We start from the raw sequence: 117,638 nt of genomic DNA on the forward strand, positions 1-117,638 counted from the left end.
TGCTGACAGAGGAAGGAAAGAAAAACGCAGTTTGGCTTAGATTTAAAACCAGAGTTTTAACGCACACAAACAAACTCAAAGGCTTAAACCAGATCCTTTGGCAAGAACTTGCCGGGGCACATGTTTCCAAATAGTAGGATGATTTCTGAAGAATGTATTTAATGTTTTCACTTTTGTTTTTCATTTCCGTCCAAGGTTTTAGTTTTCAGAAGAGTCAAAAGTTCTTTTTTAAATTGCAAATCCTGCAGAGTTCTCCATAAAAGAACTTGTTCCTTCAACTTGTTCGTATTCCTACCAAGTTCCCAGCCTTTGACATTTTGTGCCAACATTCTTCCATACCAGCAACCCAACCATGTTGTGCCTACATGCTTAATCGCTGCTATTTAATGTAAGTTATGCATTTATGAAGATAATCATAACACTGCATTAATCATGTGTAATTTACTTTAATTCTGAATTATTTCTGACATGACATTCTTTTTCTATTCATCGTGGTTCTGATTCCAATTTGAACCAGATTATGCTGATAAAAGTTGAATGATACTGGGCTACCGAGAAATTGTGATCATTTTGTGAAATACTGAAATTATGACGACACTTTTTGCGATTAAACCACATTTTCCTCTGTTTTTATTTTGTCATGATGATGCTCGCCATTTTCCAAACTTAGCACTGAAAATAATCCGTTGTATGTGTATCAATGGAAATGAAAGTCCATACGGCTATGAATGTAACGTACTTGAAATATAACAACCTACCAAACGATGCATTCAAACAAACTTTTCATTGTAATTTTGCATATGGTGATTATGATTTAAAATATTCCGTAGCTCTACTCTCTGATGGTCTCAGAAAATAAAGAATTGTACAAGAAAAGTCATTATTGTTCATAAACAAATATGATATGTAAGCCATAGACTTATCCAAAATGTACATATGACATATTATTAAAGACAACAACCGCAAAAATACTTTTTCACTTCCGATACCAATACAGATATCTGAGGTTTAATATCGGCCGATACCGATCCGATACAGAAAAGGTGTTTTGAATTGACTTAAAACATTTATTTTTTTCTGTTTTTAAAAAAAAAGACATAAATGTACTAAATTAAAAATGTAACAACACAAATTTAATTGTTTTCAGTCAGTCCAATTTATAGGAGTATAACAGCCAATGTAATATAAATAGTAAAGAAACTGAAACTGACAAAAATAATAGGTTGACTACTTTGGTCAAACGTGTAAAAAAATAAATAAATAAAAGCTGCAACAAAAGTTCTTCCAACTGGTTCAGAAAGTGCAATTAGAGATTCTAAAAATAATGTAAAATAAATAAAGCATCATGTCGCTCCAAGCACAAAGCATAGAATTAGACTGAATAGATCTGCCCTTATAGATCTGGCACATTGTCACCGATGTCCTATTTAAATTATATTTTCAATATTGGGATCGGTACTGATATTAATATCGGATCGGTGCATCTCTACTACTAATGAACACAACACAGAACACAGAGAGAAGAAGGTATATCAACAAATAGCATTTTACAAGCTGAATGTTGCATTGCAAAACAAAACCACATGTTGCTTTTGCAATGCTGTTGTGCATACACAACAGCATTGCTGGAGTCCACCTAAAAAATTTTTTAAAAGAAAGAAAACCAGACACCATATAATCTCAAATACCACCTGGGAGGAAAAGAGGCAAAACCACAGCGTTGCCTACTTATCATCTCACATCTGCTGGGCAGAAGGAGGACAGGCATTCACTCCCCTTCTCTTCTGTTAGGGCTCCACACCAGCTGTAATATCCTGTGAGCGGGGAATCGAGTGTTTATTGCCTCAGGCTGTAATGTAAGACATGACATGGAGAGAGGCCTTATTATCTCACTGCTACCTGCTCCCTCCCGACAACCGAAGACGACTAAGACAAATTAAAACCGGAGAGTCTGCGAAGGCGTTCTGCAATTTATATAAGCATTCCAAGACATTCGGTATGGAGGCTGGAAATGGGAGAACTCGTCTGAGTATGGTTGGATGGAAAGTTGGCATTCGACTTTACTGTAGCAATTATCACGCACCGGTGCAAAATGAATTATAAGGAGGGTAAGTGCCCTCTGGGAGGCTTTGAGCACATGGTTTCCTCCTGCAAACAAGAAAACCAGAAGGAGAAAAATACAAAAGAGGCATAGATGGCATGCCTTCCTGAAAGCGGCGGAAAATAAGTATGTCTGCAAAGACAAGGAATTCAGACCCATCACAATAAAGTCAAACTCACAACTCTAAAAGTAGAGGTTTTTCCTTCGTATCTGTGTTCCTTATTTCCAGGAAATAATCAGCCTTTGTTGCCAAAACTGCTTGTTAACGTGCGAAAAAGAAAATGCTATTAGCTAATTCTTTGCATTGCTTTCTCGGAATGCACACCTAGCAGCTAATCTGGCAGTTCGAGTGGAAGGTGCCAGAACTCCCTCTGAAAGTAGAAAAAATATTTATCAAATGAGGCTTTAAAATATGCAGTTGCTGCTTGCATCACTGAAATTTACTGTAAGTTTTAATAGCAATGCACACATCACTTTCCTTTAGTTGTGAAAATGGCTAACATAATTAGTTTAACTTTCTCTTCATTGCAGTTACATATTCTGAATGTAAATTCATGGGTTTCTAATTCTTATGCACATCAGAAACATCTACCACCTTTACTTTTGTTGCTCGTCCACATTCCTCTTGATTGCAAAAAATCGACTGAAGCCATTACATGAACGCTAGTGAAAGCCAGATGCGATTGTTCCTTCTCTTGTTGCTGCTGTATATGCGGCACACAACAGGAAACAAAGTTAAAAGTTATGCTGACTGACAACTGCGGCTAACTACGACATCAGATTTTTTTTTCCAGCATAGCCACATACCAGAACCATGCTGGAATATCGAGGGGCAATAACAGACTACAGATGTGGTAAAACTAATTCATTTGTTAGTGTGGCATTATGACTTTGGAGAGTTTTCATTCTTTGATATTGCCCTTCCCTCCCGCTAGGGTATGGGGCGCCAAAGGTAGCTCTCCAGAGATTTCTGTCCTGGGCCCTTCTTTCTCGTTGGCTCCAGATGTAGATCATCTTCTTTCTTGTGGTCTCATTGTCACGCGTTTTGTTGGATGGCCTCTCTCTTTCGCTTGCCTTTGGGGTTCCACCTGAGGTCCTGCCTGATGTTGGTTGGAAGTTTTCGAAGAGAGTGCCCTACCCGGCGACATCTTTTCTTACTGATTTCTGCTTCTAATGGGAGTCAGCAAGTTCTTTCCCATAGGTTGAGGTTACCGATTGTGACTGGCCAACGAATGGGGAAAATCCTGACAGTTGTTGAGGAATGACTGCATTTTTCCATGTGAGGGTTTGTTGTCCTCCAGGTTTCAGCCCCGTACAGCAGTATGACTTCCCACTGGAGTTGAACAGTCAGATCTTCGTGGTCAGGGTCAGCTTTCTGGGCGCCCAGATGTTCTTCAGGTAGATAAAGGCAACTCAATTCAATTCTTGCCTTGACACTGGAATACGCTGGAGAAGGTAGCGCAATTTTAGGCAAACTCTCCGTATTGCTTCCTATTACAGACTCTGCAGGACTTCAACTCCGAATAGAACCATGCAACAGAGGTTTCCTTTATTGCTGCCTCAGATGTCAGAACTCTGATCTGAGTGTTCTCGTTTCAGCAGGATTTGATGATTGTTGTGGTGCTACTACTAGTTAAACAAGTAGTTACATTATTGTAACAATAATATAATATTGTGACAATACTAGAGCTGCATAATCTATTGTTATTGCAATTCCTGTGTACACAATATGCGTATTGCAAGGAACTGCTAGGACTGCAGTACATGTTAGCTAATTATTAAAGGGCCATGCACTCAAGTCCCCTGTGCCTGTGATATATTTGGTGACATTAGCTGTAGTATATGCTGAAGTCATAAAGAAATGACAACTTAGTTTTGGCAATTTCAATTTTGTCGAGTTTTTTTATTTCAGGATTGTAGGTTTTTGTTTTTTTAGTTGTTTTTTTTTTTTTTACTTGTGTATGGAAAGGTTAAAAATGACTGAAATAAATAAAATAATTTCTAAAAAATATGAATATGAGTCAATAAATACTTGTTTTTGAGATAAAAAAATAAAAAACTAAACTTTTTTTTCCAGTATGTACTACTACTATAGGGTGTCTATGTGTTCTAGAAAACAGAAGTAGAAAGACAACGACACAGTTTACTTATTAGCTTATTTATTACATCATTATCACAATGATTTCCTAATATTGTGAAGTCCTATTTAATAAGGCAATAGTTTGTACTTGTGATATCTTCACTAAAGGTTATAGTATGAGATTCTCATACAAGATCAGGAGTCACAATATGTTAAGATTTTTTTTTTTAAAATCTTGTATTCCAACAATAATCAAGCAGTAAATGAGAATATGATAGACTCTTCCCATCAGAGTCAGGTTGAGAGTTAAGTCTTAGAGTTAAGAGTGGGAAAACAAGACAGTGTGACTGAGAACACGTCTTGTAATAAAAGCTGATTTATTACAAAACAGGTTTTTGGTGACTCCTTCAACTGAACTGAGAGCCAAAGGAAACAAAAGAAAATCAAAAATGTTTACAACTTTATTATGCTATCGTTCAAAACAAACAAAAAAACTGAACTCAGTCCTGAAGCTAATGCGTGTACTGTATATAAAAAGTGGATATAAAAGTGGATGTAACTTCAAGGCAAAGTGAATTCTGTTTGAACCCGAGCGACCACACATGCAGGCTCCAGGGAAGAAAAGGCCATCCTGTTGGCTGAATCAGCTCTGTTTGCTTATCACACTTCCATCTTATTTTCCCATGACAGGCTGCAGGCAAACCAGACATGAGCACATTGTTTCACTTAAAGAAACTACATAGCTGCCACACCGGTTCGCATACGGAGGCAGACCTTTCAGTGGCTACGCATGTCACACAAACTGAAGCTGTTAAACGCTGACAAAAAAAAAAAAAAAAAAAGGGGAAATGAGATTGAGCCTGTGAGTGAATCCAGCGAGCGGAAATTCTGCAGCCAGCGGCCAGTCGAGTGCCGCAATTTTGACAGAGAAAAAACACTGTATTAGGAACTCTTCTAGTTCCTAATTCCTCAAAGAACTTGTTCTCTTAAGCTGATAAGGAGATTTTATTTGACTTCAGAGATGAATGGCAAGATTGCAAATTAGGAAAAAAATCCCATTAAAGTTAAGGAGCAGAAGATGGAGGTGGGGGGGGGGGGGGGGGGGCACACAACATCTCCATGTTTTCACCTGCTTTAAAAAGTTTCAGACAGAGAGTGTTTCAGATCTATGTGCCCGCTCAGAGAGAAGACTGGTAGTCAAGTCAAAAGGGAAATGGATGCATCCCCTAATGCCAAGTATGTGTGCCCTGCATGCTAAACACACAGCTGATCGTGGCCATCACTGCATTCTCTTGTGTCCCACTGCAGGGCACAAAGGGCAGATTGATGAATCAGGAGTGTCTCTGCTCTCCTCTTTTCTCGTTTGGGCAATTATGGAGTCTGCTTGAGCAAAAACGACTAAATAAATAAATATAATCGTGAAGGATTGCACCATCGTTATAGCTTCATTTTTAAGGCATGTCGCATAGAAGAGATGGCTTCTCTGTAGCCGTTACCACACAGGTAAATACAATTATGGGACTCTAATAAGTTAAGGCTTTATTTTACCAGCTTCCAGCCAAGACGCAACACATTACTGTGGATTAGCATGAGCTACGCTACAGGCTAATAAACAAGAAGCAATACAATAAAAATATAAAACAAACCAGGCAGAAGCTAAGCTCTTCACTGAAAGATACATTTGGTTGTTTGGAAATATTTCCGGTCACAAAAACCAAATATCAGTCGGCAAGTTACGAACTGCATGCTGACAGCAGGTTGGCTGCCTACCGGAGCAGATAACCTGACTAATTACCAGCTAATATCAGGAGGTTAAATTCCCAATTTGACATCAAAAAGAACAGAACAACCACTTAAAAACTTCCACTCTATTAGCAGGTTTTCAGATATCAGTTTTGCTCAAGTCTAAAGGAACAACTGTTACAGATAATATAACTGAAATTATCATATGTTATCCTTGTAGCTGTAGGAACACGTGTTGCTTCCGTCTCACAGTTAGCTTTTCACTCAAGGTTGTCAAACTGAGTTGGCCCATCCCAACTGTTCCTGGTGTAAAATCCATGTTTGGGGAAACACTGTCTGTTATCTAGAATCAATCATCCAGAGAGTCTGAAAACACAACTGAGACCTAATGGAGAGATTCAGCAGCTATTTAACACGGCCCTTATACTCGGTTTATTCTGCGTCGATGGGACTGCGGTGTGCTTTTGATCCAATTGCCTCATTTGTGGTTACACCTCTAGCCGTGTGTTGCCTTTGAAAACTGCTTTTTATTTGCCATTGAAGGGTGCTGTGTTCAGAATATAGGGTGATAACGTAATATAATTTATAAACCCTACCCAGAATATTACTTAATGTCTATTTTTCACCCCTGTCAGTGACATAGCAGCAGTTGTTTTGGTACAGCAAAATGAAGCGTGATTTAAATGAGGACTGAATTGGAGGATACATCTTAAATCGACTAAACAGTTTGTAAAACAATGTTTCCATGTACCTACATAGCAAAAATGAACTGATTATGTGTAATTACTAAAAAGAAGTTAGATCAATAAAGGGTCCTTTCATGACATCAATTTAAAATGTCTTTAAAGCCAAGCAATGTTTTTTTTTTTTTCTTGTGCTACAGCATTTAATTTGGGGAAAATATATAATCCTTTGTTTTTACAAACAACGCAACTGACAAGTTAACAAAATAAATTGTAGCTATTTGCACTTGCTACGGCGTATAACACTTAAAGGCGAAAAACTAAGCAAATTCAGGAATTCAAAGACGTCAAACAGCACAAACATGGCGCAGTGAATAAGTAAATATTTGAAGCAAGTTATGGAAGAATCATCAACACGAGCCGCTCTGACCTAGATATGTGAATTTCTAATGAGCATTAGGATGACCTTTGACAGCACATACACGTTTCAATACAAAAGGAAGCGCAACAACACCAGTTTATTTTTTTTAAATCTACAACACATGTTTGGTTACTTTTTAAATATACTTATATATTTAGAATTAAAATTTTTTTTTCGGGGTATTCTAACTAAGCTAAACATCTGGCCTCTTACAGAAACTTCTTCACGGTAGAAAGTGACGCGTACGACAGGGCGCCTGTGACTGGCAGCCAGCGTGTCCAATAGCATTCTTGGAACTGACCGTAAACATTCCAAGAAATCCAGACGCAGCCAATTACCGGAAAGAGGGGCGGGTACTTCATCCTCTCAAGTTAGATAGGTTCACAGAGGCCCAAACCCGGGGTAAAAACAGAATAATTACCGAAGAACATTAATGCTGGTTGAGCAATTCAGGACCGGCTAGTCTGTCGGCACCGGACAGAACCTAGTAACCGCAAGAGTCCGACTACGACCAGAATAATAATGTCAGAATAGACAGAAAGGGAATAATGAGGTGTACCACCGGTGTTAATAGCATTAAAAAAATAAACAACACCTACCCAGAAATTTTCTAGGAAGTAAGGCGTTATCATTTTGTTCTGTTCCTCTTCGCCGCAACTCTTCAAGTGGCTGTAATGCGAATTGTAAAGCGTAAATCATCCACCGATCTCCCCCCGTTTCTGTTGTATGTGCCTTTTACCGTTTTCCTCCTCTCCCCTTTCTTCTCCCTTCCCACCTTTAGACTCCACCTCCGCCAGGCGGTGCTGCGCTGCTGCTTTCCCCCGCGGTTCCTTCTCCAGAGTCGGGACGAAACAGCGCTACCATCGGCTGATGAGGACACTGAGATGCTGCCTTCAGGTGCTCTCCGTAAATTCCTCAATCACACAAAGACATTATTAAAAGGAATTCTAATGTCTTATTTCCGCCTCTTATAGCTAAATAAATAGCCTTTGTTGGTTATATATATATATATATATATATATATATATATATAGTTTTAACCGAAGAAATTTTTTAAAAAGTATTTATGTATATGGACATGTATTTAAAAGTTGACAGTACATTTGATTAATTTTTACGGCAAAAATGTTGTGTTTTTTGTAACGTCCACTTCCTTCTGGAATTTGCGAAAGAAGACATTTCCCAAGTATTTAAAATGTTAATATTATACATAAAGATTATAGCAGCAGAAAGGCTCTAGGTCTTCAGGAGATTGGAAGAGTTGACTTTTAAAGCACAAATGCCTTGGATATTAGTTATAACTTCCAATTGACTTAATTTTATAAAAGTTTTCTTCTTAACATTACATTATTAGGGCCTTTTGGTGCCAAGCAGAGATCTAGCTTCTAAAATAAATGTATTGATGAGCAGTTATTGCTAGTAACTTCTCATAAGTTAATTATAAGGATGTGTTCAGTAAATATCAGTTTTAAAAAGTCAGTTTTGTTTTATATAAACATTTGAAAAGTACTTTTCCACCAACCAGACAAATGCTGCTTCAGTGATCGTACTCTAAACACACATATTTACAATACAGGGTGGTCAGTTCTAAGTTGTTGGGTACTACCACAAAATGGACACAAAGGAAGCATTGGCAATAATTTAAAGTTAATCTTTGTTTTATTCAGATGTTGGATTTGCTTCCAGGGTATAAAATCAGTTTTTAAATAGATGTCGATTCTCTGATTAAACTAGTTTTTAAGAACGTTCAGGTTTAGTACATAAAAGTGACGTTTTTGCCTTTAAACCCCCCAGGGCAGTGTTGAACTGGGTCCGGTGACAGCAGGTCTGCTTTTGGGGTTAAGCTGATTAATTTAACCCCTTTCTGGCTTCAAGTTAGTTTTCAAGGCCCTGCACAAATTTCTCCAAAGCTTAACTGCAAAAAAAATGTTTTATTTCAGACGATGTTAAAAACTGGATAGCTCTGCAGAGTCTGAAAGGAAGAAGACAAAAGGCCCATCATAATGTAAACAATTTATTGGAACAATGTACAGATTCAAGCAATGGTAATCATTCACACCCACTACACCATTTTACAAATATTACAAAATTACTACAGTACAATATAGAGTCTTTGCATGATCCAAAATATTTGGTGGCCCCAAAAGTATTACTTTTTTTTTTTTTCTTAATTCAGCAGCTTATATTTAAAAAAAAAATTTAAACCAAGTCTATCAAAATGATGTTTTTGCTTTTCATAGCAAAAAATGTGAAGGCAGATTAACTATTGAAGTTTAAAGGCTAATCGAGTTACAGAATACAGGAGCTCTTTGCACGGTCGTCGCTAACTACCGGTTGGTACTTTATAAAATGCGGTTGTTTAATAAAGCTTTGTAGAAAGTCAAACTTGTACTTGCAAACTTTTTTTTTTCTCTCTTTATGGTTTTCAACTCCCTGGTTTTGTTTTAATACAGTTATGCTAAATATCTATTGGAAATAAACAAAATCCCCAAATGTTTGCTCCTATGGCATCGTGTAGAGATTACACTGTACGCTTGAGTTCAATCACAATCACTTTAGGCAAAAAAAAAGTAGATGAAATATGTGCAAGTTATAGTTGCTGAAATGTTGTTGTTTTTTTTAAAACCCCTAGCTTTGACAGCTCACAGTGCTGCAAGTAACACATCAGCTAACATCCAACATCCACGTTTATCCGCTTCTTGCATGAAAAGCAAGCTTTTTAACTATTCTTCAGGACGTTTACGGGGGGTGGAGGGGGCTGCATAAAAGGCGGTACACGTTAAGGAAATTATAAACAAACAAACGAAAATAAACAAAAAACACTGGAACAAAAGCAACCTGAGGTTTACACTTAGAAAAGACATATTCAAGTGGTGATACACAACTACAATGTTTAGCAGCGGTCAAGTCAGAAGGACAGCACAGTAACAACGGGCGTTTGTTGGTGTGTGTGTGTGTGTGTGTGTGTGTGGGTTTTTGTTTTGGTTTTCTTAGACGTACAATCTTTCAGTGGAAGAATACGAGGACTGAACACACCCCATTTAGCTGTGATCACACCACCTCTCTGTGTGCCAAACAGCTGGAATGTGCCAGACAAGAAGAAAAAAAAACAAACACATTTTGAACAAAAAGAATGATGGGGGAACATACACACGCACACGTAAATATTTGCCTCTGTATTCCATGATGCATTTATTACGTCCTGTAATTTTTAACGCTGAAATGATACCTACAAGGATCCAGTCGCAGTCCCCTTCAAAAGTGCTCAGCTTTTTGACATCGTGTCAGGCTATGACCGTAAATTTCAATAGATTTTAGTGAGACGTTACGGGGTAAACATAAAGCAGCATGGCTGGCCGATTTCATACAAAATCAGTTTCACCACAATGGCATTCCAGATATCTGATGTTGCTTTATGAGCATATGCATTAGTAAATTGAGATATCTGGTTATATTTTGACTAGACAAAATATCCATTTAAGATGTAAGTAATTGCATTATAACTATTATAAATGATGTCGGGTTCCCCAATAATGTGCATGGAAGCTTTAATTCCAGGTATCTGCAATCAATTACTGACTATCTGAAACATATTTCAGATATGAACAATTAAATCATAACTAGTCATAAAGTAGTTCTGACTAGTCGCAATTCTAATTAAATTTGTCTTGGATGACACCTTAATTCGAGATATGTTAAAAGTTTTTGGTTTTTTTGTTTGATTTGACAAGTGCAAAATAAATTGCAGATATGTTCAAAGCAAATAATGATTAGGCAAAACTAAACTGGAGATATCTGGGAACTGAACCTTTTGAGGACAACCTAAACATACAGCCTGGGCCGCAATCGAATGGATTAGTCCGAAAGCATGATCTTGTGTCAGAATGGACCGTTCAACGTCCAGAGCCAAATCCAACTGGGACTTTTTGCAAAACACACCTGTTCAAAGATGGAGTTCTCCATTCTGCCTCAGGGAGTTGGAGCCAGTTTGAATCCAAATGCATGCCACACTTTAGAATTTTATTTTATTTTTTACGCGTTTCATAAACTTTGCATCTTTTTTCTTGCACTTTATTATTAGTTACTACTGTTAGTTGAGTCACAATTTGTGGCTGTAGTGTTTAAAAATGTAAAAAGATTTTAAAGGGGTATGAAAACTTTTGAAAGGAACTGGTTTTATCCCTATAAGTATAAAGCTAGCTTAGCAGTCAAATTGCATCAAGATGCTTATTGCATTAGGTGAAAACTTTTCAGCAGCAATAATTAATCCTCAGTAGGGGTTTGGCTACATTATTTCAAGTACTTTTTATGTAAATTTTTTTTGTTTTATATGTGCATTACAAAGAATTAAATACTGCAGTTATTACTCTGGCCAGCAGAGGAAAAAACGCCTGGCTGGGTGTTTAAAAAAAAAAAAGAACAAATTAATAAAAACAAAACTATCTCTCTAACTCATCATGGAATACATTCAGGCTGTAACCTTATAACAGTTTCACACTTTAAAAAAACATATATATATATATATATATAACAGCACAGAACAAGCAGACACATTAAACATTCTTCACAGTATTTTTAAAAGACATCCAGTTTACGGGGCATGAGGAAGATCAGGGCGAGCGCTCCGGTATGCAATACGCAAGGTTAATACACGTCCCAGTGTTGCAATACATACATCGTTCACTATGTACTTCTTAAAACATCGAATTGAAGCTCCCCTCCCTCCCGCAGAACCCTTTTCCCACCAAATGTTTTCGCGCGAGGGGCCACCAACATGCAAGAGATGAAAAGCATCCAAGTACCCCACAGTGACAGCCACCCTCAGGATCATGCTTTCCCCCCACCCCCCAAACACAGGAAGCCAAACAACCAGCAACAGAATTTCAATACACTGAGAAATCAACATATTCAACACTGATCTGATGAAGTGTGTGTGTGTGTGTGTGTCTGTGTGCGGGTGTGTGGTTCTGATTGCAAAAGTCACGAAACTCAGACGTGATTTTGTATCACTGATACAAACAAAACAACAACAAAAAAAAAGAAGAGACATACAGGCTGATAGCCTGCATGCTCTACTTCAGTTTTCCTTCAGAAATTTCAGACAACAATTTAAAAAATAAATAAATAAAAGAATTTAGGCATCTTAAAGATTCCATATGCTCTCTCTCTCTTAAAAAAAAAAAGTCACATTCACGCGACATAACAAAACAAAGAGACTCACTCCAATGTCACATCACAGCCACGGTTTAACACAACCTAAATCCAGCGTGTAAAATCCCCGTCATGCTACGTTACAGACGGCCGCTGTAATTCTCTGGCAGAGGAAACAGAAAGTACTTTAAATATAGATTACACGATCAAAGAAGAACCTTATCGAATGGCAACGACGGCCGTCAACACACATCACTAATGTTTGACAGCTTTCCACAATATTATAAGCATGCTACCTAATCCAAGAAAAGCCCCTCTTGAATTGTGCTCCCTGGTGATTTTAAGTCAAGAGCCTCTGCCCTGCGTAAAGTGTTGAAATAATAGGTTACCTGCAAGTTATTACTTACTTACTTTGGATGATATGCAGCACTCTGAAAGTCAATTTCCCCACCCATCCCCCCTCCACCCTGATTTAAAAATGCTCTGCTAGCAGTAGCTGCTTTAATATAAAGTATCTCGAAAATTGTTTTCATTAATCTCAGAATCTGCCCTCAACAAATACCTTAAAGGTTCATTGTCCCCCCTGCCCCAAAATTACCCTTCGGTAGTCCTGAAAGCAAGATGTCTGCAGAATAAATGGCGGAGGTGGGAGAAAAAAAAAAAAAAGAAGAAAGTGATCATTTCTATTATTTGTGATTGAGATTGATTAAATGAATGATCCTCCCATGATAAGGTTGAACTGCCAGTCTCTCCCCCTCCCCTGCTTGCGCTTAAGGGCACTGAGAACTGGAGCTACTACCACCTCCCTCCCACCCCTTCCTCCAGGTCAGGGAGGGGTCGACCCCCTGTCACCCCCTGTAGAGGGTAACATGTTCCCTGGGATGGTTCCCTGTCTCGTCTCCCATGGTGAATGACCTGTGTGGAGAAGGGAAGCGGTTTTAATTTTAGGCCATCGTTGCTCCACAAAATATGTTTGCATCTCGTTTTTAAAATGGGAAGCAACAAAACGGACCCCGCGATGAGGCACAGTGCTGTGGAAGCCTTTACACCCCATAAAAGGTTGCCAGTCGTTCCTTCAAGGGAAGCGGGAACTGATCAGAGAAGCGCCTCCAGTTCTCTTCGCCCACCTGGTTCTTGAACCCATGAAGGATCTGAAACCAAACACGAGGAAGGGTTTTAATGGCAAGTCATGAAGGACCCCTGCCTTTCAAAACAGACCTCATACAAGACAGGGCTGTCCTCAGAGAGGAAATTAATTAAAAATTTTATTGAGATTTGACATGGTACTGCTTAGTCAAGGTTTACGCAGGTTTCACTCTAATTTAAAGCCTATTTAAAACCATTATGAATCAAATTTAAGACCTATATCTGGACACAAATGTACTAGTCATGCACTCTACAAGATTGATATTCAGTTCTGCACCGCTTTGTGTTGGTCTACTATTGACAATCATAATGAAGAACACAGACGTTTGTGGTCATAATGCTAAAAAGTTCAAGGGGCCTGAATACATTTGCAATACACCGTCCATCAGCACCTGTGAGCGGGTGACGTCAACGTTTTAAAAAAAAATTTTTGAACGTTATTTATTCCCATCCATTTGCCAAATTTTTACCTTGTAGAACATTTCTCTGAGATCGTCCTTTGGATTTACCCAGGAGGCCACTGCGTCGCAGAAGAATATAAAGTCCTGTTCCAAAGAAGAGAGGTGAGGCAACGTTTCGTCTTCTGGAGCCACAGAGAACCAAACGACCGGGGCTGGAGCTCACCTGCACCACGCCTCCAGGATTTACACTGATCATGGTGCAAATTCCTCTGAATGCCGAGTCTTTCTCCTCATTGTCTCTTATATTTCGCAGAGAGGTGCACCTGACGACATGGACGGCCAAACTCAACATTGAATATGTCAAGAGCATCATCCAGTGACAAGCTAAGGAACTCGTAAAGTGCACTAACAACTTCCACTATGTAAGGCTAATGCTACTCAAGGAGTTATTTAAGAATCATAAACACAGCCTACTGCATCCCTTAATTCAAATGTTTTTTTGTTTTTTTTTCTTTGAATTGATTTGTCTTTTAGCTGCAAAAACTCCTATCATGACCTGTGATCACTGACACAATAAACATGCACACCAAACAAAATCAGGGTTTTTTTGGGTTTTTTTGCATTTAACACAGCTACACTGACTTCTAAGAACATTACTGTATATGTGCAGTGTGTTCTGCAAAACCTCATGTATAGCACCTTGATTTTTAATTTGCTTTGTTTTTGGAAATGTTTACTAGAAGAAGAAAAAAAGGTCGGGATAATTTTGGGACAGGACATGCAGCTGGGCGACTATGAAACGAGAAAGGGATTTTAGGAATGCTCTTTGGCATTAAAGACATCCTTTCTCTGTTTTTGAACCAGCGAGGCATGTGACAAAGTCTGATCCCATGCATCTTAGAAGTTGTTAGCGACAATTAACAATGGCAAAAAACTAGAAATTAAACAAATTAACGTGTAATATGAAGGTGCTACTGAGGCAAAAAGAAAAGGAGAAGAAGAAGAAAAGAAAAAAAAAAATCACAAGTCGGACCTAAAAAGGACAGGGTTAGTCACATGGTTGGCAATGATTGCAAACTGATAAGAAAAAACTGAAAAAAGAAGTTTGCTTTAGAAGGAGAGCGAGGAAGAGAAGAGGAGAGCAACAGGGGAGAGAAGGGGGAGGAACAGGCGACAGACGAGAAGAGCAGAGCGGAGAGAAGATGAATTAAATAAAAGATTGAATAATACACACCAGGGTCTTATAAACTGCTGTAGCATGGGTGCCACCTCTTGAGGACAAACGTAACCAAGACGACCAATTGTTATTGCTAAGGTAACGCAACGTTACACACCACCAAACGCCAACGAAGACATGAGCAATGAGGAGGGGGGAGGAGAAAAAATAAAGAAAAAACAAACAACTCAGAGACATAAATCAACAGAATCTGTGTATGATAATAAACAGACTTTCACTAGCGTTGATTATTATAGCCCCCCCACCCCTTCGGTCGTGGGCAGGAATTTAAAACATTCTAAAAAAAGACATACAGAACGTTTAAGGGAGAACACATTGATAACTCTGACAAGACATTCATAGAAGAAAAAAAAAAAAAAGGCAAACGTGGATGTCTGCTTTTGGCAACCGTTAAAACAGCTTTTTGGATCTGATAAGGAAAAAAAAAAAAAAAGGATTCAATCTCATTGTTAGCTTAACTTAAAATGCACAATTTGACCAAAAAAAAAAAAACGGTGAGTTAATAGTAAAACTAAATAAATAAATAAATTGTAGCGTAGCGTGTGCAAGAGCAGCTAACGAGATTTCTCCCTTAAACTCACAGATGTTAAATTTCAGTAACAGAAATATTTATATTTTGGTTTGTTTGTTTTCTTTTTTTGAAAAGAAATGACAAGATTACTCCAAGCCAACTACTATGGAGGGAGACTAGTATCCAGCACAGCAGGTTCTTATGAGGCAGAGAGGAGGGAGGACCTAAGTTTAAGAGACACAAAACTATGCAACATTCTCATTAACAAACAGGCATTTATGAACAGTCCAATGACACATGCAGAAAGCAGATGGTACGCTCATTAGAGTACAGTTCAGTGCAGGATCAGCTGATCAGAGGCAAACTGAGGAGTGGCGCAGTGCTCTCCAAGAATTCGCAGCCTGTTGCTTCGGCATGAAATGACGGCTTTAAATTTAGTTCCAGCCAAAGCGGCTCTCTTGGAAATATATTTAACATTAGGCTGGAAAGTCTGACTTGGCTCTTTTCATGTCCTGAATGTTCTCTCTGTGATGTTCTAATACAGTGCTTTACGCGAGCATTCATACATATTCCGTTGAGCCACTTTATATTTTCACATTACATCCACAAACTTCCATGAATTGAATCGGAATATTTTGCGTACATGTAAAAGGGGAAAAAAATAATAATAATAATAATATTTTACTGGTAAAAAAATCTGAAAAGTGCAGCATGGATCTGTTTCAGGTGACATTTTTGTAAAACCTCGATTTGGAGCAAATTACAGCTGCAAGTCCATTTCGGAATGTCTCCAGTAGCTTTGCGCCTATACAGAGAGAGTCTGCACTTTGACTAGGCCATTCTAACAGATGAACATGCGTCGGTATAACGAGCCTTTAACGAGTTTTCTTTAGCTCTCTCTATCCTGCAATCAACTTTGACCAGCTTCTCGGTCCTTGCTAAAGTAAATCCTTCCCAAAGCAGGATTTTTTTTATTTTTTTTTAGTCCCAGTTACCGGAACAAAAACTTCACACCTAAGCCTAAAAATTCCCAATAAAATACCCTGAAGTTTGTGGTTGTGCTGCAACGAAATGTGGAGAAGTTCAAGGAGTACGCACACATTTGCAAGGCACTGTATTCCTAAAACAGAGCGGACAAAATTTATCGTCAGACATTTGAGCATGTTTACGACAAAGTCGTGATTACTCTTCCATCATGGTGTATCCTGCATTAAACATTGGCCATTCTTAACATTTAACATCTATTAGCAGAAATGCATTCACATTTAAAGAACAGTAAATAAAAGCAACACATAAATTGACAGCAAAACAAACAGGTACACATCTATAGAATCCCTAATTTGTCTTGTTTTTAGGCGAGGTCACACTTCACCCTTGCATGCTTTTTTTTTTTTTTGATCAAATGGTCATTTTGACTCCTCCCAAATCAATTCTTAATGGTGAAAACAAAAGCAGAGTGTAACCTTTTAGAGACTTGAAATCAGTTTCTAAGCTCTGTGTCATCATGTATGTGCTGGTTTAGGCATTCTCTCAGTCATTCAGGATTAGCGTTTAACTGAAGAGAGAAGTTTGTCTTTGGAAACTATGTGAGGCTGTGGGGATATCTAAGCTTTTTTGTTCTGTTCTATTTCAGCATCCTGCTTCGCTTGTCAGTCCGTCCAGATTAGTCGACTCCCAAGAAGACTGGGCTCTTACATGGTTTGGCTCATTTCAGGAGCGTCAGGAATTTAAGCGCCGGGTTTTTATTCTCTTTTATCTCGACCCAGACGTCTCTGCGGCAGGCTGCAAGTCAATAACTGTAGTTTGAGCAGATTAAGCGAAACCAGCGAAACATGTAAGGCTCATTCTTTGGGAGTAAGGGTTGTTTGGACAGAGATTAAAAGACCAGAACAGGCATCCTTGTGAGTGTGGTCAGTGCTGACTGAATAGGACCTGAGCGAGTCAGTGAGTGAATGAGTGAGTGAGTAAGTGAGCACCTCCCTGTGTGGCTGGCTCAGCACTACCACCGTGTGGTACCTGTGTTTTCCAGTAGAGTCTTTGGAGTATTGGGTCTGTTAATGATCTCCACCAGCTGGTGCAGCACCATGGCAATGTAAGGCTGCATTTCAGGCCCTGCGAGTCGCATGTCATTAAACAGAAAATACCGTTACCGTTTTGAAAGCAGGTTTCTAGGTAAAAACGGATGATCTGAAAGCAGCTCAACTCACCCATTTGTATAGATATCTCTCCGATTGCCCAGGTTGCATTGTTGCACACAGATATTAACTCGGGGTTCAAATTTGTACCCAGTATGGGCATAAAATCAGCTGTAAAAAAAAAAAGGGAAAAAAAATCAATCAACTTGCTGACTGCTTATTACCAAGATCAGCTTCAAAGACAACAACAACAACAGTGGACATACCGATGCAGGGTTTTACGTGCTGGAAGCAAGCCTTGGTGAGATCCCCAAGCAGAGCGAAAGAGCTCTGACGCACCTCAGGCATTTTGTCCTGAAGTTGAACGAAACAACATAGCTATCAACAATGCGTGCCAGTTCACTAGTTTGTTGAGCAGTGTGCTTTGACGGCCTCTTTACCTGCATGCACTGATACATAAGCGTGAGGATGTTGCTACGAGCGACCAGCTGCTCGATGGTGCCACCCAGGCCCTCGGCCAGTCCGCTCAGTAGATCCAGAGCCACAATCATGAAGTCTTTGTCCGGCGCCTCATACTGGTCAGGTTGTGACTGATGAAGCTGAACGGTGGGAGACAAAAACAGAATCTTTTAATCAAACTGTAGCTTGAACTTAAGCTCTCAGACGTAGGGCTTAAGTTCAAAAGAATGAAACATTTAGCCTTCCTGTTATCTGCTAAAAGTATTGTTCTTTCTTGTTTTTTTTCACAGCCTGAATAAATTAGACACGTCTCAAATGTTGTAGTAATTCGCTCCTACGATCCAGAAATTCTTTTAAAAAATTGATAATTTCTTCTTGCATTTCAAACAAATATACAGTTAAGCTACAATGCCAATAATTTCTCAACAATGTCCTGTTGGAAGTGCTCTAATAAGGTTTTTCTTTATTATTTTAAATCTTAAGTAAACACTACATTCACTCAATTTATAGTTCTGCAAAGCAGATCATTGCAGAATTAACACTGAAGTAGGTAGGCTGACTTTTCTAAGCACTACAGACTCACCATAGCCTGAGCGAGCGTCTTCTGAACCAGATTGACGCATCGCTGGTAAACAGGCTCACAATAGGGCAGGAAGCCGCTTTGAAGGGCTGTGGCTACTGAGGATAAACACTGAGGAGAGAACGGAGTAGTAGTAGTATCATGAAACTATAATAAAACTTGAATGATAAAAAAACAAACAAAAAAAACAACTTACTTCTAACAAAGGAAAAAGATCCTTGTCTTCATCTTTCAGCTGGTTCCATTTCTGTATCAGTGGTGGCATCAACATCTGGATGAATTCCTATTAAAATTCGACACAAAATTAAAACCACAGTTATTTAAATATACAAGTACATCCTGTGATCTAACAAATAGAAGTTGTGGTGGGGGGTTTTTGTCTTTTACCTTCAGGAAAGGCTGTCTAGATTGATTAGATCTGAAAGTGCATTAACCACTACTAGCACAACAAAGGTAAAATGAGGAAGCAAACACAACAGTATGTGGTATGTCAAAATTCACACCGACTAGGAAGCGAAGCTGCGCGTTTTTGTCATCCTGCATACCGGTTTATTTAGGTGGTGCCCCACAGAATCTGCGAGCGTCCCGATGGCGTCGTAGAGGATGAGCAGATTTTTGTGCTGGTACTTGCTGAAAGCAAATACCAGCGTGTCCAAGATGAACGCCAGGTAGGGCACCAGCTCTGTGCAAGCCTCCTCCTCCAACGTGGCAAAGGCACTATGTAGAGGAAATAAAAAATGGAGGTTATGATCCTTGCAGAAGTGTTCATAGTCACTGAACTTTGTCACATGTTATCCACATTACTTATTCCTTAGTCCAAAGCTACATCCAATTCACAACCTCAGTAAACACCAAGGGTGGACGATTATCGTATCGCTTATCATATATTGTGAAAAATTTCTTAACGTGGTAAGAAATTTGATTTCAATTAATGATGTTGGATCAAACAAAACAGAAATTTTATTTTTACTATTTTCTCCACCATTTGTTCCACGAGAGCATTGATGAATATCAGAAAATTCAAAAGTCTAATAAATGTAGTTACTGTGTGGAGTTCAGTGATATAAATCTAATTTATTTAAGTAAGTGGCGTCCGGAAGAAGCCTGTTTCAAATAGGAATGTTTTCCAAGAGCAGTATTTGTGATGCGATGAACACTGTGGTATGCAGTCGCAGTCATACAGAGAAGTAATAAACTTTTTTTTTTTTAAATCACAATTTTTTATTGTTGCCACAATAGTACCATAAAATATTGCGATAACATTTTAAGGCCATATTGTCTATAAAGACTTGAATCACCATCCAATCTAATTCAGCTTGTGCCATTTTGCAAAAAAAACCAACGGCCATTTTTTGTCTCTGGAAGTGGAAAGAAGGTGAAAACATAACCAAAGTATTTAAAGATGCAATTGTAAAGAAAGAGTTGACTCCGATGGGGCTAAATATCTATGCATGCCAGCTTTAACTAATTTTTATTCCAAAATGAATTGGGGGAAACCATCTATTACATTCCATCCACTTTCCAATTGACATTCTTCTGTTTTGTTGCTCGTATAAGATCACAATAAAATATATTCACCTTGCGGTTGTTAAAAGACAACGTTTGAAAAAGTTCAACAGGTGTGAACATTTTCTTTACCTGCAAGCGGCCTCCTGCACACGTTTGTTGCTATCCAGTATGCGCTTCAGTAGCTCAGTCATTAGAGGCTTCAGGTAAATATCCGGGGGCTGGCTGACCACCCAGTGCGCATAGCGACTCAGTGTCCAGCAGGTGATGGATCGCACCAGTGCCTTTATGTCAGACAAGCACTGGTTGAGGTGCGGGATGAGCTCAGGCAGGTAGGGGATCATGCCTTGCATGCAACCTGGGAGGAAAAAAAAGCAAGAAAGAAAAGTTTAAATTTAAGCGTTCTCCTGATCATTTCTTCTCTCTCCCTGTGTCTTCCTCCTCGTCCCCACCTTCAGCTATAGCCCCCAGCACCAGGATGCCGGACTCCTTTACAACCCAGTCAGGGTGGAAAAGCAGCTCTTTGAGCAGTGGGAGGATGTGCAGCAGCAGATCGTCCCTGAACACATTGGCCAACACGTCCAGCGCTGCCGCAGAGCACTTTCCTAACATTTTTGAGAGCATAGAAACACGAGTGTGCCAACAGAAATAACACGCAGAACAAGAAAAAAACTGGAGAAATGAATCACAAGTTTAGGAGCAGTTGATATGAAAAGGGACAACTTTTAGACATACACTGCAAAAAACACAAAATTGTAAGTATTTTGTCTTGCAAATTTCTCAGCACACCTCAATTAAGACAAAACTAACTTACAAGTAACTTTTCAGCAATATCTGGGCGCTCGTTTTAAGTAAATAATTTCTTAATATTGATGAAAAAGTATTAGTTTCACTGGCAGATTTCTTCCACTTATAAAATGTGAAAACGTAATTAAAATAATCTGCAAGTGGAACTAGTGCTTTCTTATCAATATTAATGAATTACTTACTTAAAACAAGCTCCTATTTCTTGCTGAAACGTTACTTGTGAGTTAGTTTTATCTTATTTCAAGTGCATAAAGATATTTGAACTACAAACCAGACCAAAAATACTTGGCAAGGTTTTGTGTTTTTGCGGTGTTAGGGACATCTAGTCGGGCACCAAAACTCACGCAGGTTCCAATCAGAAATCGTATCGTCGTCGTCCATTTCATCGTCGTCGTCGTCGTCGTCGTCTTCCTCAATCCTGTCGCCCTCGTGCTGCTGGGCGACCGTGCGGGAGCGGTGGAAGCGTGGTCTGATGTCCTGCTCGTTGTCTGGAATGGCCTCGTCTTCCTCGATGTCCCCCTAAAGCCAGAGACATTTTAAACTCAGCTAAATTGGGCTTTGTGTTACATGTTCGGGATGAAAACGGTAAGGACAACTTAAACTAAGCGCCTGCCATGCAGATTCATGAAGCATTTCATCCTTGTACTTCCAGGTAAACACATTAGGGAACACAGACTGACCTTGAGCAAGATGATGTCAATCTCCGAGTACTTCATCCCGTTGACAAGTACAGGAATGAGCCTGGAGCAAAAGCCAGGGATAAAATTATATGGAAAAAAAAATAATTAAAATGTGCAAGGATAAGTTCAAGTTCACAGGCAATCACTCACGCCTGAGGGTCTACGTTAGGCATGGCTTAATGTGGCAGATTGGTGACATACGATATCACAAAGGCCAGCAGTCAGAGCGATTCTTACTCAGCCCAACATGAGGCCATGAGGAAGAAAATCCTTCTGTTGCCCAGGCAGACATGAATCAACCGGTGTTAAAATTAAAAGCGTAACACAAACTTGTGTGAGCGGTTTCTTACTGAGAGAGGTGACCGCACAGCACTTCTTTACACACCGGCTGCTCAGCCAGCGTAAGCCAGAACTCACAGGCCTCCAAGGCGACATTCTCGTCTGGGTCCTGTGTCCTCAGGAGCATGTACTGCAAAAAAAAGAAAATAAATAAGGAAATACTCAAGAACAATCATCAAACATTACGTCTGACTTTGGCTAGATATAAATCAGATTCTTCTCCAGGATTTCCGCAGGTTTCACCAACTCAAATTTCAGACTTTTCGAGAACATTATGCATGAAATTTAACAGCTGTGTCACAACAAAAAGAAAATTGCATATTTTATGTTGTAGTAGTGCAAAGCTTCTTTTTTTTTTTGCATAGAATGAACTTAGCACCGCAAAGACAAATGTCATCTGGAAAAGTGTCAATAAATTTACACTTAACCACGACAGACGCAAAAAAAAAAAGAAGGGAAAATTAGCAACAAGTTAGCGGTAGCCTCAACTGCCTCAATTTACAGAACGCAACATAAATATCTGCAAGCGACTGAAACGCTCGTCTGACAGAAAAGTCAAAATACGAGATCAAACAGTAAAGTCACCAAAATTTAAGATGTGTGATTAATGTATTTAAGGCTTACTTACACTTTTTTCAAATCAATTTAAGACTTTCTAAGGCCTTAATTTTAGATAGATGAACTCGAAACTTGAAATTAAGACCTTTTACGCTTTTCCACAGTTGCTAAAAGATAGCGACAAAACTGTAGAAATATCCACAGTGGTCACGAGATAGATGAATAGATGGATGGATGAATAGATGGATGAATGAATAATGAAATGGTTAGATAAATGGGTGAATAGAAAATGTGTAATTCATTATGTGAATAAAATCTTATCTAGCTCTTCTTCCAAACTCCATACTTTTTCAAACCTGGAAGGCATTTAAGCCATAGTCTGTAAATTTTAAAATCTTCCATCATGGTGAGCTTTAATTTTAGTTTAGTTGTCAAAACAGCTACTCCAAAATCAAACACAATAACTGTCATCTAATACTTCTCTCATTTCTTCTTTTCGACAGTTCGCCTCACAGACATTTAGCTTTATGAACACATTTCTCCTGACTGACAAGTTGTAGCCACACAAAAACACACTTTCACCATTCCAACACCAATAAGAAAGTCAACATTTTCTTGTTTATTTGAATCATCTACATAGATCTGCTATTCTCCAAGTGTTCAGAAGAAGACTTTGTGTTTAGTTTCAGTCTTCTCCGGGAGTACACATTTTCATTCTGCGTCATTTACCTCTACGATGTTGTGCATGTGAGGCAGAAGACGATCCAGGCGAACCTCCAGCAGCATGACGAGGGCTCTGCAAACATTCTTCCTCACTTCGGGCTCATCATCAGTCGCCAGTGCAAACAGGTTCTGCAGAACACACAAACCAGCACCTTCTCTTTTATTACTGGTAATAAGGACTAATTGTACTAAAAATGACGAAAGACACAGTGCCCTCGCAAAGGTAATCACAACCTTTTGAACTCTTCCATATCTTTGATTGGGATTTTGTATCGTAGAGCGCCACAAAATAATGTTCATAATTGTAAAGTGACTGATAAATCGGCCCAGGCTTTCTTAATTTTGGGTGAACCAGATCTCATCTACCTCCGCAAGGGTCTGAAGATCAGCCACAGTCCTCTTTTATGCTTTTCAGACAAAAACAAAAAAATTTGTATCAGCCAAAATCAGAATCAGCAGATCAGACTTTTTTAAAGATCAGCGGATCGGCCAGAAAGCTGCAATCGGTGCATCCTTAAAAAGGTTACGTTTGATCTAAGAGTAACAGACCACAGAGGACTAAAACCATGATCTAAAATACAAATCCTTGACTCCCAAATACATTTGAAGTGTGTGGTTTTAATGTGACAAAATGTAAAACAGTAGAAATACTAAATGACATGAATAACTCAATTTTTATATTAAACAATATTGGTTCGTTAGCTGTTTGGCGCCTCATCTTTCTGATTTTTTTTTTTAGATAAAAGCTGGTATTTCCCAAAAAAATTAAAAAACTCAAACGCACATTTTTCCAAATTGATGCCGCATGCTTCCACATGCACTGCGCTTACCTCGATGAACGGGTCAATGTGAAGCATTAGGGCCTGGGTCCTGCTGATGATGAACTGATTGACACAAGCGATGGCATGAGACCTGCAACACAATAACCACACCACTTGAGAGTCACACTGGCTTGTTTTGCTCACATGCTGCCCACTATAAATGCAGCCTCTGTGCTACTTTTTATGGAGTTCTTGTTTTCTGTTTAAATGTAAACTGCAGCCACATTCAAACGTAGGGATAAAGAAACTGACTGTGCGTCAACGGCACGCTAAGAACAGAAAAAAATTCATAATCTACACACACAAGAAAGTTTTTAAACCAGTTCAATAACCATTTATTGATAAAAACAAAACAAAAAATAACAAACTTACAATAAATGTAGCTTTTGCTGCTTCTTCAGTGTTTGATACTGAAGAATTGAGAAAAATACTACATTTTATTGGAGCGCATTGATTAAGTGGGCAATAGAATACCATGTAAAAATATTTTTTTGTGCACAATTGCTGGTACACCTGCCAATTTATCTTAAACAAATGAGAGTTTATAAAACTTCCAATTAGTAGTAATTCATGACATTCAGTTTCCAATAAAATGAGAAAAAGACACGAGTTTATCTTGCCACCATGAAAAGTAAACAGTGGTAAGAAAGAAATGCTTTCTTAACAATTCTAAAATGGTTTAGAATGTGCGATTCTATGGGCTTGTTTTCCTTCGAAATAATCACAGAAGTTTGTTTAATGCACAATATTGTGAAACACCTTTTATATTTAAAAATGTTAAAAAAAATAATAAATCGATATCGGACAAAATTAGAATTGGCAGGGCATGCTTTTTAAAGATTGGTGATCGGCCAGAAACTGCAATCGGTGTACACCTAGGATAAATCGCCACAAAAATGGTTCCACAGACACATAAATGACATGGACATTTCAGTACCTGATTTAAATCCTGTAAATAAATAAAAAACTGTGACATCAGCTGGGAAAAAACAAAACAAAACAAAGCATCAGAGGGAATCCAGGATTCTGATATCGCAGTAAATACAGAGTAAACCAGCATCTTAATGTCCGCAATGATAACACATTCACTGTGACGTTTATAAAGCAACTTGCATTTTGAAAACAGCATTCTTTGCAACAAAAGAAAAAAAATTATTACCTAATATTCGGGCTGTTGTGCTTGAAAAACTGCAAGAATTTGGGGATCATGACGTTAAGAGGACGATCCAGCATGTCGCTGTCCAGGATCTCAGCGGAGTCCTCACAGATCTTCTGCAGCGCCCCGAACGCTCCCTAAAGACAACATGCAAAAAGAAAAAGAAAATGTGAGAGGAAAGAAAAAAAATAGGTCTAAAATGTTTCACAACTCTGCAAGTGTGGGGGATTAATAAGGAATTCTATTCTAAATATGCAGCAAGTCAGATAGATTGTCTGAACCACAGCTGCAGGAAATAGACTTCAATGGAGTTGATGGTGATTTCTATTCAGCCGAAAGCTTTCAAAAATATTGAAATATGTTGCAAATCCTTGCGTAATCGGCTCTATTGTAAACAAATGTTTCACAAACCTCAACAGGATTCACCTGCTACTGCTACAATAACCTTCAATCTGTTGGCCAGCGGCTCTAAAACGCACCTCTCGGTTAATATTAGCTGCCTGGCGGATGTTTAGTATGCAGCCTTACAATATGGTGCATATTCTAAAAAAAAAGCAGCCCGGAGAAGCAGACGGCACCGACACAGACGTTGTGTGAAATGTGTTTCCATGGAAACCTGCTGCCATGTCAGGGCTCCCTTTTTAGATGACAGATACAGAGCGTGCAGAGAAGAAGACGACGACGAAGAAAATAACGTAGGGGATGAAATAAGACGGAAAGGGTAAGGTGTCAAGGTCACAGACACGCCACGGTGGAGACGGTGACATTATGAAGCACTTTCACTCATTAGAATGCAAAGTAGTTGCAGGCGTTAAAGCAACAAAATTGGTGAGAAGCAGCAGCCTCTGGAAATGTCATCTCTGGGTTGACGGGGAAAAAATATATTGTGAAGTTCTTTGATGTGCGTGACATTTAACGGTGTTGAAAAATAAGATAGAAGCTGCTTTCCTATGTGAAAACATGTCAAACCGTTAAGTGAGCATGGGAGCGGAGAGAGGCTGAGAGTGCAATGGGAGTGTAAACAGCAAAGTCGTGAGAAAGGTGCGTTCGGCGAACTCGACAGCCCTGGAAATCAGAAGAACACGCGAGCGTTGATGGGGAGCCGAAATACGCCAGCAAGCAACATAAGCAAAGAAGAAATCGAACTGACCTTTACAACTCCGCTGCGTCCACATGCCAACTGCCATTAATCAAAACAGTGAAACTGTCCAGGCAAAACCTATATTAAGCCACCCCGCCTCCAGCCCCAACCTTACACCTGCTTCTTCCTTTTTATAGAGCAAGGGAGGCAGCGGTCGGGTGTGAAGCACAGCCGCATGAGTTAGGCCTGATCAACCAAATACTGATCTGAAACTATAAACAAAGATGCGGCAGTAAGCTTGAAACTAATACCACTTCCAAAGTGCTAAAAATGTATTTTTACTTAATTGGGCCATGTGGCTACCACAATAAAGCCAATAAAGCTAAAAAGGCAACGACACCACAAAGCTCCACAAAGTCTAAGTCGACGCTTTACTGTGACCTTACATCATAAAGCTAAAATGAATGCAGAACTACTACATGTTAATACTTGAAATTAACTAAGCGCAGCAAATGTTTCTCAGTGCTGGAATCTCATAGCAACGTGTGCGGCTTAGAAACTGCCCAATCATGTCAATATGTTCCAAACGTAGGCAGCAAAGCACCAGTAGTTGTGACACTAGCTGCATTCTCATTGACTATATTATTGTGCAATTAGAAATACAAAACAGTGCTTTATGGAACACATGAATTTAAAAAGAAAAAAGCTCATGTTTGATTGCTAAATGTTTTGGTGCTACAATGGTTTTGCGACCCTATCAAAATTTGTGTATTTTGCTAAACTGTAATGGAAACACTTTTTTTCACAACACACACATCACATGATCAAAATCCGGATGTTACTACTGGCAGAAACAACAAAGAAGACAACAGGAAGTGGTAGGCGGGAAAATGGTGTGGAATGTTTTTATAATGGCTTGTCGCGTGAACAAACTTATTCACGTGTGATTTTTAATTGAGTTTATTATTTAAGGAACCACCGCAAATGCAAAAATGTGCTTTTTCTATGTTAGCAGAATATCGACAAAGTTTTGCCTGCATTTGTAATGGAAACACAGCTACTGTGGATTATTTATAGATGTTGGTTATTGCCAGCAAAATTACAGAGGTCAACACATGAACAACACAGATTTCCTTGGAAGATGCATCTAAAACTAGGATGTCCTAATCCAGGCATTCGAACTACTCTAGCTTTCTCAAAGGTAGATTTTCCTGTTCCTTATGCGTCTGTGTCATATGAATTGCTCTTTGTGTTTTGATCAAAATCTTTTGATGTATGAGAGCGAGAATTGTGCAGGAAGCAGCTGAAACACTAATCCATAAATGTTATGACGGTGAAGGCAAAGCACTACGTTTATAAAGCAGTAGAAACCCAATGAATAAGAACAATGTTACGAGAAGAATGATCAACAAGGCATATCAAAACACAGAAAATATATGCCAACGTTGGCTTAGCACTTTGGCAAACTGCTCTATGTGCAAACCTCGTCAGCAAGAACGAAACGTGAATTTACTGAGGAATGTAGCTGTAAAAACTTTGGCGCTAACAAAAGTGTAATACTGAAAGAATGTGGGGTAATGATTCATTGCACTGAGTAACTAAATTGTATTAAATGTACTGTTGTATGGGGCTGGAGCTTAGCATTCATCAAAAATAGCCTTTTTTGTATAAATCTGCAAACAAACATTCACAACAGTCACACATCTCTAATTGGATTCTTTACAGCAAGACAAAGTGAACATTTCTGTGGTATTTGCTGCTAGTCAGATGTGCTTCCATTAGGCTGAACAATAGTTTCAGAAGGAATGTCCACATTGCTACAACAACCCAAGAATAGAAGAACATAAAGCATTTTAGAACACATCTAAACCTGGAGCACAACTTGTGCTCCAGCATTAACTTAATCATCTTCAAAATCAGACATTAAGAAGCTTTGCGGCCTTCAAGCCGCTTTTCGAAAACGTATCAACTCTACTAAAGGGTTTTTACATTCGGCCGCTGTTCAGTCTTAAGCCTTGCGCACACAAACACACACACACACACACACTGAGACACACTTCAAGATCCTCTGCAGTAAATAGCTGACCTAAATCTAAGACTGTGAATCAGCTTTATAAGAGATGATGGCTGGGTTGCCACGAGGGGGATCCATATTTTTTCTCCCCTGCCACATCTCTGCCTTAAATTTCAGATAATCCTGCTTCCTGAAAGTCATCTGGACGCTCCTGGTGTAACGAGCAATCCTGTCCGGACACACTGGTGAGACACTTTTATGAGGTAACAAAATATATAAACTGTTGTGATTTATTCCAACGTTGCTCTGGAGCATTTCTAGCTATCAAACTGTGAATCTGACAGGGAGCCAAACCTACAGTTTAAAGTCCAAAAAAACTGAATGACAATGGATTATAGATTAAAACAAAAAACATGGAGGACATGGAAAAAAAAAAAGGTTTGCTTTTATTTTCCCCCCAAATATTCACTGCATAAACTCATTCTGGGTGATTATGTGGGAAATGCCAGAAAATGGAGTTATATGGTTTTCAGGTTGTGACAGAAAAAGAGAGACTGGTGATATTCCAGTGTTGAATAATCTGTGGTAGTAGCTGCTGCTCCAGCTGTGAGGCCACCATAAGCTCATCTGGCCAGCAGGACGTAATCCAGATGCTGCTTTAGACGTGCCTTACCTCTTCTCTGCCCACAACAAATTACTGAACAAACACATATGATTACTGGGAGTCTTTGGTGACAAACATGCTCACTTTCAGCCCTGTTAAAAAATCATTTTTTTATATCAAGTCACAACTTGTCTGTATTTCACTGGAATTTTATGTGCCGGACCAACAAGAAGTAGCCGCCTTTGTTCTTAAACCGCTAAATGCAATCCAAAAATCTAAACATAAAAGCACAAACAGCTGAATCCTGTTTGAACACAAGCAAGCCTTAGTAGGTAGCACAGCCAGGTGCTACGGGAATTTTGAAAAGCAGCACTTTAATACTCATCATTTTAGAAGATTTAAAATTGATTTTATCCAAATTCTAGGCAAATAATTGTATTATTGAGAATGTGTTGCAGGGTAATACTGGATGAAAAACTGTTAAAAGACTAAACTTCTAGCAAGAATTCCCTGAATACACAGGCACTGATAGCTTAGGTTAAAAAATAAACGTGTTAGAATGGCTCAGTCAAAGACCAGAACCTAACTCCAATCAGCCACAAGACTTCAAATTAATGTCCATGGATGCTATCGACCCAACTTGACTGAAATTGAGCTATTTTGCAAAATCTAGCCAATATATCCACAGAAGGACCGCTTCTATGTAGCAACACAAAAAATGAAACACATTTTGTTCAGAATTTCTCTATTATGGCTATTTCTTGCAACAACACGGTATACAAACATGCTAAACATATGAAACATATGTGAACTTCTCACCTCACATATGTTGTAGTCTTCAGAATCCAGCAGCAGACAGAGTTTGGGCAGAAGCTCAGGCCAGTTTTGCAGCTCTCCTTTGGAGGCGATGGTGGTGATGAGGATTCCTGTAGTGGAGAGATCGCTCAGTTTGACTCTGCACACATGAACGCACAAATATCACACCAGCGACCACAAGCATACACGTAGGAGCTTTATACAGAACAGGAACATGAAGTTGAATTAGCCGCAGCTGCAGCTCTGAGGTCTAGGCTTTGCTCTGCAGGAAGGCTCAACAGAAAGCAATAAAGCCACAAATCACCGATTCTCATAAAAGATTCTTTTCATCACACCGACCACAACTTGTTAAAACCTTGCACAGAAAAATTAAGCAGGTCATGTTTCAGTCTTAGAGAAGCACGGCAAACTTAGATCCCAGCAGCTACAGGCTACAGCGTCCTGACAACATGGAGCACGTGGTGCTAATTGGAGATAGCCCCATGACAGAAGTGCAATTTTAAAAAAATCTATTTTATGATGTCGTCCCTACTCATGCCTCATACTTTAAAGAACAATATGCATTCCTAATATTTCATTTATTGCTAACAAAACAAAATAAGAAGAGAAAGATTTTTGTCTACAGGAATTGCCTTAATTTAATGTCTTCGCTTTGATTTTAACTGCACTCCCGTTCAAAGTGACTCTGAGAACGTCGCTTCACGTTAGCAGCATCCTGCTAAGCTGCTGCTAAGCCAAGCAGTCAGAGGTGAAGGAGGGGAAGGACAACAGCAATGGCTGCCGGACCGACACATCCCTGTGTGAATTTGTCTTCATTTCAGAAAAGGAGGGGCGGGGAGGAATAAAGAAATGACATTTGTTTGATCCTAAATGTGTCAATTTCCATCAATTATCCTTCACAAACAATAGAACACTTTTCTCTGATTCAAATGCCTTTTCACTGGATTTGGACCATTCTGATGAGCCTGAGTTTGATAGAGCAGTAAGCATGCAGTATTTGGTGCGCCGGAACCTGAAGTTTAACACATTCATGGCTGCATGCACTCAAACAAAAGGTTGTGGTTTTGCTAACTGATTATTTTTAAGCAGACATATTTCTCAACATTTAGTGGAGATTTTTATTCTCAGGGGAAGGCATTTCAGTCAAACAATCAACATGATATTTGAATATTATGTGAATAATATTTTTATTTAATAGAATATAAAATTATTTTGTTTGTCCCCCCCCTGTGTACTCTTTGCTATAGTGATGAATAAATACCAAAATCTTTCCTAGAAACTCTCACTTTATCTAATATCCATTTAGAATCACATATAAATAAGCTTTGTGGGAACTAAGGCGACAAGTTATTAGGTAGGTATGCAATTGAGATATTAAAGCTGAATATCCGATGACAAGAACTAGATCCTTGCCAGTCTTTATGAGATTTAGTGGCTTGGTCACTAAAATACACTTTAGCTGGACATGAAGGGCACTGAAACCGGATCCAACTGGCCAGATATATTATTGGCATGCAGAATATAAGTGTGTGCCATCTGCTACGATTTCAATGAAGACATTCGGATTTGATACGACATGCTGCTCTCGTGGTACCTGAACATGCAGGCAGTTTTGGAAATTTCACAAAATAAACTCAATGGCAGCGTTCATTGGACAGATTTTCCCTAAAACGTGGCACCCGACTTACCCACTGTGGCACGAATGAGGGGAGAGGAGTCTCCGATGTTTTGGAGGCATTCGCTTTTGATAAAGTCAGACACTCCGTTTGGGAAGTTCTGGTAGTGAGCCTTTACGTTGTTCTTCAGAATCAGTCCGCTCAAGGAACGGGTCGGTTCGTCTGTGAGGAGACCAGAAACAGGCCGGTGAATGTAACTTTAATACACGGGTAGCATTTTTAGAAACATGACTTAAGACTTAAACAAAAACAAATGTTAATAAAAGCAGCAAAAAAAAACAGTGATTATTTGCCTTAACAGTTTTACTGTGCAGTGAAAACCTATTTCCCCCCTTTCTGGCTTTCTCTTTTTTTTTCTCAGATGACAAACAAGCTTTGATATCAAAGATAATCTGAGTAAAAAAAAATAGTTTTCAAAAGATGAATCCATTTATAAAGGGAAAAAGTAAAAGACCAAAGAAGTTGGAACATTTTGGAAACTAACGCAGCGATTCAGAAAAGGAACATTATACTGACAATGATCTGAGACGCACCAGGAAGCTCACCTCTGAATGGCTCAAAGAAAAAATGTCAATAATCTGATAGACGTAAAAAAGCTAACTAACTGGTAAGGTTATATTAGCTGCAAGTTAGCGGTAGCCTAAGACGTCTCGATTTACAGAATGCAGATGTCTGCGAGCGACTCAAACATTTGCCTGACAGAAAAGTCCCATGAGAAAAATAAACTACATAGTATACGAGATTAAATAATCCTGCCACCACAAAATTTAAGACCTGTGATCAATGTATTTAAGGCCGACTTATTGTTTTTTGATGAATGTAAGAAATTTTAAGGCCATTATCTTAGATTCATGAAATTAAAACTTTTAATTTTTTTCTTATGACATCTAAGACACTGTAAGACTTTAATTTTAGACACATAAATGTAAGTGTTATAAAAGGATGCGCAGACACTCTGTCGTCTGATATTAAAACAGTTTTTAATGACTGAACTCTTCAAGGGGGGCAAATACTTTTCACAGCCCTATTGATGTTACCGTTCTATTTAAATATAATAATCTACTAAATTTAAAATGTGTCCACTTTTCAGCATTTAAACCTAAGCTCCAAAGGTGTGCAAATAGCAAATCAAAACGTCTCAACACCCCTCGGATCTTGTACTTAGCAGACAGTCGTGCCAAACGCTGCATCTCTGCCAGGAATCGGGTTTAAATTTAGAGCGACCCATATTCCCAGAGCCACATCATCTATAGCGAAGATGCCCCCGGGTCACCCTGAGTCATGGCCAGAGAGCTCCTTCCCAAAAGGTGTTGCATAGAATAAAGAGGGGAGAGAAAAAAACAAACAAAAAAAACATGCAAGGTGAGAATAGAAGAAGGTAGACAGACGAGTTAGCTTACCTTCAGATTTTAACTTGGTCAAAACAAATATCAAATAGTTGTTAAAGTCCGGGTACTGGTTCAGCTGCTCGAGTCTCTGAGAAAAAAAAAGCGGTTGAGGATGACAACCGTACACACGGGATGCACAACATCAGTGTCTTTATTGCAGCAGTGAAGCAGAGTGTTTACTTTTTCATCCAGGGCCAACAAAAAGAAGAAGTGGATACAGTTAATGTGTGTAAGTGGTGGTGTAATGTGTGGACGTTTGTAATGGGTCATAAATATGTCATTTACTATGACCGAGTACTGCGAGTACCCGACCAGATGGCGTCTTTAGGGCAATATCGTCTATGAGCTAATGATGTGGCTCATATGAGAGTGTGTGTGCGTGTGTATGTGTTGGTGTGTGTGCGTGTGAGGAGGGAGGGGGTTACGTAAGCAAGTCATTTAGGATCAGCAAGCAGCCACACAGAAACAAGTCAGCCTAGCTGTGGATGATCCTTTTTCCCTCTAATGTGAAAATATTAAAGCTCATTTCCATCTGATGACACTTCACGAGTGAAACGACGGCAGAGGTAATGAAGCACTTAACACTGTATGAGCTGCAATTAGCAAAAACCACACACATACACACACCCCTCGTCCCCGAGGCAGCTTCTATCCCCCGCTCCCGTTTAAGTCTGGATGTGTCATGAGAGTGAAAACATCCATTCCGACACGTTTGCGATTCGGTTTTTGGAACCCCGTTGAAAAACGACACCGAGGCAAATGTCAACGTGAAAGTTCAAATGACAGCTGGCCAGTTTTTTTTTCCCCATCTTCCTTGCACCTTAAGCGTACCAAAGTAAACCCCAACTAAACCGTTCGTTTTGTTTAAATCAAAAATATTGATATTTCTAACAGTTATTTACTGAATTTAGCAAAATGCAGGCTACTTTTAAACCAACACGTTCCTCATTCCTTGTCTGCCATACCTTTATAACGCCTTTACCTTAATAGGAACTACAGCTAGGGCTTATTTACATCTTTACGTGGTAATCAAAGAAAGGTGTGGTAACCTTTCAGCCAGCTGTTCAGCAGTGCAGAGCAACATATGAGAAATGGCATTCATAGTAGTCACTCTTCACGCCATGAAGTCAGGTAAAACTCTGGTAATTCCCTGACATTTTTTTAAAAGGGCTTTCCATCATAGCAATGGTATGACGGAAAATTCTGTGGTTTTAAAATTGCAACTTTTTGATTATTCCTTGATATTAAGCCATCCGAATTAGGGAGCAGCTCATTAAATTTTGCTCATTTCAAAGCTTGTGTATCGGAAAGAACTTCAGTCTGATTAGCTGAAAGAAGACAAAATAGGGCGGAGCTGCATAGAGTCAATAAATTTCATCAGGACTTGTTCAAACACGAGATCCTGTGGCGCTTTAAATAAGGAGAGTCTAAACTATGTGTATCATCTTGTTTTCATGCAGCCTCTCAGTAATTTATACTCGTGGTGTAAGATCGTTGCCATCTTAAGTCACTGCTTTCATTTTCAAGATAAGCATATATTAAAAACACAAACAAAGCTGTAATTACAGCGTAATGCTAAAGTGACATTGCATAGTTAGAACAAAAGACAAGATTTCAATTTAGTGTGCAATTGGTGAGACTTGTCTGTGAACAAGTTTAGTTGTTCAAACTAAACTTCAAGGAACAGAAATAGGGGATAGCATGATTATTATTTGATAAAAGTCCTATTCACTTTTATCTTAAATAATCAATTAATCAATCAAATTTTATTTGTATAGCACATTTCAGCAGCAAGGCATTTCAAAGTGCTTTACATCATATCAGACATGATATGATGTAAAGCAGTGGTCCCCAAACTACGGCCCGCGGGCCAGATGCGGCCCGCCTCCACATTTGGTCCGGCCCCCTGAACAATACCAGAGTATTTTCATATATGTGCATTTTTATGTGATAAGTTGGACTTTTGCAATAAAATGTTCCTTAGTAATGAACTTTATTTATTATTAATTATTAGTTAGTAACTATTTTATACATGCATATAATTGACCCTAACCCTTTTTTTTATGTGGAGAACCCAGTGTTATTTGGTTATTATTTATTTCATAAATAGTGTTATTTCCTGACTTTTGTTCTCTGAAGAATCCAGAAAAGGTTATTTGATTGTGCTTTCTGAAAAACAATACATTTTTATGTTTAGCACTCTTACAATCGTCACACTTTTTCTGTTACAAACTGACCCCGGCCCCCCATCAGAGAAGGGACAAGTTATGTGGCCCTCACAGGAGAAAGTTTGGGGACCCCTGATGTAAAGCATAAATGAAATGTTTAAAAAAATCAAATATGCCATTGTTTTTAGAGGAATTACTGACATTAACAGCTTTCTACATTGACTTTCCAATAACGGCACACATGACCTTGTTTACATGAACCTTGGTGAGGTTATTATGGGAAGAAAGGGGGGGAAAGAAAGAAAACCCGGTCAGCACAGGCGAACATGTTTCTAATGGTAAACACCTTGGCGTACATTAGCCACAGCTAGCCTGTTGAGTGCCACTGGGCTGTAATAAATGGATAAATCTTATTCCCGAGAGCCGGAGGAAAGGATACTTGCTGGACGGATCTCTGCGTGGACGTATCTGGTGACTGAGACTCCTTCAGCAGCTGTAGTATTTGCTGAAGCCCCTGCTCGTCTGGCTTCCACTCACACTCCATCTTGCTGCCGCGGATAAAGCAACAACATAAGCTCACACAGAGGACTTACAAGCCAACGGCTCATAAATGAGAACACCCCCCGCCTTCCCCCTCCGCCCTCCGTTAAAGGCAAAAAAAACATGTCGGACACAGAAAGGCTTTTACCTGCTCAGACGTACTCGCTTGTAGTATCCTTTCTGTGAAAATGTGAGCGTCTGTCTGGGTTTTCAGACATGGGCCCGTTTCGGCAGACAGGTCCGTTCTTCGAGCCAGACGAAAAAAAAGCTTCAGGTCAAACAGCCCTGCGTTGATTATAGCTGCCTCGCTTCGGTCAGCTGACACCCACCTGCAAGGTCCTAGTGCTCAACGGATCTTTGCTTTTCACTTACCAACTCAAATCTCTCTGTTTATTCATGTATATGTTTCTTTTCTTTCAATTGAACTTCTTCCACGTGGCAAATTTACGACAAACAATTCTCCAGCATCCTTTAAAAAAAAAAAATAGGAGTCCCTAAAGAAAAAAAAACCTAAGGTTTTGATAATTACCTTCATTTCAGATGGTACTTGAAAGCAACACAAGCCACCCCAGTGGATTCGTGACTTTCCTGCTAATAGAAAAGCTGTCGAGTCTCAATAATAATGCAGCAATAAGCCATCGATTAAATGAATGCTGATGTGATCATTAGGATCAACTGTGAAATTAGTAAATAAATTATTTTTAATCTGTCCATAACTGTTAAAAATATAGATATATATAGTTTTAAAGAAATACAATTGTGAAACGATGACAACAATGACACAATGACGTTAGGAGAAGAACGTCATTGTTATTGTTGTGATAATAATAATAATAACAATAATAATAATAATAATAATAGTGTTATTACAATGTTTATAATGATATTATAAGATGATAAAGCAGGAAAAAATGGCAGTAGCACTGAGTGCAGCAGGAATGATTTGGATGATGCAAATTCAGAGGGGGGCCGTAGTAAGGTTTAAATGTTTTTATTTATGCATGTTGCTCCGTGTTCCCGTATTTGTAAAATCAGGGTGCACTAAAAGGAACAAGAGGCATGAATGTCATCGTCATTAATCCATAGAAATGGAAGCATAATATTTGGTTAGTAACCAAGCTTGTGTTAAATTACACATAAATTAGGCTTATTTCGGTATTTATGTACATACTTTATAGTCACACATGTGGTCTAATATCTCTTTATTTTTATATATATATACATTTTTATTTCTTTAAAAATAATAATAAAAGATAAAGATAAAAGTGTTAGTTTTTCAGCCCAGTTTGACCCAGACGTGTTGCCAGTTGTTTTTGACTGTCCTCCAAAGTAAACCGTTTTCTGGACAGTGGGTGACTGGTTTTTTTCATATTATTTTGAGATATTTCAGTCCGATACGTTGGTACACTGTTTTGTCTTATGTTTTGGTTCAATTTTGACTGTTCTGTCACAAACCCTTTCTGACTTCAATACATGTGAAGAATCTAATATTTGGCTGGTGTTATTTCATTTGAATTCTTTGGATCTAAATCATAAGCAAGACTGATCACACTGGTGATAATGGAAACCCAGAAGCAGGCGTGAGATGTGAAAAACTGTTTCCAATTAAAAACCTTTTGGCGATAATTGACAATATTGTCACATCCTGGGTTTGATTGACCCATCATCTGATCAGGACTCTGCTTAAGCGAGGCAGCAGGAGATCTGAAGGTGATTATCAGCAGTAACGCTGTAGCTGAGCTCTCTAAATGTTATGTAGTGTCTCAGAAATCCTTGCTGAAGGCCTGGATTCCCTCTGACGAGTCACTGAAGATTCTTCCTCCTCTGTGGACATTTTGTGTACATCCTCTCCTGGTCCTCTGCTAGTGTGCTTGTCTGCCCTTGACACACTCTCTCTGGCCTCATCTGTGTGATTGAATCTTTCTCTGAGGAAGATCTCTACCAGGAGTCAATAAGAGTCGATGACAAGGGCATTTGGGTAGTGTCTTTATTATGCTAGAGCAAAGTAGAGGTTCATCAAAGTTTTAAGTTCTCTTAAAGTTGTGATCCCGAACAACATTTCTGTTTTGTGTCTTGTTCTTATCTGTCAGGGTGGAGTTGGTTTATACACTTCTTTCTGCAAACTACTTGATTTTTTTTTCTCTTTAGGTTGATGAGCACTGCAGGAAAAATGTGGAGATTGGAATGTGATAAATAAGTTAAAATTGTAAGGTTGAAATACAAAAAAAAGGTAAATATTATTATTTTTTTAAATTCCAATCATAAAAGCAATTGGAACTTTTAAAAAATGTATTTAAAAGAAAACATACGTCATTAAACCAAAACTAGTGCCTTAATTTTTGATCCACTAGATGGCAGCACACATCAGAAATCCCTGTTGGTCCAATTGAAGTATCTGCTGAAGAAGTCAGGTACCTTCTCTCTGCGTTTAGAGCAGCAGTCATATATCAGAGTCTGGCAAACAAAGCTGCCTTCTGTGTCGCTAGCGTGGAGCTTTTTTGGCTATGCAATTATTTATTTGAGAAATTCATCGGTTCCGACAGAAAAAGCCAGAGAAGAAGAGTGAGATTAAAGAGTTTGGTCCCTTTTCGGTGTCCATCCTCTCAGCCTGATTTAAAGAAGATTTTTTCCCCCTGATCTCCGGGGAACCATGAGCTTCCTTTTGTGAGTTATGAATACTTGGTGAAGTCCCTTTTTGCCTTCGTGACTTGGGTTTTAAGTTGTAGAGAACAGTAGCTGATATTTCACTGCTGGGAAGCCAGCTAGCGATAAAATAAACAAAGGATTAGTCTACTTCCTGGACTTGCCTTTTCATCATTAGTGTTATTTGCGTGTGTTCTTCTTGTTTTCTGTTTAAAAATTCTCACACATTCTAGTTTAGTTGAATCAACGTGTAACCAATTACTATGTGTTCCAAAAAGACTTATAGTTAATGTAATTAGAGTTTTTTTTAAAAAAATCTATTCGTCGTGTGGCCTGGATATTTGCTGGTGCACACTGCTAACAAGTGCTAACATTAGCTTCAGTCAAACAAAACACAGCTCGGTCTCGTTTGGCCTCCAAAGCTGTGTTCTTGAGTAAGGAATGTGTTTCTGCGTCGTCTGTAAACTACAAACTGTTTAATAACCGTGTATGAAATTGAAATTAGAAGAAAAACTACCGGCAAAAAAAATATACTAGGATGGCAGGACTTGTATATGAGTGAAATGGTGACCAAAATTAAATTTTTAAAAAATGTAAAGCTAAATTGTAATATCTCACTCCCTTTACAATTTAAAGCCGTTTCTTTGTTTTTTGATTATTATTTTTTCTAAATTAACATTTCTAACCAAAGTTCTGCTGAAATGCAATTTTAATTCAAATAGATTTGTTGCATTTAAAATTTATACAGGTGGGAAGCAAATACGACCATCAGCATTTTAATTACAAATAATATTTAAAATTTTTAGGAGCATTCTATGTTTCAACGAAAATTAACCTTTTACTCTACTGGAGTTATTAGTTTATACGACACTGAAGAGTTTACCGAAAGGTTGTTCATGTAATGAATTGGTGAAGAGCTCCCAAACTAAAGATCTCAGTTTTGTTTAAAATGAGGTTTTGTTTCATAAAAATCTTCTCCATTGATAAATATCCGCTTTGTTGGCACCAGCTTCAGTTGTGTTTTCACTTTGAGAGGGTGTGTGCAGTATGAAGATGTTGGCTCATTAAGTGTTGGAACATGTTGACAGTCAATTTCTGTCTGTTGCATTGTGTAAATTAAAATTTCATTTGGCTTGCACTTTAAAAGCAGCAAAATGTCTGTTTAAAATAATGTTAATTGGCCTGAATGCTCTGTTCTACACAGGGAAGCTGGGATTAAAATGAGTTTACAGTGAAAACACCAAAATTTAAAAATAAAAAATTTAGTATGTTTTCGTAGTACGCTTAAATTCAAGAAACATTTACGTTCTCGCTTTTATTTCTGCCCGGAGCTCACAGTCCTGCTCAAACACTGCTTGATGTGGATGTAAGAGGTAATCGCTTCATTATCTAGCTTAATGATTCCTTCGAACTGGAATAGAAAGAGTACGGCTCCTCGGATGACACAACCTCTTTATTTTCTCGTCATTGTTGTGAAATCGCTTCATAAATGGCAGTATACGTTGCTTTAGGTGCTTATTTTATTCATCTACGCTAATTCTCATGATGGTTTCTTCTTTTTATTTGTTTCATCCAAAGAGTCAGATGCGAGAGACGCAGAAAAGGACTTGCCTTAGCAAGTCTAACAAGGACTTGACATCTTAGTTAGCCGCCGAGCTGTTTCTGTGCGTTTCTGCTGTGATGCCTGAAAAATTCTTGTTTAATGGAGCAGTGTGAGATCCTGAATGCAGCCTCATTAAACACAGAGAGATGTACTGTTCTGTTTCACTGTTCTCGCATCTGTGGCTCCTTTGTCAGTAATAATTGGAAAAAAAATAAATACCCTGACTTGATTTTTTTTTTTTTTTTTTTTTTCAATTTATTTAAGCAAACTTTCTTTCTGTGAACTCAAGTGATTTATCTCTCTGTTTGTTGCCGTCTTTCCACAGTGGAAACCGTTCGTCCAAAACATTCAAGCCCAAGAAGAATATCCCGGAGGGTTCTCATCAGTATGAGCTGTTGAAACACGCCGAGGCGACGCTGGGGAGTGGAAACCTGCGCATGGCGGTCATGTTGCCCGAGGGGGAAGACTTAAATGAGTGGGTTGCCGTCAACAGTGAGTCCTGCCTTTTGCCTTTTTTTTTTTCCAGTCAAATTCTTTATCTCAACACCTCCTTTTCTTTCTTTTTTCTTTAAAAATAACCTCTCGTTCCTCAAATGTCAGTTTGTCCAGGTCGTGGATCAGGTGAGGGTGAACTTTTCACAGTGTGAGCTCTTGGCTTTCCCTCTAAAGACCGCTCGCTTTCATGGCAGGAAGACCGCTGCGAATGCTAAATAGATTTTATTGAGCCGTTCGTTAAGGGCCCTGTTTACTTTCCGCTAAGGAGCGGTGAATGACTCCGCTTAAAGATGAATTCCTCCCACGATCCAGTTCTTGTAAAGTTGAATTTGTTCAGCAGGGTCGACATGCAGCCAAATGGTTACGAACCAAGAATTTCGCACCAGGTTCGCAGCAGCGCTTTTCACATAGTGCAGGTTTTCATTACAGTGGAAGATTTTTTTTAGTCTGTTGCACAAGCTGCTCTGACTTTCACAATAAAGGGAAGTTGGGAGAAAAACAGCTGTAAGCAGTCACTTCTCTCGCCATCAGGGCTCACTGACTTTTCACATGATTGCTGCTCATAGGAAGCTGCAGTAACACAGTGTGACATGGCTTAAAAATAAAACCACGTTTTTTTTCCCCCCATACCAGATCTGATTTTAATCTCTTTTTTTTCTCATTTTCTTTGAATTTTCTTTTCTTTAAAAAGCTAATGACAGACAATAGGTACTAAAAGTTGCTTTTATTTCAGTCATGAAATAACGAAGTATTATTGCCAGGCTGCGAGAGTTTTTGTTTGATTGCGAGAGTGTTGTCGTAATGCAGAATAAAGAAGCAATTTTACCAGAATTGTCTTCAAATTACAAGGAAAAATAGTTCTTTCAATGACAAAAAAAAGCTTAAATAACTCATCTTTTTTAATCTTTGGTGTTGGAGTTCTCATAAAATTACTACTTCATTCACCAAACACTCTGGCAATAACAAGACTTTATTCTTGGATTATGTAGACTTAATTATCATATGACCTCATTCTCATATTACTACATCTGTATTGTTTTAACATCATGACTTTATTATTATTATTTTTTTAAATCTTAGAATGACTTGGTCAGAGAGTTGACCCGATTTCAAAGTCCAAATAAATAGAAACTGTGAAAAAAAACTGCTTGTCAAACAAGATGGTGGCCTCGCATCAGTCATTCTTAACATGTTGTAAACAAAATAAGTTTGTTGCTCAGCTGTACAATGAGCGGCCCACGAGAAAATCCACACTTAATTCATACACAAAAGTCCCATAATCTCTTTGGAGATGTGTCACTTTATCTATGTGTCAACGTGTCGTAACAAAATGGACGGTTGAGTCCAAAGCTTTGACTTTTTGTTTTCCTGAATGCAGCTTTCCAGTTTTGCGATAAAGTGATGAAATAAAACGTTCCTTTTGGGAAATGAGAGTCCAAAAAAAAAAAAAAAAACGAGCCTCCGTTCAGCGGCAGCACTGCTTTCTGTAAGGAAGTGATGGGTAGCCATCATTTGGGTCAGTGTAATTTTAAATATGCTGTAAAAATTGGTTGCCATGGTGACCTGATAGGCAGCATGAAAGAACTTGATAGCGATTTTCAAATGAGACTTTTTAGCATTTATTGCTACCATGAAGTGATTGTTTACATTGGAGAAAAGTGACTGTGAGCATCATTGATAATGCTAATGCTAATGCTAGCAGCAGCACATCCAGCATGGGGGCTCATTTAAAGGGACAGTCCAGTGGGAGATCATTTGGGAAAAAGATTCTGAGTATGGAAAGGTATTTATTCCCCATCCTGCTGTTCTTCCTTCCTTCTTTTCTTTCTTTAAATTCTTTGTTCTATTCTTTCTTCCTTGTGCCATTTCTTCTTTCCTTCCCTCTGCCCTTTGTTCCTTTTTCATCTCTTTATTAATCTTGTCCTCCTTCCTGTCTTGTGTCAAACTTGGTGCCTTGTTTTTATTCCTTACCTTTATCTATCCTTTCTTCCTCTTTGTGTCCTTTATTCTTTTATTGTCTATCCTCCTTTCTTTCATATTGATTTCATGTTGATTCATTTCTTGGATCCTTTCATCTTTTCTCTTTTTTATTTTAATCCTTTCTTCCTCATTTACTTGCAGTTTCTGGTTTTTCCGTGTTCCGTATTAGGAACTTGCCCACTGTAGAAAAATATCATCATGGAGATAGAAACCTGAAATAAGAACTTGTTGTTTTACCTCAAAGCCTTTAAAATAACTTTATTCTGGAAATGCAACGTGGGCTTTCTGCCTGGCGATTGAAATACGGGGAGACTTGATTCTCATCTGTTAATCCCGGCATCAACAAAATAATAATAATTTTCTATTTTTATTTTTTTTCCCTCAGCGGTGGATTTCTTCAACCAGATCAACATGCTGTATGGCACCATCACAGACTTCTGCACAGAAGAAAGTTGTCCAGTCATGTCTGCCGGTCCTAAGTAAGAGCACCTTAGCAGCTACTTGCTTTTATTAAAGTCTGGCTAATTTCTTCACAATAGTTATAATTAGAGTATTGCATTGATTTTCATGTATCAGCTGAACAACAAACGGTACATAAGCAGATGTTTCTGAAACATCCAATGGATTCAATTACTTTATTAACCTCTTATAGTAGAGATGTGTTTTTGCCTCACCAGTGGATGCTCACCAGGCATTTTGCATGCCTAGTGACTATTTTAGATTAGCCTCTTCAAGGTCTACTGAGAATCACATCTGGTGACTAGACTGGAAAAACGTCTCTGGCCTTCCAGGTGTTATATTTATAGTTTATTCACACACACACACACACATACACACACAAAAAAAGCCAAAACAAAACTTGTATCTGTTCTCTGCAGGTACGAGTATCATTGGGCCGATGGAACCAACATCAAGAAGCCCATTAAATGCTCAGCCCCCAAGTATATCGATTACCTCATGACATGGGTGCAGGACCAGCTGGATGATGAAACGCTTTTCCCTTCAAAGATCGGTGAGGTTTCTTTCCAGCCCAGTGGAGAGGTGCTTTTTACCCGTCTTCTAAATGTACAAGCTGCTTTTTTTTTTTTAGCAGCTATACAAATACACTTAAGCTATAGCTAATAAAAATGGAAATCCTGGATCTATGAAACAGAGACATGGGCCCCGACGTCTTGCTTTAATATTTACATACAGTCCACAGTGCACTGATCTTTTTTTTACACGTATAATTAGCGGCAACCGACCTCTGTAGCAGAGGTAGATTTCATGCTTGTACTTGACACTTAAGCATGATTCATGTTCTGTAATTTGTGGTTGAAGCACACAGTCATGTCTCAGCCTCTATGCCAGCTGAGGCCTGCGTTGTTAAGCGTCGAGCGTTATTTTTGTAGAGATCAGCCGGCATAAATGGATGTCAGCTGGCCTCAGAAGTGTACATCTCAGGAGAAGAGCTCAATGTGCCTTCCTTAAGGCAGCAGATTTGCCTTCTTTCTCCATAATCTTTAGATTTCCATATTCGGATCCAAGCAACAGAGTGCAGCAGATAATTGAATAATTCAGCAAAATCTCTTGCATTTGGATACAAGAATCTAATTTGCAATAGCTGTTCACAGAAAATTGCTTCTTTTTTTTTTTTTTTTGAAGAAAAGAAAGTTAGTCACTGAAACATTCAAGATGGCCATCAAGGAAATGTATTTTTGCACTAAATTTGCCAATATTTATTGCAGAAAAATACCTAGTGTCAAATAATAATTTGATACAATTTGCCAAAGCCAACACTAAACACATTACTGAAATTTGCTGAAGCTAATACCGAACACATTAAAGAAATTAGCTAAAGCAAAACCGCTAATCACAAATAGCTGAAGCTGACGCTAAGCCGCTTAACGCTAAGAAAATGAGCGGAAGCTAAACCGCAAAACACATTTAAAAGTTGTGGAAAGTAGTGCTTAACCGTTAAACACATAAAAAAATAGCTGAAGTTGGCGCTAAGCTGCTTAATACAAAAAAATTTAAAATTTGAAGAAGCTAATGCTTATCTGCTAAAAGCATAATAAAATTAGCAGAAGCTAATGCTAAACATTAAGAAGATTGTCTCTCTGTCTGTGCCACTCATCTTCATCTTTTCCCAGTTCATGGCTGGTGTAAAACTCGCAAATAGTAAAGTTAGTTCAGTTCTGTTGCCTGATTTTGATACATATTATAACTATAAAATTGTATGACTAGCATGATCAAAGTTGAAAACGTATGAACAAAGTTCAATCCAAGTCGTGAAAATGACAAAAACGACAGCTGTCTTTCAATACGACTGTCATCCTGAAATTCAACGGGAAATATGGAAAACATACATCCTGATGGGTGAGCATGATCATTTTCAAGCTCCTATCCACACTTTAACTACTTTTACAGTAAGATGCTGCTCTAAAGTTGTTTCTTTTTAAACCTGTCATATTAGAGCCTTTGAAGTTTTAATGTTTATGGTTCTTGACAAATAAGTACTACGCTCCCTTTTGTCCTTTTCTTTGTTGTGGCTTTGATAAATAATTGATCGGCAGAGACTCTGTTTTCCTACAGCAGGTCTCCTCAGCAGACTGCTGAGCTTTACAGCGGGGGGAGGTCTGTTTGAACATGAAGAAATGTTCCATCCTGGAGATGAGTGCTTAACATGTTGGTGCCGTGAGGTGCTTGTGTGTCGCTGCCATGATTGTTCTCGCTTTCCTCCAATCGTGCTGTGGCCTGCCAACAAACACTTTTGCAATCCAGGTGAAAACGCTGTCCGGATCTTGTTCGTTCTTGTTTTCCATCTGCGCGAAAAGAAGGCAGGATAAATGGACAGCATGACACATTAAGTTAACATTTTCGTTAACATTTCCCAAACTGTAAGTTGTCTCTATGGCGGCTGGTTTTTGTGCAGACCTGAAGAGGAAAGGTCTAGGCCAGAGGTGTCAAACTCCAGTCCTCAAGGGTCGCTGTCCTGCAGTTTTTAGATGTGCCACAGGTACAAAACACTGGAATGAAATGGCTTAATTACCTCCTCCTTGTGTAGATCAGTTTTCCAGAGCCTTAATGACCTAATTATTCTATTCAGGTGTGGTGCAGCAGAGGCAAATCTAAAAGTTGCAGGACAGCGGCCCTTGAGGACTGGAGTTTGACACCCCTGGTCTAGGCAGTTCATGTCCAGGATATGTGTGGTCTGCAGAGATTTTTACCTACCCTCTTCCTGACTCTAACCCTCAACAAGTCTCGGGTGGACAAAATTTTCAAAGCACTATATTTAGTCATTTAATAGCTTTTCTGCTACTTATTCACCTAATTGTTCTATCTTCTTTTTTTCATTTTTTTTTTCAAGGCGTTCCCTTTAAGCGCAACTTCATGTCTGTGGCGAAGACCATCCTGAAGCGGCTGTTCAGGGTTTACGCCCACATCTACCACCAGCACTTTGACTCCGTCATGCAGCTGCAGGAGGAGGCCCACCTCAACACTTCCTTCAAACACTTCATCTTTTTTGTACAGGTGAAAATTCTCAAATATTTGAAGAATAATATCAATATATGCACACAAGTATTAAACACCTCCCCCCTTTATTTTTCTCCTCTCAGGAGTTCAACCTCATTGACAGGAAAGAGCTGGCCCCACTACAGGAGCTGATTGAGAAACTCACCACTAAGGATAGATAAACAACAATGCAGACATGTATTTTATCGTTCTAGTTTTTTGCACAGATACCCACCCCCTCCTCTGGCTGTATGTATGCAGTATATACTACATGGATTTCCATTTGGGGAAATGTTTTTAACATTGCCAGGAAGACGGCTGGGTTTTTGATAGATTTAAGGCACCAGGACTAATTTTTTTTTTTTATTGTTATTATTATTATTATTATTATTATCAGGGATTATAGACTTGGTTAACATTGAGAGAGAAAAAAAACATTTAGGTGCATGGAAGAGAATCCCTTGTATCCACACATGACGATTATAATTTAGAATTATAAAGACATATTGTATGTTCATGAATTTTCATTTCTCTGACCAGCCAATGCACTCACAAGTGAGAATAGCGGTGAAATTCGAAGCCAGCTTTAAGTCTTGGTCAGTAGTTTTCCCTCTTTTGTTTCGTTCTCCATTCAAAGGTCAGACTTTAGTTGACCGCTGTAGTTGCCATCAGTACAGAAGAACCCTAAGTGCCTAGCACGGCTCGTCGTCGCCCTATATCAGCAACGAGAACTGTCCGAAGATTAAGGCCATATTTGATCGACATATTTCAAGTTTTCAACCTACCTCCCTTTAGACCTAAACAGCCCTGAATTTTCCTATTTGTTACTTTATTCTTTACCTTTTATTGGATGGATTTTTTTTTTTTTCTGTAAACTCCCAAATTTACTCCTTTCATTTTTGCAAGTCTCCTTGTGCTCTGAGAGGGTGATGATAAATGAATGTGTCAAAGGTTATAGAAGTGAGGCTAGAGTTTCTTTTTTTTTTTTATTTTAGAGCAGGGACTATTATTAAGAATAATAATAATAATAAGCTCTTAGGTTTGTCCCTGTGTGCTAGTTTCCTCCTTTAAACGCTCAAATCTTTCGAGTAGAAACATTTAGCGAGGGATCAGAAACCTTCAACTGTACATACATACCTGCAGATAGATACAGATGCATATTTAACCTCCACTGTTAGAGAACTTATAAGCATTTTTGAGTCAGATAACGCTACATACCTTGGTATCTGGATAGCCATGAAGCACTTTGAACAAGTTTTCAAACCACTCTTGCCTGAATGTTTTTCCTCTGCATATGTCGAACGTTGTGAGAAGATGTGTCATGTGACTGGTCGTACGCAGTAGAGCTCAAACGCATACACGTATAATTTCAGGTTTTTTGAGAGCTAAAAATGTGAGAACATTGATGGACAATTTTCCAAACTTTTCCCCACCTTCTACCGCAACAAAATTGTGCAATTTTAAAAGCTACGCTAACGAATCCGTTTTGGGACGAAATAAAAAAAAAAAGTAGAAAGTTTCCACAACCTTGAACGAACCTGAACTGTATCATACTTTAGCATGAGATCCCTTTGTTAATCTACAAACTACAACTTTAAATTTAAATGCTGAAATTTATTTATTTTTTTTTAAAAAAAAGTTGTGCAAGTAACTACTACATTACATTAAAGGTGGAAAATGTTGGAAATGACTTATGGTCATACTCTTAAAATCCTGAAATTTTAACAGCTGAGTTTTGAGAGCTACTGTATCTTTTTCCTCATATTTTTCCAAATGAATGTTAAATGGATCCGTTTCCTCCGAGGTTAGCTGTAAGGCACAACTAATGATTTATTCTACTTGTGTGATTTTTCTTTCTTTCTTTTTGTTACTGTGCAATAAAAAGTTGAAGCATGCTCCCATTTCCTAATGTAAAAGTTTAGTTGCTATGCAATGACTGAAACACTAAGCGGATCACCAGTTGGCTCTAAATCTTAATAATCGTAAAACTTCTTAAATTTGGCTGGGACAGAAATGAAAAAACGTGTCCGCTTTAGCTCAGAAACAGTGATACTCGGATGTTTTCTCACAGAATTTGTCGAAAGTAAAATTGATGCACATGTGTAAATACTGAGGACTGACTGATTTTTAAAACCTTTTTTTTTTTTTGAAGTGAGCATGGAGTAGTGGCTTTCTCTTAAATGAATATATTGAGTCTTTTTTAGAGGCCGCTTCGTCTCCTTTATTCAGTTATTGAAAACTCCTGTTTTGCATATTTAATGTTTGTTTGACTTTCTTATCTAATTATTATTATGAATGTTACTGATCAGCAGATACTCTGAAGTGTAATAGAATATGAGATGCCCACAACGAAGCCTATTGATCCTCTTTGCTTTATTGATTGATGAGATAAATCAATTGTAATTGATTTAAATCAATTGTAAATGAGATAAATCATTGTAAATAATGGCTTGATATGGATTTTCAGTGCTACTGATTTGGTTTATTCTGTTTACAAGGCAAATAAATGTGGTCTTGACTCGCTGGATCGCCTGTTTTTACTGCGTACCGTGAGAATTTTGAGTTTGCGGAGCTTTTCAAAAGTGTCAATTTCCCCTCATTTTGCGCGTCAGCATGTAAAATATATTAAAGAAGCAACAACTACTTCTGCACATTTATTTTTATTTATTTTTTTGGTTAATGAGACTTTGATGAGGTTTCTCATTAAAACGCATTAGTAAATACGTAAACAGAGGCGGAAGTGGGTGGTACCGTGGAGAGAACGCTTCCGGGGCGGAGTAACACTGCTTCCGGACTTATTCCGCCAAATTTAAACGAGAGACTCCTCAGCAGCGGCAGCTGTTCGCCCTGTTCTCCTTTATTCAGCTGCTTTTAGGCGCAGTTATCAGATCTTTGAAGATGCCTGCTATCCCGAAGAGACCTTGCCCCGACCCAATGAATGACTCCATGGAGAAGAGAATGACGCGCATTTCAATCGAAGGAAACATTGGTGCGTAAACCTCGTCTGAGAGAAATAGGAGTTTTATAAAAATGTTTTAAAGATTTTTAAACGTGTATTGAGTCATATTTCAGTTATATAGCACGCACTTCTATTTGTGTACATTGTTGCATTGTTTTTCGCACGGGCATGTACTTTGCCGCCAATTTCAGTCGTATATGTCCGCCTTTTTCTCTTTAACTTGCTTGAAAGTTAATGACAATATTTTTTACCTCTACTGTTAAGCTTGTAGTTGTTATTGCTCTGTATGGCTGAAGTCGAGCTGGTGTATCTTTTGTGTGCAGCGGCTGGAAAGTCAACTTTTGTGCGCCTTTTGGAGCAGGAGAGCACCGACTGGGAGGTAGTACCAGAACCGATCGCTAGATGGTGCAATGTCCAAATAACAAGCAGCGACTTTGAGGTATTTCCAACGCTGCAGCTTAATGAGCTGAAAAGAGACCACAATTAATAAACAAAAACACAGAAAGCCAGTTTAATGTGGACTTATGAGAATCATATCTATAATTTGAGGGTCAAAGCTCCTTCAGAAGGCAGCAGACCGCCATTTGTCCATGTCTGGATAACTGGGAGAGTCTCCATCTGTATTTAGAGTGCAGCTGCCATCTGTCCACATATCTACAGTTAACATGACACACCCAGGGGAACAGGTGCTTTCACGACAGTTAAGCATGTCATCGTCACAGACATGCACACCTGTAGCGTCAGCCTTGTTTTGTTTAACATGCACACACATTATTCTGCCAGGCATAAACATGATATCAGAGATGTTGCAAGTGATTAATTTCTGTATTTGTAAGCAGAAGGCAACTGAACTATGTAGTTAAAAAGAAGAAACCGGGCTGGTTTGTGAGGTTAGAATCTGCTTCAGTTTTTGAAGTTGGTTTAAAAAAAAAAAAAATTATAGAAAAACAGTTGCATAGATTATTTTTTTGTGTACATTATGCACTCTGACATTGGTGGCGGGAATTGATGTCACTGAGCCAACAATCCTATGTTTCAGACCACTGCACAAAGTCCTGCTGCCACATCTACAATAAACAGCCGCTTGCGTAATAAGACGCCCTCTAGTGGCAGGTTGAAACAAATTTGTTTTCATGCAGGGGTCTCAAACTCCAGTCCTCGAGGGCCGCAGTCCTACAGTTTTTATATGTGCCACAGGTACAAAACATGAGTGAAATGGCTTAATTGCCTCCTCCTTGTGTAGATCAGTTCCCCAGAGCCTTAATGACCTAATTACTCTATTCAGGTGTGGTGCAGCAGAGGCACATCTAAAAGTTGCAGGACTGCGGCCCTCGAGGACTTCCTTTTACTGATTTTCTTTCTTCACTTGGAAGTAATTTGGATAAAAGAAGGGCTAAGAGATGTTCTTTAATGCAACTTATGTTTTTTTCATCTGTTGGAGTAAAAATAATAGAGATGCAGGATTTGTTCTGGTTCTTTGTCTTAAGTTCTGAAAGTTCTGTTTCAATTTAAGCTCATAAAGCATGGAATGTAGATTTTCCACTGTCTGTTTTAAACTTTTCATCTTAAATGTGCATGTACCAAACCCTTTATCAAATAAAAGTGATTTTCCCCTCTAATTACTAAATCCTAACAGTAATTATGATGAATTTTTAAACTCAGGGAATTGATAATCAGATCAAATCTAGATTATCTAAATATAGAGGCAATAAGCTGAGCCGGAAGAGCTGAAATGTGTATTTACCTTACTGATATTGAAACATTCTTTCATTTTTGCTCCCTTCTTCAGTAGCCTTGGTTATGTCAGGGTACATTTAATATTTAACAAAATGTTAGTGAGAGGTTTCCCCTCTCACACGGTCTTGACCTTGTTTTCGTTAGGAGCTGACCACGTCTCAGAGGAGCGGCAGCAACGTGTTGAAGATGATGTACGAGAAGCCCGAGAGGTGGGCTTATACCTTCCAGAGCTACGCCTGCATCAGCCGAGTGCGCGCCCAGATCAAATCTGCAAACGGGAAGCTCCGAGAGGCTGAGAATCCTGTGTTGTTCTACGAGAGATCCATCTACAGCGACAGGTATCAGGGCGCACACATCCCAAAAAACCCCAGTTTTCTCTTGTAATGAATCATGTTATTGCTAAGTCTGCGACATTGCTTCTGCTTTAGCTCTTAACTTTATTTTATGGTATGTTCTGTTTTAACTGAGGGGCATGTTTCACGTCTTAGTAATGTAGCCATTCCTGTCTCCTTTTGCCGCAGGTACATCTTTGCAGGCAACCTATACGAGAGTGAATGCATGAATGAGACTGAATGGTCCATCTACCAGGACTTGCATGGCTGGCTTCACAACCAGTTTGGCAAGCACATTGAGCTAGATGGTATCATTTACCTCAGAGCTTCACCAGAGGTACTCTTCCACTTACTGGTTGCTCTTCTTTAGGTCAAAATAGATATTTTGTAATGGAGTACACCCGTTATACACAAATAAGTTCATTTTCTCCCGTTTGCGTCACAGAAATGCTTGGAGCGATTACACATGAGGGGAAGAGAGGAGGAACAGGAAATCCCTCTGGAATACCTGGAGAAGCTCCACTACAAGCATGAGAGCTGGCTGCAGAATAAGACCATGAAGTGAGTCACATGCACATGCATGCACCTGAACTGGTCTGCTTTGGGTCATTCAGGGGAAAATGGATGAATGTATAGAGCTGGAAATGGCTTGCTAACATCACTTCGTAACTGTTGGCATACTATTTAAAGGTTGAGCTAGAATTGAAAGTTTTTAACAACTCCATAACCATGTTTCTGACACGGAACAAAATGGAAAAAGGTTCACTCTGTAAAGCGATGTCGAGTCAAGAGGACAATACAACAGTCCAAATGGATGGAATATATTGTTTTTCGGGGCAATCGCCGATATGAAAATTTGGGCCAATATGAATACTGCTGCTATGGGCGATAACCAATATTTACCCATATTGTTTTTCCCAGTGTAAAAGTGATTACATTGCTTCTGTTAAACACTCCATAACTGCCCCACTCCCCAACCCTCTGAAACAAAAACTGTACAAAGATAGAAGTATAAACTTTTAATATTGACCTGGTTTTACTTAGACTGATTTTTAAAAAATTATTAAAATCGACCGATGTTGATGCTAATATATTTTCCTTCCATTGTTTCTTATTTTCCTTAGATGGGTAAGTGGGAGAAAAAAGGAAAGGCTAATTTCCATTTTCTTAAGTAAAAATCTAAGACGATTTAACAAATAGTTATTCAAACCTGATGTTTGGAAGTAGCTGTATACACGCTACAGATGGGAGCACTTACAATTTAATGGTAAACTGGTGATCTATGAAATTACATTGTTTTTTTCTGTTTATTTGCTCTACTTCAATGGTAAAAAAAAAAAAATGGTAAAATGGGTTTGTTTTTAACTGACCAACAAAAACTACTGACAATAATGGACTTTTTTTTTTAATTAGCATGTTTAAAAACATATTAGAATTTTTACATTTTTGCTGCAAAGTCATTGCTTTTTATTTAAAATGTTACAATTTGGTAATGACTTTTATTGACAAATAGGAGCTAAACTATGACAAGTTGTGATTCTAAAGATTCTGCACTTACAGTAGATATGATGCTCAAAAATAAGACTAATGAACACAGTTCTTGCAGTTTGGAAAGGTATAAATTTGCTTTCTCTGTCTTATGAATCTAATTTATTGTTTGTCTGAAGAGGAGAAACAATGTGTTCTATGATTTGCCACATCACAACTTGATTTTTGATATTTACCTACATATATTTGTAGATGCATGTGTATGTTTTGGTTTTTTTTAGGCAAGTTTAAATTCGGTTGTTCTTAAGCAGAGTTTGATTTAAACTGCTTAAAAACATATTTTGGGCTCAAATGTTATTTAAAAACTCAAAAACTGAATACATTCGGACATGGAAAAGCATGAGTTTCTATTTAAAGTGGTTTTGAATGCAGAGATGTGAATTGTAAAACATCACTAACTACATGACGTGTGCCCACAGCATGGATTTTGAGTATCTCAGCGACGTTCCCGTTCTGACCTTGGATGTAAACGACGATTTTAAGCAAAACGATTCAAAGAGTGCTGACATGATTGAGAAGGTGAGTAAAGGTTCTTAAGCAATGCAGGAAGTCTTCATAAAAAAGGGAACAAACTGTAGAAAAATCAAATCATCAGACTTTGTCAGAAAGGGAACTGGTAGGATAGATGTAAAGGGGTGCGAGGTCAAAAACAGGAAGTCAGTGTGGGCCAGGAAAATCCTGATTGGTGCACTTCCAGTTGTATTCTGGCAATTCTGCACTTTTGAGGACAATAGTAGTAGTTACTACTTTTATAGAAACATTAGTTCCCTTTTGTAGCACAGACTTTAAACGAGCTATTCAAGGCAGAATGCTATTGTGCAACCTGCTCTGCAGAGTCAGTGAGCTCTGATGTTGAGAAGGAAACTCGCAACAGGGTTTCACGCAGCTAAAAAAGATGCTTATTGGGCAGTTTTTTTTGTTGATTGTAAACAAGAACACATTGCGGTTTAATCTCAAATCAAAAACTGCTTATTGAGCCAAAAGCTGGACGCTGGGGCTTTCCACCAACAGTATCAGAAATTAACATTGACTCTATTTTTGTGGTGACCTTTAATATCCTTTAAGATTTTTATTATTATTATTATTATGTTTTTTTAGGTGAAGGAGTTCTTGAGCACATTGTGACGGCCAAAGGGAACAACATCCTGGAATATTGGGAACAATGAATTACCCCAACTACCATCACTTTTCTCATTCATTTGATGCTTTAAATAACAGAAAATGTGGACTTTTTTTATTAATTTTGCTGTGTTATTTTATTTGTTCCTTTTACTCATGTATTTATAAATGGAAATGAGTGCATAGCTTTCCAACATTTAGTAAAGGCTAATACTTGAAATACTAAAGTGTGTATGTGTGCTCATCTGCACAGGTTGATTTAATATTTGGCGTCTGTGTTGATTTTACGAATAAAATTATAAGATTTATTTTTACATTTTAAAGAATACTCAAAGTCAGAGCTATCTTTAAAAACAAGTGTTTTTGATCAAGAGACGATCATGTAGCTCTGATCAAAAATAACTGAAATGGACTCCAACTTCAGCGAAATCACGCTACCTTTTTTTTTTAAAATTTTCTTTGCATCTCTGTGCACCCTCAGGCTCTGCCAGCCCCAGACAGAAAACCATAGTAAATATAAAAACAAGAATTTGATTGCATAAATATAAATGTGATTACATTTGAATTTACTGAGATGCACCTGTATTTCTTCCAGAAGGTGTCGCCAGTCCCCATTACAACCTATAGGCTATTTTGGACATCTCTCTGCCTTTACTTGGTTCTACCAGTAGGGACTCAACAAAACCACCTGAATTAATGGCTTTGGTTTTCTTTAATTGTGTTTTTTTTTTTTTTTTTTTAAATTTATACCTAAGGTGATACTAAAAGCTTTTGCCATTTTTAATTGATGAAATTCTATTGAATTTAAAACGTCTTTTAAATAAACAGCTCTCTAAAAGTGATGTCATATTCCCTTATTCGTCTAAATTTAGTGTGCCGAAGTTGTTTTTTTTTTGTTGTTTTTTTTTTTTTTTTTAAGTGCTTTCAGATTCTAGGGCAAGTTAATTTGGTAAACAATAGAGGAGCAGTTTGTCAAGTGGAGGCATCTGGAGCGCCACCCATGAGTAACTTTTTGTGACCTCCGCCTCCCCCCCCCCCGTCCAAACGCTGGCGTCACGCAGGAGGAGGGATGGGACGTTAAATATGGAAAACAGACACGCAGCTCGGGAGACTCTCCACGCGCCTCCGACGTTTCGTTTAAGATGTTGGCCCGGAACGAGTCCAGCTAGATGTGGAGGGTTGCGCGTCCTGTTGCGCTGAGTTTGGTTTTGCCGAGTCAAAAGAGATCATCCCCCGCCAGATAGCACGCAACTCATCGCCTCCTTTGTTACTTTTTTTTTTTTTTTTTTTTTTTTTTAGAGAGAAGGTGAAGGCTTCCAAATAACGCAACTGGAACAACATAAAAAAGAGACATCTGCCGAGTACAAGGCTTGATTATCTTTGAGGAAGAAATTTGTCGCCATGAGTTCCGAAAAGAGCAAGTAAGTTCACTTTACTACTGGGTTCTTCGGAGAAAGTACAACTTCAACTATAAAGTTTATTCGTCCCTATTTCATCTGTAAATTGGAGCTCGCATTCAGGAGAGTTGGAGGTCTGATTTATATTCTGTATCAATGGTGAATTTCGGTTCTGTCCGAGTAGTGTTTCTGTGACTGGGTTAAAAAGAAAAAAGAAGTGGATCATTAAAAACTAATCGTGATCGTGAAAAAAATACCAGCCACTGAAAAAAGGCTCCGTTTGGTCGTAGATAAGCCACTGTTCCTGCACCGCTGTGCCTATGAATGGACGGTAATCTATTTTCCAAGAGCCTGTCACCATCAATTAGGAAGAGAAACGCAGAGCAGGCCCAGCGGTGGATGGATCATCTGCTGTGCATCTTTATGAATAAAGCTGCGCGTGTGCCTCACAGCGCAGGCGCGGTGATGTTAGATTTGAAAACCACAATCCCGCCGCGGTGTATTTGTTTTCCTTTTTTTTTTTTTTTTTTTTTTTTTTAAAGCTACTCCTCATTTTCAATAGAGGTCCATTCTAAGCAAAACCAAGACAACGGTGTTATCCTCAAAACAGAATTGGAAAGTTAAGAATGGAAATGGCTAAGAAATAAAATATTAAAACCTCAAAACCGTCCCGTGGTTCTTCGACTATATCCTTTAAATACATTTAAGTATTAGTATCGTTACATTTAAGTAACGATACATTGTATCGTTCACCTGGGTAAGACTTGTTTTGTTGGAGCTTGTTTGAAGTTTCACGTGCCGTTCCCTCAAGTTTAGAAATAACACAAATACTGAATGAGCCTGCAGGAAGTGGATGCATAAACGTGCAATTGTGGGTAAAAGGTTTACATTCTGCGATGAACCTCGGTGAGTCTTTGATTTAAAAAAAAGAAAGAAAGATTTATCTCAATGCAAGACAAAATGTTGGCTGGATGATAATGTAGTATGTTTTTAATATGTTAAATGAAAGCACAATAAGCAGCTACTAACGAGCCCTAATCTCAATTTGAGTTTTTTTTTTTTTGTGAGTTCCAAATGACAGCCAGGTTGTGATCAATTAAAATGATATTTAGAAAAATACCTTATATTTGTACCTTCTGTGGACAAAAAAATGACAAAAACCAACGATGCTGTTCGTGTGCCTGTCCGCACAGGCGTACATGTAGGTATGTGCCTATGTACTTTTTTTTTAAGTACATATCCTTGGTTTTTCAGTCTGAGTTGAACAAATCGTAGCAGAATAATGTATTGTGGAACAAGTAGGCCAAGTATATTTGCATAACTGGGTCATCAGCATAGAGATAGTGATGCATCACTTACCCAACCCACACAATTACTATAAAGTGTCAAAAATGGTTTGACTTAACACAGAACCTTGAGGGACACCTTATCTGACAATTATATAACTAAAGAACAAAGCACAGTTAAAAAAAACAAAAACCAGCTTAAGACCAGAAAGACAGATTAAAACCCAGACAAATGCACAATCTCTAAAGAAAATGTCTGAAAGCTACAGGCATAAGATAACATTTAAAAATTTAATTTTTTCATGCTTTTGTGTTTCAGAAAGAAGTCTGTACAAGAGTCTTTTGACTCCTTTCATTTAAAGGTTTGGTCGAAGCAGCCACCAGACTTATGGAGAGATGAGCCGTTCCTTTATTGGTGATTCACAGTTGTTGTTTTTTCAAGCACTTTATCGAGGATGAAGAGTTTCGATGGGGTTTAGAGTCGTTCCTTTATTGGTGATTCACAGTTGTTGTTTTTTCAAGCACTTGATTATTGAGGATGAAGAGTTTCGATGGGGTTTAGTTAGATAATTCAGAGGGATCACCATTTAACCAAGGGAGTACTAAAGGTAGCAATCCAATGTCAGGAATTGTAACGGCTCGAAAGGAAGGATTAAAACAAAAACGCTCTTATCACAGAATAGTAATGAAATACAGATGTCCTTCAGGAAACATGTTTTAAAAAAGCACATTGGAGGAAAAACTGCTAAATCTGCTTTCTTATGTCTGGATTTATGACCTCACAAGAGACACAACAGTCAAGTTGGTGTGAATAAAGTATAGCAGATGAGAAAAAATTGCAGGTCTGCAAAATATATGGTGAAACATTTAAGTTCCAAGCGGTTCAACCTTGTGGGTTGTTGGACTAACTAGCTTGGGATCACTATTTGACAATGATTTAAAAAAAAAAAAAAAAAAAAACTGAAAACGGATCATAATCTTCTACAGGTTAGAAACTGTGTAGAGTGAGTTGGGTTTGGTTTTGTTGAAAAGTCAGACTTGCTGCTTTAGAATTTGTGCAACTCATCGTTGCGCAATTCCTGGCACAACTCTTTGCAAATCAGACTTTTTTACTACTGTGGAGCAGAAATCCCCTCAGTCTGATTTGAACTTATTCCTCAAGCATCTGCATTGCATCAGCTGTGCCATCTACTGTTAGCTATTACATTTCCTCTGAATATTTGCATGGTTGGGTTGAGTCCTCTTCAAAGTAAATACGGAGTGGAGAGTGACGTATCTGTGTGGGGGCGTATACAAACCAGGCCTGATTTCTCACTCTCCTTTGTCTCCATTGGGCGACACGTGGTTTATAGCAAGGAAATGTTTTTGTCTTCCTTTTTTTTCCCCCTGTCATTTCTTTTCTTGTATGCCAAGAAAACAAATGAGCCTTCTTACTGTTAGGTAATGTTCCTCGAAATTGCACATCCTCTTGATTCATTAACCAGTCAGACCTTCCTTGTTGGAAATTGCGAAAACCAAGACACACCTGTCCAACAGGTCGTGGTCTATTGTATGAAAGGTGCTTTAAGTCACTTTAAAAAAAAAAAAAAAAAAAAAATTCAGGAATTGTGTTAGAACTTAAGTCTCCACTATTTTGTTGCATCCATTTTTCCTTACAAGAAATTAGACATTAGAAAGCACAGTAAAATGAACTTTATGGATTACGTTTCCCCTAAAATAATCAAATCTTACACCAACTGTTATGTTTTTTTTTTCTTTTTACTGTTACATATCTGTCAATCTTTTAACCAGCATGGCAAAGTGGTTCACTGTTATAAGATTGACACCTGATAATGACTAAACTACATGCTATTAGCTTGTGTTGCTCATAGCTGTTAGCCTGTTCAGTGAGTGCAGAGAACTGGCAGATCCTTTTAGTTTTCCAACTTGCAGCTAGAAATATGTTTAAGTTGGGTTTTAATCTGTCTTGCCATTTCAGAAGTAAATACAATGCAGTTGATGGTACTTCCTGGTTCACTGGTGTCTGCTTCCACTGTGGGGTTTGTTTTTGGCTATTTGGACTTATTAGCTCCCCTCTTATCTCTTTGCCCCTATTAAAGGATTCGCCAGGGTTATTTGTACCACATTTTGAGAACTATGTTTGTAATTATTCAAGTGACACTTTATGTTTTTTCTTTTGTTTTTATTGTGACAAGTGTCGGATGGGATTCCCCTTTGCTATTTTATAGGTAGCTACATTTTTCCACAACCTTTTAGAAAGTTAATTTGTGCATAACGTATGTTCTAAACAGGGTAAGCATTCTCTACAGAGACTTTTATGAAGTGTGTGAAAATTTGCCACTTGGCATAAAAGAAAATCGACTAGATATTCTTTGCTAACGCTGTCGAGGCATAACAAACTCACCTGGCATCATATGACTGCATATGACTGTTGAATAGATGTCAATTTGAGATTGCTTGGAGAAGCTGCCTAAGGAATTTCACAGCAAATTTAAATGTTTTATTTAACTTTATATATATAAAAAAAACTGTTGACACCGATTAACAATGGGCTCTTTGAAATGAGGTCCTCCAGAGAATTTAGCCCCTTTAGCAAAGTGTAAACGTTACCACCGCAGGGCTCCTTATTCATCATTGTACATCTTGTTGCACTTGCCGCCCTCATGGTAAATCTAGCTGACTGCTGGGACTGGGGACGTCACTCTGTAAAGAGATGTAGATGATCCCTGATCCCAATCCCTGATCCTGCCTCCTCATGCTCTGGCGGGTTTATCCAGCCTCACGAGGGCATTACGAAGCAAAGCAGAACGTTGACCACTGCGCACGAAGTGGCCACAAGGGGAAGTGAAAGCGGAGATCCAGATATGCTCCCATAACAATGATGTGACGGAGGAGATGCTGTGGGGTCTTTTCTTCCATGTGTTTCCATGTCTTGGCCTCATGTTGATTTTGCTGAGCGATGCTAAAAGAGCAGAATTCAGGTTTCTTTGTGTCGCTCAAGCCTGCTTCACACACCGGCCGCTCACTTTCTCTGCTGCATCCTGGGTGTCCCTGCACCACCTCTGGTAGTTTTCCCTTTATTAAGCCCTCCCCGTCCCAAGCCACTGTGTCAGGTGTTTAATGCTGCTCCATGACCAGCAGGAAACCTGAAACATGAGCTTAGTTTGCTCTCCCTGTGCATTGAGTGGTTTTCTTAGGGCCTTTTTCGTTTCACTACGTGACCTGTCTCAATGCACCAGCTGTATTTTTATACCTGCTGCAAAGGTGGAGCAAAGGGGAAAAAATAAATGCTGAGCCGTGTTCTCGGAACACCCCCTTGGGCTCATTTCCCACACGTGTGGTGTGATTGTGCTGCAGTGAATGAAAGCAGCTGTACCCTTTGAGTTTCAGAAGTGTCTGAAGAGACGTAAACAAACATGTCGCCACTCCTCGTTCAGATGAGTAAGAAGTCTTACAATAAATTGTAATGTTGTTTTGGTAGCATAACCTCACACTGAAATGGTGGAAAAATACAACCATTTAAGTTCAGTATCTTTATTCATTTGGAAGGAAAACATCCAGTGCTGTATGCTTATTAGTAATTCATGACTTCCTTATTCCTTGTGGTATAAATATGACGTCAATTTCCTTTTGGCCCTGGCTACTCAGTTGGGAGATGTCACCTATATTTCAGTACCAGTGATAGTGGGAGGCCTTTGATTGTCCAAAAGTTCAGCTAACGCCACTGAGGCTTCAAGTGAAACTGTGTGGTTTGGTAAGATGGATGTAAAATTGAGCTGTTTGATAATAAACCCTCAAGGTGGCTTTGGTGGGAAAATTCCCCTATAGTGGGGCATGTGTAGTGCAGTGGGCCTGCTTCTCTTCAAATGGCGATAAGGTCTTTGTTAGAGAACATTATGAAGATCTGAAGAGGGTACAGTTGTTGAAAGCTTTGCGTCATTCAGAGGGTATTGAGAGAGACGATTGCTTGTTGGAGGCGTGGCGTTTGTTTAACTTTTAAATGATTGGATCTGATTTTAACTAATGACTTGGCAGTGATATATGCAGTGCACCAGCTCGATGAAGCTTACTGGAAAAACGTGGCCAACATGTACCGAATGGCTTCGTTCACATCCTCCACTCGGACAAATCAAGCTAAATGTGAGAAATCCTAGATGGAGCACTGACAGGAGATGTGAATCATGCAAAATTGCATAGGAAGGATACAACCAATTTATTTAAGATTCTAATTAAAAATGACAAAAACACTTTTTTGGCATTGAAATAGCGTAGCTCCAAGTGCACTGAACAATAAAGGAAAGATTGGGGTGGGTAGAACAGCAGATATTAAGGTGTGACTGCAGTAGAGTATCATTGGCATAACAATGGAAGTCACTGTTCATTACTTTTCAACGCAGACTATTGATATGCAAAAAGATTAAGAGAGGGTCAAGAACTGATCTCTGGTAACACCTTTGGTTTTAATAAAGAAACTAGAGGAAATCTGAGAGTGAAAAGTTGGTATGTTTTTACGGTTAAAAACATACTCAAAGAAGAAGGGCTTTGCAACACCAAGACTATAGAACAATCTTTGGGCCTTTACTAGTAGACTGGCTTATCGCAGTGTGTAAAAACATGGCCAGATCAACAAAAAAAATTTTCAGTGAACACAACAATCCACCATAACATAACACAAAAACATAAAAGGTTTGCTGATAATTCACGTTCAAACTGTGTCAGTGGGTCTGCCCAGGAACAAGATATGCACAAAGGAAAACAAAGTGACATAATCGAGCCCTTGAAACGAGTGGTGCTGTCAGTACAGTCTGTCCTGGAGGGCTAGAATATACAGCGCAGGCAGGAGACGAGGTAGAAACCGGCAGCTAGAAGATAACGCCAAGCCTTTCCACGTAACGTAGCATTGTAGCACAACTGCTATTTATTCAGCGACCAAAGGAGGGCAGAGACATTACTGACATCGTTGATGCTGAACTCACACTTCTCGTGACTTGTTTGATTTCGCAGCAGCGTCACACTTGCTATCGGCATTGTACCTCTTCCAGATATCATTATCCTCGTGGGAAATTCAAACAAGCATGTAATGTAACTGAAGGAACACGCTGTATTCTTCCTGGCTTTGTTTATAGCAGTCAGCGCTGCCCCACTCTGATTAATTTGCAATCTGACTCCTCCTCGGACTAAAACCCCTTCCAGCCTCCCCTTCTGGCAAATTGCAGATACGTAGGTTGATATCTTCACTGACGTTCTCAGTCTAGATCAGTTTTAAACAGTTTTAAAGTGAATCTCTCATTTTGATTCTCTTCACACCTAAGACGGTTTTAATGGAACAAACCGAGGCACAGGTGATGAAATGTTTAGTCTGTGGCGCTAAGTAAGAAATGCTTGTGGTAGACCAATTTTCTGTTTATAGAAAAGGTTGCTTGACTTTTTTACGTCATGTGGCCTAAAGCAGTTTTTTATAGCCTGGATGTGTGTACTTTTACTGGACCAGGAGGGGGGGGAAACCAAATTTTCTTCAAAACTCACAGGAACATCTTTAAGCGGCAGCTTGATAAAAAGGAACGAAGTCTAGAACAGAGAAGAAAAGTCGCCTCAGATGCTGTCTGGACCTGCATCCTTGTTTTAGGCCCAAGATGTGGCTTATAACTGTGATTGGGGGAAAAAAAAGAGACTCTCAATGCATTTCACTCCATACTCAGAGTCTGGTACTGACTCGTGCGCTGGCATGTTCAAGTGTGTCAGTTGCATTTGTGATAAATGGAAAAAAATAAACTGTAAAATAAATTCATGCTACAGAGTGGGTTAATGAGCCTGTATCAGGTATGTACAGTAATATTGGAGGGACAAAGTCAGATACTAGTTTTGACTATCATGTTTCAGATCAGTTGTGGAAGCTAATCCAATGTTACTAACTAACTAGTTGTGTTGTGTGATCCCTTTTATACCATCGGTTGATAGTTTAACCAGAAATTAGAAGAAGATAGCATTCCTCATCAATAATTTCATTTAAATCCCAGAAAAACTCAAATCAATGGATAAATGAGGTTTGATTAATTCTTGACATATTTTCAGACCTTGTGGCTGCAGACACAGAGGTGTTAGGAGAAAGGTTTCCAGTTAAAAACTGATCTCGAGCGCATGTTGAAGCATGCAGCCACCCTGCAGAGTGGAACTCCTTCCACTACGCATCCGAGGAAGACGTGACTAAAACAGGAGTCGCTAGAAGAGCAAAGCTGGTACGGAGACACACCCCAGTCGACCTGCTGGTGGTTTTGAAAAGTACAGAGTCATGCACACTTGGCTAAACTTTCTAGGTTTTTATTTGTTAAAAAAAAAGAAAGAAAAAGGGTTAATTATGCGCAACTTTGTTGCTGGTTTGGCAGATCAAATCCCAATAAAATGAGTATTGTTCATGCTTGCAACATGACTAAAAAGTGGAGAAAGTTAGAAAAACTGCTCTTTTGGCAAGAAATGCTTTTTGAAATTCGATTTAACAGAATAAACCTTTGAAAATAATGGCTGTGATTTACAGTGAAGAAAACCCATTTCTAAAAAAGTTTTCTACTCTTTGGCATTTAATCACCAATGTTTTTCTTTTTTTTTTTTTTTTTTGTCTAGCAGAATGGAAGATGAAGCGGTGCTGGACAGAGGAGCGTCTTTTGTCAAGCATATCTGTGATGAAGAGGAAGTGGAAGGTAGGCGGAGTACTGCTTTCTGACCAATTGTCCCGCTGGCTCAGATCTTAAAGCCTCGCTTGTCACGGCCTCTGTGGCCATACCGAGAAAAACGTGTCATCGTCCCACAAGTATCGACCCAGAAACTTACATCAATGACGGATCTAATTCTTCTAAGATTACATTTTGCACACGACGGCCGTTCCAATCCTTCCATTGTCCGTCTGCTAAAGCCACAGAAGAATCCAGAGTCACTCGCATGTATTTAGTGAGACACCCAACATGTTTACCCAACCTCCACTTAAAGGCTCGCATAAAGAGAGAGTCACGTCGGCGTCCTTGGCGCTTTGTCCCTCTGTTTGTCTGCTTTTAGCCTCTCCGCATGGGAGTCCAGGTTTGGGTTTTTTAATCTCGTCTCAGGTGCGCGTCGGTTTCTGCCGTAATGCAGAAGATGTAATTAAAACCTGCGAGACATGCTTTTGGAATGCAGAGATTGAATAGGACAAAAAGAAAAGCCAACAAAAACATGGTTGTTTCACTCTGACTTAGTCAGCTGATCCCAGTATTTGTAAGAGTTTTACTGTCTTCTTCCCTCTAATTACTTCCTGGACGGGATAAATGATCATTTCCTGCATGAGCCTCTAATGTAGGGAGTAGTTGCTCTTATGACTGATGGCAAACTTTAACTCCCTGCTGATATTATTGGCTTGTGCATTAAAGGGGGTAGTTCATAGTTTTTCAAATATGATTCTGTTAGAAGATTACCAGTTAAAGTTTTCCTTTCGGTATATAACTCTCCTGGTGTTTTTATTTAGTGTATATTCAGGCTAGCTGGTTCCAGAAGTTGAAGCTAACAGCTTGCCTTAGTGAGGATGAGACCTAATGTTAGTTTTTTATACATTTTTAAACTGTCACCATGATGTACTCAGGAAACGCAGGTTGGAGACAGTGTGTCTGCAATTACCTTCCTGCATGAAACGGTTTGTAACAAATAACATGCAGATGGTTTCCAGTGAGAATAACTTCCTGATAGAAAAAGGAGAGAATGTAAAACTTAATATTCAGATGAAATATCTGTAATGTTTTTTTTTTTTTTTTCCCCTTTTGCTATGAAAATAGCGTCTCCTCGTCTATGAATGTAACAGATCTTGATCTGTGTTCCCTGTGTGTCTCCGTTGTGCCGTCACAGGCCACCACACTGTGTACATCGGCGTGCACGTTCCCAAGAGCTACCACCGCAGGAGACGCCACAGACGCAAGTCGAACCACAAGGAGAAGCGGGAACGTGTCGAGCAGATTGTGGGAGCGTATAAGTCTGACGCGGAGAACGCCGACGACTCCTGCACGAGCATCCTGAAACCCCTCAGTGAGTACATCTCGAGAATTGACTCTCAGATCTGATAAAAAAAAAAAAAAAGGTCTACGTACTCCGACGCCTTCACTTCATAATCTACTCAGGAGGTTTTGGATACATTTCAACATCTCACCGCAAATCGTTATCAAGTGTTTCTGCTGCTAGGGAAGCTGAACAAAGCCGATGGAGCATGGGAATAGGAGTGGGAAGACGGCACAGGCTAATCTTAAAATGACACCCGACTGGCCTAATGTGTGTAAAGTTAACACAAAGAGAGGTATTCCCTTACACCTAGGCGCTTAACCACTGCGCTATACTCTTTGGGGTTTTGTGGGAAAGGATTTCCAGCAGCTAAAACCTAAGTAGATGGAGGAAATTAGGTAGTTGGCCAGAAGCTGGAGAGGAATGTCAGAGAATTACAGATGTTACCCCGAGAAACTACAACACTATCAGAAGTCAAGGACAATGTGAAATGTCTGTTATCATTTCTTCTTCTGCTGAGAAAACACGCAAGATGTTTTGTCATATTTACATTCTTAGGAAAATGTTCCGATCTGCAGGATAATTTCCAATAGATATTGTTTTTCGGCCCAGTCTACTTCACATTGTTTAATCATAAACACCGACATTCACTGAGACAAGAAAATTGCGTGCATACCTTATTTGTTTTTTTGGATTCCTGGATGAGTCGGAGTTTTGTTCTTGGAGTCATTTTTGGAGGTCGACACTCTCGGGAAATTTTACATCTGTTTCATGTTTTCTTCATTCATAAACAAATGGCTGCTTAAAGCCCTAGTGTTTTAGAAATAGCTTTGTAAACCACTTTTCCAGACTAATGGGTGTCCTTTGATTTATTTCTCATGTCTACTTAAATTAGTGTAGATGATGGGGTTTTGATGAGGCTTTTTTAGCCTACTTCGTGTTGTCAGTGAGGTGCTATTCCTTGACTTATCACAATTGTCAGTGGCTAGAAAAATCAGACCAAAAGATGTGGTTAGTGACTATTAATTTGTGCAATTGGTTTTTTTTTCTTAATGAAATGAATTATTGTTTTTGAAAACAGCCTTGTGTATTCACTCAAGTTATAATTTCCTGATCTTATGATTAGTTTGATCTGAAACATCTAAATGCAACAAAAATGACCAAAAACAGGAAGAAAAAAAAAACTAGTTGTTGTTTGTGATGTATATAACCTGCTATACAACAAAATAAAATTTGAATGCGCTTCGCTGGTGGGAACGATCCAGCAACCTTCGAATCAACATTATAATTCGCCATCAGTGTAGACTAAAAGATCCACTTACTGTAATTGTATAGGGGGATTAGTTTAACCCCAAGAGGTTTGCCCCAAAACATTTCAATTGCAAGCCGTATAATTATCCCTCACAGTACTGGAATTTACCTAAAATATCTTGTACGAATCTGTTTGAGGTAATCGTTAAGGTATTAAAATGAATGAAGAGCTGGAGAAAAGGTAAATCTCCCAAATGAACAGGGCATGTAGGGAAAAATGTCCGGATACTTGAAAGTATGCGGGGAAGTAAACTAGTGATTAGAATGATGATTTAAGTTCAGATGGGTTTGGATGATCTTTGTGATGAAATAACGGACAAATTAAAGGGTATCAGAAAAGCTGAAACTAAGGATAAAGCAATGTAGAGTCAAATAAGAGTGCAACGGCAAAATAAAGAGACTTGGTTTACATACAGACTTGAACTGAAGAATTGGCAGAAAACACCCACCCCTTATTCTATGCTTTGCTTCGTGAAGAGGGTCTTGGCTCTTTGATATTGAGAAACATTTGCTTTCTGGAGACGTGGACCCCTGTTTGTTTTAAATGTTACCCAGTCGCTAACATTTGCCCGTATGATGCTTACTGCAAAGGGCCTGGACTGTAAACAACTATCCTCCACTGCAATGAGAGATGTTGGTCGAACAAGGCAGCTGTTAATGATAATTCAACATTTGGAAGCGTGGCCCAAACGGACTGAACGGCCTCGCTCAATTTCTCCACTGCTGTTGCTAAAACTACAGGCAGACTGCAATTTTAAAACAGCGCAGGAAATCGACTTTATCCTTCACAACTTCTCCCTCTGTGCGCTGATTGGCCCGATAAATTCTACTGGAGAAATCCAACTCAGTGGGAGAAAACTCTGATGGAGTACAGAGGGCAGATGAGAATCGAGCAAACCGGGCTACCAGTTACCATGTGCCTAGAGATTTTCTATGTGCTTTAAAGAAAAACAGAGACTGAGTGAAGCTAGCCCTTATTCTCGCGTGAAGATAAAACAGATTAAAGTGTATAAACATTCAGGTAAGATTTTACCTCTCTTTTAAGCAGTTATCTTAATAAGGCGGTGCTGATTTATTACCATGTTTAAACAGCTGAATATGTCTCTTTTGTATGTAAGGGAGAATTGTAGTAGCCTGCAGCCAGCTGCACAGCAATAGACCTGGGAACATTATTCATACATCTGACACTTTCTCTGGCAAACTGTAGCAGCCTGAAACTTTAAATCCATGGTAAACTTTGATACGAGTAACCAGCCCATGTTTACTCATAACCTATCCACAGAACCCATATAGAAAAAAATCCAAACTATTGTCCCAAATGTACAGATAACATTCATTCCAGTAATAGTTGATGGTGATTTTCCAAACGGTGCAAATGGATGAGCGAAATTCCTCCTCATGTTCTCAACAAAGAAGTTTCAGGAGCTCCAATGCAGAATGGTAGAAACAACGTCTCATCTGTAAACACCTATAATGTTAAAGAAGGCAATTTGCCCACTATATCTTTTAAGAGCAACTTAAAAGACAGCTTAAGTTATGTCTTTTAACTTAAACTATGTCTATATAACAAGCTATCTGGAAAAAAAAAGGTCCAGAATTTACACTGAAATGTTTTTTCTGCACTGTGTGGGAGTACGAAGTGAAGCATCGGGACAGAAAGTCTGCAGGAATGTACAGCTGTTCTGCCTTCTGACAGTTGTTTTTTATCAATGTCAGCTGTTGCGGCCACATGATTGTTTCAGATCAAGGGAGACTATTGAATATTGTGTGTAATGTTTGGATTGTAAATAAGGATGCATCTGAAATTCAATGGGCTTCTTTGGCCAGAAGAGCAAATATTTACACTGTGTTCTTTTTCTTTTTGACATATTCTTACAGAGAAGAATATGTTACTTTAGAACTGGTGGGAGGAGAGGGAAGATATCTGAAAGTTTCCCCCACGTTTTTCCATGTCGTGCATTTGCGACATGAAGCCGTCGTCGCTCAGCCTCGATGCTGCAGACGTGCTCTTGGGTAATCCTCTCTTCTCTGACGCTGTAATCCATTGTTGCGCCTCACGGTCTGGTGTCATGCAGCCTGTGTGCTTAGTCATCCGAAGATACCTTGATATGATAAGTGGCTTGGTCTCATTAATCTCCTTATCTTCATGTCTCAGGCCCAGTTTAATTACCCTGAAAATCATTTGAATTTTAACACATGAGCCGCAGAACGCAACCCCCACTGCCATTAGCACCCTTAGATCAGGCACTTAAAACCCCCTTAATTTTAACGTTTTAGTTAAAGTGCATGGAAATGAAACGAATCACACACACACAAAAAAAAATCACATTTAATTTTTTTTTTTTTTGCTCATTTAATTAAAAATTATATTGGTTTTGCTGATTTTGGACTGCTGGAGAAAGACTGTGAATACCACTGCTTTAGAGATCCACCTGGAGTTTTTTTTTTTTTTTTTTCCCCACAACATCTAATCTTATGCTGATCGAACCAAAACATACGGCTTCAGTTAAAGTCTCGGTAGTGTTGAGCAAACTCTGCACATTTGTGATGCTTGAACCATTCAATAAATTAGAACATTATTAAAAAGTTAATTTATTCCAGTAACTAAATGTGATCAAGTAACTTGTTTTGTTGTTTTAGCCTTTTTTTCTGTCAATAAGAAAGATTTTCCACTAACAGTCAGTGAAATTATGACATTTTAGATTGGAATATTATTCATCAGAGTATATTTTCTGAATTACTGAATATGGATGTAAATATGGGCAAATTCTTGTAGTCATTTAATAAAAGACACCCCAGTATAACAGGAAGTCATCCATTATTAACTAAAGGTGCTCAGACCCTCCGACCGACGGAAAGTTGATTAGAACTTTGATGAATTGTTTTCAAAATAATTTTTGGGAGCTAATATTTCTAAAGCAACTTTATCATTGAATGTAATATCATAGTAATTTTGGTAGGGCAACAAGAAAGATTTTATTTTAAGGCGTTTTTTTTTTTTTTTTTTTTTGAACATCTTTACCAGTGTTGCCAAAAAGGCTCTACGTCTGAAAAGTAAGTGTGTAATGTCTGTATCTATTATAAATCTTTAAAATTAAGTTTGGTCATAGACAAAAATGAAAGTCTGTGGGAAGCTATTTGATTTAGCAATTAAACTTATAAAAACTTTACAGCTACTCTGTATAACTCAGTAAATAATACTATTAAACTAAATGGTTTCTTGTTACTTTAACATCAGTCCAGTACGCTTATAGAGGTCTATTTAATTATGTAGTTATTAGATAATACACAGATCACATAGAAAAAAACCCAACAAAACAAAAACTCGATGAACCCGCCTGCTTTTTCTACGATCGTAATTGCAGCACAACAGAAAGCCAAGGCTACCGCTGGTTGTTCATCCATTGGCTCTGTGTCAGGCTGTAAAACAGCAGGCAGCGAGAAACAAGTGTAATCAAACTTAAGCAGCGAAGAGCGACTGAAACGGAACATTAAATGCCTCCCAAACACACTCAAACTCACGCAGACTCCCACCTTCCTCTCGGAGCGTATCTCGGTAGGAAATCTGAAGGGTAAACAGTCCCGTCCTCTCACTCGTAAGATTGAGTGAGAGGACCGGCTTTTGTGTACGAAGAGCCACTGCTGGATAAAACATTTTTCCGCTGTGGAGCCGTGAGCAACCTTGTTGACCCCATGGAAAATATTTGATGTTGGCTTTGGCTGTTTTGCCCTGTCCTGTCATGCCGTACGTAAGCTACGCCTCTGGTACTTTCTCCGGAGAAATTATCAGAAACTCGCTGTAATAAATACAAATAGGAGCATTTCTCTCTGATGACTTATGCAGGATGTTTTAGGGTGAGGCACAATCGGATTAGATATGTGGGTAGCATTTTGTGCTGTATGCGCAGTCCCGACTGAAAACACAAACACTTGTAGACAGTGCATACACAGCCGCCTTCCACTTCATAGATTTCCTGCTGTTTTGACCTTTATCTAAATCCCTATAATCCCGTTGATTCATCCCACCACTTGTAAGCTGTTTCTAACCACAAGAAAAGGTCTGGTTTTCACTGAACACCGGTTGTGGGCGACCTGAGACATGCTTTGGTGATTAGGTACGCCATGAGGTGGCAAGCAGTCCCGACCGGGGACGTCTTGTATGCGTAGTCAGATCGAGATGTTTCACACAGGGCTAATATCCTATAAGTCGATCTACCTTCCACTTATCTTGACCTTACTGTAGCTTAATTTTAGATTGTACGAGTTTAAAAACGACTGCCCTAAATTAAGGTGACGGAGTGCTATTTCAGGTTACAAGCCATGTTATGTCGTCAAGGTAGACTGCTGACTTGTACTGTGTACAAGAAGAGCTTTAAAAATAGACTCTTGTGCCTCGCTACTTAACATGGTTGCACAACTTTCCTGGTAGTGTTAGCATGAACAGTTATTTTCTATTATACAATGGAAACCCATTGGATGTAGGACACAAAACAAAGGGAATTGTTGTTTTTAGAGTATGCCTAAGCTTAATTCAAGGAAGAGCAAGAAGATAAATAAATGCTAAAGTATGCCAATAAACTCTATGATTTCCTGAGTAAGATTTCACTTTTCTCAGAAGGGAAGGGAAATGTTTTCCTCCTATGGGTGTGCTGCCAAAGGTTTCCCATCAAGCATCAATGGCTCTTTTCAGACCAAACTCCGGATACAGAGTGTGTATCTAGCCTCTCTTGTAGATAACCAGAACATTACATCGTAACGATGAGCGTGAGCCGGGGTTCCCTTTTCCAAAAATACTCAACCAGTATTTCATAGGCTGTTCCTTACATATGCTGGTACCCCCTCCGGAGCTAGTGTTTGGTTTGAAGGAGCTATGACATCACCCTGGTGAAATTTATGAACACTTAACTCGTGCAGAATTCCTGCAGCTGTACGATGCACGTACCACCCGTCTAGAACCCCCCACCCCCCACCGCCCAAGTCAAAGGCCAGATTCAAACCTGCCCTTTGACTAAAGCATTCAATGGCTCACCATTTCTTCCTTTCGAGACATTCCTTGTTGGATTTGCAATTGTGCTTTGGGAGAAGTATTTGAATTAATGCTCCACTTCCAGTGCAGCTCCTTACCGAGTATCCAAACGCTTTTCTTTTAGCTGAACAGTCCTACTGCATGAGGCTATATTTTTAGTACTTAACAACAAGGGGCTAAGTACCTGGGGTATTAAAGCAATCCCAAATTGTAATGGATCTGCTGCCGTTGTTCATGGTTGGAGGTTTCTCTAGTACAGAATTGATCAGAAGATGAACTGGTCAGTTTGGTTTGTCTGATGAAAGTATTTTTTCACCTTAACTGTCTTTTCCCATAAAAAGCTATGCAGATCCAGTTTTTTCTATATTTTTTATAAACACTTAAACATAATATTCAAGTGTGTGGGTACTTGCTTATCCTTTTTTTTTTTAGATTTGTAGTATTTGCATTCTCTTTTTCTTTTAATCTTGTGCTGTATGGATGCGCCAACCCATTCAGTTCTTGACTAAACTTTTGTTTCTTTTGCCAAGATTTTAAGATGGCACAATGGGGTTTTTTTCTTAAAAACTATAAAAACTCTGTTATACCACAGAATGAGTAAATGTAGGAAACTGCAGGTTTTGTGTGTAAGAAGACATGCAACTTGGGTTTTCCTTCCTGGAGCTGATAATAAAAAAATTATGAACAATATGCTTCCTGTACTTTTTGTCAAGTTCTCGTTTGTTGATGAAAATTTTAGCTGATTCCAATTTTATTTTAAGAACGATAAGAACAGTGTTTAAAAATGCTTCTGAGCCCTCCTGCTGTAAAATGTCTTTATTGGTATGAAAGCCAATTAATCTCACACTGCAAGAAAGTAGTTATCGTCTTTATATTAGCAGTTAGCTCAGCAGGTAACAGAAAGGCAGAACGGAGCACAGAAAAGTTTCTCTTTTTCTCAACAGTCTGTGTGTATTCCCACTCTGAGGCCAAAGATCCTTTCCGAAATGTGAGATTTCTAAAGGAAAGGATTGAAAAAGAGAAACTTCTCTGTGCTCTGCCTTACTGTTACCTGCCGAATGTTTCCTCTCTGACACATGTTGTCATCTAATATCTTGGTATTTCAAGCATTTCTGTGTATGGAAGAAGATATCTAAGTATTTTCGCTTGGGTTTTGTGACATAACAGATAATTAGATTATAATAACTCTTTTATTAAAAAAAATATACATTTTCTTTTCAGATTTTTCATTATGAGAGTAAAGAAGGACAAATTGGCTACTGTAAAATAACCAATCTCCAAATGTAACGATGCCTTTGAATTCGAGTTTAATATGCACATGTAAAATGTTTTGAAAGCTGCATGAATTAACTCTTTATTTGCTCTTCTTACAGTTTGTAGCTCACTAACCCAGTGGCACACATAGCATTGTACCATTTTCATATCTTAGCATGGTCCTTTACTCTTTGAATGCAGGCATTCGGGACAAATATGTTGTTTTTGCTTTGCCAACTTCAGATAAAATTGTCTCTGATCACAGCAATTAGGAAAACCTGATTTTTCAAACAATTTCTTTTTAACACATTCAACATGTGTGTGACGACATTCCTCGATTCAAGCTTTGTTTTGGAAGACAACGCAAGTATGTTTTATTTGATTTTGAGAGTCTTAACCTCGCAACTTTTCCCTATGTAGTTTCTCCAGCTGAGAGGATTCGTTTCATTCTGGGAGAGGAGGATGACGGCCCACCACCCCCGCAGCTCTTCACAGAGCTGGACGAGCTCCTGTCCGTGGACGGGCAGGAGCTGGAATGGAAAGAGACGGCCAGGTGAGTCGCTCGGCTGGATATCTCAGAAGGCTGGCATGCGTCGGCCCCTCAACCCAACTCCTCACTGCTCTTTCACATAAAGAGCAATGGGCAGAGTCGGGAGAAACTTCCTGCTTCACAGTCCTGAACGTGGAACACAATCCCAACATGTTTTATGATTGTGTAAGGAAATAGGTTGCACTCCAGTGAACACCCAGTATGTTCTAATCTGATCGGGTTTTGCGCTACCTGCCTTGTGAGACCAGGAAAGGGCTCAAACTCCCACATGATCCCAACAGGATTTACTTTGGCACAGGCCCAGCCTTTAAACTCTGTAACGGCTTTTCCACAGTTTATTTTTCAATGAGATACAGGCATCAGTTCAAGCTACTTCTAAAGAAACGTGTTTCCGTAACATTGACGCACGTAGTCAATGTTACAAGGCCGCACAAATTTCCAAGGTGATAACAGATGCTCCTTACAAGTTAAAATTCATTCCTATTTAAGGAAGCAAGGGTCAAATGTGAGTGTCTGCAAATGAACTCCTACAAGTCAACAGTGTCTCCTCTTTAGGCAAGACGGCAGGTCGCAGGCATGTGGACCACGGCCAAACAGATACTCTATTCCAAGAGGAAACCCCATCCTCTGGCCTCATGTGAATAGTTCTTTGTACCAGTGACATGTGATGCGTTATTATAAAATAAAAAGAATCCTTGTCCCAGGATTGTACCCTGAGGACAAGCTTAGCCAGGGTGCCAACAAAGTCTTGTTTCACCAAATGGTCCGCGTGTGTGGTCTGAGCACCGCTGAGCACCGGCTTCATCCCAGTGGTACCTTGTTCTTCTTTTGCAGCCACTGATTTAAGTTTTTATCTGCAGGCTTTTATGCGTACCTTGTGTTTACCGTTTGGAGTGTGACCAATTCAAAAACAGGATTTGTAGCAAAGACAATCACGCTCTGTGCCTTTTTGGCTGTTGTCCAAGCAACTCTTGACATTGTTCCTTGCCTCTTTGTCTTCATCGTGCTGCGTCAAGGTGGATTAAGTTTGAGGAGAAGGTGGAGAAAGGTGGAGAGCGTTGGAGCAAGCCTCATGTCGCCACGCTGTCCTTACACAGCTTGATGGAGCTCAAAACGTACATCGAGAAGGGGACAGTCCTGCTAGACATAGAGGCGTCCACACTGCAACAAGTTGTCGGTCGGTGGAGTTGACGCACAAAACAATCCAATGTTTTGCAGACGACACTGTCCTAGTCTTCCATGTCTCCATTTTACAGAAATGATCACCGATAGCCAGATTGAGACTGGCCAGCTGAAGGCAGACCTAAAGGAGAAGGTGGTGTACACTCTGTTACGAAAGCATCGCCACCAGACCAAGAAGTCCAACTTGCGTTCTCTTGCCGACATCGGCAAGAGCGTTTCCAGTGCAAGCCGGCTGTTTTCAAATCAGGAAAATGGTAAGTCTGATTTTCTTGGATTTTAGTCTTTGTCAATTCCAGCATTTCTACCATTTACAGCTAAGTTTCTTCTGAGACTAGCCACCTTTTCTACACTAATATTTTTCTGATCCAATCTCTTTTCCTTCTTTTCTTCTTCCCCGCCCTTCCAAACTCTTTCTTCTTTCCTGCCTTTCTTCCCCTCTCTCTTGATCTTGCCGGGGTCTGTGCTGTCTTTCTGCATCCGGGGTGGGGCAGCACCGCGCTCGTCCTTCGATCACTCTGTGCCTTGTTTAATTCCCCACGACCTGACGGAATCATGCGAGGTCATGAGGAGCTCCAGCACGGGACACCTCTGTAAGTGAGGTCACGGCCCTCCAGCTGAGAAGTAGCGCACAAGTGAAAACGCGGGACAGAGCAGAGCCTCACTGACATTTACATTTAGACGTGTAGACTGACTCGAATGTGGAAGCACTCTTACTAGAACCTATTAGAATATTTGTTTGGCTACAGAGATTATCGTCTCTGTTTTCTGCCAATAACAGCGAAGGAGTAAAATTCCAAAGTTTAGACTTTAGCCAATAGTTGCTTAAGCAGCATGTGTCTGCTGACGCCTATAAGCAGCAGCCCTGGGATGACTACATAGCCCAGCTCTCCTCTTTCTGGAGGGACTGAATGAACGGCCATCTGGCACTACTTGTTAAGCTTAAGCCTTGCCACATTTAGCTGATATTTCTAGCTCCTTCTGTATGCCCGACTCATGCTTTTCTTTAGTCTTGCTCACCATCTGTAAGGCAGAAAATGTCTAATTTACTGCGTAGTCCTGTCTCTTTGATTCAAACAATGCATATATATATATATATATGTTCTATCTGCAGGTAGCCCTACCACTACCCACCGGAACCTCACCTCCAACAGCCTGAGCGATTTCTCTGATAAACCAGAAAAGGATCAGGTAACGTGTCCCTTTAAAGCACCATCCACATAGATTTTTACCATAACCAGGCGGTTGTACCAACCGTTATCTCTCCAGACTTTTTTTTTATTCTCTCTTTCCGTCCTCCTCAGGGTGTATAGTTGAAATATAAACCCGATTGTCACAATTCTTGGTGTTTTCCTATTTTTAAATATTGCTCTGGCTGTAAATATATGGGTCGAGTGACTCTTCTTTGTGTGTTGCCGTGTCCATAAACATGTGAGTGAAGTACATGAATACTATGTTCTCTAGTGTTTCCCATCTTGAAGATTCAGATTAACTAATAAAGTAAAAATACTCAAGGTACCTTGAAATGATAGCAACAGTAAATGTAAAATAATTTTTTCAGGTGAGATTTTTTTTCCCCTTTGAGTATTTGTTCTCAAATAAAAAAAAATGTTCATTGTTATAGTATGCTGTTGATGCAAAAAACAAATAAACAAAATTTTATATTTATAAATAAATATATATATATATATATATATATATATATATATATATATATATATATATATATTTATTTATTTATTTTTTCATGAACTTATGGAGAGAGAAAACGCCAGAAAAAAAAAAATATATATAAATATATATATATATATATATTTTTGTTTTTTCAGGCGTTTTCACACATCCTTTTCAAGAGTTCCACTTATTATGGTGGGACCTTTGTATTTACGTCATACATTTGTTTTGAAAGAAAAAAAAACGTTAATCATAATACAGATCTTGGCCTCTATAAGTTGTCTCCTGTCTGTTTCTGCCACCGCCATGGTTTAAGACGGAGTAGTTCTTGTTGTCATAGTGACAGATCCACAGCAGGAGATAAAAGCAGGGCAGATCCGGTTAAGATGTAATAACTTTTAATAACTCTGTGGATGTGCTCAACTAATTTGGCCTTAACTACTTCCTTTTCCATTGATTCTTGTTTTGGCTCTCTAACTGTCGTCTAATTCATGCTCCAATTAGATATAATACGCTGTTTACTTCTTAATAATCATTTTAATGTCCTCAGCTTAAAAGAATTTGACCCAAATAAAGAGCAGGCACATGACTGCTTGGTATTGGGATGCGGAGAGCGGCAAAGCATTTCTACCACAACACTGCCTAATTAACCAAAACCCCTCAACCTTCTGATGCTATTGCACACACACATACAGATTTTTATGCTCTTATTTTATTTTTTACACTTGAAAGCAAAGTCAAGCACCTTTAAAACGTTAAACCCTTACTGTGGAAAGACACAGATATTTATTTTACAGAACAACTCCATTGCCGATTAATGATTCCAAGCATTTTTCTTGCAACACAATTTGCTCATTTCACACAGTTTTCTCATTGGGGGCGCAGTAGGGGGTTGTTGTTCTGGAGAGCATTGCCCTTCCTCGATGAACCGGTGTAACCCCTGCGAGGGGTTGGCAGTACTTTTCAAGCTGGTTCCTTTTCGTCAAAGTAAAAGTCAGAATGAGTGCATTCAACTACGAGTTTGAGGCAAGACAAGACTTTGCACCATGTCTTTAATGTGCTGCAACCTATGGGTGTTTTTAGGATTGTGGCAAATCGGTTAACGTGTGTTTTTGTCCCCTTGTCAACTACAAAGCAACACCGGTGTAGACTTTGGATATACGCGCTTGTAAGGTTTGTTTATTGGATGGCATAAAGTCAGGACGCGTTTTGCCACATAACTCAAGCAAAGGACAGAAACTGCTGCGGTTCTACATGCTTAAAGGCAATAAAAGCAGCACTACTTTCTTTGTCTTGTCGTTGGCATGTTTTCATAATCTTAAAATGGAAGATTTTGGATGAATCATACACGCTTCATAAATCGTCTTGCGAGTTAAGTTTTGATCCTGATGATACTCTATGTTGTTCCACTGCCTTACACATTCACCCTTATATTCTCTCTCTCCAATTTGTTCCACAGCTGAAGAATAAGTTCATGAAAAAGTTGCCCCGCGATGCCGAGGCATCAAACGTGCTCGTCGGAGAGGTGGACTTCCTGGAAACCCCGTTTGTTGCTTTCGTCCGTCTGCAGCAGGCCGTTATGCTGGGAGCGCTTACTGAAGTCCCCGTGCCCACGAGGTACTCTGCTGTAAAAACCCTCCTGTGACCTACTGATGTCGCATGGAAACATGCATTAAACTAAACAAAATGAAAAAATCAGTAATTAATGCTTTCATGTCGTACCTAGATTTATGTTTGTACTGTTGGGACCTAAAGGAAAGTCCAAGTCTTACCGAGAGATCGGAAGAGCAATCGCTACCCTGATGTCCGATGAGGTAAGTTGATATTGACAATACGTTTTTTTTCTTAAAAATTAAGGAAGAGATATCAGGATCAAGATATTGTCTGCCAATACTGATTCAGTCATTTAAGAATAAACATTTGGTAAATACTAAGACCCAGTCTAGTAATACGCCAAAGATCAAATAAAAATCAGTGTTTGCTACATGCTCCACTTCACCACCTGGTTTGTATTAATATTCTTCTAGTGTCAAATGTAACTGATTCACCAATAATGTTCATAATCTTTATAGTCTGCTGTCACTAATAAATTCCCCTCTTGCTCCTGCTGAAGATGTCAGGCTAACGGTTGCATGGTACTTTGTTTTACGGTGTCACTCTTTAATCACTGTCTCGTATTTTGAAGCAGTTCCAGGTGATCATTTGCGGAAAATGGTTTAAAAAGTTGGTTTCTTGCGCCGTAAAGTTTACCTTATTTTTGCTTTGTACGTCTTAAACTTTTAACGACCAGAGTTTCCGCTGCTTTCTGTGCAACCTTCTGAACACAGAGCACGTGACAAACCACGGAAAGACAGGAAGCCACAGCAGCCAGTAAAGTATCTCTCTCCCTGTTTACGTCATTGTAAAGGCCGAACACTTGGATTGTTTTGGAAAACCCAGATTTGTTGGATCAGTAAAATAATGCGGTTAGACTATCTGGCACCCTGGCAGGACAAAACTGGTTGTGATTTTATAAAATTGGCGAAATAAGTTTGTTTTCTACCAATGAGGAAACAGTCATGCTGCTGGCTAACTTCTAGCTGAAATTATCAGCAAAACGATTGGAGAAAGCATTTCTTCAATCTTCCTGCTTGGTGTCTTTTGCACACCTGCCACAGTATTTCTCAGAAAGGTTGACATTTTTAGCATTTTTATTGCTGAGAGCACCTGGCCTGCATTTTTCCCACAGGCCTCAGCTCTCCCACATGCTCTCTGTTGATAAAGTAGTTTTAGGAAATGTTTTCTCTGGATTTCCTCGAGTTGAACTTTGCCCTCTCAGCTCTCCCATAACAGTCGTGTCACAGGTTTATCAGATGTTTGGAGTATTTTTGACTCACTGACTCGCGTGTTTGTTGGTAGTACTATTCACACTGGGAGGCTTGATGCTGGCATAAACCCGTATGTGTGTGCGCATTGAGAAACATCTGCATAGCGGTGATTTTTAGGTGCCATAAATAACGGTCAGTGACATGCTCTACTCCTCGCTCCGGTAAACAAAGCTATTAGGAAATATTTTTCTTCCACTCACTTGTTGGAGTTGCAGACTTTTTTTTTTTCCTGTTTGTTTCTGTTTCCAGGCACTGGATTGTAAAAAGAAAATCAAAATAAAAAAGCACACGTTCATTTCCTAAATGGTAATTGGTCGGTTTTGTTTCTATTGAAGGTGTTTCATGACATCGCCTACAAAGCGAAAGGTAGGAAGGACCTGCTGGCTGGTATCGATGAGTTCCTGGACGAAGTGATCGTCCTTCCTCCTGGCGAATGGGACCCCGACATCAGAATAGAGCCGCCCAAGTCCCTTCCCTCCTCAGACAAAAGGTCTGATCTGATTCGCATTATATTCCAAATGAAAGACGCTGCCATTCATTTGATTAGTCGTCTAGTGACACTTTTTGTTTTAGTTTTGGTTGCCTAACTTTGTGTTTTTAGATTTTCACACTAACAAATGGAAATATTTGGACCAAGCCTTTAAAGTAAACAAACCGACTCCGCTGTTTGACGTGTTGCACAATGCATACGTTGCCGTCGGAGCCCTCACCTCAAACAAAACCAAACAAGACCATGTGGGCGTGTGATCTGTTGAGAGGAGAACACTTAATGAAATATTTAAAGTGAAACAATCTGTTTTGGCATGAATTCCTGAGGATCTTGAGTAATATTCATAAAATCTGTTATGTTTACACCACTTCAAAATAAAAAAATATGTCTGCCAAAAGTGAAGAAGAGAGTTTCTGTGGTCGTGTTTTTCTAACAAGCGTGAGACTTTGCTACACAACAAAAGACAAATTTATTTTAAGGGTTTTTTTTGTTGTTTTTTTTTTTGCTATGCATCTTTGCAGTAAGCATTTTTTTTGCATTGTAGATATTTATTGCAAGGTTCTTGTAAATGTTTTTGCTAAACTGAAGACAATTTTTTTGTTTGCTTTCATAGAAAGAACATGTATGCTGGAGGAGAGGCTCCTCAGATAAATGGGGACACCCTCCACGATACGGGACACGGAGGCGGAGGAGGAGGAGGGCACCAAGTGGGAGAGGAGCTTCAGTTCACAAGAAAGTAATTCGAATTTTTCATACCATTGTGAAATTATTATAAGTGCGAGACAAGTTCAAATGAAAACGAAAGGAGCTGACAGCTTAAAAATAAAAAGGAGCTTAGTATGTTTTTGCATTTTTTGGGGGGGAAGGTTTTTGACAGATGAGTGTATTATAATCATTTCTTATAATCCTGATTGCCTCCAATTGCTGTCAGGACACATGTTTGGTGTCAAATGAAAGTCTTTTAGCCTTTGTTCTCCAGTAAACTTTTCAGTGAGGAAAAACTCCACAAAGTACTACAGAACAATGGACGCACTTCAGAGCTGTATATTGTGTTTCTTTTGTTCAGAACATTCCCCCTCTTATGAAACTATGACAGAAACATATCCGGGCCGATCTTTATTACACCTTGTGCACTTCGAATTTCTCTGAAGAGATGAAACTGAGCTGTGATGTGAAGCTGACGAACTCCAACTGCTCTGTCTTTTTAAGGTTTTGCGGCGGTCTTATCCTGGATGTGAAACGAAAGCTGCCGTTTTTTGCCAGCGACTTCTACGACGCCCTCCACATTCAGTCTCTGTCTGCCATCCTGTTCATCTATCTGGGCACGGTCACCAACGCAATCACGTTTGGAGGCTTGCTTGGAGACGCTACAGAGAACATGCAGGTGACCTTACTCGTTGAAATGCCTTCGTTTGGGTGTCCTGGCTCTTTGACGTCGAGTGCGGTGAGAAAAGGAAGCGAGGAGGAAATAAGGACGATGTAAAAAGTGCAGTATCTGGGCGGCCGGATATGCTACCTGTTAACTTTAAGTCATTTAAACAATCCCAAGTTTTGATGCGGAGTCAGTGGACGCTGAGTTGGCATCGACCATCAGCTGAGCTTATGCTCCGTCATCGGTCCTCGTGTTAAACCAATTTCGTCTCTTTAGCTGCTAAGCCATGCTAATTTAAGGCTTAGAAGCTCATAGTAAATCCATCTGCTGAACCAAACTGCTGACAACTTTCAGGAATTTCTAACTCATCTATAATGGCATGCCGTGTTGGCCGCCATCGTCCACATGCACCTGGTAGGTGACAGCCTGTCCATTGGAAGCTGTATTTGCGTTGGCCTCTGCTGTGATGGACACCTGCAGAGAGCATCAGCCGTGTGCGGGGGATTTGCCAGAGCTGTAAATAACCACAGATCCAGATTACCCAGCCATTGTAGCCTCAGCATGGGTGTTAAATGAACCCCGCCCCAACCCCCTTCAATCCTGAACTTCATCACTGTTCCGCAATCCTGTTTTCTAATTTGGGTAAAGAGGGAATCCCAGCCCTGGGATAGCCTTTCTTAGTCATTGCTTCAGAGGTAGAACGCTACTGTTCAATGTTCTTCTCAACATCATGCTGTAAACTAATGAATATTTAATGGGCCCACCCCAATTTATGCTGTCTCCAAGAAAAACTAATGTGTCATCTGCATAAGAGCAAATTTAGCGTTGACGGTAAAGCTGTACAATACTTGCGATAAAATGTGTTTCTGGTAGATTTATAGTCATACTTTGCTTCAGTTCTTCACTCTATCACCTTGGTGAAAATGATCTTAGCTTGTTTTTGATGTGTGCTGCAGGGAGTGTTGGAAAGTTTCCTCGGTACGGCGCTGACAGGAGTAGTGTTCTGCCTGCTAGCTGGTCAGCCCCTGACTATCCTCAGTAGCACGGGCCCGGTGCTTGTGTTCGAAAGACTTCTCTTCACTTTCAGCAAGTGAGTACCTCCCAATGAACCCTAGTCAGTCACAGGATTTCTCCTGTGACTGGATAGTCATCATGCAAACATAATGTAAAAAAATAAAGACAAGAGGGAGATTCGATTGAGAATCCAGAGCGGCGGCTTTCAAGAAAATCTCCATGGTATATGAAACTATCAACACTTAGAGCACGGTTTAATCTTTGCATCGGATATTTTTTGTTTTTTTAAGATTGCTGCAAGTGGGCCAATTGTTCCTGCTGTAAATCTCTTGGCACTTACAGATTGTTCGCGGAACGGTTTGACTGTTAGCTTCCTGTTCTGATTGATTAGACAAGAACAGCGTCAAACCTTCTTATTTAGAACATGATGTTGGGCATGATGTCTGCAAAAAAAAAAGCATGGTTCCTGTGATAGAGCTGAGCAAAAATCCACCGCAGCAATCAGATGAGTGATCTTTCCTCATGGGATGATAAAAATTGTACACAGAGAGTCATTTTACAATCACTAAAGGCTGTCCAATGCCGACGTCTCTCTCCTGGCTCTTTTCTAAGCCCCTCAGTCGGTCTTCTAGCATTACCAGACAACATGCTGACTCTGTTCCGTTATCAATAATTCACTCTCATTTATTTTTACGCTGTGAGTGAAGAATGTTGTGGGTGTCTGTGCCTTGCAAGCGGTTCCGGCGATGGTAACAGCTGCTAGGCTGCAAGCAAGTATTTCATGCCCTGCGCCACAGATGCTAAATAGATAAAAGCGTGTGGTCCAGTTGCATGTGGAGCCCTTTAATTTAGGGTTTTGCTTTCACTATCATAGCGCTGTCATGGCCTGGTATGACATTGTCATAATAACATGATACTTAACTCTGAAGGTATTTACACAAATATATTTAACAAAAATGTTAATTACTTTTATTTAAAGCAGAAAAGTAGCAGTTATTCCTACTGCTGCTTAAATAACATGACATCAACTATAACAGGTGCATCTAAAATGTTGTCTTTGACTTGGAAATAGACGTTATTAATAGGATAGTGTCTGTCAAAAGCAGGACATTAAGGAAGGTTAGAGATGATTTGAAAACTTCTAAAATTGTAACCCAAGTCCAAGAAGCTAACATTAGGTTGTCTACTGCAGCTAATGCTGCATGGAGTTTGCCAACAGTGTTATCTTAAAAAGAATATTGTATCACAAGAGCTTTTGTTTGCTGAGTTTGTTTTAAAAAAAACTGAACTCTCAGAGGGGTAGCGGTCTTTCCAAGTTGCCACTTTCACTGAAACTACTTGCTTTTTCTTTTTTTTCCTCCCCGTCCCCATCCGCACTCAGAGACAACAGTTTCGACTACCTCGAGTTTCGGCTGTGGATCGGCCTGTGGTCTGGTTTGTTCTGCTTGGTGCTGGTCGCCACGGATGCGAGCTTCCTGGTGCAGTACTTCACACGCTTCACAGAGGAAGGCTTCTCTGCGCTTATCAGCTTCATCTTCATCTATGACGCATTCAAGAAGATGATAAAGCTGGCCCACCACAACCCCATCAACTCGGAGTTCGATCACAACCTCATCACTCAGTACGACTGCCGCTGCGTACCGGGTGCGTATCCCAGCAGCTTGACAGTCCAAACCTCTCGGCCGCCCCGGTCACCGTGGTACTGATTGATGTTGCTGAATTTGTCACAGTGTCGGACTTGTGTGTTATTTACATGTCTGCATTGGAAATGACAAATGACACCCCTGCTTACTTTCCCATCCTCCATATCAGATTTAAACTGGCCAAGAGCGACTCAGCTGACATCAAAAGCATTCCCGCTTCACTGATTAGATATTATTGTTCCTTTTTTTCTTTCTTTCTAGGTAATTCATCAACATTCCGCGATACTTCTGCCTGGACAAACCGTACTGATCTGGTATGTGGTGTCCTTGTTCTCTAAAAACACAAAACTGAACAGCCTGGATTCAGGGATCGGTTTTTCAAACATGTTCTCACCCAACTCATTGTTTACTCCTGGCCTCTCCAGCCGGAGAACGCCACCTGGGCGTCCCTGACCCAGCATCAGTGTAAGGAGTTCGGAGGGCTGCTGGTCGGAGAGGCCTGTGATTATGTGCCTGACATTACCCTGATGTCCTTCATCCTGTTCTTTGGGACCTACACCTGCTCCATGGCTCTGAAGAAGTTCAAGACGAGTAGATTCTTCCCCACAACGGTGAGTGGTGAACAATATCTCATCTCTGACTGAGCTGAAACTCTTTTTCAAAGAAGAATGGGCAAAGCTTTCAGTCCGTAATTCTGCAAACTGTTAGAGATACAGAACAATTTCAGCTGTATTGGCAGCTAAAGCTTCTGCAGACTATTGACTCTAGGGGGCTCTACACAGCTGCTAAACTTCTGACATTTGGTTTGTACAACACCAGATCCCAAATTGGGGCATCTCTGAAGGTTCAGAGACGCATAAAGACAATTAGTTACTTAGTCGGCCTTCTATCACCTGAAGAACATTTCCAGGATTAAAGGATGAATGTCCAAGCAAGATTTAGAAACTCATCCATGTGTTTGTCTTTTGTCTTCGCTGCATCCCCAGAAGCAAACATGGAGAAGCAGCATTCGGCTTTTATGCACCACAAATCTGGAACAAACGTCCAGAAAACTGCAAAGATGCCAAAACACTGAATTCTTTTTTTAAATCCAGATCAAAAACCCAGCGGTTTAGAGTTACCTTTGATTAGTAATAGGTGGAACATTGATCAACATGCTTGATGTAAATTTGCTTGATGACGACATTTGACAAAACGCAATGTTTATCTTTTGTTTCAAAATCGGTTGCTGTTTTTATGATGTAAAGCACTTCGAACTGCCTTGTTGTTGAAATGTGCTACACAAATAAATTTGACTTGATGGCACAATTTTAAAAAACCGGACACCATTCTCCCCGCTTCACAAGCGATGGTGCTGCTTTGTGTCGGTCCTACGCATGAAATCCAAATGAACGTATGCGCTTGTGTTAGAAAATGTTATTATTACTGTTAAGCATCTGCTATTTTTTTTTCCTTAAAATAAACTCTCTAACCTACAGTGGTGTTGTCCCCTGTCTAGGTGAGGAAGCTTATCAGTGACTTTGCCATCATCTTGACCATTCTTCTCTTCTGTGGCATTGACGCCTTGGTCGGGGTGGACACTCCAAAGCTCATAGTGCCTAGTGAATTTAAGGTAATCACTACACATTTCATATAGATATGTATGCATGGTTTTCAATGTGGGCTTGACGTCTTGGTGCTGGATATGCTTTAGATCAGGGTTGTTCAAACTTTTTGACACATGGGCCAAAATCGTCAAGTCTAAAGGACTTGAGGGCCAAAAGAATGTTCTTTTATCAACTCAACAATAAACTGAGTATGTGATTTTTTTTTTTTAGTTAAACAAATAAAGTAGTCAGATTTGTTGTTGGAAAGGGGTGTTGATGTTATTATAGCTACAAACATTTAGCTGTATTTAAAAGATGTTTTGCAAATTTTCTAGGTATCAACTGGAAACACTAGAACCTTTAGTCATCTCTGAGCTATAAAATCAGGATTTAGGTTGCTGTTTATTTGAAAACTCTCGCTGTATTAATCCATGTTAAATACATTAATTAGAAGTGGATTTGAGTGCATCAAACTCGGCTTTTGAGTAAAAATGGATAGATGTGGTGCTTGCTTGCAAGAGATTGCAAAGATGGTGGTCATTTAAAGACCAATGATTATTTTATTGCCAACATTTTTTACGGTGAAAAAAATCTGACTTTGTCTGCGGTAATTTTGCCCCAACAAAAAAATAGAATAGTCTCCATTTACATCAGACACCTGTGCTGGGTTGGCCAAGCATGCCGTTCTTGAACTGAAATCAGTCCCGGGGGGCCTCACATGGGCCCCCCAAGATGCACGCTGGACGCCCCCCTCCACCTTAGACAAAGGCCGATGCTGTGGTGAGCAGAGTGCTGTTTCCTTAGATTACACTGTTAATGATCCATGTTTCTGCAAGAAAGCCTCCCTAATTCTTTAAAGTCCCCTGCTCAATGCGCTCTTTGTAGTTTGCTCAGTTGGACACATATTACCTTGAAACTAAGACACAGGCATGCTTGGAGATTTCTGAGCTCAAATGCTGGACGGCCGGCAGGCCCCGCAGCCCTCCCTTTTCGTGGAGGAGTGGGCTAAAGGTGATTACAGGTGATATGAGAACCGACGCTCTCCTAGTTGCGAGCACAGAGGCGGCTTTCTTTGCACATAATAATGCACAAGTAATCAAAACCTACGGCGTGTTCGGGTACCTGCTTTCTTGATTTCATGCTTTGGATGTTAGCCGTGTTCTTGCATGTGGATTCGCCATTACAACTAATGCTTTTTCTTCTTTTTTCAGCCCACAAATCCAGCACGGGGCTGGTTTATTCCTCCATTTGGAGGAAACCCCTGGTGGGTGTACCTGGCAGCTGCACTTCCTGCCCTCTTGGTCACGATTCTGATCTTCATGGATCAACAGATCACTGCGGTGATTGTGAACAGGAAAGAACACAAGCTAAAGGTAGGCAGTTCACCTAAATGTTGTTAAATGTAGGAAGAAGATCTTTATGTCTGTCTTACATCATTAGTTTGTTAATGATGTAAGACAGAAGTTTGTTTCAGGTCCCTCTTGAAAATGAGATCTAGATCTCAACGGGGTTTACCTGATTAAATAAAGGAATATTAATCGCTTTTTTTTTTTTTTTTTTAAGGAAAATTGAACATTTTGATCTTGTGAAGGGACAAAAGCTTCTTTTGTTGAACCACTTTTTTAAGAAATATTCTGGAGCTGTATATAATAATTACTTTTAAATTACATTGGAAAAAAGACGGTGAAGACAATAAATGAGGCATTTTAGTCCATGGGGGAGAAATGACTCCATTTTTTATTTAAGCTGGTTTTCATTCATTCACAAAGGCGGGTAGATACAATACAAAAATATTCACAACTGTTTAAGCTTTTCCCACATGTTATGTGAAAGGCCAACACATTTAGTAAGTAGTGCCAGGCATTTCATATTGCTACTTCTAAGATATGCTCCTTCCAATTCCTCATTGTGTACTAATTTGCATTAGTCTATTTCAGAAAGTCCTCTCAAAATATATTTTTGAAAACGTTTACACTGCACCGCTCTGACGCAAATGACAGGCGCCATCAACATCCAATAACACTAACCTTCTCTGTGAACAGAAGTAGGTGGAGTAGCCAAGTTTTTTTTCTCAGATAAGAGTAGCGCTGCTTCAACATATTTTTACTCAAGTAAAAGTAAAAAGTAGTCCTCGGATTAAAAAACAACAACATTTGGTTAAAAGACAACTCAAGTACCGAGTCACTCACTTAATATTTTTAAAAAATACATCATTAGATAAGCCAAAACCTAAAGTTATGTGGAAATGTTGGTATTTTAAAGACCAAAGTGAAAATAATTTCTATAAATAAGTACAAAACAACCAAGACAATCAAAAGAACAACCCCCCTCCGCCCCCCCAAACAATTATTTCAATATAAAACACACAATGCAGGTGTGTGAATCTTTGGTAAAAATAAGCTCATTTTTAATCCAACCAAGTCACTCGCTGTGGGTCGAGTATCAAGAAATCTTTCTATAGTAAGAGTAGCAGTGCTTCATAATAGGATTATTCAAGTAAAATTCTAAAGTACGTCATAGTAAAAAATAACATCTACTCGAGTAGATAACCCTATGAAACCCTTTGTCTTCTGTCTCTTCGTGCCCAGAAAGGGGCCGGTTATCACCTGGACCTGTTCTGGGTGGCCGTCCTGATTATACTCTGCTCCTTCATGGGGTTGCCATGGTACGTAGCTGCTACCGTCATCTCCATCGCCCACATCGATTCTCTGAAAATGGAGACCCAGACCTCCGCCCCCGGAGAGCAGCCCAAGTTCCTGGGCGTCAGGTGAGTGTTGGTTCCATTTTTATTTCTTTGCTTTATCATACTTGTGGCCGTTTTTGACGCGTTTTCAGGTTTAAGTGAGAAGGATCTCACCAAGCGCTTCTATTAAAAATCTCATATTTTGATTTTTTTTTTATACATTTGTGGCATATAAATACACTCAGTGTGTGAAAATCAAACTAATTGCTGTATTGCTCAGGTCAGGAAAACATTTTTCCTAAAAAAAAGAATTTAAAAAAGTTCCGATCAGTTTCCATGACGTCCTTGTTGGTCTCTATAGCTGATGACAGAAATTTCCGTAACATTGTTTTTATGAAGTTTTACCCCCTTTTACGTGCTAAGAACCCATCATAAAGTTTCAGAAGTCAGAGTCCCTGCATGTGAAAACTTTTAGGCTTTACAAATGATGCTGATTTTCCTATTTCTCCCTCCTCCCCCCATCCAGGGAACAAAGAGTCACTGGCATCTTTGTGTTCCTCCTGACGGGACTCTCTGTCTTCATGGCTCCTATCCTAAAGGTATTCCGTCCAGCTCCTAATTCCTCCATGGAAACGCGGATTACAGTCCGTCCCTTTTAGGACGAGCTCTCCTCACTTGTCTTTATTTTTTAAAAATCATTTAGAATCTTCCGTTCATCCGATTAGTAGCCCCCGTACCTGGACTAATTCCATGTGAAAAAAAGGCACATTCATCAGGACTTTAAGCTCCAGTTGGAGAAGAGGGTAGAGTTTCCATTCCCTCATTAAGTTGGGAAAGAACCTAAGAGGAGGCTTTTGTTGGAGCTGCTGCGCCCCCTAGTGGCCGTTTTGTTTTCCAGGTGTGGAAAAGTAGTTTTTCCTCCAACTGTTGTCTAATCTGCTATCTGTGAGCTACTTTAAAGCATTAATGCCTAAACTAGCTGGAGCTTTAACACACAAAACTATTCTATTTTCTTATTTATAATTTAGCTTTAGCTACTGATACTACATCCATCTGCATGTATAAAATGGATATCGTTTTTGCTTTGTTGTCTGCAGTTCATCCCGATGCCTGTTCTCTATGGTGTGTTCCTCTATATGGGTGTGGCATCACTCAATGGTGTCCAGGTGAGTTGCTTCAATCTAACTAGCATTGGTACTCGCCACATAAGTCTATGACTGTATTAGCTTCTTATAAGATGGTTATACAAAGCTTATATTTTACCGTGCCTTGTTCATAGCCCTCTATGCGTCTCACAGTTGATGTTGCAATAATAAACGTCACAGTTGCTCGTTGAAACTTTGTGCAGCAAACCATCAGTAAGTGGATAATTGTGAAAATTTCTTTTTGTTACAAAATCTGCAAAAAAATATGAGTCGTCTGAGGAGAAAACTGCGCATTTATGTTAAATACAAAATAAATTTGTGTGCTAGGATGGGCTGAATACAAATGCACACCACACTTTTCAGAATAGTGTTATTATTTACAAACACTCAAATCATTTTCCTATGAAAGTTATGCCACTTTATTGTGGGCTGTCACATACATTTTCCCCCTCTCCAAAAAAAAAAGTTTCCAATTACATTCACTGTAGCTGTAATGGGGGAAAATGGCGAAGAGGATTTAATACCAGTATTCGTAGGCACTAGGTATCGTCATAGCAACACATGTACGTAAGTTGAAGAGAGCCAAACTATTGAAGGAGTAACTACATCTATAACTTAATTGTATAAACTACATCTATAACTTAATTGTATAAACTACATCTATAACTTAATTGTATAAACTACATCTATAACTTAATTGTATATTCTTGGCATATTAATACTGTTGTATCTGTAGCATCACCTGTTCTTGTGTAGATTCTGGTCCATTAGTGTTTAAATTACTGATCAGAATTGAAACCAAACAGCCGAATAGAGATTTGTGACGGGCTGGCCCTCCTTTTGTAAAATGACAGACTTGTTCGCTGTTGCTTTTTACTTCCATTAAAACCAGTTACGAACCAGTTCTCAGCCGCCAGCCTTTCTCTGAACGCTCTTGTGGTTAAAGAAAAGAACAAAAACACAACAGAAGTAGTGATTTCTTTTTATTTCACTTTTCTTCATCTCACTGTCTGCTTTGAAACCAAAAAAACCGACAGTTCATGGACCGCCTGCTGCTGCTCCTCATGCCTGCCAAGCACCAGCCGGACCTCATCTACCTGCGCCACGTCCCCCAGAGACGGATCCACCTCTTCACCTTCATCCAGGTCCTGTGCTTGGCTCTGCTCTGGATCCTCAAGTCCACCGTTGCCGCCATCATTTTCCCCGTCATGGTGAGGATCGCCTGACGTGTAGCCGAGTGAAAACTGAAGCGCAAAGGACGGAGCCGGACCGTATGTCTGGAAAAACGTATCACGAGAACAGCTATATCGATTAAATGTCGATGTCAGTAATTGATTATTAGGTATTTTCTGTTTTAAATATCTGAAATACTGCCAAACTGGTAGCATGACCTTTCCTGTTTCAGCCACGGTTTTCCACGCCGTTGTATACTTTAAGCCGTTACGAGGCACGGTGGCGAAAACCGAAGTCGTTGCCGTGCACATTGCTCTGCAGGTTGTTGCTAGGTAACCAAAGAGTGAGTTAGCTGATGCCACCGATCTAATCATGAGAAGTAAAGCCGCTAAAGCCTTTTCCTCTGCCTACATCTTCAGAAACGCTGCGCTGTTTTGAATAGGACTTCAGTAAATATCCTTTACATTGAATATTCTATAAGATGTATTATCGACCGATACTGACAATGCGTTTAGCGCGATACCTTTTTCTACGGATTGACAAATTCTCCAACCTTCTGTTGAGAATGATTTCCCTGCGCTTCCGTTCCTAGATTTTGGCGTTAGTTGCCGTACGAAAGGCCATGGACTACCTGTTCTCCCAGCACGACCTCAGCTACCTGGACGACGTGATCCCGGAGAAGGACAAGAAAAAGAAGGAGGACGAGAAGAAGAAGAAAAACAAGAAGAAGGGAAGCATCGACAGTGAAATTGACTACGTAAGTAACAGTCGGCAGTACAAATGAGAGAAAAATTGCACTTTCTCTCGACTCCACTGTTGATGTGACGTGTCAGAAAGTAGCTCTCCAGCGGTTAATGTTGTCCCTCCGTCCTCCCACAGTCCGACTACCCCTACCATGAAAATATCCCCTCTATAAAAATCTCTATGGAGATGATGGAACAGGAGCCCATGTTGGGGAATAAATCTTTGGATAGTGAGTACCACTGGCCAGGGTTTGCTTCGCTCCCACTAAGAGAGCTGCTCAGACTCTGCTTCTCGAAGTTTCTCCTGCCGCGCTCACCCTTTAGCTCTGACTCTGACTTCCTGCCCAGCTCAAACCGTTAGCGGATGAGTTCATGTTGGAACCCTAAGAAAAAATAAATAAAAATAAAAAAAGCTTTGCATTGCTTGCTTCCTTTTCTTTCTCCCTTCTCCAGTTTTTGCTCCTGCAGCCTAACTTGAAATTTAAGATTTTGCCAAAACATTTTTGCCGTTTCTTTTTTCCCCCCTCAGGAGATTCGCCGCAAACTGTCCTTAACCCCCATTCACCGTGCTGAACACTACTTTGGCTCCCCCTCTGTGTAAGTGAGTACCATCCTCCTTTTGCACAGCTGTCCTATATTGTTTTAAAAAAGATTCACTACTAATTAGAACCTATAAGTTAACAAAAGTAGGGCCACAGCTAGCGTTTCCTTTATTTATCGATTAATCTACCAATTATTCTGACGATTAATCGATTAATCAAAAAAGTAAAATTGCCAATTCTGCAGATTTTTTTATTTAAGTTTTTTTAAATGAAATATGAAAAATACATTCAAACTCAATTCCTTTTTAAAATAAGGAAATGTTTTATTGCGAAGGATGTATCTGCAGCTAAAAAAATATATATATATATTTCTAACATCAGCATATGAAAAGCTCAGACATTAATGCTTGAAAGGGCCACAGTGTCGGGCTGATCTGTTGATTTTTTTTTTTTGGATTGACTGACTAATAATTGATATTAAAATATGCTTAATAGGAGTTTGTTTTTGTTTGTTTTTCTTACAGAATTTGAAACATTTGAAGTGAAACCACTAAGAGGAGTTCTGGGTAGAACATATTCACAATTTTTTTGATCTTAACTTCTTTTTTTCTTCCACTATTTTTGCTTAATTTCTACTCTGAGTGTGTCGTTCTTTTAGCAAATGGCCATATTTTAAATGGGTGTACTCCAGTTAACGATTAATCGATTGCTGACTAAGTTGACGATTATTTCAACAGTTGATTCATCACAATTAATCCGATTAGTCGTTTCAGCCCTAAGCGAAAGTTTGCAAAAGTATCACCACAGACTCCCAATTTAGCTCAGTTCTGGACTTTGACTGGACTCAAAAATTGCACAAGAGTTTCATTGAGATGTGGCAGAGTAACTAACCAGGGCTGAATCCAGCGGCTAACTAGATCTTATTTTAGGAAAAAATAAAACGCATTGAGGTTTGTGGTCGCAAAGTGACAAAACGCGAAGAAATCTGGGGGACATGAAGACGGCGAGACGCTTCATGTCTCTTTATTTTTTTGTCTTTCTCTCAGTTTCGGCTGCGGTTCACACGGCTCACCTCGAATTCGGATCGACCGGGAGGAGAACGGCTTCCTCGGCAAGAAGAGCTCTGAAACGGAACTGTGAAAGAAATCTGTACACAAAGCAGCACAACACTGCAAACATGCTCTTATTTTATTTCATTTGAGCTTTTATTTTATTACCACAGTCCCGATCCGTGGCGGCTATTTCTACCACAATTCACACGAGGATTTGAATCCGAATAGCTGGAAGTATTTCGTCTTAACACTTTGGTGGTACTGAGTTTTCAGCGTTGTCGGCTGAAAAACAAACAGAACATCATCTGACTTGATTCTGTACATACCTATACCCAAAGTTTTAATTTATTATGATTATGATTATTATTATTATGAAACACTTGCATGCAAGTTTCTTCTCTTAGAAAGAAATCTTCACCTGAACGTCACTGGGATCCACGTCTTCCGTTCACGCACTGCGAACAAAACGGCCTACACAAAGTCATCTATGCAAAAGTCACAAGCCGACTTATAAACATTTGAACAGATTTGTTCCAACAAATTCAAAAATAAAAGATAGCAGCTTCGTCTCAGTATCAACACAGGTTTCATCTTAAATTTTTTTCCAGTCTCCTTTTCCTTTTCCTATATATTTATTATATTTAAACTCAATAAAGTAGCTTGCTGGTTGGATTTTATGCAAGAGGTGGACATCGTTTTTTTTCACTTTGTCTTCTCAGTGGTCTGCCTCCACTCATCTGTCGTTTCCCTGTTTATAGAGTCCTAGATTTTTGAAACCCTCACGTAGCTCTACCTCTTCTTCTCTTTAGGTGCCAGACATGTTTTTTGTTTTGTTTTGTTGTTTTATGATTGAAATGCGTTTATTGTGCAATGGTTTCTGATCAAACACTAATCTGATTTATTCCGTATCCCCTCAATTTGGCACTGTATACATGTCAGATTCATTTGGTGACTTATATTATTATTATTTATTTTTTTATCATTGTAAATAATGAAATAGCAGATATGTGAAAGGGTAAATCCACCTGATTTAAAGAAAACCAAATAATATAGTACTTTGATGTTTGCATTTGAACAAGTGAACATGGCATTAATACTAATATATGGCAACTCGTCCTTTTGATGATATTTCAAACACTGAAGTCGAGGAGAAAAAAAGCATTCTAGCTCGCCTCATGAATTCAGTGTAACGTTGGCGCGCGAGACAATCGATTCTTTTATTAGGTAGCTTTTAATTTACAATTTGATCTTATACAGAGGCTGATGATTTGATTAATATTTAATCTTTAAATATTTTTTAGGTTGTACTCTTTTCTTTTTTTTTCTTTTCCAAATAATGCAAATCCAAATTCAGACCGGTTACTGATTCATTGTCTTTTGGAGTAAAAACTCAGAAAAGGTGTATACAGTGTTGCAAAATGTGTTTGCCTACTTACAGATATTTTTTTTTTGAAATTTTTGCTTTTTGGCGACATAAAAATGTGAAAGACCATCTAAAGAAATACACAAAGAAAATCTCAGTGAGCAAAACCAGCAATCTTTTGTCTTTTTTTTTTTTTAAACATTTATTTATTGGAGAAAAACCTGTACAAATCGACCCAACATTATGTGAAAAATAATCGATCCCATTGAAATTCCTCAACATCTCAATGGAAAGTCTGGACTTTCACTGGGTGAGTGTTTCAGATGTTCACTGTCCTGCTGCATAACCCGACTTTACTTGACCTGAAGGTCATAAACTGATGAGCAGAATTTCTGGTTTTGTGAATTACTACACGTTGTTCAGGTCTTGAAGTTGCATTTTCCTTTTTTTTCCCCTGAGATGCTCTAACAGCAGAAATAACTTCTAAAAAGTTCCACTTTTGTTTCTTTCAGTCACAGAATAGTTTCCTAAAAGCGTTAGGGATGAATAAAATAGTTTTTGGAAAAAATGTGACATTGCCCTTCCTGTTTTTTGTTGTTTTTTGCCAGTGAATTCTCCCATGGTGGCTGTTTTGACCCAATCTCTTTCTTGTTTTTAAGTCAAGAACCCTGAGTCTTAATTGAGGCCTGCGGCAGTTTAGGTCTTGTTCTGTTTTTCCCTGATTTATTTGCTGATTTTTTTAACAAACTGGAGTATTAAAATGCATCCAAATGTGGTCCATCGCAGCTAATTCACACTTTTCGCATGGGGTTGGTTCCTCTTAGAACTAGATTGACAATCTGAAACACATGACTGAAAAGCCAAAACAAAAGAAAGTCGTAATTTTGAACAAATACTCGTCGCAGCACTGTATTCCGATTTTCATTTAGCAAACACATTTATAATGTTCCGGCTCAATTATGCTCTTCACCGGTACCAAACTGATTCATGCAAGGTTGATTAACATATATCTGTGTATTCATGCATCCAAATCATTTGAGGTGTGTAAGCATATTTATTACTTCCAACATTACAATATTCTCTCTATTTTGCCTGTCATTTGTCTTACTAAACGGCTCTGATTCATCTCTCACAGTATGTTTATTCTTTATAAATGTGAAGCTAATGACCGTTAACGTTGCATTTTTTCCCCCCTCCCAATAAACGCCCCCCTGGGGTCTATCTCTTTGTTTCGGTAATCTGTACATCTTCTGCTTCCATAACTGTTATGATATTTATTGTGCTGTGACACTGAAACCAATTTTATGCCACGCATCGTATGTGCTAAACTGTCAGGCTACTCCGAAGGAATTAAAGTGTGGGTGTTTTTTCTATGAAGTAGTGATTTAAATGAGAGCAATAAAACAATCAGATTCTTAAATGCGTTGTCATCGTCTTTTTATATATATATAAAACTAAATTAAATGAATAAATAAAATGTTGTTGATAGGCTGGCATCCAGTAGGTTTGAAACTCTTGCCTTTCCCGACTAGCTCAAGACAGGTGGATCGAAATGAGGAGAGAGAGAGAGAGAGAGAGAGAGAGAGAGACCACTCATTATCTGGAATCAGCAAAGCAGCATGTGAAGCCACAGTGGACAGACAACATGAAAAAGAAAAATACCTCACTCCTCCAAGGGATTAAAAAAAAAAGAACAACCTTTCTGGTTCCTGAGCGAGAATTTCTCTTTGAAGCGACACTAATCAGACAGCTGTCACAAACAGAAAAAAAGCGTCTCTCCTGTAATCAGGAAAATTTGAATGCAAATTATTTCTGATCTATATATATATATATATATTACATGAAACAAAGCTTATTGTAACTTTACAAAGATACGCTGCTCAAATAAAAATCTACTGAAACACGAAGGCAAATAAAAAAACCCTCATTTGTAAGGCAGTATAGTTTACCAAGCTTTCAGCAGTTGCTAAATAAAATAAGTTTTAGCACCTGCGACCCTGACGAAAGTTCATAATGTAACCTTAACATGAATGAATAAGATTACTGGAAGAGGTTTGACATGAAATATATTTTAATGACAGATTTTTTACTGCTGCTTTTCAAATTACCGGCTGTATAACTGCAGACACCATCACCACATTGTGTTGTCAGACTCCCTGCAAAGAGAAGAAACATACTTCAGAGTTTTTAAAAAAATGGTCATATTATTTAATCTACAATTTTACATGTTTTAAGGTCGTCACAAAAAAAACAAACAAAAAAAAAACACATTTGCTGCTCAGTCGTGGTCACGTTTTGCCTCCAGGGGGCAGTGATGAGTCTTCTGAACACTGAAGATTGGCTGTCAGGTTACTACTGACAGCCAAATAAGAAAAGGTTTAGCAACGTGTATAACTTAAAAAAAATTTAATAAAAATCATGGTGAAGGCGAGAGGCAGATGAAGGCTTTATTTCCTGCTCAAAGTCTAAAGCTATTCTCACTTCAAACATAATAAACACGTAATTAGTGCTTTGAATATTTACTAAATGCCGGGAACGTTCAGGTTTTAGCTTAACTGTAAGACAAATTTTGCGATTATTTGCGTAGGAACACATGTCACTAATGCACACATATGAATGTGACTGCAAAAGCACTTGGCACTTGTTTTAAAAGGTTTTCAGAAAACACTGCAGCTGCTTTTGGTTTGGGTAAAGGCTAAAAAACTCGGAAAAGTCCCCAGACCGATGTCAGAGACTGGTAGACGGTGCAAAAAGCCTTTTACTGAAGTTATTTCAGCCAAAAAGATTACGACTGGCGATCAGACGGGAGCTGTCGCTCAGATAGATTTGTCTATTTGTTTTGTTTCATGTTCAAAGTGAGGTAATTTTTCTCTTAATATTCAGCTGTTGCTGAAGAACTTTCCTCTGTACAGGTGAATAAATATTGTCTGCATAAAGTCAATTCATGCTGACATTTTTATTGAATATTTGAATATTCTTTAAAACAACTTGGAACGCTTTAGTTTAAAAAAAAAAGTGCATGTTTGGCTGCTTTCCCTAAAAATTACTTTTAAAACTTTGTTTTCAGTCAGAAAAACAATTGAACTCAATCTCATTTGAGTAGGAGTTTGTACACATTGAAATTGTATATGACCAACAGTCAAGTGGTTGACTGTCAAAGATTTTTTTACCACTTATTGCTAAATTCAACAAAAATTTTTTTTTACTAAAGAGTTTTTTTTTTTTTTTGAGAACCTCCTCTGCTCAGCCCCTCCAGACTAGCGGCAGCAGCAATTAGCAAACGCCTGGTGGCACTGCACATCTGCTGAACTCATAATACTTCTCAGTGCAACACTCCTGATGCTTCAGGAGAAACACTGTTCTAATTACATGCTGAAAGCAGAAGGTCGGAAAAGAACAGAAGCTTCTTAAAGAGACAGAGGCCCAATTTCAAGGAGCAAAGTGGAAAAGTCAAATTAATTTTAAGTCATGTTTTACATATACAGCACTTTCAACAAGTGAAGGCAACATAGATACTAACATGGCACTGTGCCTACAAAATACACAATACCGCCCCTTTAAGAACAATTAACTGGAGCTGTATGTTTCATAGCCTTTCATCTCGGCAGCTTTAAGATTTGTAATAACGCACACCTCCCATACCGTGGCCTCTGAGGATCACAACAACCATCAGTGATTATTATTATTATTATTATTTCTTTGTTACCAGTGCTCCTTGTGTCATTCCTCTGTCAAGAGAGGCCATTAGTGTTGCTTCCCTCAGGGCATTAAAGCAGAGCACACTGGAAGGCTCTCACTTTCCCTCTAAGCAGACTCTTGTCTTTACGGAAACGGGTTTTATTAGTCGGTCGAGCCATTAAACAGACGCCCATCCGCGTCTGTTTAATGGAAATCGTGTTTTTCACGTGAACATAAACGTCGAAAGTCGTGTGGCAGAAAAGTGTGAAGATGAGGGTCAGTGATTGGACTCTGCGCTCTTTCACACAGCGCGATCTAATGACAGCTGAAGTGTTACACACTGCCCTCACAGGGTGGAAAGAAAAGCAACTTGCCACAAAAAGGAAAAGGGTGTTATGAGGAGATGAAATACCAAAAAAATACCCTTTTTACACAAAAGAATGGGTTCTTTTGACTTCTAAACTGATTAATCACAAGGGTATAAATAATGATTTACAAGACCATTTTTAAGAAATGTGACAGAAAAAAATCTGATAAACACCTTGGTTGAATAAAAAAAATTTAATATATTCACGTTTATCTCTGTGTTATCAAACATTTTCAGCATTTTTTTGGCCAGGGTTTCATCTTAAATTCGGGATTTTAAAAAAATCTGTAAAAACGTTTCATTGTTGGACTGAATTGTTTTTTTTGTTTTTTGTGTTTTACTTCCATCCTTCAAAGAAATAAAACCTCTCGTCCTGAAATGAATTTTTATTATAAGGAAGCTGAAGAGGGAGAAAAAATATCAGCTCAAATGAAAGACGGAAACCAAATAATTTTACATATTTATGAACCATATTTTAGACCCCCTGAGGAGGGGCTTTTCATCTTAGCACATCCGGGGGCACAGGAGTTCAGGCTGTATCCAAAGTTCAATCACTTTTTAACTCCTTTGTCTCCTATTGAGGAAGTTTCAGAATATTCCTCTGATTCATCTGGCATCTCAATGTCTGACGGACGGTGAGAAGCCAGCTTCCTCAGTGGAAACAAAGGAAAACGAGAAAGATTCATTGTCTTTGTTGCACTGCCTGACTGCCCAGGCCATTACAGCTTCAGGTTTTCACTTTTCTCTTGAGGACGTTGGTACCATTCATAAACGGCTCTTAGAGAAAGTTTGGGCTGAAGTTCAGGGGGAAGACATTGATGGTGACCCAGAAACGATCTCAGTTCACAGCCACCCCACGTGTGCAAAGTGCAGTCAGCCAAGAGACCGACCTGGATAAAACGGAGTCGTCTGAAGCCTCCATGGTTGAGGAATTCTTCAGTGGAAATCATGCAGGAGGTGAAGCATTGTCAGGTTCAAATGCAAAATCTCCAGCACAAATCCCTGAAGAGACGACTCCCACTGAGGCTGAATCAGAAGAACGTGTTCCAGAGTCCAGCAGCAAGCAGGAGGAAAACCAGGGAGAGAATGAAGAAGGGAACATTAGAAAAATGGCCGTGAGAACCCTCGTCAGTGATCTGATCAGGAGGATTGTTGAAAGATCAGGACTGAGCTACCCTGCAGAAAAATGTCATGCCATCTGTGATCATCTTTTATGATTTTATGATTGTGTATAGCACTTTGGTCCTGTTGGTGTATAAAGTGCTTCATAAATAAAGTTGGTATGGTATGGTATTGTATCGTCTGTTTGAGAAACTGTGGACTGAGATTGAAGGTAGAGTCCTCAGCATGAGCCCAGAGAAGATCACCAGCCAGGGCACGGCCATTTTCAAGGACCTGCTGAAGAAGTGTAAAAAGGCAGGGAATATTCTCATCTTCCTGGATTTACACCAGCCGATATTTGAGGAATTTGTCCTTTTATCAACTTTTGGAAAGAGTCTTCAGATTTCATGGACTTAAATTGATTTCAGCCTCTGCAGTCCTTTGGAAGTCCACCTCGGAACGGCCGTGTTGAGGTCTGTAGCCTCTGTATAGGTTTTCTCTGGGTACTCCAGTTTCCCCACAAAAAAAATATGTCCAATGAACCTGCATTTTGGGTGCAGTCCCATCATTTGTTTGGGTGTCTGTGTTCAACTAAGTTACCTATTTAATGAGTGATGAGTGTGTTGTTGGTTTTCTCTCCGGGTGCTCCGGGTTTTTCCCAAAAACCGAAACAATAGACCCAGCGTCCATGTTGGGTTCATTCATCAATTTGACGGACGCAATGCCCCCAATTACAAATTTTGAGAAATTTACAAAGAAAAAGTTACCTACTTAGTGAATTTTTTGGGTTTTTCCCAAAAACAGAAATATGTCCAATAGACCCAGCATCCATGTTGGGTTTATTGGTATTTCAACAGCAATGAGTGAGTGAGTGTGTCTTAGCATTTCTGTTGGTGTATTCATTTGATTGGGATATTTTGTAGAATCCACCAGTTTTAGAAAATCCTTATTTTTAATATTCTGAGTAAAGGCTGAGTGTGATGTTTGTTCTCTTTGTTCTTATTTGTGTTTTCTCTGGGCACACCAGTTTCCCTAAAAAAAAAAAAAAAAAGTCAGATGAACCCAGCGTCCATTTTGGGTTCATTGGTGTTTCTATAGCCACCAAGTGTGTGTGCATTTGTATTTACTGTATTTCACTACTGTTAAAATGACTTCCCTTTGTGAAGATTGTGCAGCAGACCTCTGTCAGAACCAAAATAGTTCTGGTTAGGGTCGGGTGTTAGCATCACAATAAAAACCAGAACATTTTGGAAGAAATTTGAAAGAAATGTTGAAATCCAGTGTTCTGTTCTAAACCTGAAAATTTGTCACAATGTTAAGGTCAAGTAAATAATACTCAACGGCATGTGGAGTATCATTATTATATTGACTAACATGGACTAAGTCCGTTCAGTGTGCTAGCATTAGTGTTAGCTAAGATGCTAAGGTGAGCTTGAATGCTGTTAGTAGCATGTCAGGTTCCTCACCATGTTGACTTACATTGACTTGCTTCATTTAGTGTGATAAACATAGCTAATAAATAAAAAATGAGCAAAAATGCTTATTTTAATTGCTAATCTAATGTTAACATGAGGGCTATCATTAGCAAATTGAGTTACTAGCATGTTGATACTACCAGTAGGATGAGGGTTATCGCTAGCATGTTGACTAACTCAAAATTTTAGGCACAAAGCTAATGTTAGCATGAGAGCAATCACTAGCATTTAGAGCAAATAGCATGTTGACACTAGCATTAGGATGTGGGTTTTCAGCAGCATGTTGACCAGCAAAAAATTACTCCAGTGTGTGCTAACATTAGTGTAAAGTACAATTAGTCAAAATGATGAGACTAGCTTAAATGGTGTCAATAGCATGTGTGATGTCACCAGAATGCTGATTTACATTGACTTAATCCATTCAATATGATAAACATAACTAATAAATCAAAAATTACATAAAATGCTTATTTTGGTACAAGGCTAATGTTAGCATGAGGGCTATCACTAGTGTGTAGAGCAACTAGCATGCTGACACTACCAGTGGGATGTGTGTTATCACCAGCATGCTGACAAACACTGACATACTCCATTTAGTTTGTAAACCTTGGGTTTTATATGAAAATTACGCTGATGTCAGCGTAAACGCTTTCAGTAGCATGTTGACTTACTGTACATTGAGTTACAACACTCAGTATGGTAAACATAGCTAATAAATGAAAACTCAACAAAAAAAGCTTATTTTAGATATAAGGAAAATGTTAGCATGAGCGCTATCACTAGCATATCGAGTATCACCAGCATTTTGATCCTCCCAGTTGGTTGAGGGTTCCCACTAGCATGTTCACTAACATAAAATTACTCCATTCAATGTGAGAACATTAGTGTGTAAGTTAAAATGAGCAAAAATGCTTTTTTGGCGTGTTTTTTTTTTTTTTTTTTACCTACTACGTTGCCATGGTAACTCAAAATGGCAATAGAAGTAAGAGGCTTTTTTTTTGTTTTTTTTTTACTATATTTCAAACACATAACATTAACATACATACAGGATTTTTACAACAAAGACAAATATCACAATATAAAAAATAAGGAAGACTCACAGACATTGACAGTGTTGGTTTTAAATCTTGCAATCTTTAAAGTAGAATGAAAGATACAAAAGTTAAATAAATATATACATGAATTGGTCAATTAAAACAATGTGTAATTTTTCTACTATTTTCTTAGCAAGAAGTGTCAAAATACATTCAAATACATATAATAAAGGTATTAAATAAAAACAAAAAATATAACAGAGGGATCTGCTTATGAGATAAAGTTAAATTCCTGAAGAAGAGTTAATGTTTTTACAAGTTTCTTATTATTAAAGTTAAGTTTTTCAACATGCTGTAGTTTTTACAGCCATTTGTTACAGTGCAGTTCTTAAGTGCCAATAGTGCCCTGCAGAGAAATACAAATATCTATAGTTTAATGTGTAACTAAAACCACCTTGAAGTTTTCCCAGGCGCAAAACAGTTATGTCGCGTGATCTTCCATAATCTTGCTAGCATCTTGTGTGATCTCCTGATCTCGCTAGACCCTCTTTGGTGGGAGATCAATCTGACTAATTTGAATCACGTTATCTCAACTTGAATACATTTTATTAATGCCAGGTTGTTGAATTTTATGTTGAACTGACATGATTTTATCACATTTGCCTTTGAAACATAAAAGTATTTTGTTAAAACAACATGTTATTTTTTTGTAAATGCAATGACCACCTTAATTCAGTTTTTTGACACAAGCATGGAACAAGCAGAAAATGGTGCAAATAGTAGAGAAAAGCTGGCTAGCCATCACTAATTGTGATGTTAGCACATGTTAGCCACTGAATGAGTACATCAACTACATAAACGTGACCAAACATAGCAACATCGTGCTGTTATATATATATATAATGTATATATGTCTATATATATATATATAAATATATATATATATATATTTATATATGCACAATGCTGGCAGGAAAATTTAGTCTTCTCATAGCTTCCGCTGGAGTTTTTCCGGGCACAAAAAACGATTGTCTCGCGTGATCTCGTGTGATTTCCCGTGATCTCACTCGTCGTCTTCAGCACAAGATCAGTCTGACTATAATGAATCCTGTTATCTCAACATGATTACATTTCATAAACGTTAAGTTGTTGAATTTCTTGTTTATCCAACATGATTGTATCACGTTTTTGTTTGAAACATAAAACTATTGAGTTAAAAGTACATAATATTCTTTTGTTAATGTAATAACCCCCAAAGTTAATTTTTTTGAGTGCATGTTCTCACTGGAAAGTAAAACTTTTTCTTTCCAAGATAAGAAAAGTTAAATACATGGTGTGCATTTGAATCTGTACCCAGCTTTAATATATATATACAGTATATGTATATATACTGTATATATACTATATATCTTTTTGATTTTTATTGCTACATCTTCCGCATTGTTTAATTATCTTTTGAGAGATTTTCTAGCAGAATAAAACAACAACTCTTGGATAAATTCAATGCATCTAAATTTAGCAGGAATGTGAATAATTTTGTGCCTGGCTTTAGAGAGGAAAGAAATAAAATCATCATCAAAGCTTCCAGTGTTCAAAGGAAAGCACGTTTGAGCCGACTGAGATGCTTACTGTAATGAATTCATATGCAAAATGTATTGGTGGTAATTATAGGGAGTTGACTCGCATCACTCCCTGGCACAATGTGCCACGATGCACGGCTTTGTTAAAGCGCTTTTGTTTGCCGGTTTTTCTCCTTTACTGTGTGCAAAATCAGGCAGACAGTGATTGTATAGCTGAGAATTTCATTTCATTAACACAGGAAAAATACTAAAGATAGCCTCCCACTTCTTATATTCATAACAGAGTTACATTGTAAATGTTCTTACTATGGATTTCCATCAGATTTTGTTTGAGACTTCCGCTGCTACGTTACCTGGGTTTTGTAGGTTATGCAGCAATATTCTCTAGTAATAACACAGACGCCTCTCTTTAAATGACGATATAGTTTCTAATCAGCTTCGTTTGTCAGATTAAAAGTACTTTTGGAAAATAACAGCCTATGAACAAGTATTAAACATACTTTTAATTAAGCTTTCATATCTGTATAAAAAGATTTTTTTTTATTGGTGTGACATAATATTATAATCTTCTAAGAAATTACATTTTTTCATTCGCTGTCGTAAAAAACCCCCAAACAATCTTAATTAGCTGTGTCAAGAAAATCCGAGCTCATCCCACTTCCCCATGCTGGAGATTTAAGTTTAACAGTAATAATAAATAAAGTTATCTTTAAAATGAATCACTCAAGTGATATCAAGGCCCAACAGTAGACTTAAGTGTCAATAAAATAAATCTAGTTGTGTGTGTTGTTTTTGTCTCATGCAAACTTTGCTTTAATTCTACTTTTTTCTATCTAATCATAAGAAATCATAGTCAGTCAGAGAGATTCATGAAACAGGAAAAGCAGGTTTCCTGGAAAAAGAGGAAGTTTCCAGCCTGCAGATTTATAAAAATAGCTGAGACTATTCCTTAGTTTAAAGCATGAAAGTTTTAAAGAATGAAATCTAAACATTATTAGTAATTGGATAAGATTCAAAGTAAAATACTTATATGAATATTGGTTTACTTGTAATAATACTTACACTTATATTTGTGGGAACTACAAGAAAAACAAGTAACTGTAACTTTAGTAGTAAATAATTAGAATCATGTATTATTCTTGGTTTCTTTTCAGAAAAACATCTGTAATAACTCACATTAAGATCATAATAAGAGTAACTAATAAGTTATGGTTATAAAATCATAAATGAATGATAGATCAGAGAAGCTGAAGAAAATAAATGTGATATAAGTTATGGTTATAAAATTATAAATGAATGCTAAATCAGAGAAGCTAAAGAAAATAAATGTGATATAAATGTGATTTTGACATTGAACTTGAAATGGTGTAAAAGGGTGTAACTGCAATTAAACATCACTGATATGTTGGAGGTAGAGAGTAGGTGAAAGGTTGTGCAGGCAAGGGACATAGGAGGTTGAGCAACCCTGAGACATTGGCACAGACATCATGACATGATGTCTCTTAAGACAGTGACGGATATGAGATCATCTGTCTAAGCAGACAGATAAACCCTATATAAGGTGGGTGCAAAAGAGGAACCTTTCGTTGGATCCTCCGGGCAGCTTCGAGCCAAGATCGAGATGGACAAAGAACTCTGCAGCTGAAGAAGAGCCGGGGCCACGGAGCCGGAGACTGTCCTGCACATGGAGACCAACCCGTCAGGCCCACAATCTGTGGCTTCGAATCGCACTTCTCTCATCGGCTGGGTTCAGACCCCAAAGACAAAGATGAAGACAAAGACAAGGAAGAAGAACTGGTGCCTTTTTTCCTGCCAGCACCAAGTCCTGTGTGACCTCACCATCCATGCGGAGAAGAAGTTCATCGGACCTACAGAGATCCCTGCCTTCGTTGATCAACTTCCTCCTCCTGCTGCCGCACCTTCTTCGTCGTCGTGCCAGGTCTGGGGTTCGAGGCGCCAAACTCCGTCCGTCTCGCTCTAAGGTTCCTTTTTTAGTTCTCAGTATCAGCAGTAGGGAAAGATAGACTAGATGATTGATTTTACTTATTTGATTATTTCTGCTACTGAATTAAGCTGTACTGACCCTTGCAAAAATGCCTTACTAATAAAATATTTAGCATAAAGAAAATCTAAAGATGTTGTGGACATTCAGTTAATGAGTCACCTTAAAGTTCTTTGATGGTTGTAAAATAGCTATGATGTTTGATTCTGGAGAGGAAAAAGTGGAAAATGTTTTTAGGTTGCTGGTAGCCCATATTTAAAACATCATCCTTGGGACTCGACCGAGTCACTAAAACCTACCTGGTTCAATAACAAATGCAAGTTGCAAAATAGAGAACGAGCGACCGTTAACAGGTGTGCTCTGTGAAACTAGTTGGCTGTAGGCTGCTCAGTCTGGCTAATTCACAGGGGGAAGAAGGGTGGGACACCTGGATGTAGGCCGTCAGATAACCAGGCGAATCGTTTCTCGAAACCAGCTTAAACAGAGTTTACTTCAGTTCTGGACAGGGTAAATCCCAGCAGATTTAGGAAACTCAACGGACCCGTTAGACGGAGAGCTGGTAGCACATCTCCCCTCTCAGAAGAGGAAGTACGAGAGTGAGAGAGTAGAGACAGAAAGGAGGGGGGGGGGGTGTTGCGCAACAACAGCTGAAATATGTGCTTGAAAACATGAGTTAGTGAAAAGTTTTTCAATGTGTTATGTAAAGTTTGTGATTCACTGAGATGCATCTACATAAATCCACATTTTGCAGTAAGTACAAAAAACAAAACACTAAGTAAGTATATTCTTACTTTTAACCAAATTAAATCTTTATTTCCTCAAAGCCAAATGTTAGGTGTTATGTAATGGCTATCTAAGTGATTGTTATTGATTAGACTCTTTAAAGCTGCCAGTGACAATGAAGCAATCACCCTTACCACCAGCAAAATATATGCTAGAAAAGTTTTGTTTTTATGAAAAAAAAAGAAAAGAAAAAAAAAAAAAATTTCTAAACATTGCATGACACACAATCATAACATCGACCTTTTACACAACCTTAGAAACGAGTTTCATCAGCTTGCATCATTGGGCTGGATTTTCAGGACTGACAGCTGGAGCTGATGATTGGTGACATTCAGCAAACCGTTGGGAAGTCCTCTGTAACCCTTAAAATGTATGTCTGTCTTCGTATGTCTGCACTTTTTGTCATGTTTCTCATTGTTTTTATGGGAAATGGTCACGTTAACCGACATTTATTAGTTCAAATGAAACGGCCCAATCAAATCCGTGTGATTAAACACCGTGTCGTGTTTCTTATCTTATATTTGCTGGAGATGTACAGTGAAAAATAAAATTCTCATTGCCTTCATCACAGGGATAAGATTTTGCCATTTCAAATTGTTCAGTGCTAGCATGTAGCAAGCCTATTAATTTAGTAAAGTAACATGCTTCTGGTCATGTTTTCACAACACGCTTCCTGGAAATAATAATAATAATAATAAGAAGAAAAATGTAAAGGATTTCTAATTGTTCAATGTATCAATAGATATTTTGATTATTTGCATTTAATTTTAAATAGCTTTCTTTGCTTGTGTAAAAATCCTTAAAAAACATGTCTGTTATCTTTTCATTCTACATTTCTACACAAACACTTAAATCCTGTACAGCAGCAGGACAGGGTTTCTGCATTTTTTTTTTTTTTACATTTTAAAATTCAAAATTTGAGAGATGTTAGCCCTCTCCGTCCATTTTTAATGTATGAATAAAACTTCAATCTAAATCTAAGGCATATATTTTGACTATGGTTGTGTTTTAAACACAAGAATGACAGACTGCAAGAATGGATGGATGGATGGGTGGCTGAAAGGTGGATTTGTGGAAGAATACAACTTTTACATAATTTAATATGGAACAAAGAATGAAACTAAAACTTTCTTTATAGTTCTTTTCTTCTTTTTTTAAGTAGACCTGAAAAAACTGCTAAAAGTTGCAGACTTTCCAACTGTGTCACTTATTTGTCACTTAAGGTTGAAATGATCAAATACTGAAGGCGCGCTGGTCATTTGTTAAGGCTACATCTCTCTTGTGGATTAAATAGCTTATAAAAGCTTTAATCACTGTAAATATACAAAGCAATTTCTTTTCATGTGACTATAAATTCACAACTTCTGCTTACGCTGCTATGACAACGTTTTTTTTTTTTTTTTTGTAAACTGTTGGCGTTCATCAAAATTTCCACACTTCATACAAATCTAGCTGTCAGTCTCCTCGCCAGCCGGTTCCTACAGAATCAGCGCTGAAGGCCTTTTGACATGTCAATTAATCGTTCTATTTTCCGTGGTAACATTAGCCGGCCTGTCGTAAACCTCACTCTGATCTGAATTTTCATTATCAAGTGTTCTCCCGAGCTTGAAGCAGGCTGATCAGGTGTCACCTCCTACTGATAGTCCTCACCTCTACAGCTCCTCATATGTCCTCTCATGCTTTACCTATTTTCAACTATTTTCAAGTGCAATCTGTTTAATAAACCTTGTCTCTTGAATAAAGGGAGTGAGGAAGCGTCCTGCAGAAGCTCGTGTTTTGTCAACGCTTCCTCTTTCTGATTCTAGCTGCGTTCTCAGAACTCAGTTGGACGCCGTGTACGACGCCATCAAACGTCTGCACTGGCGTTTCCAGAGATGTCCTTTTGCACCCATCTGCCCCGGTGGATGGATCAGCGCAGACTGAAGAGGGAAGGAACTGATCCGGATCCAAAAGCAAAAACCGTCAGATTTCCCCATCACCTGTTTGCCTAGTAACTCGACGCCAGAGATGCAGACGTCTGAGGCGGTCAGGACGACCAGCTCTCTGTCCGCAGAAACACTCCTGTTGGCAGGAGTGTTTCTGAGATCACATGAAGAGCTCTGAAGATCTAACTCTCTAAGCCCTTACTTGCACCACAAAACATGTCTCTTCCCCTCCTGCCCACCACCACCACCACAAATGCATCCCATCTCCTCTGTCATTTATAAGTGCTACAGCAGTGTCTGTCTGGCAGCAGCGCTGAGCAGATGCACAGGATCTCACCAAAGGATGAAAGCGCTGCAGCTTTCCAGCTCTGAACGAGGGGGATTCCTGTGAAATGGATTTAAACCATCTGTGAGGACAGAAGGAAAGAGAGAGAGAGAAAAAAACCCATAAAATAAAATACTCCTTCCTTTAAGGTAAGACTATTGAATTTTGTTTGTTTTTTTCTTTTTTTGAAACTTTGTGTGCTGGTGTATGTAGTTTGTTTCAGAAATGTCAAAGATAATTATAGGCAAAATGGACAGTACATTTTTTTTACCCTCTTTGAATTTATTTAATTAAATTTTTTTGTGCATTTTTTAGGGTATTTTAGGAATGTGATTCATTGCTAGTAATGAAACTAGAAAAACAACAAATCAGACAAATAATGTATGACTGACAACCTTTATTTGTGCAGAATTTGAATCATGCAGTAAGATCGGCTTTGATTCGCCCCCCCCACCCTCCCTCACAGATTTCTTCTGTTTGTACCTTTGATCACACGAAAATGTCTCAGCCGATCAAACACATTTTATCATCACATGAACATAACCTGAGGAAACACGTGATGCAATTTTCAAATGAAAATTAGCTGCGTTTCCAATAGAAATGTATTGGAGAACTTTGTCAAAATTCCACTAATGGTGAAAACCCCTCCACAATTTCGCAATTGCAATGTTTCAGTTAAATAACACACGCAATTAAAATCTAAGGTTAGTAAGTTTGTTCACTGAAACACTCGCCGCACCGTCGTCCTCCATCTACTTCCTGTGGTCTTTGTCTTTTTTCCTCCCCCAGTGGTAAGATCTGATTGTTGATCACATGACATCTGGTGTGAAATACAAAGTATTCTCATTGCAGTTTTTTGTATTACAGTAACTGTAATACAGTCAAAAATACTCCTCATCCTACCACAAAAAAGGTTTTATTGAAAAATGTTTCTTTTTCCGAAATTGCCATTTTTAGCAATAGTATTTTGCTTGTAACATGAAGCAAAATTTCTTTCTGTAATTCCATCTTGCGCAACGGAAGCACAGCTTCTAGCACGGCCACTCCAAAACCAACACCACATGTCTGTTGAGCAATTCAGAGGTCAACTTGTTGCCGTGGATGGTATTGCTGTCTAGCCTGAGTGCTCTTGGGCTTAAGGGCACAAATGTATGTGTGGACATTCTCCTTCAGGGTTTGATGGTTGAGAGCAGCACTTGTGGCTCCGTCGTCCAGGTTCCTGAAACGTTAAATGACAACAACGTGTTCTTCCATATGATGTCATTGTTTTACGCTGGATGTCACAGGATGTACGCCTTCAAAAAAGTGCAACATTTTGGCAAATGTGAGTCAGGCCTTTGAGGATTTTTGTTCAGAATGCGGTTTTCCATTGGAAATGTCCGACAGATGCCATTTTTGCTTTATCTTTTTCTTCTTGTTATATTACAAAGACTGACCATGGCCAAGTGAGTTTTGCAGCACGTTTCATGTTTTCTCCACTTGTGGAAATGGCTTTTCACGTGGCTCACAGGATTCCTAGAGTCTTAGAAACGACAGGTGGATATCAGTAACTTTTTCTCATCTCTTTTTGCTCTTCATAACTGATATCTGAGATATTTATTTAGCCAATGTCCTGTTGTCAGGCAGGTTACATTTTAACCGTCCTATTAAAAAAAAGATCACTAATTAAAACATTTGACTAATATATTCAGTGATAAATCATTCAGAGCCAAACAAGCCTGCCATTTGTTCTGTTAATACAAAACAGCAAAGTTTACTCAGGAAGTGATGCAGTCTTACCAAAAACCTGCCACCTCAGAGGCAGAGCTACAAAAATAAATTAATGAAAAGTCCGGATACAGACGAATAAGATGATTACATTTTAGCCATCACCTCTTAAGAACACTGGAAAGGGGACATTATTGTAGTTTCTTCTTCAAAAGATAAGATTCAGGCAAGAATTAATAACTGATTCTGTTATAAATTGGGGGCACTTAGCTGAAATGTAGTTATTTTTGCACGCAACAACTCGAAAACAATGCACAATGTTGCATAAAGAAATTGCGTTGCAATAAATGGCAGTAATTCCAGCAGAGAGACAAAACCGGCTGTGAGATTAGGAGCAGAGAAGACATTTTGTAAGGGCCGGCCTCTGTAGGATGCAGGAGTGGGAGGCAAGACGAAAAGGTGAGGGCTGATTGTCTTTGGTAATACCTGTGGTTTTAGGTGTACTTATGTCTGAAGTAGAATAAAATAACTTAATCAACAGGTACGAATTGGTCAAAGGACGCAGCGAAGCCGTTATTGAATTTTCAGGAGGCTTCATTGTTTCACACTTAACAATTGATTCCACCTGCTAGTCCACGGGATTGTTCTCTCGCCGTGAATGTCACGGTGCCCTGTCTTTCCCGGGGACGTTTTCATTCAGAAAACATGCGCTACACCAAAGACATAACAGATCATCCATCCAATGGGTAGCACAGAGCTACCTCCCCCAGTTTCTGTGGCTCTTTTCACACCCCAGGTACTGCAATGACAGAGAACCCGGCCTATAACACCACCTTGGAGGACCTGATCCTTTCCAGTGCTCCAGTGTTGCAGAACAAGCCTTGGCCTCAGCAGAACATCACCTATGTGGATTTCTACCTTCACAAACCCGGCGTTGCTGTGGTCTTCACCGTTTCCTACCTGCTCATCTTTGCGGTGTGCATGGTTGGCAACGGGGTGCTGTGCTTCATCGTGCTGCGCAGCAGGAACATGCGCACCGTTACCAATCTGTTTATCCTCAACCTGGCCATCAGTGACCTCCTGGTGGGCATCTTCTGCATGCCAACCACACTTCTGGACAACATTATAACAGGTAATCGAGTAATATTCAGCTTTTCTAGTGGGAATCTACTCTAAAGCGATTTCTAGTTTTTTCCAAAAGTCTTCTTACCCTTTTCACAGGGCAGTTGGGAAAGCAAACAGAGTTATTGTAGAGAAAAACATGTTAGAGGCTGCAAAACTCTTGAATGTTTACAATGGCCTAGTCAAAGTGCAGACCTAAATCAAATTGAGAATTTGTGGGAAAGCTTGAAATTGGCTGTTTATGTGCTTAACTTGTTTTTAAAGATTTAGCAAAAAACCTCAGTGTCTAGATACGCAAACCTGTTAGAGATGGAGATGGGCGGATCGACTCAAAATAGTGATAATATCGATACCATATCAATATCGGGTTGATACCAGCACGGTAAGATAGATACTTTAGTTTCAGATTCTCTTTTGAAATGTGATTTTATTTTTGTATTGTGGTTTCTCGGCTCTACCTCAGAACAGATTTTGTTTTGATTTGCTCTTAAATCATAATTTTTTGCAATTATTTTAGGAAAAAAATGTGCTCAAATAATGTTGATATTATTTCAAAGTACTTTGTAGACACCAAAAACTTTGTCCAAATTTTATTGTAAGTTTGAACAAAATAGTTCAAAGGAAAATGGACTAAAAACACCTAAAAGTCAGAAGTTTGATGATACATCAAACTTAAGTAAAAGGTATTTGTATTGGTATCGACATCGGCGATACCTGTCCCTGTATTTACTTTATTTACTCGGATCGATACCAAAAAATCAAGTATCACACACCTCTGGCGAGAGATATCCCCAAAACGCTGGCAGCTAAATGAAAACATGAGCTAAATGTTAAAATGTCTTTTTGAGGCACGCTGCTATGACAGATGTTTCTGTTTCTGCAGGATGGCCTTTTGGTAGCATTGTGTGTAAACTGAGTGGGATGGTTCAAGGAATATCTGTGTCGGCATCTGTATTCACCCTCGTTGCCATCGCTGTTGACAGGTGCGGGTTTATATTTCACTTCAACATGTGTGTTTGGTTCTGGAAAATTCTTGTCTGAGGCGTTTTATTTTTTATATGTCCTCTTTCATCAGGTTCCGCTGCATTGTCTACCCTTTCAAGCAGAAACTGACCATCGCCACCTCAAAGCTAATTATCGTCATCATTTGGGTCCTGGCTGTATTCATCATGTGCCCGTCGGGGGTCATGCTCCAGGTCACGAAGGAGCAGACGGTACGGATAGTCCTCGGTCCCAACAGCGACACTCGTCCGTTCTACTGGTGCCGGGAGAACTGGCCTAGTCAGGAAATGAGGAAGGTCTACACCACGGTTCTCTTCGCCAACATCTACCTCGCCCCGCTAAGTCTGATTGTCATCATGTACGCGCGCATTGGCTTCACCCTCTTTAAGACCACCCTACCTCCAGCTAGGGGCAGTGGGAGCGCCCCACTGGAGGTCAGCGGCAACAACAAACTGAGCGTGGACGGGCGTCAGACGATCACACGGAAGAAGAAGCGGGTGATAATGATGCTCCTGGTCGTGGCTTTGCTTTTCATTGTATCCTGGCTGCCTCTCTGGACCCTCATGATGCTGAGCGACTACGCCAGCTTGACGGAGCACCAGTACCGCATCATTAACATCTACGTGTACCCTTTTGCTCACTGGCTGGCCTTCTTCAACAGCAGCATCAACCCCATCATCTACGGCTTCTTCAACGAGAACTTCCGCAAAGGCTTCCAGGCAGCCTTTAAGTTCCAGCTGTGTTCCCCCAACGTCCTGCGCCAAAGGACCATCTCCCACCGGATCAGAGGGAACGCTGTGCTCCCAGTCCACCCGACGGTGCCGAGCAGACCGGCGTCCAGAGCCGGGTCGCTGTTCGTGGGGAATGGAACGTGTCAGGAGGGAAACGACGTCAGAGAGCAAGATCTGATCATGGAGGATTTGGAAAAAGTTTCACAGATTTAGAAAGACTGAGGTGGTGCGTGGCCTAAGGATGTTTCGTAAAGATCTACAACCTAAAAATCCATAAACCCAACTTAAGCTCCTTCCATGTTTGCTGTTAATGAATGTAACCTGACATCATGTTAAATAAAGTTTGCTTCGACTGTTATTGTGACACATTGTTCACATTGGACACACAAAAAAACATCCTAGAAATAACGTGCCAATCCGTTAACACCAAGGGAACGTTTAGTGCTGTGGGATGCCATTTGGAAAGTTGCACTGTAAAAAAGTAAAAAATAGTGGGTGTTCATGTTTCAAAGTCACATTTTCTCCATGATTATCCTACATTTATAAATGTCAAAGTTCCAAAATAAGTATTTAGCTTCCTAACTAAATAAAAAGTATTGGTATCTGTATCAAGCTAAGTCAAATATTTAGCTTGTGAGTTGAACATTAAGTTTATATCTGATATTTATAAATGTGTGAACAATATGGTGAAAATGTGACTTTGAAAAATGAAAATCCACATTTCATTCTCTGACTGGCTAAATAAACCAAGTAATTACTTTTAATTTTTCCACTCTGTAACTTTACAAACGGCACCACATATTGTACCTGCTTCAAAAGTTAGCTATTAAAATGATTTGCGTACAATGTTTTCATTTTCTTCTGTTTGGAAATGTGGTTGTTTGATTGTTTGTGACTGGAGGCTATGAGCTCTAAAATTTCATAAAAGCCAACTGGTCCAGTTGAGCATCAGAACCTCAACCAGTTTGGTAAATAGTCAAACTCGGGAGGATTACATTTAATAACAGTCTCCCGAATCATCGTGTTCTCCAGTACTAAATAAACTAATCTCATAAATATGTAAAAAAAAAAAAAGAAGAAAAGATGACCAATAATGTTTTTAGTCTACAAAACAAGAGCCAGGTATTTTTGAGCTTCAGTGTAACCCGTCAGAATTTAGGAGGCGTCCAACAAACCAACGCATAAAGAGCTGTTGAAGTGCCACAACAATTTTACCACTTGGGGGAAAAAAATGCCTTGGTGAACAATTCCAGGTTTTGTTCTCCCAATACTCATCTAAACCCATTTTTGTTGGTTGCCATAGTGATGCCGTCAGGAGCATCTCTACCTAAAGCCGTCTGCATTTCAAATTCCCGATGTTCTGAGTTCAGAAACAGATGTTTTGTACGTGGCGCCTGCCGGAACACTGACTCCTCTGCTAACAACAGAGTAGCATCATCTCTGATGAAACAGATGCTGTTGACACCCTTCACATTTTCCTCTGTTCCTATTGTTTGGAACAGAGGCCTATGCCAACCAAATCTGTGCTCCGAGAGGGAGACATTTTGCACCTTCATTTAAGAGCAATCAGTTAAATTATCTTTAACGGTCAAAGACTCAATCAGTGGAGGCAAAGTGCAAGTTTAAGTCCTGGAGAAGCAAAATCCAATAAAATTAAATGTGGAATTTGGGTATAATTTTGAATATTTACATCTGCATTATTTTTTAAAAATACTTGAGTTAAGAGCAAGGGTGCATATTACATACAGGACAAAATAGATTATCCAAAGTGCCAGAACACAAATAAGACCTTGAAATATTGACCTGCTGATGATATGATGGCATAATTTGCTGATTTTTATTCTACTTAGGAATATTTGCATCCATATGAACAGTTTATATGAATCGCGATAAGAAAAATATACTAGCAGTGGATAACCAATGGACTGAAATACAAGAGATTACTATATTGTGTGAAGCCATAAAAATGTAGAGCTCAAATGATTTCCAATGAAAAACTAATATTATTTAGATTTATGTCTCTTTTTTTTTTACAAATTCCTGTGATTTTCGGGATTTTTCTCAGAAGTGCGCTGAACATCTTGTCCCCTTGAACGTTTTCTCATACTTGTGGAAGAATGAACACCCACGTACCTGGGTGCAGTAGCAGAAAAAGAAATATGGGATTAAACAGCAGAGCAGGATGCTTAACAGAGCTGAAGTGCAACATACTGTGATGGGAATTTGTCAGCCTGGTCTGATCAAAGTACCTGCTCCTGTGCCCTGAGGCAGTGCAGTTGGCACTGGGTTGACGGATATGAAATCCAGCTGCAGGTTGAGTGGGAAAATGTGTACCTGCTCCTCAAAGGACACAACCAGGTTTAAATGCCTATAACTCTGCCACTGGAAAGATTTATTCATGATCATCTGTAGGATGTGATGGTGAGAAGCTGATGTAATGTAACCTTATGTGTGACAAGGTTGAACAAGCTTATGAGAGGAGAGTTGTTGGAAACCTACATTGAACCAAAGTTGTTTTTTTTTTACAGCACCCGCCACATTTATTTCAGTGTTTTCCTATTTTCCCGCAGTGCCATCTTCCTACACTTAAAAAAGTCAAATGTATATTCACATATAAATGCAAATTAAATGTTTTAGTTTACTTTTTACATTGATAAGAATGTGAAGAAAAGTTTAATTTGCAGTACACTACTTTGTGTTTCCCTCAGGTATAAATTTAATGCGACACAGTGGCCCATTGTTTTTAACCCGTGTTCAAATTGGACAGACAAAAGAACATTAAGTTAATTTATAGCAGATTTACTTTCATAAGTCTAATAAAGCTTTACAATCCCATATAAAAAATAAATTGGTGTCTAAAATAAAACGATTCCCATCATGCCTTGTCTTGACAATGCTCACCATGCCAAATTAAAATGTTTCATGTCTTACATTCAGTGGAGATTCTGTGATTGTGTAATATCATCTATTTCTACGGTATTAAATGTTTGAGTTAATTTATTATTAGTAGACAAGTACAGTACTTGAATTTGTTTCATATGTTTCATTTTGAATCTACAGTGTTAGCGGTTTGCCACGATGAACATTTGTACAATTTATTATTTGCGTCAGTTATGCTGCAAACGGCTTTTGGGTCTGAAAGAAAACACTGTCACTACAGTGATAGAGCACAGCGTAGTATCTATCTACAGTGTAGTGATGGAGTGCTACATGTATATAAATGATTCATTTAAAGGTTTATTCTTCTTTCACATCTTTGCACAGACCACCTTAAATCTTACCACGCTAACAATTTTTCTAAAATGTAAATCTGACAGTGTGACCTCTGTCAGCTGAGTCCTGACATCTTTGTTCTTATTTTTAAGATATATATTGATTATATTTGTTGTTTTGGTCTATTAGTGTTTGTAAAATCTGCCTTGCTTGTGGTCCTTGTTTGCTCAGCACCTTTTAATTTCAATTTCAATTTGTTATTTAAAAAAAATAAAAACAAAGACCTGCCAATCACAAGATGCGCCCGTCTGTTATTATTTTGAAGTTATCGAGGCTACATAGAGAAAAAAAAGGACATGGGAGAGAAATGCTTTGGGGTTTTTTTTTTCTTAATAATTAGAGTTTGTTCAGTTGGATCTGTTGACATCTATCTCCTGATGCACAGTCACTTCATGTGCAGAAAATGTTTTGGAACAACTGATTAAAATTTCATGTGCAAGGCCTCATCATGGCCCCAAAACAGATAAGCCTTTGGGTCACGGAGGCTGATTTTTGAGTTGGCTATAGATCCATTGGGTGTTTCTGTCTGCCATGGTGGATTCCCTTCGGACGTGCATATTGTTTGACAATCTTTTTTCTCCTGTATATAACTTTATCAGACTGAGAAGTCAAAACGCTCCTGTCAACGCTGTGGGCTATTTCTGCTCTTCCGGAGCAATTTGTGGGTGTGTGCACGAATTGCATTGGATAGTGATTGCACTGTAAGTGTGTGTGCATTTTCTTTTTTAATGATATGCAGAATATTTCACTGTGAGATTTATTTCTATGCCCTCCTCAGTTCTGTCATGCTCTGTTCTCAAGTGCCTTGTCTCAAGAGGCGTGATTAAGAAAATGAATCAGCGTCTGAGGAAAGTTTCTCTATTTACACTGTGAAAAAAAAAAAAGTATGATAATACCAGCAGCTACATATAAACGTATAAATACGGTAAAATTCTGACATTTATACTGTACACAAATTTTATCATATTTATTCAGATTTACTGTAATTCTCTGCCAATATTTTACGGTAAATTAGAGATTTCTTTTTCTTTTTCTTCCACAGTGTTTCTAAACCAGAATGAAACAGTAGTGAAACCACATGGTTGAGGTACCTGAAGCGACGCAATCTGTGAGCAAAAGCATATATAATTATAATGATTAATTATAAATAATTTATCTTTAAATCTAAATTTAATTCTTCTGCTCTCCTTTTGTTGTTTTCAATGAAACGCTCCAGGGTGTGTTTACTTTTTTCTCACTTTATATGAACTAAAACCAATAGTGGACTTTAAAGCAATAAACTTAATTTTGTGTCAGTTTCAGGAAAAGTCTGGTATAACCAAACTCATAAAATTGCGTGGAGAGATAAAAAAAGAAATAAGGATGAAACACTATGAAGTCCATACATTTTTTTCTCTCAGAGAATTAAATTGACATTCATTTTGATGTAGTTAATTTATTACATCAAAATTAGTTTTGACATCAATTAACTGGAGTCTCAATGACAGATTTAGTATTTGGTGCTAAAGTCCTTTATGACATGTTAAATAATACAATATCTCCTGTTCGACATGCAGCCCATAAAAAACGTTACTCACAAGCTAACAGACTAAATGCTGTCAAAAACCTAAGTACAATTTTACTCCTCTGAGCAACAATAAGTTTAATTATATACCCCCACCCCAAAAAATTTTTTTTTATCTTATTTGCAATTTGTCTAGAAGTGCGAGAATCTTTTTGTGTACTTCTTTGTTATTGGTAGCATTTAAAATGTTGTAAAAACATTAAAAGAATGAAGTCACTGAAAGAAGCACCTCCCACAACATACAGGAAAATTAAAGCCTTGAGTTTATATACAGTATGTATAAAAAGAGAATCCGCTTGCCGCACCTTAGCTGTTTTTCAAATCACACATAAAAATCTGTCGAAATTTTCCAACAACGCTGCATGAAACACATCTGTCTCAGCGGTGAAGATTCATGCAGATGAAGTGCTCCGCGGGAGGATAATAAGCCCGAAACGTGTCAAAGACACAACGGTGGGAAAGAAGAGAGGACTTGAACAATCTACAGCAGCTTTCCAAGCAATTCTGGCCATCTTATCTAAGAGCTGTGGAAAACAGGTGAGACTGGCAGCTGGGAAGTGAGTCATTAAATCCGAAATGAATTCAGTCGTACGCTTACTAAGAGCTGGTCAGAGAAGTTGCACCTGATGCCTCAAGCAGCACTCTGAAGGATTTTTCATTTATTTTTTTACCTTGTGACATTTTCCTCATACACCTTAGATCAATATCTAACGTAAATGATGTTTCTTTTTAAATGAGGGAAGAGAAAAGTATGTCATACGTCTATATTTGTTCTCTAAAAGTACATTTTCTGCCTGTGCTTGGTATCTTTCAATGTTATTATCTAAGTAGTCATGAGAACATCTTTACATACAGCTCCAATCGAGAGACATATATAGTCAGTTCTAATCAAAATGGAGCAAAGACAAAACAAACAGCGTCAGCAGCAACTGAGTTATTAACTTTTACATTCTGATCATTATTCCTGGAAGTGTTCTGGCAAGGCTGAAACTTTATTTGATTCTGTCAAACTAACCGTACCCCTAGCAGAAGACAAGCCACATTGTTTTTTTGTTTTTTTTTCATGCTCTGCACATTGTGTACAAATGAATTTGTCAGCGCTCTGCCATGAAAACTCGATGTAGCTTCGACAGAGACAAACATATCTGACACATGGAGTGTGTTTTTCTGGAA

At 38.9% G+C, this 117,638-nt stretch overlaps 5 protein-coding genes across 12 annotated transcripts; 4 read left to right on the forward strand and 1 right to left on the reverse strand.

The window, feature by feature from the left end:
- Positions 1-9,026: 9,026 nt before the first annotated feature.
- On the reverse strand, positions 9,027-35,829 carry tnpo1 (transportin 1). 3 transcript variants are annotated; one of them, XM_028026193.1, is made up of 25 exons: positions 35,676-35,828; positions 35,425-35,542; positions 32,830-32,905; positions 31,442-31,591; positions 29,757-29,863; positions 25,242-25,375; positions 24,092-24,173; positions 23,268-23,390; positions 21,992-22,110; positions 21,642-21,702; positions 21,306-21,480; positions 20,607-20,759; positions 20,287-20,512; positions 19,194-19,365; positions 18,845-18,931; positions 18,652-18,759; positions 18,050-18,208; positions 17,876-17,963; positions 17,682-17,780; positions 17,491-17,586; positions 14,961-15,036; positions 13,950-14,049; positions 13,796-13,870; positions 13,192-13,330; positions 9,027-13,094 (listed from the first exon to the last, which is right to left on the reverse strand). In XM_028026193.1, exons 2-24 carry the CDS (start codon positions 35,527-35,529, stop codon positions 13,223-13,225), a joined length of 2,679 nt encoding a protein of 892 aa, XP_027881994.1. In that variant the 5' UTR covers positions 35,530-35,542; positions 35,676-35,828; the 3' UTR covers positions 9,027-13,094; positions 13,192-13,222. The 3 variants fall into 3 exon arrangements, 2 of the variants coding, with proteins under 2 accessions (XP_027881994.1, XP_027881995.1); XM_028026194.1 differs by having other exon boundaries at positions 35,425-35,533; positions 35,674-35,828; XR_003596649.1 differs by lacking the exons at positions 9,027-13,094; positions 13,192-13,330; positions 14,961-15,036 and having other exon boundaries at positions 35,676-35,829.
- A 2,096-nt stretch (positions 35,830-37,925) lies between these two features.
- On the forward strand, positions 37,926-47,645 carry LOC114150020 (MOB kinase activator 1B). Its single transcript, XM_028026195.1, has 6 exons — positions 37,926-38,189; positions 40,097-40,263; positions 42,632-42,725; positions 43,125-43,258; positions 45,596-45,759; positions 45,846-47,645. Exons 1-6 carry the CDS (start codon positions 38,176-38,178, stop codon positions 45,921-45,923), a joined length of 651 nt encoding a protein of 216 aa, XP_027881996.1. The 5' UTR covers positions 37,926-38,175; the 3' UTR covers positions 45,924-47,645.
- Positions 47,646-48,532: 887 nt separating this feature from the next.
- dck (deoxycytidine kinase) lies at positions 48,533-54,278 on the forward strand. The gene is made up of 7 exons (XM_028025324.1): positions 48,533-48,730; positions 49,024-49,139; positions 50,582-50,775; positions 50,959-51,106; positions 51,215-51,330; positions 52,737-52,836; positions 53,416-54,278. The coding sequence occupies exons 1-7, from the start codon at positions 48,640-48,642 to the stop codon at positions 53,440-53,442; spliced, it is 792 nt and encodes a 263-aa protein (XP_027881125.1). The 5' UTR covers positions 48,533-48,639; the 3' UTR covers positions 53,443-54,278.
- A 228-nt stretch (positions 54,279-54,506) lies between these two features.
- On the forward strand, positions 54,507-91,535 carry LOC114149448 (electrogenic sodium bicarbonate cotransporter 1-like). Of its 5 annotated transcripts, none has more exons than XM_028025319.1 (26): positions 54,509-54,857; positions 62,738-62,814; positions 63,983-64,159; positions 72,141-72,273; positions 73,287-73,447; positions 73,527-73,706; positions 74,564-74,640; positions 76,583-76,740; positions 76,850-76,937; positions 78,326-78,480; positions 79,094-79,216; positions 79,690-79,864; positions 80,809-80,942; positions 82,248-82,510; positions 82,771-82,823; positions 82,935-83,120; positions 84,008-84,121; positions 85,307-85,468; positions 86,684-86,862; positions 87,305-87,377; positions 87,876-87,944; positions 88,961-89,134; positions 89,689-89,853; positions 89,976-90,069; positions 90,369-90,440; positions 91,428-91,535. In XM_028025319.1, exons 1-25 carry the CDS (start codon positions 54,838-54,840, stop codon positions 90,410-90,412), a joined length of 3,234 nt encoding a protein of 1,077 aa, XP_027881120.1. In that variant the 5' UTR covers positions 54,509-54,837; the 3' UTR covers positions 90,413-90,440; positions 91,428-91,535. The 5 variants fall into 5 exon arrangements, with proteins under 5 accessions (XP_027881124.1, XP_027881120.1, XP_027881121.1 ...); XM_028025320.1 differs by having other exon boundaries at positions 90,369-90,436; XM_028025321.1 differs by having other exon boundaries at positions 62,741-62,814.
- A 15,095-nt stretch (positions 91,536-106,630) lies between these two features.
- Positions 106,631-111,986, forward strand: LOC114149173 (neuropeptide FF receptor 2-like). 2 transcript variants are annotated; one of them, XM_028024819.1, is made up of 4 exons: positions 106,631-107,215; positions 109,570-109,905; positions 110,779-110,878; positions 110,971-111,986. In XM_028024819.1, exons 2-4 carry the CDS (start codon positions 109,578-109,580, stop codon positions 111,839-111,841), a joined length of 1,299 nt encoding a protein of 432 aa, XP_027880620.1. In that variant the 5' UTR covers positions 106,631-107,215; positions 109,570-109,577; the 3' UTR covers positions 111,842-111,986. The 2 variants fall into 2 exon arrangements, with proteins under 2 accessions (XP_027880620.1, XP_027880619.1); XM_028024818.1 differs by lacking the exon at positions 106,631-107,215 and having other exon boundaries at positions 107,230-109,905.
- Positions 111,987-117,638: the final 5,652 nt, after the last annotated feature.

Source organism: Xiphophorus couchianus, chromosome 8 (assembly GCF_001444195.1).
Source record: "Xiphophorus couchianus chromosome 8, X_couchianus-1.0, whole genome shotgun sequence".
NCBI lineage: Eukaryota > Metazoa > Chordata > Actinopteri > Cyprinodontiformes > Poeciliidae > Xiphophorus > Xiphophorus couchianus.

Bases quoted from the DNA above. Each gene is read 5' to 3' on its own strand.
- tnpo1 (XM_028026193.1), bottom strand. From the start codon at position 35,529: ATGGAGTGTGAGTGGAAGCCAGACGAGCAGGGGCTTCAGCAAATACTA. The intron at 32,906-35,424 runs GTATCCTTTCCT...TTTTTTTCTCAG, and splicing joins CGCAGAGATCCGTCCAGCAA to AGACTCGAGCAGCTGAACCA. The intron at 15,037-17,490 runs GTACCACACGGT...GCGTTACCTTAG, and splicing joins GACTCTACTGGAAAACACAG to CAATAACAATTGGTCGTCTT.
- LOC114150020 (XM_028026195.1), top strand. The intron at 42,726-43,124 runs GTAAGAGCACCT...TGTTCTCTGCAG, and splicing joins GTCATGTCTGCCGGTCCTAA to GTACGAGTATCATTGGGCCG. The intron at 45,760-45,845 runs GTGAAAATTCTC...TTCTCCTCTCAG, and splicing joins ACTTCATCTTTTTTGTACAG to GAGTTCAACCTCATTGACAG.
- dck (XM_028025324.1), top strand. From the start codon at position 48,640: ATGCCTGCTATCCCGAAGAGACCTTGCCCCGACCCAATGAATGACTCC. The intron at 48,731-49,023 runs GTGCGTAAACCT...TTTTGTGTGCAG, and splicing joins TTCAATCGAAGGAAACATTG to CGGCTGGAAAGTCAACTTTT. The intron at 51,107-51,214 runs GTACTCTTCCAC...TTTGCGTCACAG, and splicing joins ACCTCAGAGCTTCACCAGAG to AAATGCTTGGAGCGATTACA.
- LOC114149448 (XM_028025323.1), top strand. From the start codon at position 54,838: ATGAGTTCCGAAAAGAGCAA. The intron at 78,481-79,093 runs GTCTGATCTGAT...TTGCTTTCATAG, and splicing joins CTTCCCTCCTCAGACAAAAG to AAAGAACATGTATGCTGGAG. The intron at 79,865-80,808 runs GTGACCTTACTC...TGTGTGCTGCAG, and splicing joins ACGCTACAGAGAACATGCAG to GGAGTGTTGGAAAGTTTCCT.
- LOC114149173 (XM_028024819.1), top strand. From the start codon at position 109,578: ATGACAGAGAACCCGGCCTATAACACCACCTTGGAGGACCTGATCCTT. The intron at 109,906-110,778 runs GTAATCGAGTAA...CTGTTTCTGCAG, and splicing joins TCTGGACAACATTATAACAG to GATGGCCTTTTGGTAGCATT. The intron at 110,879-110,970 runs GTGCGGGTTTAT...CTCTTTCATCAG, and splicing joins GTTGCCATCGCTGTTGACAG to GTTCCGCTGCATTGTCTACC.